At 39.5% G+C, this 124,211-nt stretch overlaps 1 protein-coding gene across 1 annotated transcript; it reads left to right on the top strand.

Moving 5' to 3' along the window:
• Positions 1-14,319: 14,319 nt before the first annotated feature.
• On the top strand, positions 14,320-120,780 carry TMEM131 (transmembrane protein 131). Its single transcript, XM_086769093.1, has 41 exons — positions 14,320-14,512; positions 34,729-34,790; positions 48,309-48,349; positions 54,854-54,922; positions 65,717-65,840; positions 66,798-66,914; positions 70,951-71,073; positions 71,772-71,852; positions 73,820-73,970; positions 74,094-74,150; positions 75,121-75,182; positions 80,350-80,458; positions 82,424-82,532; positions 83,285-83,438; positions 83,540-83,710; positions 84,007-84,117; positions 84,205-84,339; positions 84,825-84,929; positions 86,385-86,471; positions 90,552-90,704; positions 90,856-90,931; positions 91,029-91,146; positions 93,117-93,255; positions 93,365-93,474; positions 93,841-93,907; positions 94,846-94,997; positions 95,666-95,808; positions 97,203-97,389; positions 98,545-98,730; positions 102,141-102,299; positions 102,858-103,453; positions 107,921-108,096; positions 109,343-109,470; positions 110,873-110,997; positions 111,146-111,304; positions 112,059-112,233; positions 112,560-112,681; positions 112,786-112,882; positions 114,021-114,118; positions 115,513-115,676; positions 119,746-120,780. Exons 1-41 carry the CDS (start codon positions 14,368-14,370, stop codon positions 120,040-120,042), a joined length of 5,640 nt encoding a protein of 1,879 aa, XP_086625219.1. The 5' UTR covers positions 14,320-14,367; the 3' UTR covers positions 120,043-120,780.
• The last annotated feature ends 3,431 nt before the right edge of the window (positions 120,781-124,211 follow it).

Below are 124,211 nucleotides of genomic sequence, written 5' to 3' on the forward strand. Positions count from 1 at the left end.
ACGATTTTTAATATGCAGGCTGTGCATCTTGCGAAGCAGACACTTACAAAACTTTTCTTGAAGTGCAGAAAGGGAAAAAGCAGAAACGTGGCTCCCTGGAAATGCCAAATAAACGGCAAACCAAAAAGCAGCAACAGGGCAACCTCCACAGAGGCGGTTATTTGCATTGAGGAAGCTTTTGCTGGGGTTTCCCCCTGCCATCTGGTCAGAGATGGTTTAAGTGAGGCAGAATTTTGTCTATTGAATTCGGAATGAGTAATACAGAGAGACTGTGTGCCCAGGGGGAGGCCATCAGAAACTTTTTTATTAACATTTACTTTGAAAAGAGTTTGCACAAACGCAACTCATAGTTTGTTAGCCAAAGAAGATAATGTCACTGATAATGCCAGGCTACCAAACGAGCTATAAACATGGAGACAAAAAATTAGGGTGTTTTTTTTAAAGGTATCAGCTGTGAATTCCCAGCCTCAGGGTGAGTCATTCGGACCAGATGCAACATTTCAAGGAATCATTTCTAGTGAAGTGACTAAAGAGTTGGAGGAGGCCCAAGTGCAATGCATTCATAGTCATCCCATGGGTCAGATGAAAGAAGCTGTTTCTTAAGGGGGCCCCAGGCCAGATGGTATTTGCAGATGATGTGGAGACAAAGGCCAAAGGAGGTGGAGTTGCCCAAATGGAGGGAAGCCTCTTCCAGGAAAGCAGAAGCTGCGGAGATGTCATCACACAACAACCGGAGCAACACGTGTGAAGAGCTGTCCAGGCATCTGCTGCTCTCTGCAGAAATCAACAGCTGAAAAGGGTGATTTGGTGAAAATATGATCCATAAAAAATACTTGGGAGTTGAAGAGGAAGAAAATATACTACCAGAATAACACTGAGAGCTACTAATGACTAGCTGATGCAGATACAAAAAAAAAATTCTCATCTCCTATTGAATTTGGTGTGTGTGAAAACTCAGTGGATTATGTTGTGTGATGAGTATTTCTATTGCCATTGTACTGAGAGTTGCCTTCATCTAGGGAGCCTGGAGTGGTTCTGGGTTACTGAAGCGAGTAAATGTGCTTTGGAGCAGAACTGAACCCCTCCACAGAATGCTGGCAGGAAGAGACATGGCTCCAGGGAGTTCTCTGGGCTTCAGGTGCTTCTAGAATGAGTATGGAGTGACAAAGACTAATTGCTCCCCGTGATAGCTCTAAACTAGGTCATTGTGCAATAGTATGCCTAAATGAACATGTTGGAGTATTCAAAACTAGAGCTGTGCTGTCAGGTTTTCTCCTTGTCAGGATGCTGCCTGACGCGGCATCAAAAGTTGAGCTCTAAATAAGAACAAAAAATGTGATTGGCATTACCAGACCCTAAGGACAATAGCCAAACATTTGACAGCATGTCATGGCAAAGAAGTGTGAAACATCCCACTTCTAGAAATCAGGGAATCATTCACAGAAGACAAAGAACAGAAGCTAATGCTCTAATACAACCAATTTTCCTTAAATTTGCAAGGATTTGAGCAATGCAACTTGGTGTAGTACCAGCTGACATACCACAATGTGCCTTTGCATCTTTTTTTTTCTTGTCACAGTGGATAACTGTGAGGGATTACATTGGGCGGTGGAAAATGGCCTGACCATATCTACATCATCTTGAACTTCCCATTCTGCAAGCATTAAATAAAAAAATAATCCTCAATGACTTCCCCAACAACTGAGTCAAAGCTTTGCAATAACGATGAGAAATGCAATTCAAAATACTGACACACTTTCCTGCAGTCAAGAGCAGGATGTCTTATTGGTTTTGACTGGGAGTCTGGGTCATCCAATTACATTGACACTGACAAATTAAGACAGAGCACAAACCACCGCAAGTTCTGCAGAGAACCTTTCATATTCATGCATACACCAGAGATATTTTAGAGGATGATAAATTATCTAATTCAAAATATGAAAACTGAAGACACCCAAAAAAACCCACAGGAGGAAGATTCAGCCCAGGCCAAAAGATGTCTCAGGCTTTTTTAGAAGATTAGTTAAGATGGTTTAACTTGCTGGGGATGACACTGGCTTCTGCACTGAAGCCTTCAAGAGACAAATTGCATGCAATGGATGGGCCTGGTCAGCAGACAAACATTTTTGTGTCATAGATAATCTAGAATTAAGAATGCAGGGTATCCCCCAGACTTGAGCAGGAAGTCTCATGCTGGAGCCTGTGAGGACTGGTGGACTTCCTGCAACCACAGAGATCACAGCCGTGATGAAACTGCTAATGCTTTCAAATTCTTGCTAAACAAAACAGGGAAAAGTTGCAAAGAGTGCCTGGCGGTGATGCTGCATGGTTGTCTTAGTGGAAAACTGCTATTCTTGTATATTACACTTTTTGTGTTTGATGGGTGAGGAGAGGCAAATGGAAGTTGGGCCAGAGCTTTTACTTAGAGAGCTCCTCTAAGTCTTAGACTTCTACGTCTACGTGTGAATGATAAAAAAAAACTGGTAGAAGACAGCTTTGCATAGACAAAACTATGCCTATCATAAAGTCTCCAATGCTAAAAGTATTCCTAAGATATTTGCTGCTTTATTCCATATCTGATCCCAGCTGACTGAGAAGAGCAAAACCAGAAGTTTCACAGTACCCCACCCAGACTCTCTTTGAGAAGATCAGTACTGTAAACTACAGGATCTGTGTAAGCAGGGATTATACTTTATGATTGTATAACTACACAGATCTAAAAAAAAAAAAAGTTCAGACTGACACTGTTGTAAAAAGCAGCAACCTGAAATAAGGCCTTATCCATCACCACTGGTTCAGTGGGGGAAAGCAGCACATCTGGTCCCCAGTCCTGTAGCCGGCTGGGTGAACAGGGCTTGGGAGGCCAGAGGAGCTACCACTGCCTAGGAGGAAGGGAGTGCCCGGCATTAGTCACCAGAAACCCGGTCTGAATCATTTCATGGAGTCCTGATTCAGCAAGTTAAACATTGGTGTGAAACAGGAGATGGGTCCTCAGCACTCTGCACTGAAGCGGAAAAGAGCTGGGAAACCAGCAACTGAGGGGACACCAGCGACATGGCTCTGGAGCCCACACATGCTGCAGAGCCAGTGGGACATGGCCTCGGCCTCCATGGCCTTGGACCTGGGTGTGGAACACTGGTGTGATGAGAAGAGGATATCCTATCTCTGGGGAGAGTAAGGAGCATGAAAGGTGCACGAGGTGGCCTGGGAAGCCCATGGCCACATTCAGAGTTTGCTTTTCCTCATCTATTTTTGCACACCCCAAACATAAGATATAAAGGCTTACGCTTAGGCCTCCTGCGCCTGAGAATGACTGCCCACAATTACGCAAAGCAAGTGTGCGCTTGGGGAATGCCACATCAGCAGTCCTCCCAGGGTGCACGGAGGACTAGTGCCAGCCCCGTATGATGTTTACATAAGAGGATTTCATCTGTGCTTCCTAGTGTGATTCACAGGGCTCTGCCCAGCTGGAGTAGCTAAAAGTTAATTCCTGGGCTTCTGCATCTGGTCCTGGTACTCTACTTTCTACAGCAACGGCATCCGTAACAGTAACATTGCAGCAGGCCTTACAGTCCAATTTTAACATGGATATTCTTAATTGGCCTTTTTGGTTTTCCACATATTTTTTCTAACCATATTTTTTGAGCTTACAAACTTAATTTTCAACTGCAAATCCTGCCTTCTTTGTTTAGATAAAAACCAGAACACTAACATTTAGAAATATGAAGTTGCCAGCACTGTTTAAACACCCTCCTCTTAAATATGTACGTTTGCAAAAATGAAACTGGTGCCTCTGTATTTTGAAGAGCTAAAAATGACACTGGTTTCAAAGATATGAAGCATGAAAAGAAAAGAAATGTTAAACTATAAATAACTCAGTTTTCACTTGTGCTCGAGAAACTTGCACAGCTTTCCATATAGGTGGCCACTAGGGAACCAACTTATTCATCAACGACCAAATGTAGTAACAAGGTTGAGAATTTCACAGAATGTCACTGTAGCACTAATTCTTTTTTTTTAATTAAGGACAGTAATTTCAAAAATATGGTTTCTCATCTCTTCTCTTAAAAATTATTTTTAAGAGGAGAAAACCCAACGTGGTTCAAAGCCTTGGTGTTCCCTCTTCATGCCTTTCTGCCAGTGTAACCATTCTGCATCTCAGTTCTCCGACTTCAAACAGATCATAAGACTTATGAATCACACAAGAATCTAAGAAAGCTGCACTTACCCATATTTCTTAAATGTTTTGCCTTCCTCATATTTTAGAAGGGACATGCAGGTAAACCAGAAGGGATGGTAAATAACCATGTTTCGAGCAGGATCAAGCCTTTAGTACTCGCAAATTCTGGACATGACCAGCCCCTGTCGGGCTCAGACTCTCGATTACGATACTGAATGATCTTTGCTCCCTATCTGGCATGACCACCACTATGCAATATCTTCATGCAGCTTTATTATTAAAATGCAGGTTGTCACGGCAAGTATGTACTTTGGCAGCTAAGTTATCTTGGTCTGTTTCTTCTTGCAGATTCATTTGTTTGTTTAAGTGCGGTGTGGCTTTCTGGATATTTCCAACACTAGCAGATGTTGCTTAAGGGAGAAACAGGACTCCCCAGATCCATCTGTCATTGTTGTTTGCCAAAATGGTTCTCCAGGAATGTTTCTGTTCCCAGTGTTTCCATGAAAGCAGGCTGAGGGATGGCTGCACAATCCCCAGCCAGGAAGTCCTCTTGGCTGCCTTTAATCTAGTGCCTTTCTTCTGACACGTCCACAGCTTTGGTGGCATACAAGGAGTCAGGCCCCCTCCTGGAAGAGCTATTGAGTTCAGCTGAGAAGCTCACACAATCACACTGTGTCGAAGTACAATAAGAAGTCTCTTGTTGGCAAGAGAAAATTCTGTCTAAGCTATGATTAAGACATTAACAGGGCCATTTATTACTCAATTTTCTATCATAGCAACGAAGATCAGAGGTTTTGCTTTTTATCCTCCTATGAAACCCTCATCTGGATCAAGTTGAGTCATAGTCAGTTTAGAGATTCTCTGCAGGACTCCCTCCTACTTGGGTTTTTCAAGAACTTGCAAATGTACTTTATTCAGCTCAACCCTCTATGACCATCTCCTCCACACTCACCACCTAAATAATTTCTGTACAAGTTAAATCTGGATTTTGTTGCTCACTATTTACACAAGAAACCCATTTGTCTTTGAAAAGCTTCATTTTGTCACAAACTAATTTTAAATCGTCAGTTTAGAGCTGCTCTAGTTTTAGGGTTCTTTTTGTCTTTTATTTCAATATATTGTAATTTTTCCATTTTACTTGAACAATCCAAAAGGGATTATATACTATGAAATACAAAATTATATACTAAGAGTGCTATTGTCAGAAGAGCAGTTTGCTTCCACTGTGCAAGGCCTGCCAATTCACTCATGTATCCATCTACGACTGCTGCAGAAGCCATTTGAGAGCTGACTACAGCAACTAACCAGCAGTGTCTGTGCGGAGCAGTGCATGCAGTTGCTTGTGGTCAGAGCTAGCTGGATGTAAGCCAGACTGGTCTGGATATCAGGTAGCTGCATTAACCAACAGCTCAGAGCTGTGTTGGTAAGTCCTGCAGAGAGGGCGGTTATGGTAAAGGTGAGCACAGTGTCACACCACTGCAGTTTCAGTTTTCGTATCAGAGCTGGCCTGCATCGTGGTAGCTCAAAGCGTACGAGCTGGCAAGCAACTCTCTGCACCCATCCATGTAGACATAACCCCTGAGGTATGTATAAGGTTTTTTAATATTCCACAGAGGGCATCAGTTCCTAAATGTTATATCTTCTCTGGGTTCTCAATTCTCCCTCCTGTTCTTTCTATTAGATGAAATTCCACCTCTGTCCTTTTGTGTGCCCAGACATCTATACCTCAGTTTGGACAGGCAAGGCTGACAGCTCTTGCATTGCTGATGGGAGAGTGGCACCTGGAGGAAGAGCAGCTGGTTCTTACTAAAAACAAACTTCTTCAAGAAAATCGACTACTTATTCAGGAGCCTCAGCTCAGGCTTCCTTGGCCCTCCAACCTACAGCAGCTCCTCATACAACGCAGCGCTTCATCTTTTGATCTTTTTGTACTCCAGTGTATAACAAAAGACTGGGATGTCTCACACTCAGCCACATCTCAGCTTCTGCAGACTGGGATTTGATAGACACTAGATACAATTTTGCAGGACGGTGAGACATCCCAGCCCAGTTAGGATGAGCCAGGATTAGAAACTGCAGCCAATTCCTGAACCACTGGCTACATCCCATTTGCAGGACTGCTCAGCCCCATGCTGTTACTCTTGCAGGAGTGTTAGTCCTGTCCCACTCAGCTGGTGCCACTTCTCTTTCTTCTGCCCTGATAGATCTGGTATTTCCTGTGAGGGTGTCAGGGAGGACACAACACTCAGGAGCTCTGTACGTCAGCTCTGCAGACCCCACTCTTTCCTCCAGAGCCTACAGCACAGCACGTTTTAAAAGGTGAGGAAGTCACAAATACGCATGGAAGCTGAGAGAACAGAGCCTTGAACGGTCATACTAGTACAGTCTATAGACCTTGGGGCTAACGCTCACCTGTAAATACTCTGTATTGCTTCTTGGGAGCCTTTATTTCCCAGTGTGAGAGATGAGATAAGCACTTAGAGACATGTTAAAGTGATGTCAATCAATCCACAGCAATAAAATACCAGGGAAGGTCCTTCCAAGCCTACAAAGCTGCACCATGAGAGCCTACTCTAGCTTTTGGTCTCATCATTTTTTTTTTCCTATTTTAACATGCAGAACCGAAAGAGATGCTTACCCAAAGCAGCAAAGGGGAAGTCGGACAACAGTGAAGAGCCATCATTTATACAATCCAACTCAGAAACAGAAATGAAAGAGACAGCAGAAGACCAAAAAAGAAGAAATGCACACCCGAGAGCCCGTATCCAGCATGCCAGTACTAATGATAATATAGGCTACCTGAAAGGACAGGAAAATCCAGACATCCACCTACTCATTCTTCATATCATGTAGCTTATGACTCAGTTAAAATGGAAAAAAATATCTAGAGCTGTCTGAAAAGCAAAGAGAAGAAGCTAATCATCAAACTATTCAAGCTCCTCCAGAAGAGAGATTTTAAAGACAGAGAAGAAGACACAATCATAAGCACATGAAGCAGGAAGAAGCAGATGGAGCTGCTTTCAAATTTAAGGCATTTAATCAAATTCTACCATCAGAATTTCATCCTGCCTCATCCTGCAAGTTGATATCCATGTGCAATTGTCTATGATTTCGGTCTCCTTTGCAGGTCAGGGGCCCAGGCAGCAACTGGAATCCATAGGGCCTGATATGTGCCCTCTTTGCATGCATCATCTATTGCTCTATTCAGTCTGTGAATGGAAATCATCAGCACCTGACAAAAATGCCCTCCTATGCCATAATGATGTCTGTGTTCCATGTGCATTGGCAGGTTATCTGGACCTGCATAAACTCTGGCCAACAATTTCATATGGAGGTGTCTGGGCTTTTGAATTTGCATGGAGACAACTGGGTAAATGATCAAGCGTGCTGATAATTTTCAAATTACCATGAAAATCACTGGCACTTCAGCAGTCTGAGTATTAAGTAACGCCTTTTCACCCAGGCACGGATACCCTTTGGCACTGAACATCATTGCAACATTCTTTTATGTGCTCATCAGTAAAGATACACATAGCTGAGTATATCACCATTTTGGTAGAACCCCATTTAACTGAAAGAACAGATTTACAATGAAGTTTCAACACTCAGAAAAGCTTTAGGAACTTAAGAATGTAGTCTGTGTATCTTTGGGCTGAACAGGGTATTTGGCTGGCCAGCACTCTGTTCAGGCCCATTCATTCCCCTTTTCTCTGTCTTTCTAATGTATTAGTGGATTGCTTTTGCAGTCAAGGGCGTTTTTGCACTAGATGCCTCCTCTTCCAGCAGAAAAATCAACATACAGAATTTACAACACACTTAGCAGCTATCTAGCCTGATTCTGTGCGAACCACACTACGATACCATGTCAGCAGTCTTGGTTTTCTACCAGACCGTCACTGAGAGGAGTCCTGTGTTACAAAGCTCCAGCATTGCTGAATCAGTGTGGAGTATGGGGGGAATAAATATCACACACCTTGCTGTCACACCAAAATACCTATCGATCAGCTACACTGGAAGTTTTGCCAGGTTGCCAAACATTGAGGGGGCAGCAAAAGGGGGGCTGTATTGCTGCACCCTTGGGGAATGAATCTGGAAAGTCTGGAGCATACTAGCAAGACATCTAACAAACACAGGGGCAAACGGGAGCAGTTTCCTTCATTGACAGCACTCATGCATAGAGCTAACCTGTTGAAGTCTTCTGCAACATTGGACTTCATGGTGGGATTAAGCCCGTTGTGTTGTATCTCCCTAGTTCACTACGTCCCAGTGCACAGCACCACATGAGATAGGGCATGAGGACACAGAAAGCATTAGGTCAAGTAACAGTGGTCTGTCATTCAGCACGGGGACCTCACGTCACTACCCTACAGCCACACAACCACCATTTCTAGCCAGCCTCCTCTGAGTGCCTTCACCTTTTCTATACCAAACCTATATGCCAGACACAACTAATTAGGTCATCCCAGATCAGACCAGCCCACTCTGGTGCCAGGATCACAGTAGGAGCAAGGGGTTGTAATACGGCAACTGCACAACACCGATGGAGCAGCAGGGAAACGTGAAGTGGTGGTCAAATGAACGAGGCTAATGCTTATGGCATGCAACTTTCCAGGTATGTATCCACAGCAACAGTTCACATTGTAGTTCACAATAGTGGTACTACAGCTAGCAAAATACTGCACAATATATTTTATTAAAGGAAATCAGTACGCCAAAGTCACACAGGGTGTCATCTTCTCATCACGGCAAAGCTAAAAGCAGGCTCTCATTGGGCAACTGTGTATCATAAATGACGAGCCTGATCAGAAACTGATCATCCCTTCCTCTGAGAAAGTAACTTCTGGATCATTACGTTTAGTTCATAAAATGTAAAATTCTTAAAGAAATTAAGGACATGTTTTCTTAAAGGGTTAACAAAAATTATATGTCATATCTTGGATTTAAATTTAGGTGTATGATCATACGAGTGATTAAGTGAACAGAAAACAGAAGTAAAACAAATACTAAAAAAGCTAATTTACCATTGTTTATCTAGAAAATACAGTCATTAACTAAAAAGTAACAAAAGTTCACTGGAAATAAATCTTGTAGACAGTCTTGAATGTTAAAACTCCAGTATATCATATCTACTCTTTTCTTCATGCACAAGTTTCGCAATGCCATAAATAAAATGTTGGAAACAAAGCCCTCCAATGACTTGAAGCTGGCACAGACAATGAAGTGGGAGGGGAGCCCTGAGCCACTTGTCCTCGCTGCAGAGTCGCCTTCAGCACACAGGTCCCGCCAAGTACAAGAGCTGGAAAGTATCGGCAAGCAAAAGACGCGCTACAGATCCACAGGGTGGTACATAGTTTTAGGGTGCTCAAAAATGCAGCCAAGTGATGCAAAGCGCTGAAATGATGCAAACTCACTTTGGCAGCTCAAGCTTATTGAAACATTTCTGAAAGGACAACTTTGCCCTAGCAGACCCAGTGCTGGTATGTGCATCGTTTCTGTGTCATCCATCATGATGTCAAGGCAAATGAGGCAATTTAAGGAACAGCGGCAAGAATTATCTGGAAAAGCGGTTTCATAGAGAAAGGTTAAAAGAGCTTAATATATCTAGTTTTGTTAAAGCAGAGGTAGATGGAGGCATGTCCCCAGCCAGCAAATGCTTAAATAATGCAAACCTTAAGGATGGGGAGGAAATATTTGGGCTTATATATATGGGAACCAGCAGGAGTAAATGAAAAAAAGGGTGAAGAAAAACTGAGTATCAGAAAATCTTGTTGGCAGAGAAAAGCAGAGCTTGTGCAAATTTTTCAGAGGAAGTGGTGGGAATTCTTTTAGTTACGTTATTTAAGAAAGAACGTGTGAAAAATATTAATAAACAAGCTATCAGGAGGAAGTCTGTACTAGCAGGAAAGTTGACTGGATGATCCAACAGCCTCCTCTCTCCCCATTTCTTTCTGTCCTTCGTTTGTTTTCAAGCAATTAACCATGTACAATATTTGGTAAAAGCAAAGAGAAAGTAACCTGGGGTACATTCACAACAGAAATCTCAAAGCCAATTTAAGAGACTGTATTTCTCCCTGTGAGTTCCTATCCTCCCAGCAGAACCTGAGAAAGGGAGCCCACAAACATTTCTAATTTATTAAAGTGCAACATCACCTGGATTTGGTCCATCTCCCACAGAACAGGTAACCCCCTGCAAGAGAGACAAGGCTGTTCAAACATTTGATAATGGCTTTTGGAGTCTGACAGATAACCTCTAATGAGTACCAGCAGTTGAAGAGGTTATGGCTTCTAACTGCTCTGCTGCTCTCCCAGAAGTTTCTGCCTCCACAGCAGAGGTGGCAGGACAGAAATCACATATCTGTATTTTAGCAGTTCTGGTTCCTTGCCCAGAAAAACCAAGTAAACTATCAACGAAAGTAACTCCCCTGGCAGTTGGAAGCTGACACTTCAGTGTGCATAGGAGGGATACTTTAAACTACCACAGGTCAGTAAATATTGCAATCCTTAAATACGTACCTTTCCACTGAAGATAGGAAAGAATGGAGGTAGACCAATCATATCTCTTCTGGCATTAAATTTACTCCATTTTAGCAACCGTGCTAACAAAGCTGACAATAGCTGCAGAATTCAGAGCACAGCTCCACATTTTGAAGTCTTTCTGATGTATTCTCCAGTAGAACAGGGTGTTTCTTCATCTGACGAGTCAGCTGTTGAACTTTGATGTCTAAGTATTCACACGATTTCTGTTCATCAACACAAGTATATTTCCAGAAGAACTATATTCTATGTTTCATCATAGTTTATTATAAGGTGGCGTTTTTTTAGTATAGGAATTGTTTTTTAAAAAAACTGTTTAATAGGCTCCAGCAATACTGCAATATCCAAATGTTTATATGCACTGCATGCATAAGCCAAGCAACTTGAAGAGCCTCAAACATGTATGAAATAATATAACCCAGATTAATTCAGAAATAAATTAACAGAATGCCTTTTGCTTTATAATTTACAGACATTGAACCATATTGTATTGTTTTTTTCCTGCACAGAAAACAGTGGGAGTTTTGGACAAAGATGAAAGGGAGAATATGTACTGCAAGCTATTTGTTTTCTACACATCTAATAATATCTTTTGAAAAAGACATTCTGAATATAGAACAGTTAAAAACTGCCCATATTTTAATGCCGTAATGTTTAAGATTCATACACACCATAATGGTAGGACCCACAGTTGTTCTCTCATTTATATTATGGCCTATTTTTTTCTTAATAACCCAGTTGGCATTTCCATTTTTACTCCGAGGCAGATTTTGCCATCCTTACATCTTAGTTTCATTAGAATTCAAATTCATTTTAGTGGGTAGGATGCTCTACAGCATGAATTAGAACGAGAAAGTCTGGCTGCTAAGTTGTGCAACACTGGATTTGAAATATGAGAAATAGAAAATACCTGGCTTTTTTTCCCAGAAAAGTAATACACGTACAGGAGAACAAGGTAGAATTTATTACAGGGTCCACTGTAATAAAGAAGCAGCACTAACTGCTGTTTGTCTTTCTGAGTTCTTTAGTTAGATTTGATTGTGCTCTTTGATGTACATACCTATCCCCCGCAGAAGTCAACATGTGGGCTTCTGCATACAGTGGTGATCTGGCTGGTTCTGAAAACTGTGAACAGAGACTCATGCTCCTAAGTCACTGATTCATGGACGTCCTTTTTCAATGCAGTGGTCAAAAGATTATGAAAGTTTGAAAGATTAGTAATTAGACAGAAGCCTTTAGCTTTATGCCTCACACATCTTCTAGAAATGATCACTGTTGCCAGGGAAGGCTTCGACTCAATGTTTCTAACTTTCCATTTCTCCCTTGAAAATAAACCTAGTTGATGCCGTGGCCATAGTTCAGCAAAACAACAGTATCCAGAATTTCCAAGTATCTTTGGGGTGTTCTGACAATAAAGAACAGTGTATGTTACGATTGTGTAAGAGCTATAATAAATGTTACTATTTTTAGTTAGGCTGTGCATTAGTCCCTTAGAGATTCTGGATCTATTACACTATCCAAATCTATTATGCTGTTATGACAGCTAAAATTCAACCACGTGCTCAAGCACTTCAAATGCAATGTAACACGTTGATCACATAGGGAAGTGAATAATTAAGGTACAGAGCATGGGTGCACACAACTTTTTACTTTAAAAAGCTAAGCTAGTTCATCAGTGAACAGAGACAATTTGTACTACAGACTTTTCCCTCTGCCACTTTATCCAAGATGACTTTGGCAGTACCAGTTCTGATCTTGGCCAGTCAATATCCAGAGCAAGCTACAACTGCGGTTCACATCACTTACTGGCCACACCACATGCCTGGTGTCACAGCTCCTTTCAACATTAGTGAAATGTTCCCATTTGCCAGTGCAACCTTGCATTAACTTGACAGATATGCAACCTTATACTTGTAACAACATGCGTTCTCCACACTGCAAGTTTTCTTCATGCATTTCAGAAAGACCCTATAGAATCATACAATAGTTTGGGTTGGAAGGGACCTTTAAAGGTCATCTAGTCCAACTCCCCTGCAAGAAGCAGACACATCTCCAACTAGATCAGATTGCTCAGAGCCCCATCCAACCTGGCCTTGAATGTTTCCAGGCATGAGGCATCAACCACCTCTCTGGGCAAACTGTTCCAGTGTTCCACCACCCTCATTGTAAAAAACTTCTTCCTTGTATCAAGCCTGAATCTACCTCCTGTTTTAAAACCATTACTCTTCGCCCTGTTGCAACAGGCCTTGTCAAAAAGTTTCTCCCTGTCTTTCTTATAAGCCCCCTTTGGGTACGGGAAGGCTGCTATAAGGTCTCCCCTGAGCCTTCTCTTCTCCAGGCTGAACAGCCCCAACTCTCTCAGCCTGTCCTCATAAGAGAGGTGCTGCAGCCCTCTGATCATCTTCATGGCCTCCTCTGGACCCTCTCCAGCTGGTCCACATCCTTCTTACGTTGGTGGCTCCAGAGCTGGACACAGCACTCCAGGTGGGGTCTCACAAGAGCAGAGTACAGAGGCAGAATCATCTCCCTCAATCTGCTGGCCACGCATCTTTTGATGCAGCCCAGGATGCAGTTGGCCTTCTGGGCTGCAAGTGCACATTGCCAGCTCATGTTGAGCTGTGGCCACCCGTGTCACTGAAACAAATGGTGACAGGTCGATGTCTTTCAACAGCGGTATCCCGCCCTTGCCGTAGCACAGGCCCACACACTACGCCTCAGGCACGCAATACCTCGGTCTTCTCCGGTTTTATTGCTGGCGAGGGTGCTGCCGCGGACAGGCTCTCCCCGGCAGCGGGGGGGGCGGCGGATTCCCTCCCCGGGATGGCTACCGACACCCCTGCCCCGCAACCTCGCGGGGCCTCCAGCAACGCAGCCGCGGGGCGGAAAGCAGAGGCAGAGGAAAAAATACACAAACACCGGAGAGAAACACCCCCCACGCCGACTCCGTTGCCCTCGGGGCCACCGCTCCGCTCCGCCCCGCCAGCGAGGGCGCCGGGCGCGGGGCCCAGACCGGCCCGCCCACTGCCGCAGCGGGCCCGCGCCTCCCAGCCCTCCGCACAGTCACCCTCTCGCCACCATCTTGACTACGGGCAGGAGAAGCCACGCCGCCCTCCGCAGGGAAACAATGAGAGCGACACCTCAGCCCTTCAAAAGACCGAGAGAGTACTAAAGAGGAACCCACCAGGTTCTACTAGTAACAGTCAGTACCTGCAGAAGACCGAAAGTCACATCTGAAAAAAAATACCAAAGCAAAACAACCCGCTCCCCACACTCTTTGCCCAGGACACGGGAAAAGGGGAGTTTGCCCGTACTTAAAATGGCACCTGCTTCCGCCCTCGCCTGGTAAACCACCGCCCTCAGGCAGGGGGCGGGGCGGCAGCGGGTACGCGCCGCTGCCTGCGTCTGCGCGCGCGCGCGCGCCCGTGCAACGTCCCCGCGGGCGACCCCCACCCCGTGACACACGCGTCCAGAGACGCAGCGCGCTGCGGGGCGCCCGCCTCCCCCCTCCCCCCCCAGTTTTCCCTCGGCCCCGCCCCGCCCCCTTCCCCCGCCCCTCCCCTCCCCTCCCCTCCCCTCCCTTCTCCGAGCTTCTCCGCGCGCGCGCCGCGGCCCGGCCGGAGACACGGCGGACCCGCACCGGCTGCGGCAGCGCGATGACGGCGCGGCGGGAGGCGGCGGCGGCGGCGGTGCCCGGCTGCCCCGGCTCCCCCTTCCTTCGCGCCGGCAGCTGGGCGGCTGCCTGGCGGGGCGCCTTGGCCTTGGCGGTGCTCCTCCACACGGCCCGGGCCGAGAAGGAAGGTGAGACCCAGATTTCCCTTCCTTTCTTGTCCTTCCTCCTCTTCCTCTTCCTCTGGCGGCGGTTGCGGGGCTGCTAGCGGCTGCGGCCCGCGGGCTCCCCGGCGGCGTGGGGGTGGGGGAAGCGGCTGGTGAGGTTCCCAGCCTCGGCGGGGCCCGCCGGGTCCCGCTGCCCGCCGGGCGGCTGCGGCGCGGGGAGGCGCTGGAGCTGTCCCGTGTCGTCGTCGTCCCCCCCCCCACGGCGGCTGCCGGGTCTGTGTGTGTGTGTGTGTGTATGGTGGCGGGGGTAGCCGTGACGTGGAGGCCGACTTGGGGTTTATCCTCCCTGACAGCGCCGGGGATGGAGCTGGAGCTGCCTTTAAGAAGAAGAACGGGGGGAGAAAAAAGAAAAAAAAAAAAAGGAAAAAGACTTTCTCGCCTTGAGCTGGTTTCCCTGCGGCAGGCTTCCAGCAGGAGACCGAGCCAAGCCAAACAGACGGGCAAACCTGCCTGACACAGGGCAGAAATGCCCGCTCGGAGGTGACAGCGGGACCCCCTTCGCCTCCCCGAACTTTTGACAGGTGCCCGACGCCTTGGTGAAGTCTGTGGCGTTTTCTCACCAACTTTCGTGAGAGTCAGACGGGGACTTTTTAACTTCGAGCGTCTTTGATTTTGGCGCATTGTCTTTTCATTGTGGTTTAACAAGGAAAAAAAAAAAAAAAAGAAGAGCCCGGAGCGAAACACCTAAGCATATTCTGTAGCGTTGCTGGGAATGGCTTTTAAGCACTTCCAAGGTGCAGACTCATGCTCTGCTTAAAAGTGTGGTTGTGTGGCAGCGTTAAAAAGCAGCAAATAAATGTGGTGTGTTACAGAAGTAGGCGAAACAGATTTACTTTGGCTGACACGAGAATTTACTTTTCAGGCGACTTGCTGAGTTGGAGGAGGGTGTATTGAAAGGAGACTGAAGTGTATCAGCCCAGATGAGGTTTGAGAGAATGAAATAGAATAAGAATAAAAAAAGATTAAGAAGGGTATGGAATAGGATTTAGTGAGGAGGCTGTAATCATATCTCTAGATCAGACGTGAGGGAAGAAATGCATCCTAATAGTGCATATATCAGAATACATATAGGTATGCCTTTCGTTTTCTAATGAAGGGCTCAATTTGAGCAATTTCGTTGTAACTTGTTTTTACAAATATAATGATGTTGATAGTAAGGTGATAATAAAAAAAACCAATTGATTTTGGGTCACAGCCACTCTTGTTGGCTTGACTTTGTCTTCAGAGAGTTTAACATTTAGAAGGCAGTGTGAAGAAGATACAGTATCTTTAGAGTGATGAGGATTTGTAAGTCTATCAGTTCAGTCTGTAGTGTCTTGAGGTACTAGAAAAGTTCAAATGCTTCAGAAAAAACTATTTTTTAACTCTTCTTTTGATTGCATTCCTTTACTAATAGCTTGTATGAGTTTATAAGCTTTATCAGTGATGTCATGTACCAGTGTGATGGAATTGATTCGTGCCCTAGAAGTTATGGCAGCTGGGGCCATGGTCTAGCTTTGTTCATTTGCAGAGAAGATATTGTTTTTTTCTGTATGGACTTCCTTGGTGTTCCTGGATAAACAGACAGGCGTAGATTCACAAAGCTTGAATGGATGTGATTGAAGTCCTTCAAGAAAATGGAATCATTTGTACTGGTACCATTTCCTTCTATTGATACAGTCTATTAAAAGTTATCCCAGCAACACTTCTGTCATTTTTCAAAAAGTGAATTTGATTCTTATAGATTCTTTTTAAAGTCTTTTCTGATTTCTGACACTCATTTTTCTCCCCAAGATTTCTGCTGCTTGAGTGTAGTCTGAGTGGTGCATTTAAGCTTACTAATAAGTCTTTGTGTTTTGAGTTACGTTGTTGTTGTGGGTATTTTTTAATTAATCTTTTTATGGATTCCTTAGAAGAATTTGTTGATAATCGGCATTTGTGAATAATGCATTGAAAACTGTTGTCTTGGAGTCTTCCTTTTGCTGAGAGCAGTGCCTGTTTATAGCCCTGGATAAAAGAATGATGGAGTTTTAAAGCAAGACAAAGTTGAATACTGACTTGTGAGATCCAGTCTCACTGACCTTAAAATTACAATCTAAGTGCCAGTCTGCAAGGGGCAGTAACTCAGCACAGTTGAGGAAGGACCGGCTTGGACAGCGGGCCTTTTGACCAAGATAGGAGCACAAAATGAAAGGCTAGTTCAGAAGAAAGGAGAGGAGAGTATTTCAGACTCTGTCCTTCAGCGCCTTAGCTTCTACCAGGTTGTGTCAAGTTAAACATAGTAGGACACAGTTTAAAAAAAAAAATCCGGAAGTAAGGAAATAGTTAGGAATATCCTTTCTGTCCCTCAAATGTGGACATACATGTTTTGCTACAGCTGCAGGAAGGAAGCTGTGGAGAGGAATTAGAACTGAGGTTGTGTGTTTTTGCTCCTGTATTTTTTCTACACTGCTGAGTCAAAGGTGACTGTAGTAAGGCACAGTGCAGTATATATACCAGAGAGGTTGCTAGAGAAAAAAAAATTGATAGAAGCAAGTGTTCAGATAAATTATAGGAATGAGAGAATAGATCAGAATATCACAAAATAAACTGAAAAATGAAGATGGAGAACGCTATTTTCTTCTTACCTTGTATGTACAGCAGGAGAAATGGGGAAAGATGGAGCTGATGCACAGAAGAGTAATGCTGGCTTCATGCTCCTGTGGAGCAGCAAGCAGTTCTTTATGGAGCTGTCATGAGTAGGAAGAAGATTGGTGCTGGAGTATTCCAGGTTAACGTGACAGCTTCTAGTTCCCAATCTTAGTTAAAGAGTTTGAGGGTAAAAATGTAACATAAACAGCTTTGCCATTTGTCTAGCAACAAAAAGCAAAACTGAATTCCTTTGTGTATACAAGCTGTAAATCAAACTCCTGGGGAGCAGTGATATTGCTGTACACTCTCTCTGTGCTGGAGAAACAGAATTTAAGTATCTGGTATCTGAACAAATATGAGAGCAGAGAAAACTACATGTGGACCAGCCAAAACAACGTAACCATCAGTTTCAGACTAAACACTGATGTGTGACTTTTTTTTTTTTTTTTTTTTTTTTCCTGAATTAGCTGAGTCCTCAGTGCCCATATATTGCTAAAGAATGAGTAAGACTGAGAAGGTTGTAAAAATTTTTGTTTGTGTTTTTTACTTAGGAAATCTGTGAACCCATACCAAAAGAATGACATGGCAGAAAAAAAAAAAATATGACATTCAGTCTCAAAGAGCCTCCTGCCAGTTAGGAGGGGCAAAAATTGCATAACAGTTTCTTTTGCAAATACATGTGATTTTCTGTATTTTTGTAGGCTCATCCTTTCCTAGTGTAATTTTCACATTCTGTATTGCCGCCTGGATTGAGGACAACTTTCAGTTTATGTTTGAGTGTGGGCAGGTTTTATTTTGGGTTTTGTTTGTTTTGGAATTTTTTTTTATTATTATTTTTTAATTGTTGGGTTTTTTGCAGGGGACACATGACAGCCTTCTGGGTTTCGGGTTGAAGGAAGTCATAGTAATGCCATTAAGCCCCATGGCCAGTAAAATGTTTTAAAGACAAATGTCTAACGTCAGCGTGCTTTTTCACCTGGGAACTGTTTTGTGTTTGTTCCTTTATTTATTTTGATGTATATATTTTTCAAAAAAAATCTTCATTTTATACAGTAGCGGTGATTTTTATTTTTTTTTTTAAATCACTTTATATTTGGTCAGCTGACTGAAAGCCTGTTGAGACTGTTTTGATAGTTCTCTTACCTACCCACCTGCTCAGAAGATTGGTGCAATTAGAGCAAGGTTGATGTTTAGCTAGGTTCGATCCCTAACTGTAACTTTTGAAGTTACATCTTCCTACTGGATCTGGGAAAAAATTCTGTTTAAACATCTATGATCTGATACCAGATAGGTCAGTGAAAATGCAGACTGTTCTTTTTTTTTTTTTCCTAAAGCTTGACATATTCTCTGCTAACATCCTATAAACCAAGGTAGTTACTGAGTGTGAATAATAGCTAAAATAATCACAGAAGAGTTGAAAGGAGGTGTTGTCGTTAGAACAAGTGCACTGGGATGTTGGAGTTCTTGTTCCAGTTAGTCATTCTGTCTAATCTCAGGCAAGTAGCTCTTCCTTTTTGCTTTTTACCAATATCTAAAATGGCAATGCAGGATACTTCATATGACTGTAGAAAGTATGCTAATCACGAAAGGTGATGTGGGAGAAAGCTTGTATGTTTAAAATAACATTATAAAAAACTCTTCACATATACAGTTTGTTTGTGATATCCTGCTGTTGGAACTAATATAAAGCATGCTATCATTTATTTTAATGCCAATGTTTTGATCCTGACTTAAATCAAAATGTGATCCATAAAGAATGACCTCAGCCAAACTGAAAACACTCTTAACAGCTGAAGTAGCTCATCAAAATCATTAACAGTGTGAGGAAAACACAGTGAATAAAAATTGACCATGTTGTCACTGTGTTTTTGAAGCTTAAGGGTGGGTGAGCTGATTAGGCTTGCACTGTGTCTTTGCTCTCGTGAATGATAAATATTAACCTGTGCTTGGACTGAAAGGTCCCATACTTATCTGCAGAATCTTTGGGCTAAATTAAATATATGGAAAAAAAGTAATGCAATGAGCAGGAAGTTGAGACCCCGTGTTCTCCATGACCTTCTGTGTAATCTCGAAATGGTTGCTCTTCCCTCCTCTGCATCTCTTCTCCTTCACCAGTGTCCCGTTATATTGCAGGTGTGAGGCAGGCTGAGGTACCCTCATGTGTAGAGGTTGATGGAAGGATAGAGTGCTGCAGTTCAGGGCCTTGGATTGTAAACTCTTGAAGGAACTTGCTATGTTATTTGTGTAGCGCCTAGCATGATGAAGCCCCTCCAGAGTTTGCAGAGTAGGCATTGCTTTATTTAAAGCTTTCAGTTGTGATTTTTTTTTTTTAAGTGATTGCCAGTATTGCAATATGGGTTACTTGGAGTCCTTTTAATACACTTGTGCATGTTAAAATTTCAGCTGTTTGCAGTAAAGCTTGGATGCTTGCCGTGTGACACTTTATTTCAAAACCTGCCCAGTTTTGCTCTGCTTAAAGCAATACATGTTATGATTCCATAGTGTGATTTACTAAGTTTGTGAGTATAAAGAGTATTTCAAGCTGTAAACTTGGTAAGTCACCTGGGAATTTGACACTGAATGGTGGATGTTGTGGTTGATGCATAACCAGCAGTAAAAGTTGTGTGACTGAAGCACAGGCTAGAACCAGTTTGGTTTGTTCCTGTGTTTGTGGGTTCCGCAAGAATAAAAGTCAATAAAGATCCATTCTATTTCTGTTGCTGGTAACTGCCATCCAGTGTGGTGCCTCTGACTTCATCAGTCTATGGTGTGAACTTACCTGGGAGTGTAACAGGACCTGTGAAAAGGTGTCCTTTTTTTTGTTTGTTTCTTTTTTTTTTTTTTTTTTTTTTCTTCCTTCCCCCTCTCCCTCTAAAACACAGCATTTGAAGTAAGTCTTCACTCTTCATGGTAGTAAGTGGGTGTACTCAGAACTGGACTGGGTAATAACTTGAGCAGCCTGCTCTGCCTCTGACCGTGCAGCTGGACTGGAGGTCACTTCCAGCCTGCGTTATCCTGTGGTTCCAAAAGCTGAGCTCACCAGGTACTTATTACAGAAGCAATTAATTGATCCATTCACTTCTGGTAATTACCAAATTTGAGTTTCTACTACAGTGATTTTAAAAATCCTTTCTGTTTTTTTTTTCTAAAAATTGATGCTACTATTTCAGCATTTTTAATTATTAATACCAAGATAGAGGATGCAGAATTTCTTGTTGCATAGGGAGTGTGTCAGTGCATTGCTGGAGTGGCCTTTATTTTGTGATTTACTTGTTTGGCTTTAGTAATCTAGCTTGTTAGTTTGGAAATAGGAACATAATTCAACTTAGTTTGCTCACTGTCACCCAACTTATATGGGGGAATTGCTAACAAACAGTTCAGATATGGAGACAGTCATTCTTGCCAGCAACTTCCCTTTTTCCATTTAATAAAGATTATAATCTGAGAATGTAGATGCCTGATTTAGGAAACCAAAGGAACCAATCATCATGGGAGTTAAAGAGGAAGTATTTATCTTTCTAGTCATAAATACAGGCAAAGAATAATCCCGTGTCAGATATAGGTTTGTTATAGGCAGCTGGTAAAATTTTAACATGTGATGCAGGAATTTTTGGGTATTTCTGTTTTCTGAACTGTCTACTTGGAATAATTAATAATTTGCTGACTATTGCAAGGATGTTATGTGGCCTCCGCATTTGACACTTTTACAATACATTTTCAACATTTTCTGATAAGCAGGCTTGGATAACTTCTGTTCTGCAATATTAGAGGGACTAAACCGGGATTGTGTGCACTTGTGCTCTCTCTCTTTAAAAACCTTAAATGTTGTGGGGAAATAGCACAGAGCTGAAGGATCACAATGTAATTCCAGTCTCTAAAAAAGAGAAAACAATTGAGGAGTTTTATGCTAGTTTGAGATTTTCCTGCTACACTTACCAGATCTATCTTCTCACTAAGACTGTCGTAGAATCATTTTTAATACCTCTCCTCCTGCTGCCTGGCATGCATAGCAGTAGAGAACCATGCAAATATAACTGGAATTTTACTGTAGTTATTGAACTGGTTTTAAGGATACTTGAATGAAATTTCAGGGAAGGAGGTGTATAGAAAATGAAACTATGTACCTAACAGCTCCTTCTGTCTATGTGCTGTGTCAAGTTACAAAATGCTGTTTAATAGAACTGTTTATCTGACTCTAATACAACGTGCTTAGATTTTTGAAGTTATTTGATCAATCTATCTGATAACTGTTCTTTATAAAGCAATCTGCCTTAACAGTGATGTCTGAAGGCTTATCGGAGGTTTTTTTTTTTAAGTTGAACATCTAGATCTATGTTGGACTGAACAGATTTGGTGTAATAGAATGTGTACAGACTTTAAAAGTTACTTAAAAAAAAAATCCCAAACAGCCCTTGGTTACAGGGTTTTTAAAAAAATACTTGAGTCAGGAAGTACAGCTAACAGTGGTGTTAAACAGCTTAAATCACCCTTTGAGGGAGTGATGATAGAATAGGAGACAGAGTTGTAGACAAGCATGCTACTTATTTAAATAATTTGAAGCACTTCTTACCGCTGAACCTCTTATATACTCATTGTTCATCAACTTGACTTCTTAGATCTGTAGATATGAAGTAGAATGGGGTCCTTGTAGAGGAGGATGGTAGTGAAGGGAAAAAATGGCTGAGAAAAGTTCTGGAATAGGAAATTTTTAAAGAGGGAAGCTTTTAAAGAGCTTTCTCATTTCTGTACAGGTATACTCTGTTGGAAACATCTCAAGATAGTTTCCTCAGTGTGAAATTGGATGGCTTCAGCAGAGTTTGATGTGACAGGCTTATGAAATTTCTTTATTTTTGGATTAGATAGACTTCAAACTGAAAATATATGGCTCAGATTGAAGATGATAGAAGATACTGATATTGAGATAGAGTAAAGAAATCAGCTGTTTTTCGTGACATCTCACTAGGGGATTTTTGGGTCCCCCATTTGAGATGTTGATATAATATGTTAGGTGCATTTAAAAACTAGTTATCTGCAGCTTATAAATAAATATGGAATAATCTAGCAATACAGAAAAGGTCTTAATGAATCAGTGATTTACACCAAAATACTGTACAAATACTTACAAATGGAATTGGTTGATAATGATAAAAACTGTCCAGGCAGCTAATAAACTGCAGGTGTTTGCTTTTGGTTTATTCCCAGCAGTGGTTCATGGTCTACCTTGGAGGCTGTTTACAAGGAGTTCCTCGTGGCTCTATTCTCGGACCTGTCCTGCTTAATATCTTTGTCACTGATCTGGAGTTGGTGTGTACCACATCTGGGGAGCAGTCAGTGTGCTCAAGGGCAGGGCTGCGTTTCAGGCAGATCTAAACAGGACAGAGTGATGAGCTGACAGGACCTTCATGAAATCCAAAAAGGACAAATGGAAAGTCCTTCATATGGGACAGAATGAGCACTTACAGGGGATAGAAGTTGGAAATGCTGTGCATGAGTCAGCAGTGTACCCTGGCAGTATACAGGAGTGTAGCCACTAAACTGAACAAAGTGATTATTCCTGTTTACTCAGCCCTTAATAGACCACACCTGAACCACTGGATCCAGTTTTGCTCTCAACCATCCCACTGGAAGGCCACAGAGAAGATTGATGACCTATGAAGAGAGGCTGAGGGACCCAAAGCTGCATGGAGATGAGGCTTTGGAGGCACCTCTGGCAGCCTGCCGATACCAAAGTAAAGGTTATGAAGAAAATGGAACCAGATGCCTCACAGAGATACATGGCAGGAGCCTGAAAGACAGTGGTCATAAAGTGAAACAAGGAAAGTTTGTTTTGTACCAGGACGTGCTGCTCTGTGAGGATCTGAGTAAGAAAAGCACTCAGATACCGTAAAATATAATTGAAAATGTTATTTATTAGAGCTGATGCTATAAAGTGAGAACAGCGTAGATAATCTTACATCTGTTTTGATGCTGGGAACCTTGAGTTGTGCAGCATCAGCCAGACTTCCAGTCCACGTGCAACGTAGTGTGCAGACCCTGTCCATAGAGTTACCACGTGTTGGTCCTTTGAGCTGTTATTGGATTTCCTTACAAGAAAATAACTTTATCCGTAATTTCTACTGTCAAGTAGAAAGAATGCTCACGTGAGAACTTCTAGCTGCAGTTTTAGATAAAGGCAAGGCCACCCAGGGTGCATAATTGCCAGTACCAAGTGGGAGCTGCCTGCAGGCTCCTCTGTTAGAGTGAGCGGGCTGAGCTCATCCTCCAGCCAGGGAACACGCGCAGCACCTCGCTGGCCCGAAAGCCAGCCCGGACATGCAGCACAGCAAAGGCATGGGCCTGCTCAGGTGAGCGCTTGCATGGATCACTGACTCCTCGGTATATTATGGTCTTCTGATCAGGATCACTAGAATGTTCTGGCTCAACATAATGAGACCATATTTCACCAGGAGGACAGTCAGGCATTGAAATAGATTCTGTGTTCTGGGTGTCCCTCCTGATCTTAAAAACTTGGTTGGATGTTGCAATAACTTTGTTGCAACTGATGGGAATATCTGTAAGTCAGGAGAGTTCTGGGTTTCTCTGTAGCTCTGTGGTGAAATCAGTGCTATGATAGTAGCAATTTGGATATAATTTAGATAGAAGCAGGGCTGTGATTGAATCCAGGAAGTTTCATGTGTTGCTGTATCACTGAAGAAATGTGATCATAGAATTAAAAAAAAAAAAAGACCCTTTTGGCCATTCCTTGTTTCTATAGTTATACATCCCATGGCTTTTTTTTTGTCCCCTGGTTGCATTCTTTCTCTTAAAAAAATTTGTTTCAACAGGAATATTTGTATCTCATCTTTCATGCAGAGGATAATATAGCCGTTACTTTCCATCTTTGCTAGCTACTGGTAATACGACAATAAACTGGATTGCAGTTGACATGTTAATATACAAGATCTATTAAAGCAATACTTACCAGTCTGTGCAGCTCGTATATCTGAGGAAATACTGAGAGATCTAGATATTGAATGTTGCGAGTTTGGCTGTGCCTTTCTTGCAGCAGGGTCACGGGAGTACTTGGTCCTTACTGGAAACCATTTCCTCCTCATATGTTTGCTTTGGTGTTCTGGACCTGTGTGTAACTTCAGCCTGTGGAGCAAGCAATGGGCAGTCTAGAGGTACCAGAAATGGCTGTTATCTACGAGACCCTTGGCCCCATCCATCCTGCTACTTAATTCAGTGATAGAAAGCGCTGAGACTACTCTTGCCCTCGAGTTGTTGCTCCTAAATATACGAAGATAAGGAAGGTGTGTGTGGGGGGAACTTTTATGTTATGATATGGCTGCTTTTATATTGTTATATACCTCATCAGTTGCCTTTCTTGTAGCTTAACTAGGCCATGATCTGCCCAAATAGCTTTGGCTGAACTGTATCTTCCAAAATAATGAAAGATGAGTAAATTCCTTGGTTTGGGTGAAACCTGATTGAATCTGATCCTGAAGGAGAGATTGTTTTCCTTGGCAGAGACTGCATCTTCACAAGTGAAGTTACTCTGCCAATTAGTACTACTGAATATAATTATCTGATAGAGAAAAGACTGAAACAAACTTCCAGTTCATCAGGGAAAATTTGATCAGAGTTCCAGTACTTGATGAGTCCCATGAATTCTTCCTTTGATTAAACTGAATTTCTCTAGGGAAAGACATTAGAGTAAGGGACTCAGAAATTGAATACAAATTTATTTATTTAAGATAATTTAATTGTGCTTTAAAAGTAGTTGTATTGGGGAAAAATTTCTAATGCTGAAGGGCAACTTAATATAGCAGAAGTGTGCATATTTAGGTTGAGGCTTGGTGCTAGGCATGTCAAAGTAGGAATGAGAGATATTTTTGAATGAAGATAATTGACTGTTATCTTAGTTAAGGGGCAGCTTAGTGATGTGGGGTGGTTTCTCCAAAACATGTTCTGTAACCAAGCCTAAGGGTTTGGAATTATTGGGAGAAACTGTGATCTGTGTTGCACAGGATGTCAACCTAGGTCATCATAGCAGTTTCTGAAAGAGTCTGACCAGAAGAGATTATTTATTTACTTCTGAGAGGTAACTGCTTCCAAGGTATTTTGGTAAGTGAATTGAATTTCTGCGGTTAAACTTACCTAAACATTTTGTTTCTATATGCCTACTTACACCTTTAATTTCTTATTAATATTTTTGGACTTCCCCCCCACCACCCAACTGGATTTCTCCTATTTTGTTTCGTTCTTCTTGCCCTATATTTTTATCTTCTTTCAAAACTTGCTGCAGTTGTTCTCCTCCACCCATTTCTTTCCTGGCTTTATCAGATATTGCGGCCAGCTTTTTCCTGCTGGTCCGTGTTCCCACATGGCAGATCAACAGACCGCTTTGCTAAACAATCAAAAAGTAGTGTTACTGACACATTATTGACACTAGCACTTTAACATGAGGCTTTTCCTACCTTTTCTTGACCTTCGATTGTTGTATTTATAGACTTTGTATGGTAGCTGATTACACATTATCTTGCTGCTCTTTACTTGTTCTCCAGGCTTAATAGCTGTAACAGTTTGCACATGAGCACAGAGAGGGTGAAGATACCATGCTCCTCCTTCCCAGTGATTCTTCTCTCCGGTTTTAATTTAGTCTTAAACACATTGCAAGTGTTACACAGCAAAATCTAAATTAAAGTGTTCCCAAGTTCCCTTCTTCTGTAAGTTCACGCAGTTCCAACTTGATAAATGAGTGAAAAAAAAAAAAAGAGGAGGGGTGGGGATCAGGGCAGAGATGAGAGCCTAAGTTGTAGCTCTCATCAGGTTGTATTCACATGGCCAGCAAGACATTTAGATTTTGGGAGATATCTCTCTGGTGCTGTCGTCTTCCTGCAATGTGAGGTTTTTTTTGGAAACTGGGAAAATCCCATCCTCCTTCCTCTTTCCTACAGTGTACAGAACAATTCATGCTCTCTATGTAGGCTTATTAAAGTCATTAATCAGCCTGGATGTACCTTTTAAGTAGGTCTTTGCACTGTGTCGGCACAGTCCATTTTTTTGAGTAAGTGGGTTTCCTGGGTCTGTTCAGTGGCTAATTTCGTAAGAGTGAAGGCGATGTTAATGGCAATAGTTACAATTATTGTCAGTTAATGCATCGTTCTCCTGAGGCTGCAGAATCTGTGAATTCATTAACGTGTCTTGTAAACGACATATTCAATGTTTCTATATGCTGAAAAGGTTAGAATTTCCCTTAGTCCATGTTATCTGTGCACACATCAATTTGCAGCGCTGCATGAGTAGTAACACTTACTGCCACAATTAGAGGTTTCTGATCCAAAATTTGAGAACGGAAGCATGATGAATGTCTAAGAATAGTTTGGAGGGGCTGCTGCTTTCACCCTCTCTTTTATTGCAGAACAGGTTATCTTGTTTTTGAGGCTAGTTCCAATTAATTTTATGTCTGTACAAGCTCAATAATGACAAGTTTATAGAGGTATAACCTAATTTACCATATTGAAATTTAAAAATATTTAAAATTGCCGTAATTTGAAATAATAAAAAGCCATAATTTGTATGGCCCAAAGACAGACAAAAGGACTATTTGTAGATGTTGAGTTTCTCTTTAACTTCCTTGTAATTTTTTCCTTCTCTTTAAATGGTTTATGAGAAGCTTCCATGAGTATCAGAAGTATTGTTCTCTTTTGATTAAAAATAATGTGTGCTAAAGTCCTTCTCCAGAGAGAAATTAAAAAAAAAAACAAACCAACATTAAAATAAGTGTTCTCATAATTCCTTACAAAATCTTAATGAAAAAACAGAATTGGATATTATTTCCTGAGAAGTGTTTTGGAGCCAGGAATTAAGTGTCTTTGGAGGAAGCAATGAAATTGTTGAAATGTTTAAAAGGAAAGTACCAACTTGAAACAAATGTCTTTAATAGGTATTTTAAAGCGTCTGTCAACTTTTAAGGTTGGTTTTTGGATTGTTTTGGGTTTTTTTTTTAAGTGAAGTTTTATGATATTTATTGCTACCATCTGAAATAGACCATTTTGGTCAATGGCAGATAACTTTTTAAACTCTTATTTTAATCTGAATTTTTTTTTAATAAAAATTGTGTTAGCTGAAATGGATGAAAACACAGATTTCTGTAAGGTGGAAATACAGACTGAGTATAGAATAAGCGTCTGAAAGTAAAGCTATTTGAATAATGTGTGATTCTTTATTCTGCCCATCTAAAATAATCTAAAGTTATTTTCTTAGAAAAATAACTAAATAAAAGCAGACTAAGTGTAGAATATGTTACTTTCAGTGAGCTTTTTTTTGTTTCTAGATATGTTTGTCTAGTTTTATTGCAAGGATATATCTATTACACAACACATCCAGTCAGTGCAACTTCTGTAAAAGAAACCTTCAAGCAGTTGCATGATCTTCTGAAGCGTGAAACGAATGTCGTGCACCAGATGTGTAAACTGTGTCTTCGGGACGGAGAACCGCTTTCATCCTTTCTTAGACTAAGCGGTAGCTTCACTGTCTGTCTGGGGCCTGGGTTGTGATTCAGAATTGTGCTGTCACTTTCTATTTTGTGGCTGGCTTTAAAAACTGGATTGATCACTGAATTCCTAAAAATCTGCATCAGCCTTAACTGAGGGTAAAAGAGATGAGTGGATGAACGCAGTGTGGCAGTTATCCTTACTGGGAAAGAGCCTTGCTGTGTAAAGAAGCTTGTCTTGTGTCTGAAGTCAGAAATGGCAAATGAATAAGTTAGTGAAGATTATATGCAAACTTAGTTGGCTAACAGTGTATACACTGAAATCCCTGCCGTTGTATGCAGTAAGATACAAATTGTTTGACCTTTTTTTTTCCCCCTCACTGTGGAATAGTTGTGCACTCAGATATTGCAGTACAAGTGATCAACTGTCTCTGTTTAGCTTGTATTAACTTGGGCATAGGTTGGTGCCTATAAACTTACTGAGTATGTGTTGTGTAAAGTCATAAAAATAATTTTTTTATAATCAGTACAAAATGGGGTTTTAAATGGAAATTCTATCTTTTTGTTATTTAGCTTAATATATTTACTTTTTTGTTCCATGTAACTATTAAGGTGTATTATTTAGGAATATTTCTATTTCAACTTTCTAATGTGTAAACAGAAAATAAAAATTTAACAAGCTGACTTTTTAAGAGATGGTAATTAGGGGTTTTAATAAAGAAAAAATAATTAAAATATTTTTGCATAATAAGACTTCAAAGCGAGCTATTTTTGTATATGATCTTTACTAGTTTGTGTGTATTTACTGTCTTGGCTGTGATGGCTCTTCCTGATGTCTGTTGGAAAAATTACCCATGTCCCCTCATCATGAAATACTGGAAAAGAAACAAGTGAATTGGCTACAGAACTGTAAGAGGATTTAGCTGGAAAGGAAGCTTTCTGGCTGGTGATTCTCTCTGACTGCCTTGCCTGAGGTTCACTGGCTCATAGGAGAATGATCTTTTACATTTCCAGTGCACAGTCACCTTTTGGGACGTAGGCAGAAATTCGGACTGATAGCCGTGGTGACTCTCCGATCTTGGAGAGCTGTTCTTCAAACAGCTTTTATTGTGTTGAACACTGAACTGGGACATGTTGCTTGAGGCTCACCAGACTTCTCTAGTCTTGAAGCCGGTATAGTTGCTTGCATTACAGCATAATACTGTTTTTCTTTATCGGTGTGGTATTTAATTTTTTACAATGTAATTTTCCTTTAGTAATAATATTATTTTATCGTTCTATATCCACCTGCCTGTATTTCATACAAACTGCTCAGTTTTGCACTGTATAAGTTGATTGAAACTCTGTGATTGTGCATAAGCAGTTAATTCGTAGTCGAAGCTTTAAAGCCAACTCGTCCAGTTTTAGTTGTGCTGTTTAACCGGTAGTGATACAAATGCTGTCAGTACAATTACATAAATAGAAGTGAATGCCATCTAGCACACTGTAATTGGCTCATGTGGTTATAGTTACCTTGAAGTGAGCTTAGTCATTATGGCAAAGGGTTAGAAACTGGACTTTTAAAAAACTTAGTGTAAATTAGGAGAGATGTAAATAATTGATCTGGCCCTATTGTAGTAAGTTGGGACACTATTTCTAGAAGCTGGAGAAAATTCATAGACTAGGTAATACTGGATCATGTAAGTACAACTTATAAGAAAATTAGAAAACTGGTTTAGGCAAGAGTTAAGGGAGAACACAGTTCTTACAAGCATGTAAGAGGATATATGGACTAAGTAAAAGAACTAAGCAGTGTTTTTAGAATTGTGTTTTTGTAAGCGTATATGCCAGAATATACATTCCTGTTGAAATGAAGAAATTGACAGCAGCTAAATGAAAGAAAAATTTGCAAAACCACCTTAAAATCAGATCTCGGTCAGAGTAGGCCTCATAACCTGTGAACCGTGGAGAATTTTTTTTTTCTCGCTGTGCACCAAGAGTCTTGGCATATTCAGTGGTCTCACGTTACATGCAAATTTATTCTGTTATGTGTAATTCGGGCACATCTAAAGACTGATGTTGGCTGAAGTGATTTTGATATTAAGTTCCAGTTTACTTTGGAGAAGTGTAGAATTGAAAATTTTTCTTCTTGTTACTTGATGCTTTATAGGTCTGCACTTTTTTATTTTAAGCTAAAATATAAAAGGCTTGGACCAGAGACAATTAAAATTGGAATGTATTTGAGCTAAATCTGGCTGCTACCTATATAAATTTGTGAGAACATATTGCTTAAGTTTTGAGGAACTTAAGTGAATTCAGTATCTCTTTAGGCCACTGAAGTTTCCATTTTTATTACTTTAGGTGTTTAACATCAAGAACTGTGAAGCTGTTGGAAAGGGCAGGGGAAAGCACTTAGAAATCTATTGGTAATAATGACTCAAGAGTGTTTTTACAGTTCCAGAAAGCTGTGGTTTGGGGGGCAGGGGTTGTGTCTGTGGTGGTGTTTTTTGTTTTGCTGTTTTTTTTTTTAAAGAGTTTGTAAAAGCTTAGAAAATGCTCTCTCTAGAAAAAGGTGTTTTGGAGCAAGTGGAAAGACTTATATTGATAGTCTTTTTCTGGTATCTTTTAGAGGCTTTTCATCAAAAAACTGACTTAGGCAAAGAAGTTGCATTTTAAAGGCTGTAAATTGAAAACAGAAAATGAAACTTACAGAATTTTTAACGTTTGCTGTTGCTTATCACTTCTGTTAATAGTGACCTGCTGTCTGAAAAGAGGAAACCAGGATACCCAAGCTAGAAGCTGGGAAAAATTGACCCTCAAATCACTTCATATCCTAGTAGTGAGAGTGCCTGAAATTATCATGGATTCTTGTGAATCTGCTAAACTTGCTTCTTGTGGGCACTTGGAAGGATAGAGGTTTTCTGATGAGAGGGATCTGTACACAAGAACCCTTTCTTAGAAGAAAATATTCTGTTCAGCAGAGATCAGGAGGAAAGGAGACTGTGATTCTTCTGGCCTTGAAATCTGTGGATGTGTGTCTTCATCCTTTTCCTTCTTTGGGCCATGTACATGCTAATCACATTTAAAGTTTGACTAGTAACTATTATAATCAGACTTCAGGGCTTCAATTGCCTGTAGGGTCAGGAAGAAATTATTTTCCTGATGTGCGATTTGGCTTCTTGGCTGCTGATCAGTGCAGTGGCGGATCCCACTGTGACAGCTGAAGTGCTTCCTACCCCAAATGTTACGTTGTGCCCCTTTCATAGCAGTTGCCGGTCATGTGGCAGGGGTGACCGAAATGGCACAGTCCGCAGTTCTTAGTTGGCTGCAGGTTACTATTCCAGAGCATGAAAGTATTTGCTACAGTATTAGACTGATAATGGAGCATGATGGTATCAGCCCAGACTTTGGGAAGAAGTATTTCCAGGATAAATTGTTGGGGACTTTGCAGAAACAGTCACATCCTCTGTAGCATGGGGAATGGTTCACGTAATAAAGCATGCCCAAGTGATCTCATACTTAATTGCTTGCAGAGTCTTTTGGCATTGGTAACAACCTGGTCTCTATCGGAGACAGACGTATTTTGTGTAAAAGGACAGAAAATACTATTTTTGGACTTGCACTGCAGAGGTTTGTGAACTTACTTAGCTCAGGTAGTACAAGTGCAAATGGTGAGCAACTGCTTCTAATTCTGGAATAGAAGCAGTTTCATTTCAGTCGTCTTCATTTCACTTTGAAGAAGCCTTTGTCCTCTCTGTGGTCCATATTGGACAGTTTAGGAGCTGCTCTTACAGGGATTTGGGTGATTCTTTATGACTCGCCAGTGGAGCTTTTTTAAAATGTAATTGACTTTGCCTCATTTGAATGAGGTGACTCGTTGCTGCATCCTGAATTGAGAGTCTGAGAAGTCAGTTGAAAAAACAAGCTTTCATCTCACCAAGGTGTATGTATTACTTGTCACTTGTCACTTCCTTGCTTTGATGAACCGATAAAGTAGAAACAAAGGCTTGAAAGTTAGTCTAAAACAAAGTAAAAGGTATAACCACAGAAACTTCTTCAAAGCCTGAGTTGAGATGCAACTGCTGCGAAATGGCCAGAAGCCAGGCTTTGCAGCGCGACTGACTTCACCTGGCGCTAACTGTCATCTGCTCTCTGAAAACATTTCTTAAATGATACAGTGATGAATGTCACTTCTATGTAACAGTGTCATCCACTCAAAATGTTCCGTAACATCTGTTGCTTTGTTCATAAGGTGAAATAACTGCAGAGTGGCTGAGAAAGTGTTTGGGGTTTACAGAAGGGCTGCCTGTGTTCAAGCTGCTTGGGCTTTGGCTCGTTTCTGTGAGCTTGTGTGTGTGCTGTCCTTCTGGAGGAATTGCTGCTACTTTCTGCTCTTTGTACCTACAGTGTATTATATGTAAAATATGGGGGAAAAAAGCCTCAGGAAAATATTAAGAATTAGTAGTTTTATGTAAAAACATACATTTGAAGAAAAAACTGTGTGTTTTACTGGTCCATCATAGATTATGAATATAAAATCTGTTTTCTAATGAATTTTTTGTTTGTGCCTGATGTCGCAGGCAAGTTCTGTGTATTCTTTCTTTCCAGAGCAGAAAGCTAGAAGACGAAAGAATGCCAAAAAGCCCAAACTGAGAAGTGCAATTCTTTTTGAATGCTAGGAAGGTGCACTCTTATTGATTTTTTTTTTTTAAGTGTGCTTTTATTAGATTGCATTTGTTAAACTTGCAATAAATAAAATACATGAGAAAGCATAATTTCGTTCTGGATTTGTCGCTAAGTTAAAAATTGAGAATTTTCACTATGTATAACTCATCTGTAATCTGGGGTTTTTTTTGCACAGGGGATAGGTATGACATTTCCATGAAATCATAATTAACTGTCATCCTTTGCTTTTTAACATAACATATCAAAGCTTCATTTTCTTCCTTCTTGTGTTGCCATTCACTTATAGATTTTTGAGTGGTTGTAAAGACAAAATTAAACAGTGACTTGAATGTCTTACGTATGTATTGCTGGTTAAATTGGCAAGAGTTCATTTGTTCGTTGTTTCTAAGATTAAACTTTAAACTGATAGACCTGCTCCAGCAATTTAAGTTTTAAAAGCCCAAATCTTCATAAGCTGTAGAACTTGATCTCGTAACAGCTGTTTAAATGCTGTTTTGTTTTGTTTTAATATCTTCCCCTATGTTCTGTATAGTTCTTCAATATAAATGATTGACCAAACCGCCAGTTCTTGGATTAAGGATGACTTTTGTTTGTTTCGAAAAGTATTATAAGGTAATAACAATAAATACACCTAAAAAGTTTTCCAAGATATTGCTGACATGACTGACTAGTACCACTCATGCCAATGTTAGTATTGCAGGACATGCATATTGTTTAGAATCTGAGCCTTCCCTTCCCATCTATGGTGACTTTCACACTTCTACATGAGCTGGGTTCTCAGCCAGTGTCGGTAGATGTTAGAGTTCTCAGATATAGTAAGTTGAAAAGTAATTGTATAAAATTTTGTTGTTTGGGGATTTTGTTTGGTTGTTTCTCTGCATACCAAAAAAAAAAAAAAGACTTCTGGAGAGGACAGCAACAATCTTTGTTTTATGTTAACTTTTACTTTTGGTCATATGAAAGCAAGGTTGTGAAGTTTATATGTTTTAGGAGAAGGTATCAGGTGCAGAATGAGATGTGCAAAGAGTGATATGTTAAGTAGCAGATTGAATTTTGGGTGTTGAGTGACGTGTCACTAGTGCAGCCAGTGAGGAAATGCTTGGGATAAATATGTGTCAAAAAGTGTTTCTCTCTGTGGTAGGTGCCTTTGCTCCTGTCTACCAAGAGTATTTTTTTCTTATTTTTACTTTCTGAGAGTAATGTAACTTTTTCTTTTAAAACATTACAGAGACAAATGGCAATATTGGTGTGACCTTATAATAATTGTTCTTGCTAGACCACTGACCTTCAAAGTGGGAGATGAAGGTTTAAATACCCTTTTTCAGACTGGGATACGAATTCCATCTTCCAGAAGCACACACTGTGCTTCTGTGTGCTGAGAAATCTTTAACTTCTTCCTGTTAGAGTTGCTCCTGTTTGCAAAAAGAGATGTGTGTTCTCACGCTCTAAACTTCATCCAGCTGAATGGTGAAGGCAGTCGTGGAAGAAGGTGGTAGTGGATGAGTTAGTTATAGGGATATATATAATTTTTTTTTTAAATAAAATTTTATAGTTTGATATTATTACTGTATTTTATCCTGAAGACCTGCTTTGTGTGTGTGAGTAGTCTTTGTGGTCTTTTGGAGAGAAAAACGTAGACCTCTTTGAACTTTTCTTTCCTCTTTAACTCATTTTCATTCTTGTACAGATTATTGTACTGTACAGGAAGGGCAATGCCCTTATTTCTTTGTCTTTAAAAGAAAGTAGCATTCCCTACATTTTGAGAGGAATTGAAGAACAATTGCCTGACCAAACATGTAGAGGAAATGAGTGGAGGAGGATTGCTTAATTTGACGATCCTATATGTGACTGAGGCATGAACTTTTCATTCAGTTTAGTCATTTGGTACAAACACTTCTAAACTGTTTCAAAATCTATATTACCATCAAGTTGGATAGAGCTGTTGCCACATTGAGGATTAGGGAGCAGTGACCAAGGCTTTCCAGATGCACAGTTAAGATTGTAGGTGTATAAATGAAACTGAAATTCCATTTGTAAGTGTCAGAATTCATTGTGGGCTTAGATGCATTAGACTCAGTTGTTTAGGTACCCAGTCAGTCATATTGGTTGAAGTACTGAGTTAGCTTGGTGCAGCCAGTCTTTTTAGGCAACCTAGAGAGGAAGTTGTTCAAGTTTTTTATGCCAAAAGACTGATTTGTGAAGTCTGTACTTAAAATATGAACACATTGTAATTGGAGCTCTCAGAGGAAAATTAGTGTCACAGATTTGTGTTTGGTATTTTGTTAGACTCTACATTGTTATTTTGGGTTGTCATAGCTGTATCTACAAAATTAGGTACAGCAGATTTTAGATGTTTAAGTTGCTATTTTTAATTTAATAGCAAAATGTTTTTCTGTTAAGTAACTTAGTTCTTTGTTTTCCTTTGCAGCTTTCATCCAGTCGGATGGCATAATAGAAATGCTACGTTTTGATGAAGGAGACCTATTGCAGGTATGTAGTCAGAGAAAATCATCTGAACTAGCAATGTTTTATCTTATTTTTGATTGCTGCTTTTTGAAACATAGGGGTGAGTGTACTTTTGATAATAAGCAAGCATCGAACTTCAGTCCAGACAACTTTTGGACCTTCTAGAGTTATTTTCAACAGTAGCTTTGATGTTTCCTGCGGTTCTGGTTCCTTGATCTTTTGTGTTGGGAAACTGATGGAGTTTACCACAGGTTCTGTCTGGCCTGTTTGTCTAAGTTTTTTTTTCCCTTAAAAAAAACTGAGGGATTCATCATGTTTAAGACTCATCTTCTTGTAGATTTGGAATACAATCGTATAGCACAAGTAGAATGACTGAGGAGCGTTGCAAGGTTCCCAAATGTAAAGGTAGCCCTTGGGACCAAGTCACCACTGGGTTTATAGAAAGTTGAAATTACTGCGGTGAGGTAATTGCTGTTGCAAATATGGATTTTTCAAGTCTAATCTTGCTATTCTTGTCAACTTTCTTTTGGCATAAGTGAAAACAGACAAGAACTTTAAAGAATATGTGCTGATATTTTGAGATGGTGGTAGTAGATGGGATGAGATGAAGACATAGCAACATGGCTTGATACTTCAGAGCTACATAGTTCTGAAGTTCTGTTGACTTGAATTTCATATGTGTGCATTTTGTGGGTTGTATTTTTGTTGAGAATATATTTTGTGAAAATTCCTTGGTGATGTTAGTCTTGGTAGTTGAGAAGGAGGAGAGGAGAAAGAAGAAAGCAATTAATTGTTTAAATGATAAGAACAGATTGCATATGACTGTGTTTAACTTCGTTAGTTACTGGTGTAGTGCTTGATTTACAGTTCCTACCTCCTATCTAAATCTATCAGAGTCAACAAATGTAAAGACTGTGTAGTTCTGGACTCATGACAATATTACTTGTTTGAGATTTATGAAGTATTTTTTCTTTTTCCCTCCTCCCAACTTACCTGAAATGTTTGGGGTTTTTTGTTTGATCTTTGGGTTTTTTTTCATTCTTCCACTGCTTGGTCCTTAATGTAAGTCAAGAATAGTTTATTACAGATTTTAAGATTATAAAGTTCAAGGATAAGATCCTTCAAAATGATCTAAACTGATAACACACAAAAAAAAAACCCCACCAAAACTGTTGCAGTTAAAAAAAAAAACAAAACCAAAACCCCAACAACAACAAAAAAAACCCCAAAACAGTAAGCAAGCAAACAAAAAAGCCCCAGGTTCCTCATTAAACAGTTGTTTAGATGTCATGTGCTAAACACATTCTCATAATGGATATCTATGTAGGCTTATTTTGGACATATAGAGTAGAATAGTGAAAGTTTTCCATGTAGTTGTTACAGTCTCAATTATTGCAATTTTTGACTCGGAATATTTCTTTAACTTGCATGGAGATACCACATACCAGTATAAATATAAGATTAAAAAATCACTAGGCTTAGTTTCTTTTCTTTTACATACTCTGTTAGAATATATTTTATTTGACAAGAGTGGTTTAATAAAAATGACAGACAGGTGTTGGCCAGCTTTTTAAGATAAAAATGATGTAGTCAAATTCACTTATCTACATTTTAGGTGTTCCCCCCCCCCCAGGTTATCTTTTTTAATAGATTAAAATTAATCTTACAGATCTGAAAGTATTTATTTATTTTAGGACTGTAGTAATTGCTGTAGTTCTCAGGACTAGAAAGTAATGGTGCTGCTGTGAACCACCTCAATAATTCATACAAAGATGGAAAAGTAAAACAGATTGTTAATCATTCCAACTATATTGCAAGATGCAACAGAGACAGGAAAATTAGTTTAAATATTACAGTGGGACAAAGTCAAGCAATTCTTGGTGTTGCACTGTAAACTTTGCAGTGCTTTGATTTGCCTTTGGCTGCCACTTATCCTACTACACTGCCAAATATTTGATTTAAAACAAAGCAAGAGAGACAAAATGTCTAATAAATGGTTTATATGTTTTATATTGTGGTTGTGGCTCTTAAGCCAAAAATACCTATGTAAGTTCCTTTTAATCAGAATGATACAGCATGTTTTCTCTAGCTTACAATTTGTTTTATTCATGTAGATTTTAATATGGTGACCTCTTGTGACTACTTACGGCAATTAAAAAATAAAACCAAAGCAAATACCTTGTTGTAAAAACAGATTTACATCTTGTGAACAGCAGTTACTGAAGTTTTAAACCTACTATGATGTCATTGAATGTTTCTCTCTTAGGCTTTCTCTAAGTTTTCACAACTGTTTGTTCATTGTAGGTCATCTATCATTACAGAACAAATACCATGATGTAGTAGTAACTTATGTTGTCTAATGTTATGTCACCTTCAGGTGATTTTTTTAATATGTATATACAAATAACCATTTCAGTGCCTAAAGTGATTAATAATCATTAGGGATTATTGACATCTCATTGCTATTAGAGTGTATCATCTTGATACTTTTTTTTTTTACTTATTTGGACTAAGTGGAACACTTGTGTTACAAAACCACTGCACACAACCGCATTTTAGGACTTTTGTTGTAAAACTGACTTAAAATAGTTATTTATTGAAAGAGTGTAAATCTTTAAATATTTAAGTAAAAAACCCTTGCATGTATGTCGTAGTTCAGCCCCGATCGGACCAGACTATGCAGTCTCTGTCTCACTCCCCCCACCTTCCGAGAGAACAGGGGGAGAAAATATAAGGAAAAACGGCTCGAGGTTTGAGATACGGACAGGGAGAAATCCTTAAAGTTACCGTCACGGGCAAAACAGACTCGACTTGGGGAAAACTATTCATTTATTACTACAAACAGCAGGATAATGAGACAGCGAACAAGATAACCTCCATCCACCCCTCCCTCTTCCCAAGCTTAACATTATCTCTACTACCTTCCCTCCCCGAGCGGCACAGGGGGAAAGAGGGAATGGGGGTTGCAGTCAGTTCATCATATGTTGTTTCACGCCGCTGCTTCATGGTCGGGGGAAGAACTCCTCACATTCCTCCCCTGCTCCAGCGTGGGGTCCCTCCCACGGGCCACAGTCCTTTGTGGAACTGCTCCGGCGTGGGTCATCTCTTCCACGGGTGCAGTCTCTCCAGAACAGCTGTCCCAGCGGGCCCTCCACGGGCCACAGCTGCCTTCAGGCATCCACCTCCCCCGGTATGGGGTCCTTCACGGGCTCCAAGTGGATCTCTGCTCCTCCGTGGACCTCCATGGGCTGCAGGGGGACAACCTGCTCCACCATGGTTGTCACCACAGGCTGCAGGGGAATCTTGGCCAGGAGCCGCATTACTCCTCCCCCTCCTTCTTCACTGACCTTGGTGTCTGCAGCCGTTCCTCACAACAGGCTGGTAGGTGTCTCTCAGGATCTTTTTTTACATCTTATTCACTTCTCATCTCCTCTCCACTTCTTGCAGCCGGGCTGGACCGAGTCGGGCCCAGTCGTCTGCCTGGCGAGAGGCCAGAGGGTGAGGCCTGCAAGGCCCATGAGGCCTGCGCCTCCCCCTCTGCGCCTCTGCCCCCGCTCAGCTTCTTCACATCTTCTCTTCTCTCTCTTTTTTTTCTATTTTCCCATTCTTAAATACGTTATCGCAGAGGCGTCATCACGAGACATTCTGCTACCAATCGGCTCGGCCTTGGCCAGCAGTGGGTCCGCCCTAGGCCTGGCCAAGTCCACTGAACAAAGGGGAGCGACTTCTAGCAGTTTCCTACAGAAGCTACCACCTTAGGCCCCCCCTTACTAACAAAACCACGACAATGTAGTAAAAGTAAACTGGCAATGGAAATTTCATTAGTTCGTGCTAATGGATAACTGTAGCAAAAGAGAGACTGTACTTCTTGGGTGTGGAATTGCAGTATGTGAATTAGAAAGTGGTACACCATGCAGCTTTGCCCTCTGTCTTAACAGAGCAAAAGTGAGAATTTTATTCTTTAGTATACATGTTTAGATTAAAGGTTTATATCTGGATAAATCTATGCTACTTCTGCCCATGAATTAAATTACAATAATGAGATAATTTCCTAATTCTCTCTGTTCTTCCCATGAATCAGTCCCCTTAAGGACTCAGCACCTCTTTGACCTGTTCAAATAATTTATTTAAATCCTGAACATAGATTGTATTCATGTAAATTGTCCATTGCTCAATGCAATGTAGGGCTTGGATTTTTCTTTAATAGCGGGCTGTTTGCAGAGGTCTATATAATTGGTTGGTACTTCAGAGAGTCATAGATTTGTTTGGTTGGAATGGATCTCAGGAGGTCACCTGTACTTTCTTCACGTAGGGTTGTGTGTAGATGGACTAACCTTGACAGATACTTGACTTTCCTGCTCTTAAAGCCTCTGGAGAAGTAACTTTCACAGATTTCCTTAAGTTCATATTTATTTCATGCCTAAGCTGATTTTGCTGCTTCTTTTATCTCCAATACGTATTCAGTTGGTTTTTTGTTAACTTTTTTTTTTCCCTCTTCATAATGATAACTTTTTACTAAAAGACACCTATAGCTTCTTCATGCAAATTTTTAAAAACACCATGTAACTTTCCTTACCTGATTTTTGTTTGTCTACACACTACTTAAAGCATAGCATTTAATCAGGATGTTAGTACTTCAGGCTTTGAGAAAGGACAGAGTAGTTGCTTGCTTGTGTAATAACACTTGTTCTAGTAATTCCAAAATTAGTTGTAAATTTCTGACAGCATTTTGTTTGCTCATATAGTTTGTATGCTCTCCAGACACATTCTTTTCTTTAGTATACCACCACTTGGTCGTTTATTCCCAATTTTAGATTTGAGCTCTCCTTCAAGGGAACTTCACCTTGTCAGTGTCAGGCCATCTCCTCCATGCGTCCTGATTATTTGAATCTTTGTCCAGACCTGACAAATGCTTCAAGCCCCTGATGATGATGTCATCTGCAAATGTTAGGAGTGCTGAAATAAACTACAAATCTTACTTTTAATAAAGATCCTTCCATGTTAAGCCAACATACTGTCTCACTTTCTGAGGACTTTGTTTTTGAAAAGTGAATAGTAAAGTAAAATTTATTTTTCAGAGCAAAGTTTTCATTTGCTTTTAGTTCATAAAGGACTGTTTCCCATGTCATTCTGTTTATTCTGAGAGCTAATGTTTTCCTGCACAATGTAGTTGGGGGCACTATTTTTGAGAGTGAGCGATCTTCTATTCTGACTAAAAGTACTTGTGCTTATGTAGTAGTATTTTTAAAGCAGTGTATTGCTACAAAGAAAAGGAAAATTGTAAGACTCTTCAGCCAAATTCTCTTAGTGTGAATCACTGCACTTAGCCTTGCTGCAGTAATCACAGGTGTATGAAATGCTTTTTTTCAGATGAACTCCTAGAAGTTATTTTCCTGATACTTATTGATTTGCAGAATAGCTAAAATAGGCGAAAAAAAAAACCTGTGTGGTTATATATACTTAATGCGTATTTGCTGTCCTTGTTCATAAACTACTGTAAACTGCTAATCACAGAAGCTGGTAATGAGAATTACGATGGTCCTAAATGTCAGATAGACAGAACTTTAGCATGACTTGCAGTGGCTTTGCAACGAGGAAGTTACAGGACTGAGTTGGATGTGTGGGAATCAGTAATGCTGATCTCTTACTGGAGGAATTTTAGTGTTTTCTGCGTGAGCTTAACTTCATTCCATATGACACAGTAAAGAAGTTTCTTAACAGAAATGGCAACCATTTGGTTCTGGTATATCACCAGTAGTGTTTTCAGGGTGCAAATTTAAATGTATTTTTTTATTATGTCAGGTTTTCATATTGTTTGTTGACTTTTTAAAGTTTTGATATTACCTGCATTACTATCCGCACAAACTGCTAAAATACAGACTGCATAAGTAGGCAGTAAGGTGGCTGGACCATTGACCTTGATGAGTGTACAGTACAAGGTTCAGCTGGCAGTCAGTTACCCGTGATGGAGCTTGATACTGAGGACAATACTGCTTACTGTCTTCATTAGCAGTCTGGATGATGGTGGGGAGAATACTCTCAGTAAGTTGGCAGATGCTTCCAAATGGGGCACAGCTGCTATTCAGAGGGGCTTTGGCAAGCTGACAGGAACCTCATGACACTCAGCTAAGGCAAATGCAAGTCCTGCACCTGGGAGAGAATTATCCTGGGTAACAGGACAGGCTGGGTATTGACTGGCTAGACAGCAGTGCTGCAGGAAAGACTTGGGGAATCCTGGTAGACAACAAGTTGAACGTAAGTTAGCTATGCACCACTGTAGCAAAGGCGGCTGCCGGCCTACTGAACTATATAAACAAATGTGGAGCCAGCAGATAAGGGATATGATTTCTACCTCCCTTAAGCATTTGTGGGGCTGCAGCTTAACTTCTCACTGGAGAACTGTGTCCAGTCAGGGCTACCCAGGGCAAGGAAGGCAGTGACATACTGGAGCAAGCACAGCAGAGGGATACCAGGATGACCAGGGGCTGGAATGCTTCTCATGTGAGGATGTGTTTCTTCAGCCTTTAGAAGAGAAGACCAAGGGGAAAACTAATTGCTGTGGGCAGCACAGAGTTGACAGGAGCCTGATTTTTCATTATGCACAGTGGAAGGATGTGAAGCTTTGGACATACATTTCAACATGGGGCATTCCAAACTCATGTAAGAAAAAAAAAAACTTTTAAACTTGAGAGTGGTCAAACACTGGACTAGGTTACTCACGTAAGTTGTAGAATTTCTGTTGTTGGAGATAGTCAGAACTCAATGGCACAAAGCTATGAGTGCCGTGCACTAGCTAGACCTCCCCTGAGCAAGGTTTGACTAGATGGCCTCTGGAGCTTCCTTACAATGCATATGGTTTTACAGAAGAACAAAAGCCATCCCAGTTCACTGCCATTGCTTGTGAGCAGCTGAAATCCTGCTGCTGCTCAGGGAAAAAAAAAAGGCAATTTCTTCTTCTCGTACAGGAAGAATTGCCATCCCCGGGCTTTAGTTTAAAAACAATTAATTGATGCCCAGGAGTAAGTGACTGTTGCATCAGCTAAAGTCAACTGATGTTTTTATTTCCTTATGTGAGTTAGGGTCATGAAAGAGTATGGCAAGAATGACTCAGTTCAGTCCACTTTCAGCTACCTCCCAGATTACAGCATTCATTCTTTTCATTACCTTAAGCAAGATATTCATCATTAATTGTGTTTATTTTAATTATCCTACTTATTAGCATAGAGCTCCTGAATGCAGCAATGAAGATTTAAGCTACCACCTGCGTATCAGTTTTGTAGCTGTCTCTCAGCCTTTAGTTGCAAGCAGCACATAGCTTTTCTACAAGAAGGAACCATTCTTACTATAAAACAACAATATGTGAAATGTTCATACAGAATTAAAACTGGAAGACTCTTTTAAATTAATGTGGATATTCTTGTGCAGGAATACGGAAAGCTTTGGTTATGGAGAATTTTGGTAACATTAAAGAGACGTACTTGGTGTCCAGAAACCTTAGGTCTTAATTGAGAGGACCTCCCTGCCCACCCCTCACTGCCATCCTTGTTTAAGATGTAAGGGCTTTAATTCAGTTGCTTAAACGTAAGGGTGCTATTTGAGTTGTCCTGGCCTATCCCAGACACCTACGTGGTCCTGGCAGGTATGGCACAGGGCATAGGAGAAACTGTATGCCCTTCTGGATGTCAGTCTGAGACCAGGCAGGTTGCCCTAAGACGTTAATCTCAAGTAGCAACAGATGCCTATGTTTAGATGACTGAATGTAGTACTAGGTAATATGACCTCTTACCTAGAAGTGAAGAATAGCTATTATAACAAATTGGTGAGATACTAAAATTAACCTGTTTGGGTTTTTTGTTGTGTTTTTTTTTAATGGGATTTTTTTGTCTTCTGGCTAAAGCTAACAGCCACAGGTACGTCTTCAGAGACAGGCTTCAGACTGACTGTAAGGTCTGATTTTTGATTCTCCATGGGCGTGAGATTGTTGTCTGGTATTATTCCACAACTGTACTGAGTCTGCAAGGTGTGCTTTCAGGTGCAGATTCTCTGTGGAATCTTTCTTGAGGATATGAGCTTCTGGAGAGAAATTGCTGTAAGTCTTGGCTGACTGACTGCCTTCAAATTTTCTCACTGTGTGCAAGTTGTCTCAAGATCTTTATTCTGAAAGCCCTTTGGTTTATAGTTTAATCCTTCTAGGGTTATATAAGAGATAAATTAAGGCATGTAACTGTTAGTAGCAGCAGCCTAAATGCATATGCTGTCTTTAAATTTAAAAAAAAAAAAAAAAATTCCTATATCCCCGGGACTTGAACGCAGCCTTTTGGGTGGGAGGATTATAAACCTCCAGTGCTAGTAAAAGGGCTGATTTTTTCCCTCTCCCGCTTCTTTTTCCCACTCAGTTGTATACTTCAAATTTCTTTTGTGCTGGTCTTAGTTTTTGTTGTTAGACAATCAATTGGATCAGGAAATTAATCCAATTGAATTTCTCTTCCCCAGAACTTAGCTTATTATGTCTCTTGAAGTACTAGTAGTATGCACATGCAGCCTTTTTCCTGATCTATACATGGCAAGATAGTATTTTGTTATTTGTAATACTTCTCTCATACACATAAGATTTAATAAAATTTTCCTAGAAATCATATTTTGCTAATGCTGCTCTATTACAGATGTATCCTTTACAGGAGAAAAGAATGAACTGTATTTATTAAAAAGCATATTTTTATTTATCTTTACCTGATAAACTGGCAGTATTCAAGAAAACCTACACTTTAAATATGGATTGATCTTGTACATGGTTTTAGTTCTTGGCATTTATGTTTGACAGTTTTGTGCAGTTACATAAGAAAAAGAGCATGCCAGACTGCAGCACAGTAGGCCTGCAATTTTACTTGAAGATCAAATGGGAAAAAAAAATAGAACATGCAACTGAACATGTTTGTATGATTTTGTTTACTGCACAAACTTGAAAGATTGATGTGTAATAAAAATGAGTGGTAATTATAGAAACTGCCACATGAGATTTATTTTTGGTTTAGTTCCATGATGCTATAGTTGATGAGCTGCTGAAATTGGTATGCTATTTCTTTGCTCTTGATTGACCTTGATAAAAAAAAAAGAAGAAAAAAGCCAAATGAAAAGCCTAAAAAAAAAAACCTAAACAAAAGCAACACAACAAAATATCCACAAAAAACCTCAAACAAACCAAAAAGTGAACAACCCTCTGTTCAAAACACAAAGTGTCGTTGAAATGAATTTGTCTTTTTACTTGTATTTGACAGATGTCTGAAAGCAAAAACAAGGCTTTTCCTTGTAAGTGTGACTCTTTAGTGGATTTTTGCTCTTAAATATATTTCAGATGTATGATGCCCTACCAAAGTGATTTGTGATTTTAAACTTTACGTGCAGATACAAGACTGATATTTTCATAGCAAATCTGTGATTTCGGAACACAGAAGGGAAAACTTGAGTGTATGATCAGCCAGAGAGTTTAACTCCCAACAGTTATCTACAGCCATGGCTATCTAGTACTTCAGCTGTTGTCAGTTAAGGATATTTCCATTTGTTTCTATATTTTTCTGGAGTTAGATTTGGTAGTTAATTAATTAGTTTTCCACTGCCCTCTGTCTAAAAGTTGGCCTGGGTGGGGTTTTAGACTAAGACTAATATTAGGGATATTGACTATCAGTTACAATGCTTAAGAGTACAGATAACAAATAATTTTGTCTACCAAATAATTTAAAACTTAACAGAACATGCTGTCTTCTTAGAGCCAAAGCTAGTTGTCAAGGATGGGGCAGTGTTGGTAGTGACTGTTTTGGTTACCCTGTCATGGGATCTGAACCTGCTAGCTCCATCATCTGACTGTCAGGTAACTGCTTGTAATTTCATTTTGTGCTTTAGTTATGTTTTTAAAGAAAAGTCAATTACTGAAAGGAAGGTTGTATTCAATTGTAGTGGATAATGTACTTTCAAGGACATTGGTAAGGAATACAGGGTGTTTTGTACATCTTTTAACTTCACAGAGTAAGTTTGGTTGTTGTCGTGGTTTAACCCCAGCTGGCAACTCAGCCCCATCCAGCTGCTCTCACACTCCTCCCCCGTGGGATGGAGGCAAGTATCGGAAGGGTGAAAGTGAGAAAACTCGCGGGTTGAGATAAAACCAGTTTAATGGGTAAAGCAAAAGCCACGTGCAAGGAAAGTAAAAGAAGGAATTCATTCACTGCTTCCCATCGGCAGGCAGGGGTTCAGCCAACTCCAGGAAGGCAGGGCACCATCACCCGTAACGGTGACTTGGGAAGTCAAATGCCATCATTCTGAACATCCTCCCCTTCCTCTTCCTTCCCCCAGCTTTTTATTCTGAGCACGATGTCATAGGGTGTAGGATATCCCTCTGGTCAGTGGGGTCAGCTGTCCTGGCTGTGTCCCCTCCCAACTCCTTGTGCACCCTCACCCTTCTCGCTGGGGGGTGGAAACAGAAAAGGCCTTGAGGCTGGGTGAGCACTGCTCAGCAAAAGCTAAAACATCCCTGTGTTGCCAATGCTGTTCTCAGCACAAATCCAAAACACAGCCCCATACTGGCTACTGTGGAGAAAATTAACTCTGTCCCACCCAAACCAGTGCAGTTATATAACAATATTTACAGGAACACTGTCTCAGCAGTTCTTGGTCGGCTCCGTCCAGTGGGCAGGAAAGTCAGTGGTGTGATTGCAGAGCATGGAACAATGGAACTGGCGAAATCAGGAAAAGAACGGCTTTGAATGACTGTGCTGTAGTGAAAAAGAGATGCAGCTGTTTGGTAGGAGGAATAGCAGATGATGTCAGTTAGTAAACACTAAAAATGGATTTGGGTCATTTTTGGGTACATCTGCATTACTGATTTTATTACATAGATCTTCAGATCCAAAACTTCTTCACCATCAACACTTGGAATATACTGCTTGCTGTGTGCATCAGAGACGTGCAGAAAGCTTGTAAATGCTGAGACTTACTGAGCAATTTATGTTAGCCTAGATCAGTGGTAGCTGGCTGTAGCAAAGACCAGCGTGCCTCTTGGCTGCAGTCAGATAACTCAGGCTGTTTAGTCCTTACACGCAGGCACTGGTCTCTTTCTGCTGAGTAGGCTGTGCAGCATCTCTTGCAGAACCCTGAGAGCCAAGTGTAGTCTGATGTGCTTTTAGAGAGAACGGGTACATCTGCAAGCTGTAGGCAATAGTTACATAGTTTAAATTAAAAAAAAAAAAAAAAAAAAAGAAAATTGGAAAGGCAGATAATGATTCATGGTTGTCAGATTTATGATAGAAAAGGAGAGAATAAGTACGTGTAATTATAAGTAGCTGTTTGAAGCTTATTAAAACCATTTTAAAAATACTCAAGCAATATGTGTTTTCTGCAGAGCTTATGCTATTATGAACTAGAGCTTAATGTTTTGAACAAGTGCTTGTTTGGAGTGTTAAACCAGCCTTTGACAGCACAGGTCCTTTTTGGATGGAGAGAACTTTGATTCAGTTTCCTATCTATTTTCTAGGTTGTGAAATTAATAAGTAGCAGTTTAAAACTGGGAGGTTTGCTCTCACTTTTCCAGTCTGATGCAAAAGTAAGATGTGGAAGGCAGAGATCTGTTTTTTTTTTTCTGATTAAATTCTTTAGATTTTGGAACTAATCAATTAACGTTTTAGGGAGTGCTTCCTAGGAAATTTTAGGTACAGAACATTTTGTATCTTAGGCAGTCATAAACAAAAACTGATTTTAAATTTCTACTTCCTTCATTTTAATTGAATTTCTCTTACTATTCTGAAGCTATTCACTATGGATTTTAAGTACTTTTACTGGAAATACAAAAATGGAGGGTGACATCGGAAATCGAGAAGCCGAACTAAAAGCTTATCAGTGTGAGAGTAGTGTACCTGAGCTAGGAAGACTTAATGGGAAGATTGGCAAGCCAGTGTATTTTAATGAAAAGTAAGAAATGCCCTGTTTTCCAAATTATGGTACAAATGTAATAGATAAGTTTAAATGAAAGCTTGCTGAGTTTAAATGAAAACTTGCTGATTTTTAAATTAGAATAAAGTTGGCAATATGAACCAAACTATCTCTTAGCATTCTGTTCAGTCAGGAAAAACTGCACTGATCATGCTGTACTGCAAAATATAGTTTTATGTGAACACCTTTCTCCTGCAGCATCCCTTTAGCAAGGCAGTCTGCTAGTTGATGCTCTGCCTAGACATTTAAAGTTGGAAATATCTCTTAGTAACTTGAGGATTTTAGCTTTGTTTTACGATGGTAAATAATACACTTCTGGCTTTCTTTGGTTTAATATAAATTGCAGTGTCAATTAACCAAATAATTTCATTTTAAATCTGAAACACTACTTAGATTTACAGTCCAGAATTGATCCTTGACATGAATCAAAGATCAACGTTTGTGGACTAAGTGATTTAATAGTAATATTTCAAAGAACTGTCTCCAAAAAGCAAAATAAAATATAGGTTCTTTTATTAGAGGAATTTTTAAGTAAAGAATTAAAAAAAAAATAAGAAAAAAAACTTTTGTCTTAGATAAAAGAAGGAAAGAAAGTGTAATGTGTAGCTGAAATACAAATCAGTGAGTTGCCCAGCAAGGGACTTGATATTAGTTCTGAAAGGAGGTATGAGAAATTCACATTCCCTTTGCAAACAAATGATGTCCTTGTACTGGAGGTGAACTGTATCAGATGAGCCAAGGTGCATCATAGACTTTATTAGACCTATAAGCTTTCTTCCTGCTCCCAAAAGATAAGTATTGACTTTGGCCATGAAATGCCTTTAAGAGAAGCACTGCAATCCTAAATTTGGTCACCAAATCCTATGGGAGGACAAAAGTTTTCAAAGTTAGGTATGTTTTAGTGTTAGCTGTATCAGGAGGCATTCCATATGCAGCCTTTTAAACTAGTTGGGGTTTCTTAGAGAAGGATAAACTAGTTGGAATTTCCTAGACAACCTCACCTCCTTGCTTTCAGGTAATTAATGGTAATGTCCAGCAGTGTGGTAGTAAAGGTATGAATAATAGAGGCTAGAAGATCATTAGCAGGGAAGGAGATGAAGTTTCCTAATCAAATGAAGATTATAGTGTTCTTTTTCTAGTTCGTTAAATTATACTGGTGAGATAATTGCTTGACTATTATTTGGTTTATATGCTTTCTTTGTCATTTTTCTTACACATATACTTGCTTTTTCTTTTGCTCCCTACAATGTTATATTTTCCTGGACTCCTCTCAGTTTTAGGTTGTTAAGTTGCTGCTTGTCTTTCAGTCTGTAGGAGTTCCTGCCACTGCAACTGACTGCAGTTCTTGTCCAGGGCCAAATAGTCTTTTGGTAGAGGCTTAATTTCTTTAAGTAATTAATTGGGAAAAAAAAACAATTTACATTTTCTGCTCCAGATCAGAACTTCTCCTTTTGTCTTTCAAAATCTGGTCTAACTTTTTACAGAATCTGGGTTTTTTTTTTTCCCCCCACAGGAACCATAATGCTGTCAGTGTCTTAAATTTTAAATTATTATTTTCTTTTACAGACTGAGACAACGATAGGCCTCAGTTCATATCAACAGAAAAGGTAAGCATGATTTTCTAAAATTTTAATACAGCCATCCTATTGCAAGATTTGTCGTATTTTTCAGAAGAACAGTAAAGTTTTAATATAAACAAGATCAAATACAAATAGTGTAATTTTTTAATTATTTGTCTCATACAGAGGAAATGTAAACTAAAATATGAAACAATTTTTAATATTGGACAGCGAAATCACTTCACATATGATATAAGAAATGGAAGCATTCTTTCATTCACTTTGCAATGTATACTATGGAGTACTTCTGTGCAAATAAAGAGGGAGGAGACTGAGACTCTGCTTGTAGATTTTTATTATTTTTTTTTTAATAATTTTACCGAAGTTTTATTGAGAAAGGAGTGGGTTTGTTTACCTGCTTCAGAAGTTCTTGGGGTCCTTTTGAAGAAAAACTTGATGTTACTTTTGATAGATTCTTCCACATCCCTCTGTCCTTCTCCCCCTGAAGACGTAATCTATTATCAAAGACCTTTGCATGTTTAGTATCTGAGAAAGAAAAGGAATGGCCTGTTTTTTTCCCTAGTCCCTATTTTTTTCTCTCAGGACTCCTCAGATATTCCTGTGTATTTAATGACTACATTGAACAGTAATAATGAAGCTTGTTTCTTATACAATAGTATTCAACAAACTGTTGTGTAAAGCTTAGCTTATTTTCAGTAAATATACCTAGATTTTTCTCCAGGACTGTTTCCATTTCCTTCTGAGAAAATCTAGTAAAAGGACTATTCTTTTTTCATTTCAGATGAGTATGCAAAAAGTTCTTATTTTACAATGTGTATGGTTGCTTAAACATGGACTTAAGAGCATTTTCTTTGCGACAAGTTTTGAAAAAACTTGGGGGAAAAAAACCAACATTTTTTTATTTTACACTTAAAAACCTTGATCCTATTTGTATCACTTGCCACTAGTCTCTGCTGCCTTCTGATTAGGTACAGGCCTAGATCTTGGAATGCGAATCTTCTGAATTGTATGAAAATACTGTAGACTTTGGTTTACCTAATACTAGGTTTCTAAGTATACTTGGAGTTCAGTGGGGGGGAAAAGTGAACATGAAGGTGCTGAACCATCTTATGAGGATGTGGCAGGTCTTTCACTCCAGGTGAAATTAAAACATAAATTCACATTATCTTTATTGTGGTAATGTAAAAGGGAAGAGTTAATATTTTGTATTGAAATCAGGCAGTTACTTCATATTTTGTTCTGAAGCTGGAGGCGATTTGTGTATTTTGGTAATGTGAATTTTGTCAAACTTGTATTATGTGAACTTCTCATTTGCTTTTTAATTTAAAAAGTTTAGCTTAGTCATTTGGCATAAAACTTGAAACTTTGTGGTAACGAACCTTCCCTGAATCTCGTCTTTCCCCTTCCCCAGCAATGGAGGCTTCTCTCTGTCCTTCAGGACTTCTGCCCATTTATTTTTCATCTGCAAAGTCCCACAAATTAAGCTTTCCACTTGGTGCTTTTACTAAACTATTTGTTTTCTACTTGCCTGTTAACATTGGATTAAGCAAGCAGAGTATGCATTTCACTAACCTGCTATCATAAATAATCACTTCCAAAGATGTATTCAGTACTAATTTCTGTGTTAACCACTTACACGTACTATATATACACCTCCATGTGTGTAACTGTACTGTGATAGGAGAATGAGTTACCACAGGTGAAGTTACCGTGCATTTAGAGTTACCTAAATTCAATTTCACTGGTTGCTGTAATCACACAAATCATAATATTTTGGTCAAGATAAAATAATTTTTTTTTTTTTTAAAGATCAAATGCACTTTAAACACTTTGTTTACTCTGAGCTTTCCCTATTTTGCTGGCTTAAACTGCTTATGTGAAGCCCTGCTCTCATTACCCTATAGTGGGCTTAAACTTTGCGCAGCAGCAAAGGAATCTCTTAAATTTCATTGTTGAAGTCCTCCTGTATGTTGAAAGATAAATAAGGTGATCCTTAACGGTTCAAGAAAACACAATCAAAACAAAAGATTACAGAGCAGTATAACTAATATTAACTTCCAAACCCTCTATTTCCAAGTTGTGTTCTTCCCTGTCATGGTTTGTAATATTAAATCAACTGGACTTCTGGTCATTCATAACTCAAACAACATGAGTGGTTTAAGATGCTAGTACCCCAGTTGTTGTTTACCTGTCCTTCCTGCCAAGGATTCTCTCTCCTGTGACAGAGAAAGTGAATATGGGTGCCTGTGGCTCAGCTGCTGCAGTTCATGGTCCAGTGACTTATTTTACCCTGCCAGCGATGATGGGTTTGTACATGGATTGTGAACTGGAGCTGCTGTGCTGTGGGTATTTGTTGCATTCTTCTACGAGCTGTTCGGGGATTGCAAAATGGTAGAGGACACAGCTGTAGACAGGAGCTTAAACAGCTGTAGCTGTGTGCTGCAGTATGTCAGGCAGATTGCAAGTATGAAAACATGAGTTTAGGAATGACAATTGAACTGAGAATTGTGATTCATGTATTCTATGCCTTGGGTAGAGTCAGACTTTATGGAGATAGTTTAAATGGAATAGTATCTTGTTTAAATTATTGACTCTCAATGGCAGAAAGAAGATACCTTTATTGGGACCCAGGGATTATGTGCAATTTTTTTTTTATCTCCCAGGATACAATTGAATTGGTGGTCCTTGAGAATGAGACTGGATTAGATGTGCTTCCAGGATTTTTTTATTTTAATTTCTCATCTAAGAAGGTTGTTTTCTATGTGTGAAATTGCTGTCTTCTAGAGTATGTTCTAATAAAACATCAGTTGATGGATTTGAAAAACCTCTAGGTTTGCCAGGAGAAGTAGTCCATTCAGCTTTAGAGCACTGGTCTATTTGGGGTTCACAATGTGATAAAGATCTGCATCGCAAACTCTTTGATGCCATATTACAATGTAAACACCCAATTTGTTGTCTGTCTGTTTCTCTCTCTCTCTCTGTCATTATTGGTTTCACAAGAATTTTTCTTTCAAGTATTTTTCTAAGTGATTTTTCTTTTCCAGTGGCATTGCTAAAAACTCTAGGTTTCTGGTCCACGTGCTTAACTTCTCTAGATGACTTGTCTTTCATTGTCCTTATTAGAGAGTATAATATCTCCTTCTTGGTATAGCTTGCAGATATTTCTTCCCTATCTAGACAGTTTATTCAGTTCTTTGATCTACTTTTTAACACTAATTGGAAGGAGGGAAATGAACTAGCCGTTTAATTTGTTTTGTTCTTGCCCATGGTCGGGTTACAGTGCGTCTATTCAAGCTTCTCCCTGTTCTTTCCCCACCCTTTCCCCAGACAATCCCCTCAGGATGTGTTCGCTTTGAAGTTTAACATCTAATATCATGAGTATGTTTTCCTGATATGGAGTTAATGACGTAACTGAGCCAACCACTATCTCGGGGTAGTTTATGAAAAACTTCTCTTGCTAGTTTTTTGTATTCATCTGCACTTAGAGCAGTGGCTACTGAAGTGATCAGATGTTTTGTGGGAGTTCACTTTCTCACTGAGGTGGTATTTAATACCTATATTTCTAAAATAATTTTAACTATAAAAATTTAAATACACTTTCTGATATACACAGCTCAGCCTTATTTTTAAATATTAACAATTCATGGTTGCACTCAGGGAAATATGATTGGTTCCTTACTTTTTTAGTCAAAAAAGTTCTGTCTTTGAGGTGGCTCTTTCAAGGGCATTCTGGCACTGTGAGGTATTTGCCTATTTGTCATTTAAAAAATTCACATGGTTATTTTTGGACACATTTTTGTTTTATTTTGTGTTAATAGAAATAACCAAATACTGACTTTCTGAGTTTGTATTGCTAAATAAAATCATGAGATCTCTTGCTGTTTGATGATTCAGTGCCATTGTCTTTTTTTTTTTTTTTTTAATGATTTATGGCACAGGAGAGGAAATAAAACCCTTTAAACAACTGGTAAAGTACTGTGGGAAAAATACACGTAGAGTAATGCTTAGGTTTTAATTTTCCACAGTAGCAATTAAAGATGATACAGATAAGATTCCACAGAGAACAGATCTCCTCCAGAAATCCCAGAACAGCTAGAAAGGTAAAGTGAGGATACAGAAAAACTGTTAGTGCCCAACTTTGCAGAAATCTTTAAATACTATATTTTACAAGCGTTTTTTTTTCATCTCCAAATACAGAGATGTGCATGGGTTATTTAAAATTGTGAGTGCCTAGCACTCTGGGATAAACAGCAAAACATTATAGAGGTGCTGCAGAATGTCCTTAGAGAGAAGACATCCATATCACCTGCAGTCTTTCCAGACATTGATATTTTGACTGTCTTTGTAACTGCATCTGTGATTAAATTGAGACATGAAGTTGCACTTCAGTGAGTTGCATCTGGTAGTAGGTTTCTTCTGGGTAGTAGCAGTATGGTAGTCATTTTAGTAGTTGAGGTAAATGTCCTTTCATTTGGATGACAGATTGGATGGTACAGCAAGGGTAATGATCGTGTCAAGGACTGAGTGTAGTTCACTCTCAAGTCTCATTTTTAAAATCAAAATTCTTGCAAACGGGAAAAAGTGTTGGAACAGTCTTAAATCATGGCCAGGAACTAGTTGTTCCTGAAACTTCATAGCTTCAGATGACTCCTGGCCAGTACTTGGTCTGCTGGAGCCTGTTGGCAGATGTCGGTAGGTCCTCTTTCATTTGTACTCATCTTTTCCTTTTCATGTTGTTGTTCTTGACTTTGAAGGTTAGAAAATTTGGAGGGGTAGGGAAAGAAAATTGTTTAAATTGTGATATAAGACCGGGAGCCATAGCTCTACATGCACACAATAGTAATTAACTTAAATGTCATTATGCTGTAAAGTTGCCCTACCCATGGGTGTTTCCAGCCTTCAGTGAGCAAGCGCCCAGCAGAGCAGACATTATCGTCATTTTTTTAAGTCTGCCGCAAGTTGACTCATGTTGGGCCTTTCAGTAGGCAAAGTTTGGGAATTCGAGTATTGCTTGCTCCTATTTGAATATTATTACAATTGTTACTTTTATAATAATAGTTGGCATTCATTATGATGTAGCTGGCTTTACCAAACTTTAGCCATTTAAAAATTCAGCATTGTCAAAGTCTCTATCTGGGATAATATAGCTATGCAGTCTGAAAAAATGTTGCTTAAACTTTAAATGTATGTGGAGAATTCTGTATGTCCTGGTTGTTCAAGTTAGGTCAAGTTACGCTTGGATGTATTTTCAATACATTTGAAATAAAGATTGTCATTATTGCTTTTATGAATGCTGAAAATATTTCTGATAACTTTTCCATAGAAGGAATTGATATGCCCTTTTACCAATAATTACCAGTAAAAAGAGAGATGCTAGCTGACTGTTCAGAGTTTTGAAATTGGAAGAAATTGATGGAACTGTTTTAAAAACAATTATTGAAGAAGAATAGTTTTTCTTCACTGTTATCTTGACAATGGAGGTACATGAGCTTTTTGTCCTTTTCAGTTTAAAAATGCACTCTAAATGGTTTTAAAAATTGGACCATATTTCAATATCAGTAACAAAAGCATTTAAAGAGAAAAGAAAGGCATTGGTCTTGAGTCATGCAGGAGCCATTGATCTTGAACCATTCTTCAGCCTTTCCTGTTTATTTCTTTTACATTATTGTCTCCCTGTTTTATGTTTTACTGCATAAACATGATTTTTACTCAACCCAAAATAAAGTGTTACTGAATTGCAGAGATACTCGGGTGTGGTCACAATCACATCATTTTGAATAAGAAAATGTTTCAGTTAATGAAACTGTTTTGTATTTTTTCTTACAACTTTTGTGGTTATTGATTGTGCTTTATAACTGTACTGGTAAAATAAGCAGTTGTAGAGAATGTTTCCAGATTCTTTATGATCTTCACTGGTGAATTGCTAGAGTGGTATTTAAGTTTTAGTCTTAATCTACTAACGTCCTTCTAAAGAGTTCCCAGTGGGAGGTTAGTATAGGCAAAGCTAAGGAATGTTTCTAGAGCAGAGTCTGGCTTCTAGAGATTATGGCTTTTAAACAGTATAGATGTGGGCTGTTTTCTCCCATGTGGCCTCAGTACCATCAAATGGGTCCGAGATTGTTTGTGCAGTAGTATAGAGGCAGCTACAGAAACTCATGATGCGTCTGTAAATGGCTGTTATACATTGAGGAAGATGTTTGGATATTGCTTTGAAAGATGATATAAACGTATTTAGCTTACTGTTTCACTTAGCAATCACTGCATAGGGCAGAACTAACACTTCAATTATGTCCATTTCCACGATTTGTACTGTTGCATAATCTTTCTTGGAAACACCACATAATCATGTAAGTGGCTGGTAAAATTACTGTATTCTGACTGGACAAGTTTGTCAGTTTCTTCTTTTGAATTAGTTGCTCTGTTATTAATAGTAATGAACATTTTGCTTAGAGAGGACAATATGGAATGAGAAGAGAGAAAAAAATGTCTCATTTAACAGTGTATTTTACAGCATTTTAATTTTTCTTGCAGTGTATCTCTGTATCGGGGAAATTGCCGACCTCTCCGGTTTGAGCCACCCATGCTGGATTTCCATGAACAGTAAGTTGAAAAGTCTTTTGATTCATTTAGTTAGATAAATAGAGAAAAAAAAAATCTCAAGAGCATTTAAAACTGATGGAGGAGGTTGTATACATAAATTGCATTGATATATTGTCCGTAAGTGTAGTTGACCTACGTGTTTCAGAGAGTTGGCGTACTCAGTCTTGAACATCATGTACTGACCTATCTGGTGCCATGGTTTTGGAAATGTAGGTGCTTGTACTTATTTTTTAGGTACTTGTACAGCTGCTCTGCAGAGTGGAATCAGTTTTAAGTCTAGAACTTAATGTACTGAGATGAGGTTACCTTTCTGCTGATATATACTCCATGTGAGAGAGCATCTGTTGTAGTGTGTCCATTTTACTATTGCTTTGGTTTAAAAAAAAAAAGCTTTGGCAATAGATCTGCAGTTATTAAAGCAGTAATGTAGAGTTGTGACAATACAGCCTCCAGGAACCTAGCTCCGTATTCCTCCACCTTGCAGCTGGCTGCTGTTTTGATTCTTGCCGGCTGAACGTAATGGTTTACGGTAAACTTACCTGTGACTTCTCTAAAAGATGAAAGAAAGGGAGGAGGAAGCAAGTTTAACAATTTCAACAATGTAGCCATTTGTAATCAGTCCCTCAGAGATCTACTTCTGTCTTAACTTTTCTTACCAGTAACTGGTTACTATATATACGTAGCTACAATGATTCTTGTTAACAGTCAAAATCAGTTTTGGAGCTGGTGTATGTGGATGCAGCCTCTGTGTGTGATTGATACTTTGACACAATGTAAACTGCAATGAGGAGATTTCAAATATTTTGTTAACGGTTCAACCTGGAAGAAAGAAAACGGTTTGGATGTGCCTTAGCGCTGTGTTAGTTCCCCAATCCTCAGCCAGCACTGGTGCTGGGTGAAAGGCTGCTTTATTTACAGATAAACCACTGGTTATTAATAAAAATGTAGTACCCCTTGTCTGTAGAAGAGACCTTTGAACAGCGTGGTGACTACAGAAATGTGCAAGGAAGCTCCTGTGTGTTGACATGGTTTAGACTTATGTGTTTCTGAAAGGAGAGAGGCTGTAACTGTGTATTGTTTGCACAGAGTAGTTTTCCAGAAATAATCTTCATACAAAAAAAAACAAACATAATGCCACTAAATAGCAAAGCTATATGAAAATGCTTCATTTTACAAAATTTATTTGTGCTCAGTATAACAAAACTGTAGCTTTTACTTCTGAGTAAAGACATAATAATCACTCTGTCCGTTCTCCCTAATTCCTTTTGAAATTTCAGAATCTCTAGCTTTTGATATTGTGTGTTTTTGTAGTTTTTTTTTTTGTAATGTCAGTAACTGGTCCTAGTTAAGAGGATGCTGAGCTTCTAAATTGAATATTGAACTACCTAGTGGGAAGCCCTGCTCTGCTGCATCTCTGCTATAACACAATTAGGTTGTTGTTAACCAATTATACTGATGGGGTGCAGTTCAACTCAAGCTTTTGAAGAAGTTTGCTTTTTGTTAGTTACTGTAAACTTACCTATTGATTTTAAGTGATTTTCTCTTATAATTGTAAAAATTTTCAGTTCGTAGTAATCACAGATTTTGACATTTGAAATGTACTTTATACACCTTTTTCTAATATGAATTAAGTGTTTTGTTGATGTACTCTGAAATATCTTGCTTTTAAAGGTCTTCTGTAGTTTCCATTATTATCTGAAGAAAGCTACATGTGCTTCTTTGCTTTGTGAATTTCCAAATATGCTTTTTTTTTTTTCCTTGCTAAAAATAGATGCCAGACAGTATCATGAATACTTCCAGCTGTTCTTCATTGTATTTTGGCTTTTTATGTAAGCTGTACTTGTCAGAGCTGAAAGCATTGAAGGAATAGTGTAGATCTAGTAAACTGTTGAAGTAGTGCAAATCTCTTCCTTAAAAAGGCCTCTGTACAATAAATGCAGAACTGGAGGGTCACTGCCTTCTATCAGTTAAAATCGGGAACCTGTGTGTTAGATCTTGGTTCATTATGTGTAGTGTTTATTGTTTCAAACAGTATATGATAATTTATATATTATAGTTTAGGTCATAATCTCAGGCAGAAATATTCTTCTGATTTATTAAAACTTCCGTAAGATGTCAAAAACAGTTTTTAAAAAGGTTTAGATATGGACTCCCAAAGTTCAGTTTAAAATCTGTACTTAGACATTTAAATAAAAGTGAACCAACTCTGAGAAATGCTGAGTAACTCAGCCTTATGGTGGGAACAAACTGCAGGTGCCAAGCACCTTGGAACTAAAAAAATGCAAATTTAAGCTTTTAGCTTTTTTGCCTTTTAAGACAGAATTTTCACATTCAAATTTGAGCTTTTCTTTCTTTGTTAATAGTGGATTTTAGGAAAGGCATAAAATGAATCTTTGGTTTCTGAGTAAGTGTTGTACCTGAACAGTGTTTTGTTAATAGGCAGCATGTAGCATTTAGTAGAGCAAGCTTGTTCAAAGTTCATGGTTATGCTGAGCTATCAACATGTAGCATTCCTAGGCTAAAGAAAGTTGCAGTATTTAATTTCAGTTGTTCTTCCTCTGACATTTTTGCTCTCTGAAGAGTGTGTGGGTTTAATCTGATGTTTCAAAACCATACCAACTTGAGCAGGAATAGTACTTATTAAAAGTTATTTTATCTAGGGATCTCAGAAAATCAAAATCAGTATTGAGTTGATAAATAGGTGCTGTAGACACACTACTTGTGTTCATCTGGAGATGAGATTATAATGGCCTTATGCTTCTGTTTTGTAACAGTTGGGCGTTTTTGAATGCTGTTTTAATATAAAATAAGCACTACTATATTCTACAGCTTTGAAGGCAGTCCAGGTAATTTCACATTTATCAAAGGAAATGTATGCTGTATGTTAGGATATGAAAATCTCACTTTGAAGAGATCCCGAATGTCCTCTGTATACATTAATCCTCTGGGAATGGGGTGGAACTGAGGCAGGTTCTCCTGTGTCACTGCTCCAGGGGACTGCTTGGACTAAGCGGAGTACTCGTTTGGCTATTTAATGTGAAAGCTGCCTGCTTGTGTTTCTGAAGCCACACTGGTCTTCCTCTGGAATAAATTCTGCAACATGTTGGATATTGGAGATTTGGGGCTTTAAAGAAAACAAACAAGCAAAAAAAAAAACCAAAAACTCCACCCAAAACCAACTCCACAACTAGCTGCCTTCATTAGCTGTATTCTGTTCCTTGTAATCTCTCTCTTAATCTGTTACTCTCCCCTGTTGTTAAATGAGAATGGAACAATTGAGGTTTTCTAACATACAACCAGTAACCGTTACGTCGTCTTCCATTGCTTTGGGAGTTGGTTGCTCAGAGGATATTTCGGCAGAACAGTCATTACCTATGTGGCTTTCTGTGTTTGAGACAAGTCTTCATACTGGGGCTCTTGCAGGTGGCCTCTCTGGGTGAAGACCGAAGAATACTGTTGCAGGGCAGTTTATATTCAGTTCTTGCACCTGCTTTGTGGGAGAACTTGAATCTTCATAGATCTTGATACATTATCTTCATCTGCATTAATTCAACTCTGACTATATCAAAATTAATGTTTGTAAGTTCTTCACAATTAAATTTTTGGTAGAAGTAGGTTTTGGTAATGAGGCACTAGGGTGTTGAGTATTTTAGGATATTAACACAGTGAACTAGAACTGCTTACCATCAAAATTTTAAAATGTGGAATTATTTTAAAGGTGAAGTTGACATCTTACCCCTGCTTCATAGAAATTATTGGTAATGTAGGAAATTACACTTATAGCAGAAGTAATATTTTAATCCTTGATCAGCGTCTGTGGTGAATGGAGGTTCTTGCTTCACTTAATTTGAGCAAGGTCCCATTCTCTAGATAAAGTTTTCTTATTTGTAGGACGGTATTCTGAAAATCTATCTTCCAGTTATCTGTTGATAAACAATCTGCCTTTCCTTTTGAAATTTCCTTTGAAATGCTTTCCTTAGGGAATCTTTCTAACATTTTCATGTTTCTTGTTTGTGAGCTCTAGTGTTTGGCAGAATATTCTACAGAAGTTTGAACTGGCCTTCAAAAAATTGCTTGTTAATGTTCAGATATTTGAGACCTTCTTGCAGATCTTGAGACCCTCTGTTACTTGGAAGTAACTTAAGAGGGTGGTAAGTTTAGCAAATCAGTCTATTTTCTTCAAGAACTCTAATCTCTTAACAGTAAATAGTGGAGAATTTTAGCAACTGGAGAGTTTATCCAAATCAATAGTTTTCTTACATTTTAAACAAGCATATTTACAAATGGTGAAAGGACCTATAATGTACCTAATAATGTGCAGACAAATGTTTACACAGTACATGTGATCCACTTCTAATATGTGAGAGTATGAGATTGTTGGGATTTTTAAAGAATGTTGCAAAATGAAATTTTCATTTCCCTTGGAGTTTAATTATAAGAAACTATTGACAGTAAATTGATATTTAATAAAGATCTACTGCTGGTTTTGTTGGCATATCATTCTAGATGGCAAAATGCTGCCAAAGCAAATAATAGTTTATTAGACTCTTAGATAAATTCAAATAAGTTGGTGACATGATTGGATAAGACTGTACTACTGGTGTTTTGTATGTGGGATTTTGCTGACTCTGGTAAAGTTGCGATTTGTTGTATGAGATCTAAATTAGATTCCTAACATAAAATGGGACATTTGCTCCGTTTAGTACGACACATGGACACTAACTTTTTTTCCAAGTGTAATATTAAAGTACTGTTTTGGTTTGTTAAAAGCTAGTGAAATCTGGAAGCTGAGAAACAATTGCTCTATCAGCTAGTACATATACAAAAACAAAACCCTTCTGTTTTCTTTTGTTTTTCTGAGTTAGAGAAACCTTTGCATTCTCAAACTTAGGTGCTTCAGTTACTCTAACTTCAGTGAGAGAAGTGACTTGCCTGTGTCACTCAGCCAGTGATGCATACAGTTTCATATGACACAGGAATAATGCTGTAGTCACTAATTCTTTAGCCTTGTATTTTGTGCAGGCTTCCTTCACGTAAGGAGCTAGCATTTTCTTCAAAATGGTGTACAAAAGGCATTCCCTTTCCATCTCTAGAGGTAACCTTGTAAGACAAGCTCATTTCATCTCGTTAAAAGTAGCTGGGTACATTACAAGTCAACACTCAAGTTCTTATTGTTGGAGCCCACTGTCTCTGATCTTCTGACTGGAGAACCATCTGCACTGGTTCAGGAAGTTCCCAAGCTGCATATATTTAGAGGCTAGGAGAGGGTTTTCTGGGCACCTGACTTTGTATGCTTTCCACATTATTACACTTATGCCTTCTAGACATCTGCTACTCACTCCAGTCTGACACGGGATATTGATTTAACCCGCATGAAATTTTTGATATGCTGTGCAACAACTGGTCTTGCAGTTCTTTCAGCAGTTGCGAAAGATGCTAAAAGAAAAAACTGCTTTGGAGGAAGCAATTATTAAATTCTCATAATTCATGAGCAATTTACCTGAATTGAATCTTGAGTATATATATCTATATTCCCAGCATTCCAAAAATCTAAGTGGGGAGCTTTTGGTTGACTTCAGTTCTCTCTCTGATCTCTTTAGAATGAGTAGGAGATGGAAGAGGAAGAATGTGTCTGTGGAATTTATATCCTTTACTTTGCAGTAGTAGATTTGTATCTATTTTGTACCTCTTGATCTCTAGAGCAGCATTGAATTCCATTACAAGGACATACTTACAATATACTGCAGATACTCAGACTTTGGAAAGAGTTGAGTTGCAGCAGTAAAGAATGCGAACACAGGCTTCTTTACCCATTTGAACAGGTACCTCACCCTTGTTAATTACCATCTTCTCATCTAGGTTGTGATATCTGATTTTTATCAGTGTAGGTGGACCTAGCATTATGCAGGGACAAAAGATAAGGAGCAAAATCTTACATGCTTTGACAGTTCGTATTTGCCTGAAGGTGTGTGTCTGCACCAGGTTCTTGCAATGAAAAGTGCTAGCTGTGACTGCTCCAGGAAATTCTGCTGTCAAATTTGGCACCAGGTAGCACTGTACTTGTGCAGATCAGCACAGCTTGATAATCCGCAGCCTGGAGAGTATCCCTTATGTGATTACTGCTTGGGTGTACGTTTTATTAAAGGTGCACACTGCTTTACTTGGTTTTTTTTCTGCCGTCAGATATGGTAAAATTCAAGTGAAATTTGTCCTGTTTCTGGAGATTTGGCTAACATAATGCTTAAAGAATATAAGGAAAGCTACATCTGGGCAAAACATAATATTGGACTTGTTTCAAAATCTGAATGATCAACAAAATAGTGAAATAAAGCACAGTCCTAGCAACAGAATTCCTTTTTAGCGACTTCTGCCTTTATCACCTGTAATTATACTATGGTGGTTTAATCTGGAATCTGAAGTTAGTGAACTATGTTGTCTGTCATAGCTGCTTCCATACTAGCTGTTTTTATAGGCTTTAGTGTTTCAAATATACTGTCTTCTATTCCCCTCTTTTCAGAACTGGAAAAGCATGAGGGCTTTAAAAGATTGTTAATATTTGAAATGTTTCATGGGATAGTGAGTTTTTTACTTCCAAACTACCTTTCTGACAGGAACAGGCAGGCACTTCAGTATTACCGGTTCATTCAATGTGGTTTTCTTGGCTTTGTGGTGTTTCATGCATTGTGCATTGTAAAAAGTGTCACTTAACTCAGCTCTGATCTCAGGTTTTCAGTAAACAGCTGATTCTCTGTAGAGACCTGTTGTAGTTCAGCCCTGATCGGGACCAGACTGCGCAGTCTCTCTCCCGCTCCCCCCACCCTCCGAGAGTAGCGGGAGATGATATAAGAAAAACAGCTCAAGGTTTGAGATAAGGACAGGGAGAAATCCTTAAAGTTACCGTCACGGGCAAAACAGACTTGACTTGGGGAAAACTGTTCATTTATTTCTAAAACTAGCAGGAGAATGAGACAGGGAACAAGATGACCTCCCCCCATCCCTCCCTCTTCCCGGGCTTAACATTATCTCTACTACCTCACCTCCTGAGCGGCACAGAGGGGAAGAGGGAATGGGGGTCACGGTCAGTTCATCACGCGTTGTTTCATGTCGCTGTTTCATCGTTAGGGGAAGAACTCCTTACATTCCTCCTCTGCTCCTTCGTGGGGTCCCTCCCACGGGCCACAGTCCTTTGTGAAACTTCTCTGGTGTGGGTCATCTCTTCCACGGGGTGCAGTCTCTCCAGAATGGCTGACCCAGCAGGCCCTCCATGGGCCACAGCCGCCTTCAGGACTCCACCTGCTCTGGTGTGGGGTCCACCGTGGGCTGCAGGTGGATCTCTGCTTCTCCATGGACTGCAGGGGGACAACCTGCTCCACCATGGTTATCATTACAGGCTGCAGGGGAATCTTGGCCAGGAGCCGCATTACTCCTCCCCCTCACTCTGAACTGACCTTGGCGTCTGCAGCCGTTCCTCACAACAGGCTGGCAGACGCCTCTCAGGATCCTTTTTACATCTTATTCACTTCTCATCTCCTCTCCACTTCTTGCAGCCAGGCCGGGCTGAGTTGGGCCCAGTCTGCTGCCCGGCGGGAGGCCAGAGGGTGAGGCCTGCAAGGCCCACAAGGCTCGTGCCTCCCCCTCTCTGCCCCCCACTCAGCTGCTTCACATGTTCTCCATTTTTTTTCTGTTTTCCCCTTCTTAAATACGTTATCGCAGAGGCGTTATCATGGGACATTCTGCTACCAATTGGCTCGGCCTTGGCCAGCAGCGGGTCTGCCCTAGGCCCGGCCGAGTCCACTGAACAAAGGGGAGCAACTTCTAGCAGTTTCCTACAGAAGCTGCCACCTTAGGCACCCCCTCACTAACAAAACCAGAACAAGACCACAGGTGGTGTGCTAGGCATGTTGTTTGCTCATGTGTAATACAGCACTTAAAATCTACCTCATCCTCTCTCGCTTCCTGCTGTTGTGGTTGGTGGGAATGGTTCCACTTGATTCTTGTTCTCAGCTGTTAAGCTTCTCTTATGAAGATTGCCTGGAATGCCTTGTAATTCCCCTTCTTTGGGAGCTAGTGAACGTGCTCTGGGGAAGAGAAGTATCCAGCACTGTGGCAAGCAGAAGAATTGCAGCAAGGTGCTAGGAGCGTGTCTTCTACTGAGGAGAATGAGAAATTGCAGTGAGAACTAGGGAACAGACAGCTGATCTCAGGGGAGTCTTAAAGAGCTTTCTTCAGCATTGGAGGAGTTGGACTATCTTATTTCTTTTTTTTTTTCTATTTTTTCCCTTTTTTGTGTGTGTGTTGGTAGAATCAGAAAGCATTAAGGCATGACCACTTTCTCTAAACAACAAAATCACTGCAAAATTGCTGACTATTATAAAAGTTTGCTTGTGCCTTTCACAGTTACCAAGCAGGTAAAATACAACCCATCTGTACTGATGTCAGTGAAGGAGTGTTTGAAGCAGTGTGTTCAGAATTCAGGAGGTGCTGGGTAACTCCATATTAGCAGACGTTTTTCCCAGTTAGCTTTTGTGGGGGTAGTTTGGTTTTTTTTTTCGTTTGAGATTTGTTGTTTTTTTTTTTTTTTTTTTTTTTGTTTGTTTTTTTTGGGGGGGGGGGAGGTGGTGAGGTAGAGATGGGGAACTTTGAAAGGCTGGTGCTCATTCAGATTCCTCTGGTCTGATAAACTTTTCCCTAGCAAACAGAGAGCAGGTGTAGAGGTTTACAGTTTGATTTTGTTGATTGATGTAGCAGTTACAGCAGTTAATGCAGAACAACACAGCTGAGAAACCATTTCCCTTTCTAATAGCCCCATGTACACTGGCAACAGATACAAATACTTTTATGTTATGGCTTAACCTGGATGTTGGGTTTTATACAGGTTTTAAAAGATGAGGAGAGAAACTGTTGTCTTCGTTACAGGAAGTTCTGTCTGTTACCGCAGTCATGTTGTAAATTGTTGTATAGTTTGATTGCTGTTACTAAATCCTCTGTTCAACACAATCTTTAATTTACAGCAAACTTATATTGCTTTATCTATTGAGACACACCCTCCCTCCACGTTGAAAAACTGTGCAACTCCAATAGCACTTATTAATTTGGCCTGTTAAAGTTAACTGAGGATGGCAGAACAACTGGCTGTTGTTGGTCATCATCGCTTCAGGTACTACAGATGGTAATTCTTATCAATAGTTTTGTGGTCCTTGCAATGTTTGGAGCAGGTGCCATAGGAGGGAGGGCTCTGTGGAAATTGTTGTCCTGGTTTTGGCAGGGATGGAGTTAATTTTCCTCTCAGTAGCTGGTGTGTTTTGGATTTTGTGTGTGAAGAATGTTGATAAACACCGTGATGATACCAGCTGTTGTGAATGAGACCAAGGACGTGGTCCTGCTTTCCAAGTCTCGCTAATTTGCAGATGCAGGAAGCTGGGAGAAAGACAGAATAATTGACCCAAACTGGCCAAAGAGAGTATTCCATGCCATAAATGTCATGCTCAGTATATAAGTAGGGGCTGGGCAGGGTGGGTATCTGCCTTCCTGGCATCCATCTTTCTCCCTTGTTTTGCTGGCATCGTTCTCTCCACCTTGCTGGCTCCCTTTTGCTCCTTTGCTTGCCGCTCGGTTTTGTTTCGGTGATCGCTGCTCGGGACGGGCTGTATCGGTCATTGGGACATCGGGTGGTGAGAAAACACATATTGTTCACTTTGTATATTTTTAATATCCTTGTATTCTGTTATTATTGTAGTTTTCCCTTGTTATTTTAGTAAATTATCTTCATCTCAACCCACGAGTTCTCCTTCCTTCCCAGTTTGCTCCCCCATCCCACTGGGGAGGGGGAGAGTGAGCGAGAAACTGTGTGATAATTCAGGCTAAACCATCACATTTGTGTAGCCTGAAAGTTAAGAGTTAACTATTTTGAATTACAGAATTTAATTTGGAGCAAATTGTAATCTACAAGGTTTATTAGTCCATTGGTGCTGATGCTTAACGCATATGTGTTAAAAGGCATGAAAAAAATTCTGAAGAGATACCGAAGTCTGAAAAATAATTAGTAAAACTGAAGCATTTATTGTCATGTCAGCTGTTGTAAGCAAAAAGGAACAAGCCTAAAGATTGTGTGGAATAAATTGTTAGCATATCTTGTTACTGAAAACGTGTGCTGTTGTTTCACTGCTTGACTTCTGTGGTTTAGACTTCTTAAATTCCAGAATTTATCTCAAGTATTTCTTATTTTTTTCCCTAAGGTGTGAATTCAAATGCAATATAAAAATAAAATAGCTGTTGCTTGCACATGTCTGTGTGCTTGATTCTGTAGAGCATATTATAAAATATAATACCAGAGAAATTTTGGATTCTGGGTAAGACTACTTACAATCTATCAAGAAAAAAATAATGCTTAGACTTTTGTCTAGGGCCTGTTCTGTTTATTTCAAGTTGCTGTGTGCAACCTTTCTTAAGATAATTATTTAGAGGTTCTAGCACAGGAATAGAAAACTTTGCCTCTTCTGATTCTGAAGTAAAAACCTGAAAAATAGAATTTCATTTTGGATAGGTGTAATTTTAGAGGATGATACAAGGTTAAGTAAGCCTTGAGGTAACATAGTAAAATAATGGAAAAAATGTGAAATAAGTGATTCTTCAAGGTAGAATTTACATATGTTACTTGAAAAAAATGTTTAATGCAAAGTTTTATTGCCAGTATTCACCACTGTTCTGTTCCTGCTTGGTTTAATGGGACAAAGCCTGATTTTCTATTTTTTAGAATCCTGACACTTTAAAAGTATTCCTTCTCTGTTTTGACAGGCCAGTTGGAATGCCAAAAATGGAAAAAGTTTACCTACATAACCCTAGCTCAGAAGAAACCATTACATTAGTATCAATATCTGCTACAACATCACATTTTCACGCATCATTTTTTCAAAATAGGGTAAGTTATTCTGCTTTCTCAAAAAGAGCTTTTCCCTCCCTCCGCCCTTGAATGGGAGCTTGATTTCCCTCCCTTCTTTAAATGAGCTACTTACTGCAATAATCACATGCCTAAAAATATTAAGATACTGCAGTTCTTCATCTCCTATCAGTTACCAAGCAAATCTGAACTAAGCACGGAAACACACACAAACCCTACTAGAAGAGAGGAAATGAAATAGTGCATGGGAGTTCTGACTGCACTGAAGTGTGTACTGTAACTGACTGTTCAACAGCAGTTCTGCTTTGTTGCTGTAGTGACTGTTAAGTGCACATTGCCTTAGAGCACATACAGGAACAAGCTTTTTAAAAAAAATTTCTGAAAATTTTAAGTCCAGTGAAGAGGTGTTAGTGTGAAGCAGTCACTCCAATGCACTTACAAATATTACGATCATATTACAGGAACTTGCAAATTAAAAAGCATGCTGTCAGCAGGGTTAACTTTTAACCACATTACTGTCAGATACAGTCCTAGTTTCATTTTTGTCTGCAGGGCCTGTGGTTTAGCAGGGGCCATGTAAACACTAAAAACATCAGAAAATCTGTCTATAAGCAGCCTTTCTCAGTTATGGAAGTCTTGTAGTAATTGCCTTTCTCCAGTCTTCTGTGAACTGTCAGTCCAAAATGTTTTTGTGATAAGCTGAACTCTTTAAATTCAGAATTCAACATAAAAATTCAACTAAATATGAGCCTGCACTAGGTAATCATTGTCAAATACTGGGGGTTTTTTCCCACATTTTTTATTTATCTGAAACTTGTACTCTTTTTTTCCAAATCTGCAGTAGAGTTTCTAACTTCAATTTTCCATAAGGAACACATAGAGATCTTATGTAGCACAAACCCTATTGTTCACCTGTAGGGTGGAATATCTTCAATAAGTAGTTTTGCTTATTCCTCTGCTTACTTTTATTTTTTTCAGAAAATTCTTCCAGGAGGGAATACATCCTTTGATGTCGTTTTCCTCGCAAGAGTAGTTGGAAATGTAGAGAACACTTTATTTATTAACACTTCTAATCACGGGGTATTTACTTATCAGGTAAGAGAATTACCCTCATTCGGAAAAAGTTGTGAAGGGTGAATCAAACAGAGCAGTGTCTATTATGGTGTGCTTTAACCATCCAAGGATATTTGCAGAATAGGTGTTTTGTTTTTGTTTTTGTTTTTTTTTATCAGCCCAGTTGAAGATGTTTCCATTCCTGCTGCTGCTTGTAACACAGAGATATACTCAGGGAGTGGTGCCACAACCAGGGCTTTGGGTATCTAGATCACGGGGCGTGCTCTGAGAAGCCCGGGCTGCTAGGGGCGGATGGCGTGCACCTAACTGAGAAGGGGAAGAGTGTGCTTGGACAAAGCCTTGCCAGGCTCGTCCGGAGGGCTTTAAACTAGTGTTGCTGGGGGAGGGGGAGCACAGTTCAGCCCACTGCTGTCAGCATGGTGCCAGTGCCAGCACCGAGGGTCCAGAAGCTGAGGAAGGATCGCAGGTACGTGCAAATGAACTTAAAGTGCGGTCCAAAAGAACTCCTGTCGCTCCAGCCAGCAAGTCGGCTTTGTCAGGGGCCCAGCTGAAGTGTCTCTATACCAATGCACGCAGCACGGGGAATAAACAGGAAGAGCTGGAGATGCATGCACATGAGCAGGGCTACCACCTTGTTGGCATCACGGAGACATGGTGGGATGACTCATACGACTGGAGTGTCAACATGGAGGGGTATAGGCTTTTTAGAAAGGAGAGGAAGGGGAGACGAGGGGGGAGTGTCGCTCTCTACATCAGCAACTGGCTGGAGTGCGTGGACCTCCATCTGGGGATGGAGGAGGAGCTGACAGAGAGCTTATGGGTCAAGATTAGAGGACGGGGACGGACAGCGAGCGTTACGGTGGGGGTCTGTTACAGGCCACCTGGCCAGGAGGACAGAGCAGATGAGGCACTCTATAGGCAGATAGAAGCAGCCTCACGGTCACAAGCCCTGGTCCTCATGGGGGACTTCAACCACCCTGACATCTGTTGGAGAGACAACACGGCAGGGCACAGGCAGTCCAGGAGGTTCCTGGAACGCGTGGACGACAACTTCCTCCTGCAGGTGATAGAGGAGCCAACAAGGAAAGGTGCCATGCTCGACCTTGTGCTCACCAACAGGGAGGGACTGGTGGGGGATGTGAAACTGAAGGACAGCCTTGGCTGCAGCGACCACAACGCAGTGGAGTTGAAGATCCACGGGGCAGCGAGGAAACTACACGGCAAGCTCTCAGCCCTAGACTTCAAGGGGGCGGACTTCAGCCTCTTCAGGGACCTGATGGGCAAAGTGCCATGGAGGGGGCCCTGGAGGGAAGAAGGGCCCAGGAATGTTGGTCCACATTCAAGGAGCACCTCCTCCAAGCTCAGCAGAGGTGCATCCCGACAAAGAACAAGTCGGGCAAAAAGGCCAGGAGGCCTGCGTGGATGAGCAAGGAGCTCCTGGACCAACTGAAAGTAAAGAAGGAGGCCTGTAGAGGGTGGAAGTGGGGACAGGTAGCCTGGGAGGACTACAAAGAGGCTGTGCAAGTGGCCAGGGATCAGGTGAGGAAGGCTAAAGCCCTGACAAGCTTTATACCCCCCAGGGATATAAAAAGCAACAAGAAAAGCTTCTATAGGTGTGTAGGGGACAAAAAAAAGTCCAAGGAGAATGTAGGCCCCTTCCGGAGGGAAACCGGTGTCCTGGTTACCCGGGACATAGAGAAGACTGAGGTACTCAATGACTTTTTTGCCTCAGTCTTCACCAATAAGGGCTCTTGTCTCACCACCCAAGCTGTGGAAGGCACAAGCAGGGACTGTGAGGATGAAGAACTGCCCACTGTACTCGAAGAGCAGGTTCGGGAACATCTGAGGAACTTGAAGGTGCGCAAGTCCATGGGACCTGATGAGATCCATCCACAGGTCCTGAGGGAACTGGCGGATGAAGTTGCCAAGCCACTGACCGTTGTATTTGAGAAGTTGTGGAGGTCTGGTGAGGTCCCTGATGACTGGAAGAGAGGGAACATAACCCCCATTTTTAAAAAGGGGAGCAAGTAGGGCCTGGGCAACTACAGGCCGGTCAGCCTCACCTCTGTGCCTGGCAAGGTCATGGAGCAGATTCTCCTGGAAACCATGCTAAGGCACATGGTGAGCAAGGAGGTGGTTGGTGACAGCCAACATGGCTTCACCAAGGGCAGATCATGCCTGACCAATTTGGTGGCCTTCTATGACGGGGTGACAGCATCGGTGGACAAGGGACGAGCAACAGATATAATCTACCTGGACTTGTGCAAAGCTTTTGACGCTGTCCCGCACGACATCCTTCTCTCTAAACTAGAGAGGCATGGATTTCATGGATGGACTACTCGGTGGATAAGGAGTTGGCTGGATGGCCGCACTCAGAGAGTGGTGGTCAACGGCTTGGTGTCCAAGTGGACAAGTCACAAGTGGTGTCCCTCAGGGGTCCGTGTTGGGCCTGGCCCTGTTCAACATCTTTGTCGGCAACATGGACAGTGGGATAGAGTGCACCCTCAGCAAGTTCGCCGACGACACCAAGTTGTGTGGTGCCGTCGACATGCTGGAAGGGAGAGATGCCATCCAGAGGGACCTTGACAGGCTGGAGAGGTGGGCCCGTGCCAACCTCATGATGTTCAACGAGGCCAAGTGCAAGGTCCTGCACCTGGGTCGTGGTAATCCCAGGCACAAATACAGGCTGGGCGGAGAATGGGTTGAGAGCAGCCCTGAGGAGAAGGACTTGGGAGTGCTGGTGGACGAGAAGCTCAACATGAGCTGGCAACGCGCCCTTGCGGCCCAGAAGGCCAACCACATGCTGGGCTGCATCAAGAGAAGCATGGCCAGCAGGACAAGGGAGGTGATTCTTCCCCTCTACTCTGCCCTGCTGAGACCCCACCTGGAGTACTGTGTCCAGTTCTGGAGCCCCAAGAAGGACATGGACCAGTTGGAGAAGGTCTAGAGGAGGGCCACGAAAATAAGAGGGCTGCAGCACCTTTCCTATGAGGACAGGCTGAGAGAGTTGGGGCTGTTCAGCCTGGAGAAGAGGAGGCTCCAGGGAGACCTTACAGGAGTCTTCCAGTACCTAAAGGGGGCCTACAGGAAAGATGGGGAGAGGTTGTTCAGTAGGGCCTGTTGTGATAGGATGAGGGGTAATGGTCTTGGGAGAGGTAGATTTAGATTGGATATTAGGAAAAAATTTTTTACTATATGAGTTTTAGAGCACTGGAGCAGGTTGCCCAGAGAGATGGTGGATGCCCCATCCCTGGAAATGTTCAAGGCCAGGCTGGATGAGGCTCTGAGCAACCTGATCTAGTCAAGGATGTCCCTGTTCCTTGCAGGGGGGTTGGACTAGAAGTTCCCTTCCAATTCTAACCATTCTATGATTCTATACCATTGTAAATATCTGTAGGGCAGTACTGTAAGCCAAATCGATGAAATTATATAGGGTTTTGAAATCCTCTCAACAGCCTTTTTGTTGTGCTATTTTTGTGGCTCATTGCAGTGATCTAGCTCATTCTTCAGCTCTGTACTCATCTGATCCAGTGACAACACAATGTTATTCATTAAGCTGGCAAAAAGTTATTCACTTCAGATTCCGATAGATAAACCAGGCAGATGAGAGAGTCTGGAAGTCTGAAAAGTGAGAGAAATACTCTTGTTAAAAGAATGTGACTCTGTCCATAGCAATGTTTTGAAAGCAACAACAAAAACAGTTCCTATATGGATAGTCTTTTCCATAGTGGTATGATTAGAAAATATTTCAAATCTTTTTAACCTTTAGCTGGCACCTAGTCTTTTAGAGTATAAGAAAAAAGATATGTTGACTTCCTGTGTTCTAAGTATGTCAGTGTAAGGAAGTAGTAGCTGTGAGAAATATGCACTAGCTGCAAACTGAACTAGTTGCTTTATTTCAGTGCTTTAGCATGATACTGGTTTTAAATATGCAGTTAGAAGTATACTGTGAAATTAATTGAAAAGAGTATTTGGTAGATTACTAAAATAGGCAGATATGTTAGGCTCTGCAACAATTACATACAACTACTTAAGCTTTTTTCTTTTTCTGGACCAGGTGTTTGGCATTGGAGTACCGAACCCCTATCGATTGCGCCCGTTTATTGGGGCACGAGTTCCTGTAAATAGCAGTTTTTCTCCTATAATAAATATACATAACCCTCACAGTGAACCTTTGCAGGTGAGCCTAAGAGAAAACTGTTGCATGCTCATTAAACTGAAATTTTGTTTATTTTGGTACTTCTTAAATTTCTGTTTGAACTTTAAAGCTATTTGAGGCCAAATCTTTCACATTATGTAAATGGTCTTCTGTTTAAATGCTTATCAATTGTGTTAGAAATTGTAGATGATGCTCACAGATATCTTAATTTGCTAAATTCAGGTTTTACTGTGAAATTGCCATTTTTTAAATGGCCTTAATTAGTGCAAAATAAATAATTAAACTTCAGTGGTAATTAAGAAAAATACTGAAACAAACAAAGCAAAATATTTCTTGTGCTTTTAATCCAGGCATCTCTCTTAGCTTCCTTCTGCTTGTTTTGCACAGCACAAGGTGTCTTTAAGATGTATCCTAGGTTGGCAAGCATTCTTATGTTAAGGCAGGATTGATGTCTATACTTAACCAAAGAAGTAAATGATGAACGTGGTCTGATTCTGTTAAGTAAATGATCCACAAACTGAGAAAAGTTACAGAAAGCACATAAAATCTAGCATGATGATATAGCAAATGGTTGTATCGTCATTAAAAGTGGATTTATAAGATACTCCAAGGTCAAGTAGTTGCACATTGTTAGCAATAGTAGCTCATAATAATATCTGATAACTAAAACAAGATCCCTCTAAAGCTGATTGCTAACATTTTCTTGTTATCCACTTCAGGTGGTAGAAATGTATTCCAGTGGAGGTGATCTCCATTTAGAGCTTCCAACAGGTCAGCAGGGAGGTACAAGGAAGCTATGGGTGAGTAGTCATGTCTTGCAGCATTCGTTCTACTTTTTTGGGGAAGTTTTACCTTGATGTGATTTTGGTGGGTTTTTACCAAGTTTGTTTCCTGTCATATAATCATTAAAAATATTTCATAAAAATTTAAATGGTAAGAGTCTGTTAATTGTATGGTAACAGGAACTGAAGGAAGCATTAATTAAAAGAAGCCATCTGTATTGAGCTGTGCCTTTTTGAAATGAGAGGAACAAGATGATTCCTGGTAGAATAAATTAAACCTATCTGAGCATTCAGGACAGTGTAGTCCTTCTGATGGCCTGTGAGCTGGATCTAACCAAGAGGAAAAATATATGGATATTTATTTATTTTTAAGACCGAGAAAGTCCTTCCTGCAAGTTACCATGAATGCATACATAGCTGAACAAACTTAGGGAAGAAGAATCTGTTGAGGACTACTAAATAAAATAGCAGTGTGTCTAGCTGCAGTAAGTCCCTAGATCATGAATCAAGAGTGGCTTGAAACTGTTCTGGAAAGTATTCCTACATGCATGCCATGCAGTTAATCCTTACTCTTCATGTCTGCTGCTAGAAAGGGAGTAGTGGGTTGGATGGACTCGTAGTCTTGTCCTTTACATTGTTTTGTTGTGGTGTTCACTTAATGTAGTCTTGAAGTAATACCGACTGCTACCTTTAAGTGAAATAAATTTCAGAATCATCCCGAAGGTAGAGTATTGGCTCCATGTTGTATATCACACTGTTGGTAATGTCCAACTAGATTCAAAACCTATTTTCCTCTTTACCTAGAATTACTCTTTTTTTGGATGAGTGTTTTTTGTCTGGGAGAGACTTTAAAGTCATTGGGCTTCAAAACTTATCTCTTGCTCAAGAGTGTCGTTACAGTCACTGATAGTTACATCTGTTGTAACCAGTAAAGCCAGGATATTTCCAAATGAGCTAAGAAGGACAATCACAAAAATTAATTCCTGGCTTTTCTGGAGAAAGTCTAGTCTGTGAGCATGGCGGTACCTTTGTTTTAGATACAAAAGTTGCAAACAGTGAGTATGAATACAGATCACAAGCATTTAAAAAAAAATGGAGTGGAAAGAGTAAGTAGATGCTGAGAGTTAAATGTAAACTTTTTAAATGAATTTTAAAAAATGAAGGTCCCAATGTTTTGACACCATTTTAGTCAAATGGCGTAGCTTCTAAATATAGCCCTTTCCTTGTTGACAAGAGGAATGTTGAATTCTGTAGCAATTAGCAGGTACGTAACAAACGTGTTAGAGCCACAAACAAAATAAAAATCAAGAAAAAAATCCAGTTCTCCAGCCCTTCTGTAATGTGATGGGGAATAATATGTAATGTTAGTATTTCAGCTATGGTTCTGAAGCTAGTCTTGTGCTGCAGCTGTGTCCAGCAAATACAGAAGGAGTTGTCTTTCAAACCCTGAATGCAGACTGGAAGTGATGAAATAGGCTTGGTACAGAAACTGAAACACACTTTAATTTTTTGCTATAAATTCCTTGGTGATTAATAAACCTGCAGCTCCACAAGCTTCTTGGCTACTTGCAGTTCTGCACTATTTCAATTTGTGTTTAGCACTGAAACTGTATGCCCTGTGTCTGCTTTGGAGAAAAACAATTAGAATATGCAAAACCAATATGTGATGTTACTGCACTCAATAACATTTTTATGAATAGATTTTGTTTATTGGTAGATTCTGTCTTTTTACCACAATTTTAATATATAAAACTTAATCAAATGGAATGTGAATATATCTATTTTTAATCAGTGTTACATTAGATGATTACAATTATACTTACTAAATGTAATGGTAATTTTAGTAACATGCAGCCTATGTCTTGCTGCTATTGCAGCTTTTTTGCTTAATACAATTATACTCAATGTTTCTATTGAAATTTTTTGGTGCGGCAGCTTTTCTGTAGTTACTGCGCTCTCATAAATGTGCTTTGATTATTTATCAGGAAATACCTCCCTATGAAACAAAAGGAGTGATGAGAGCCAGCTTTTCTTCAAGAGAAGCAGATAATCATACAGCCTTCATTAGAATAAAAACAAATGCCTCAGACAGCACAGAATTTATCATTCTCCCTGTTGAAGTAGAAGTTACAACAGGTTTGTAGAGAAGTGTTTGTTTTTCTGTTTCTCTTGGTTGATTTTTTTTTTTAAGTTAATCAACTTAATTAACTTTTAGTATTATAAGAAAATAGTAACTTTTTTTTTTTTTTCTTCTTACAGCACCAGGAATCTATTCATCAACAGAAATGCTAGATTTTGGTACACTACGAACGCAAGGTAAACCATAGTTCACGTCTCACAGTATTTATAAGCAGTAGGGTGGGAATGGGAAAGCCCAGTTATCTTTGTACTATTAAAGGTTGTCTGTGGAATGATGCTTTTTAAAGCTAGAGTTTCAAAAGGAGGGCAACAATGTGTTACAATAGTGCACAAATGTATTCACCTGCAGGTATAGTTGAGATGTGTACAAGCAAACAGTAGTTTGCACATCCAGTTGTAAGTATAGTAATAACATTAGTCTTACACAGTTGCACATGGCTTAGTCTGAAAACCATTGTCCATGTGCTTAATTTGTGAACTTATTTTGAAAATTTGCTGTACATCTACAGAAGTTCCAATAATTTTCAGATGCAGGGAGTAGTGAAAGTGTGCAAACTTAATCAAATTTGTTACTTATGATAAGATCTCTTTATTTTTGAAGTGCCACTTACACATTTGTGCCTAACACTTTACATTTAAATTAGTATTGTTTAGTGAAATTTTAACAATAATATATAGGGTAGAAAGTAGTAAAATTTGAGGTATCTTTTGAAACTGTAAAAGGAGCTCATTACTGAAGAAAACCAGTATATATCTTCTTTCAACTAAAGGTAGCTTCTGAAGTACTTTTCGTTGCAATTTACTTAACATATAAAGACTTCTAAATAAGATTTTCTGCTGAACATTAGTGCATCCAGCAAAATCATTCCTTGTAGTATTTTTAGCTTGTTCATTTCTTAATATGTTAGAAATGTGACTGGTTAGCTGAAGTGTGTAATACCTAGTAATACACAAAAATGCAGGTTTTAAGTGTGTCAGATTCTTGGGACTAGCTGTTTTGACTGGCTGTACTGTCGTGTTAGTGTAACTTTGTAACACTGAACAACAAAGGATTTATATAAGAAACCAGCTAGTGGAGATAACTTTGTATAAGATTCTTATCTTAAAATAACCTAATAGCCAGGTATGTTTTTTTGTTCTTTAACAGATCTGCCAAAAATTTTAAATCTGCATTTATTAAATTCAGGAACAAAAGATGTGCCAATTACAGTAAGTTTTATTTCCTTTCAATTTGAAACTTTCTACTTGTATTTACTTTTTCTCATAAAAATTGATCATTCGCAGGTTCAACGTGTAGCGTTCAGAATTAGAAGCTAAGTGATGCGTGACTGAAAACGTAACTTAATAGACAAATAATCCATGTGCATGGTAAAATTCATCTGCTTCATAGCCTTCTTTGGACAGCTATTTCAGCACTTACAGGCTGTGCCTGCAGTATCTGAGCCTCTGGAAGCTTTAATAGTTGAGAACAAGAACTCCCGTTCAGTGAAGAAGAGATTAATGCAGTCTGTGGGATTCCTTGTCCTCATCACACACTTCATGAGAGTGTATGGAGTGGTTGTCCAACATAATCTTTTAAGATGAGCGAAGAGTAGCTTTCAAGACCAGACTGTAAAATGACCCTTGTTTTCTTGCGGTTATCTGCTTTGTAGCTTGAAATAAGAAAAAAGCCTGCAAACACTCCAGAACCATTTCCAGTGAGATCACTGCAGCTGCACATAAAGTGCAGCCAGCTTCAGAATGCTAGATTTTGGATTTTCTTTCTATTTTTATTACAGAATTTTGGCTCTAGTCTCGTAGTCCGCCTTTGTTCATTCATACCTTTTTCCTGTACAATTTTCCTCATTGCCCACAATTTTTCTCACTTCTTCCTTCTCCCCTTCCTGTCTTCCTTATTTTCCAGATTTAGTTGTATAGCTAGCTATACATTGTGCCAGTGCACTTCAAAAAGTGTTGAAAAGAAACCAGAGGAGCCAGAAGAATGACTGAAGGATTGACAAAGGTTTCCTACCGAGCTCTTGGAGAGCATTGCTATGTTTTTAAAGCTGATAGCTGTAACTGTAGGGAATAATATTTTAATAGTAGAGATCTAACAAAAACCTAAAAGAAGATACTAGAAACTGAGGCTAGATGAGTTTAGACTAGAATCAGGACACATTTTTAATCATGAGAATAACTTTCCACTGTGATAATAGTGCATTGCAATGCTTGCTAAGTTGTTGTTCACTAATAATTTTCAAGTTGAGAGAAACTCGCAGTATAGTGTAAAGAGAATTTAACTCATCGATGTCCTAATGCTTATTGCATTGATGAGGTCAGATGATTCCATAAGGTCTCTCGTGGCCTTAGAAGCTATGAACCAGCTTCCCTGGAGGGTCTTTATTTAAAAAAAGACCTGTACACAGCTTTTACAATGGTTGGTTGGTAAATGTATTAAATTGTTTTTCCTGCTATCTCTACTGCCTCATGTCATGTCCATCATCTTAGATTTGCCAGGTTTTTGGCATAGGGACAGTTTTGTGTGGGGGTTTTTAAGTGTGTAATATGCTTCCTGAGTACAATGCAAATATCCATATATTCAAACCATCAGTATAACTGCTAATATCTGATAATGTAGTACCCAATTCATACTCCTTCGTTAAAAAAACCTATTAATTTTTTTTTAAGCTATGATCTTTGGACTGTAGGCTGTAGACCATAGACTGTAGTCTAATGGAAGGCTGTCATTTGATAACCATTATGCAGGTCATGATGGAACTTTTCCAGATGAATTATTCTTTTACAGTATACCAAAGCAGTATATTTGGTGGTCTTGGAGCTTTTAGGACTCAATTTTGCAATGATAAAGTTACCACATAGGTCCAGATATGATGTGTCACATACGGCACATCAGGTCAATTGTTCTCATTAAGGCGCAGCTTTTTTGTGAAGTTTGTAACCTTTCCAGCATTTGAAGCACTTCGTGAATTTCTACTGCTGTGCCAATCAAGGAATTTCAAAGTGGTAAGCAAGAGTAAAGAATTTTTGGAAGGAACCTAGTGAATAGTTTACTTCTAGGAAAGCTTGAGAAATGGTTTTCTGACCCTTTAGAGCCAAGTTTAAAAGCAGTGAGACAGAGCTCTGTGACAAATTTCATCTTAATGTCAGAAGAAAAGGCCAAGGCTATATTTAGCATATATTTAAGCTGGGTGCTGGAGGAACTAAATATCCTCAGGTCAACTGTCTATGAGAGACCGCTAATACTGTGGCCAGAGTTGTAGTTGTTTTGCCTTTAAGTACTTAGTCATGCTGTGGTCCAGCAAATTGGTTGAGGCAAATAAAAGCAAGTCACTTGACTTTCTTTGAGTTCTGAAACTCTTTATAAAAATATCCTTGATTACATTTTGTAGGGTTTTCACCATTATTAGGGACAATCATGTTTATTTCATGGCTGGATGAACTGTTGTCGTGCTGCAAAGCCATACTGTCAAAAATCTAGTAAACGTAGATTGTTGAACACTTTCTTTTATTGCTTCTCTAGAATGACAGTTTTATATTTCCTTAAGGCAATTTAAGCCCATTTGATTTCTAAAAGCAAAGTCACACTTTAAAATTTGAGGTCCTGATTGTATTTGATGCCTAAAGAACTAGGAGCTTCAGGACAGCTGTATATTGAAGCTGGGTTCTATCAGTTTGAAAATAGAAGTGTTTGTATAAGGAAGTATTTACTTACCTCTGTCACAATCAGTGTACTTCAGAGTAAATTTTTTTCTCTTATCAACCTGCAAGAAGTAGTTTACTCCTGAGTTATGTTTTCAGTCTGCACATTTGAGTGCACGCATCTCTAAATTATCACGGGAAAGTTACTTTAAAGGGTTAAAACCTAGTAATAGTTCATTCCATGGCTGTTCTGGGTGGTGCTTTGTGGTGAAAGTGAACTTCAGTTAATTGTGTCCCTGTTTAAACAGAAGGCCAAGTTATTACTGACAAAATAATTGTGTCTGTGAAAGTGAATAAAATATTATAGAGGTGATTCAGACACTGGTTGAAGCAGCCTTAGTCTCTGCTGCCTGTAGCCACAGAGCTTTTTTCTCTTGCAGCAGGGTAGCTATGTCTTTTCTGTCTTTAGAGCAACATGCTAGGTGGGCAGGACAAAACTGCTTGGGAGCTTGCTGACAGGTAAACAGGATGGATGAACATGTGGCAGTGTTCCAACCCATACTGTTCTCCTCTTTAGTTTGTTAGAATGGGTGTAGTCTGAGAGTCATCAAACCTTCAAAGTCTTTCCCAATAACTGCTGCAGTAGCACAAAGCTTTCCCTGCTCCATGTTCTCCGGAACATTCAAGGTCCTAATTTTCTGGTTTTATGCTAAATATTGAATGTATCTGCATACAGCAGAGTCAGAAATCTTGACTAGGGCACTCCATGGGAGAGCTGTGTGTTAATGAAGCATGTCTATTTTAAAGTCTTCTTCCCTACAGAAGCTGCTGACAGGACATTTTCTGAGAAAATTGGTGGTATTAGAACCTTGATGGAACTTGTTTTACATATTTTTTCATGACCTGTCCATATTTGATGATTCTTAAGGCACATCTTGGGACAAGTTTTGCTTGGACTTTATTTGAAATAGCTTAACATTTGAGGAAAGTCAAGCTGAAAGGATTCTTAAGGATGTTTGGTTTTCCTTCAGTATTTCTTTTTATAGCATGTAATCAAGCAACAAATGAGAAATGTGTATGATGTAGTTAAGAAACTCTCAACAAAACAGTGCTGAATTCCTTCCTCAACTGAATTAGCTGTAGACTTTTTGAGTAAATACATCTAGGTTTGTTACACTTGTGGTTTGAGATGCACATCTGAAACCTTCCATTTTTCTGGCAACAGGATGTACTTTTTTAATATTTGCAATTTTATTTACTAAATGAAATCACCATAATTTCAGACTTCAATGATTAAAAAAAACCTAGCGTTCTGCATTAAAAGAGCTACTAGAAATGGTTATCCTTTCTGCCATGGAAAAGCTGTGAACTTCATTACAGCTTTGGTTTCACCTGCTTTAAGAGGGTTTTTTTTTTAGATACTTCAAGATCCCAATTTTGTAGTATGGATTTCATTAGAAGAAAATTGTGATAATTACAAATTGACTCATGAAGAGAAATAGGAAATATCTGCACCACATGTATGCAGATGGCTGACAAAGGTCAGTACTATAAATCCAGAATAAAAAACCTAGATTTAACAGAGGCTATTCATTAGCTGCAGAAACAGTGCTGCTTGTTTCCTCTAAGGATCACAAGGCCTGCAGAACTTAGTTATGTGTGCATAATTTTATGGCTTTAATTTGTGGTCAAGGACAGCTTAGCCTGGAAGAACTGTAGTTCGTTTGTATCAGTAGCTATCTGCATTGCTCCTCTCTGACCAAGAAAGGCTCAGCTGCTTATGAAGCAGGTGCCAAACCTCTGCAGTCCAGCATAAGGCGAACCAGCATTCATTTTGGTTTCCTTAATAGAGTATCCTGTAATTTACAGTAGCTTAACAGCTGTTACATGAGCAGCTGAGCTGTTCTTACAGCAAGAGAAGACATCTGGGAAGTAAGAGTCATGCCAACCATTGTAATTTTATGCAAAACAAGGATAAGAGCATTTGAATGCTCCGTGCCCAGTTTTTCTCTATGGAGTCTAGATAAAGTGTTTGCTAGCAATCTTTAGAGAGTCTTCAGATATTGGTGTGGGATCTGTAATCCTGCTGCATGGCAATGAGTGTCTATACAAATAAGCTCTGGCTAATAACTGACACAATTGCTATTCCAGTAATACCCAATTATTTTTTTCTGTTTAGTTTAAAACAGTAATCGTCAGATACGAAAGGTGATCTTGTAAAATGTTGGTATAGAATGAGTGTCATATCAGATTTACAAAACCGTTCTCTATACAGTTTTTTTGTTTTTTTTTTTCCTGTGGCAGCTCTGCAGACTTAGCATGGGATCAGAGACAAGGTAGATGTCTATATCATCACCAGTAATTACACAAGTCAGTTAACAGCTTTGTTAGTGAGTACTCCAGAAACAAATAGTCTAGCTATTGTAACCCTGCAGCATTAAGAATAATAATAATTAAAAAAAATTATTTAAGTAAAGCTTGTTTTCTATTTTCTTAACACGTTTCTGTCTATACTGCCACTTCATCCAACACTCCCAAGGAGATGTCTGTTGCCCACTTTCCTGCATGCTGACTCAGTAGTTTGCAGGACCTGAAAAAAATTCTAAAGCCTCTTATAATGTGGCTTTGTTATAGGAAAGACAAACCTAGTTTTATCACTTTAAAGGATACATGAAGGCTTCACAGTGTGTTAACAATGAATAAATTTACAGGTGCTTCATATTTTGATTGTTTGCAGAGTGTTAGACCTACACCACAGAACGAAGCTATAACAGTACACTTCAAGCCAGTTACGTTAAAAGCCTCTGAAAGTAAATATACCAAAGTTGCAAGTATTAGCTTTGATGGTAAGTACTGCTTCTCTCTTCTTAGAACTTGTCAAGTGCTTCTTAAAACTTGCTGAAACTTTGTGAAATATTTTCCGCTCTCTTAACAAAATGTTATTTGTAATTTTGGGAAGCAAATGGAATTTTCGTACCTGGAAAGCCTTACAGATCTTCTAACTTAAGTTATTTCTGAAGGGATCATCTCTGATCATAATCAGCAAATAACTTAGACTGGTAAATACTGATGAGAAGAGAAGGAATTTTTAATCTTCTATTTGTGTATGTAAAAGCTGAACATCAGATTTCTGTTAAGCAGTATTGTTATGTTAAGATACAGATTATTTAAAATGTATTGTTATTCTGAATAGGTATTTGTTTTTGAGAAATCCTAACAAACCAGGACATACTCCTTACAGCAGTATGCATTGGAGGAGAGTATATCCCTTGGATTGCCCTTTGATCCTTCCAAAGTTTAAAAAATAACCTAAAATCTTATTTCTAAAAAAAATTACATTTTATGTTGAAATGCCCATGAAAAAGGGGCTCTGTCATGCTCTTGAGAACCTTACTGTGAAAGTTGTCTCATCTTATTTTGCTATCTTGGACTCATAGCAAAGAAAAACGGATATGAAGGTGGAAAAACCTTTTACTGGTAGCTTTCCTACAAAGATATGTTATGTATGCTGATACTGACTTTCATGTATGTCTTTATGAAAGAAGGGCTGGGTCATTTCCCTCCTACACAGTGTGGCTGTAAATATTATGCTCGCATTTTGTAGAAAGGCACCTTCATTTTTATAGAGATCTTAATCAACTGTCAGAATGCTATCGACCTACTCAGATGTTACTGCTTTAAGATAACAGTTGATGCTTTACGTCTCTCTGCCAGGGTTGCTTAGAAATTGAACTCTAGATGCAACACTTTTCATTTCAGGCAGACATAATTTTAGAAGTTGCAGGGATAGATAGGAGAGGATTGATTTTTATTATTACTGTTATTTATTGATTAGCACTTTTGATTTTTTTCAATAGCTTGCAATTTGTAAGATGAGTGAAGCATGATTTAGCCTATAAATAAATTACGAAATATCTGAGCTCTTACTTGAGGTGGTTATATATTCAGATTTTGAAGCTGGAGGGAATTTTTGTATGAGGACCTACTGACTAACATATGATAGATCTTGGAAGGAATGGTGATTGGGAGAAAAATACCCTGTCAAGCTGCTTAATGTGTTTAAGGGATTGACTTGGTGAATTCTTTTCAGCAAAGCAGCCAGCCCTAAATATTTCCTATTTCAGCTGTCCTAATACATGCAGAGGCTTTAGAGGGTGGAGTTTTCTCCTAACTGGTATTTGAATCCTTGACTTCCCTGGTGGTGTTGCTATCAAGATAGCATTGCTTTTTCTGTGATCTTAAAGCTCCTCTGAGCGTTATTCTTGGGGCTTGTGTAGTTTGAGTCCTTACACGGATTCTGATTCTATGTCTGTCAAGTTTAGCATGTCTTTGGTTTCTTCATTATTAAAATGTTGCTGCATTCCTGGCCCAAAGATCTGCTCGACTGGTAGTTTTAAGTGAGGAGCCCAGCCATCTCAAGTTTCCTTTCTGTTAGTGGGGAGGGATAGATGTGCTCCATACTCTTAAGTGGGGAATTCAGCTCACCTGGAATCTGAATTATCATCTGGACATATACAAGCTATTTATTCGACAGTTATAAGCAGGCTTCCCTATCATAGATAAGCTTACTAACTGAGGCAGGTCAGCTAACTGGTGTTAAGGGGGAGGAACTCAGAACTCAAATCTCTTACTTCCTAGACTTATCCCATGTCAGTTGCTTCCTGAAATTTCCTTAAGATCCATTTTTTTCTTCCATGATACTTCATCTCTGGGCTAGATATGTGCTTTTGTTCTTCCATTCATGCTAGTCTAACTTAATGGATCACTTTTTTGTCTGCTTTAACCAACTTCTTATATTCTTGTGTGTACAGCATCAAAAGCAAAAAAGGCATCGCAGTCTTCTGGGAAAATAACTGTTAAAGCAAAAGAGAAGAGCTACTCCAAGCTTGAAATACCATATCAAGCAGAAGTGTTGGATGGGTAAGTTTACAGTAATTGAACATAATTCAAAAACTAGATGCTGTAAATTAGCTGATGTAGCAGGAAATTTAGCCCTTTTAAGGGGAGAGGGGATAGAAAGAGGTGATACCGAAGTTTTCTGAATCTGGAGCTCATTTAGAACTACAATTACTTGTTTGATTTCCACCTCCCCCCTCCCCCCGCCCCCCCCGCCGTCTTGTTTGACACTATTAGATGAGGCAGTCTTAGTAATGCATAAGCTGTTCTATCACTATATGAAGTAAAGATAGAGAACATATTTTTGTTTTTAAGCAAAATGTTGGAAGAACTGCCAGTACTTCCTTTTTTTTTTTTTTTTGTTATTTATTTACAAAGTATGGCTAAGTTGACTTCAAAGTTATTGTTGAAATGAGGTGCTACTTTATCAACAGAACTGACAGAGTATTTTAAAGGCAAACAAACTACACCTTACCAATCAGAACTTTTGTGGTGCAGACACCTGATTTGGTTAATAAGGAATATGCAGGATTTGCAAACCGTCTTAATACTCCAACACTTACTTTTAGTCTTCCTAAATTGCTGATTCACATATTTTCTTATCTCATTTGAGTTACTTAATTATGGATCTCCGTGTAGTGCTAATAATATAGTTTCAGCATGCAGTGACGTATGTACTTTTTTTTGCTGTTGGATTGAGTGAGTTCTAGTCTTCTGTGTAAGAAAAACACTTTGAGGAAAGTCTTCATTATTCTCAATCTGTTTTCTTCAAACAGATATTTAGGATTTGACCATGCTGCCACGCTCTTTCACATCCGTGATAGTGCTGCTGATTCCGTGGAAAGACCAATCTATTTAACAAACACATTCAGTTTTGCAGTCCTTATACATGATGTTGTACTACCAGAAGAAGCAAAACCAATGTTTAAAGTAAGCTCCATTTCAGTGAACATTTTTACCTGATAGTAAATGTTTAAATGTGCTGCACTTTCTTAAATTGTAACATTGATCTTCATTGTTCACTGATCTAGGTCCAGAACTTCAGTAAACCAGTCTTAATTCCACCTAATGAATCCAGATATATTTTTACACTTCATTTTATACCTTCTATATCATCTGTTCATATAGATAACAACATTTTACTTATCACCAATGCTTCTAAATTTCATCTACCTGTTCGAGCATACACAGGATTTTTAGATGTAAGTATTTTCTTTTCCTTTTTTTTTTTTTTTTTTTAGCTACCTTAGACTAATTAGAGGCATCCTCTATAGGAGGATGACTTTTTCAATTTCAAAATGACGTCAGCAGTTATTTCCTTAAACAGCTTTGATTACTGCTAAGAAGTTTGGTTTTTTTTCTCTTTAGTTTTACATAGAAACTTTGAGGTTGTTATGGTACTCTTGTATTAGATTATTAAAGCATTTGTTAATGAGCTTAAAGTTTGAGCACATTTTTTATTTAACTTATGCTAAAATACCTTTATCAATCTTTCTAGTACTTTGTACTGCCTCCACAAACTGAGGAACGATTTATAGATTTTGGCATATTGAGTGCAACAGAAGCTAGCAGCATTTTATTTGCAGTCATCAACAGCAACCCGATAGAGGTAAGGATGGATTTATTTATAGTTTGCGTTTTAAAAAATTTACATGAGTGTTGTTACTGAAAACAGTACCTTTTTATTCTTTTTAAGCTGGCTATAAAAAGTTGGCACATTATAGGGGATGGCTTGGCCATAGAACTTCTAACAACCGAAAAGGGAAACAGAACAACAGTAATTGCAAACCACCATGAACTACAAAATGCTAGTGCATCCGATCAGTCTTCAGTAAGTAATCCTTTGAATCCATTGCTTAAAGCTAGCTTGGGGGCGGCGGGGGGGGGGGGAGGAGAAGAGACAAATCTGTGCAACTTTTTGCAGTTTCATTTTAGCAGGGGGGAGGGAGTATAAGGGTTCTTAATTTTTGTCTGACTTGGAGTATGATAAAGTATGTAGAATATTTCAACTTATTTTGAGAAGCAGTATTATGTTCAGATTTGTTTAGATTTTGAAAGAGGAAACTTCATAAACAGTAATCTTCATGCCTTCAGATGATGCTCGTAATTTATTTGGAAGAGTGGAATTTAGCATCTCAAGGAAAAGATAGTTTTTGTATTAGTAACAATTAGTTTGAATTTTTCTTTTTACTACTGACAGTTATTTCAAATGGATTTTTATTCAGTTTAAGGAAATAAGAGTGGGTTGATTATGTTTTTTTGTGACGTTTCTGTTTAATGGAATACAGTGGATAACTCTCTTTCTACCATTTACAGGTGATACTAGCATCAGGCTATTATGCTGTGTTTAGAGTAAAACTAATAGCAAAAGAACTTGAAGGAATTCATGATGGAGCCGTACAAATCACGACAGATTATGAGGTATATTTATTGTATGTTCATGAATGTTGCCCAAATGATGTGTGCAATTTTTAAGTGTGAAGTTTTAAGAGTTGTATTAGTGAACATATTGCAGTATCAGGGAGAAGCTGGAAGAGACCTCTGGATGTCAGGTAATCTCTACAAGTTAACCCTGCATCAAACAACAGTAATGCTACTTATGCTGTGTCCTCTCTGAAGGAATGAAGAATGACTTTCATTATGATTTTCATCTGGCTTTCAGAAATATCCAATTAAATCTGACCTAATGCTTTGAGGTATGGGTTCTTTAATGACTTGACACATCCTGAAAGCATCAATGCATGGATCTTTTGGCATAACACATGCTGACAATGTGCTTTTTGGTACATTATCAGTTACTGAAATCGAGCTATAATTTCAGAGGGCTTTTTGTCAAAACCCAGTGTGAAAATTGTTTTGGAGAAATTGCAGTTTGCTGACAGTTGATAAAACAGAGTTCTTACACTAAGATTTGTAAGAGAGAGAACAAAAACCAGTTAATTCGCAACTTCATATGCTTTTCCTGTGAATAAATTATTTTGCAGAAGAGAGAGATTCTAATACATAATGGAACCTTTATTTGATATCTTTTTGTGATATATGTAGAAAAAAAATAAATGTGACACTGTGCTTTTGAAGTCAGGAAACTATCTAGCTTATTGTATGGTTCTGATGAAGCTACGGAAAATGGGAAACTTCTAATTTCTGCTAGTTACCTGAAATTCTAAGTTTTTTTTTAATACATCCATACATGAAAGTTACCCTTGAGTTAGAGGATCTCAAGCATTTTATTTTCCTTTTTTGTTCTTACAAGTTATTCTACTTGTATTGGTACCTTTAATAATACACAGAAAGGATCTCATTGCCGTCCCTTCCATGCTCCTTTTTCGAAGTCTACATAGAATCATAGAATGGTTAGGGTTGGAAGGGACCTTCCAAGGTCATCTAGTCCAACCCCCCTGCAAGGAGCAGGGACATCTTTGACTAGATCATCTATCTTAAGGTCTTACCGTGACTTCTAATTTTTTTTTGAGAAGTTCGGTATATTCTCTTCCATCATACTCATTTATTTTGAAGATGTTTTCTTACTGTTTTCCAATAAAGTAAGCCCCATTCATGTGAGACCTGTATGAAGTCCCACTGGAGAGCTTATATTTTAACTGTGCTTTTGTGTTCTGTGTAGAATAGCACTAAGTATGACTGAGCAAAGGTGTGCTTCCTGACAATATGGAGTGACTGTTCTGAATATGATGATGTGTTGAAATCTTGTTTGAAATAATGTTTTAGATGTGTATGTAAGCCTAGACTACATTAATTATAGAATTTCAGAGTTTTGCTATTCTGTGCAATTTACAAGTGGAAGAGACATTTAAACGCTGAAATGTAAGTATTTTTTTCTAAACTTTTCTTGTTCTTCTTTTTTTTTTTTTTCCACAGATTTTAACTATACCAGTGAAGGCAGTGATTGCTGTAGGGTCACTGACCTGCTCCCCAAAACACGTTTTTCTTCCATCTTCTTTTCCGGTAAGAGAGTTGGGTTTATAGCATTAAATATTTTCTTGCTGTGTTTTTTATTTGTCTGTCCTTTTCAAGAGAAACTGCTGCCTTGAATTGTTGCGTGTCAAATTGCTGGAGACATTGTGCTACTAAACTGTTATGATTCAGTTTGTCACTATTTTGGGGTGTAGATTTTCTCCCCCCGAGATGTCTCAGGCATGAGGTATCCCTACATCTTCTCTACTGCTGACTTGAATGGGATCTTGGAATACTGATACGATCCCAAACCTGATTCTTTGCAGCTTCATTCTAATGTCACTTGGTTATTCCCAAGTCAGGTGCATTGGCACCAAGAGTAACAGAGGTGAAATTGCACAAATGTGTTTTTCAAATTCCTGAAGTGTAATACCAAAGACAACAAAGTCAGCTAATAAAGTGACATTTCAGTATAAGAAGTCCTTGATCTCTGTGGAAGTATTATTGTATTGTTTCCACGCTGAAAGTAAATCTACTTGAGGGTACATGGTGGAGTACATAAATAGGAAAGCAAGAAAGCTGTGTGGGTCTGCAGCTCTCTGCAAAAGTATATAATAGCTGTTTTTATCCCTGCTCCTACAGTAGTATTTATTCAGTGACTGCTAGAAGCAGCTTCTTTGCTCAGGGCTACAGAGTCAAGCAGTAAGCTATTAACCAGATAATATTTTCTTCTCACTTGACATTCCTCATAACCCTGGAAGCATGGGCAATCAAGGCATATTGACTTTGCAACTGATACTTAATTGAAGTCTGAACTTTATGTGACTTTCTGATGAATGGGAAATGTAATATGATGGAAAATCATAGGGAGAGAGACTGAAAACTGGGGGGGGAAAGTAGCAAAAAGAGAGATGGCAGTTTTCTGAAAGGATAAAACTAACTCCATGCATGTTGGTGGAAAACGGGTTTTGTTTCCTTCTCTGACCTGCATAATCTCAGTCTGTCAGAGCACCACCTGTTCTTACCTCCTCTTCTTATAGCTCCTTGGTATTGCCTGCTTATCTTACAGTTTGTGTACTCTTAAATAGTAATTTTTCATTGGCACTTTGTCAAATGCTTTATCTCATGTCTAGTAGAGAAATGATAATTTTTTGAAAAAGTAATGCAATAGGTCTCATTGAAGGAAAATAGGTCAGTCAGCACGACTTCAGTAAATCATTGCTACATTTGCCCCATTATCCATTCCGTCTCCCTTCTGATCTCCTACTTCACAAATTGTTCTGAAGTCTTTTGATACTCTTAAGGTCCAACAGTCCTGCCTACAGTTGCACAGGTGACTTGTTATTTTTTATCTTTAGGATCTATGTTTACTATTTGACTATATGGCCTCACTATTATATGGATATTTATTACACTGACTACCGTATGTGTAACTTCCTCTATGAACTGCTCCATAAGCCTTTGATAACCTGAAATAACATAAAGGTCTGTTTTCCTTTCTTTAACCAAAGATAAAGCAATTTCTATATTCTGTATCCTAATTCCTGTCAAGATCTTTGTCCCTCTTGAATGCCACGGTAAAATATTTGTTCCTTTTTGGGTCATAAATAAGTAATTTTTTAAGATCTCCCTTTATTTTGTTCTAACTGGAATGGCTAAAAACTTCTCAATGTGTCTTAGTATATGCCCATTTTCTTGGTCAGCTTGATTTTATTTAGTTTGCTTTTGTTTTGTTTTGGCAGGTACTACTTGTAGCACTCTTGTTTCTCAACCTCTAAGGCATAGCTTCCCTGCTATCACCATTCTTTCTTATCCCCAGGCTCCTATGATTTTTATTGGCTTCATACTCTTTTCCAGTAATTTTTTTTGCGTAGCTACTGATTCAGGGGACTCTGGGGCTCCTACGTTTTGTTTTGGAGTATGAATTCCAGTGTAATTATCACCTTTGAGATTCTAAATTGTTTTTTGTGTCAAACCCTAAGCTTTTTAGAGCAATCAGCTTCACTTAGTATTTCTGTTAATTGATCGCTTACCTCTTTTAGTACTTGACAGCAGACTTTGCCTTTTTCTTTGATTCATTTCAAGCTAAATTTCTGATCGCTGAATTCATGATACTCTTGCATCTAGTTGTTCTGTAATGCCTTCATTACTTATGAAAATAAGCCTAAAATAGCCTCAGTTCTTCTTGTTTCAGTGTTTGGTAGAGAAATTTGGCAGCTATAACATCCAGGAATAACTAAGCACTACAATTTTAGTAACACTTGCTTTTCAGTTCATACCTAGGATGTAATTCTCCTGCAGCTGCCCAGTTCCCAGTGCTGTCTGTTTCTGTTTATAATTTTAGTGTATTTGCACCCAAGTCTGATTTCTGGTATTCTGTAGAAGTTTGTCAGCATTACACTACCAGTGTATGCAGGCCTTGTAAAGATCAATGTCTTGATTTAAACAGATCTTAGCTGTGTTGACTTCTGCTTCGTAATGGCATTTTTAGCTCACAGTGCCTCCTCTCTTAACTCTTCCCCGATCAGAGCTCCTCTTTGATGACATGTATGTTAAATAGCACTGTTCTGTTTTTCTTGTTACTGGTGGGTAAAGTCATCTTCCCTTATCTGTTGTTTCATGTTTAAATGCTGCATGAGTGTCTTGGTAAAATATTGTTCATTTGTTTTACAGAGTTTAACAAACCTTTGTCTTGCCCAGCTGGTGGCAGTTTGTTGCTCATAGGATTCCATAGATGAAGCTCAGACTTACCTCCTACTCAATTTAACAGGACTGTACTGTTGAGATTTATTCTTCTGATTTCTTTCCATCTGCAGTTGCTACTATTGAGACTGTTATAGTATGACTGTGCTGGTTTTAGCTGCAGAGGAGTAAATTTTCTTCATAGTAGCTAGTAGGAGGCTGTGTTTCGGATTTATGCTGTGAACAGTGTTGGTAAAACAGGGAAGTTTTAGTTACTGCTGAGCAGTGCTTGCACAGAGTCAAGGCCTGTTTTATTTCAATTATTAAACTATTCTTATCTCAACCCATGACTTTTCTCACTTACTCTTCCAATTCTTTTCCCCCTATCCTGCTGAGGAGGGAGTGAGTGAGCGACTTTGTGGTGCTTAGTTACCGGCTGGGGTTGAGCTACAACAGTCACTATTTCCTGAGATCACAGTAAAACTTTGAGCCTGCAAAAGTGCATCTCTCCCACCACTTCAGCCCTTACCTTTGGAACATTTTAAAAAGCTGAAAGTATTGATTTAAGAGGAACATGAAAAACTCTAGTCACGTTCATTAGAATATAGTCTTGGGTATTTAAATTTGATTATATTCCTTGATTTTATATAAATCTGAACTCTTGTAACCGGTCTTGAGTTGCACTTTTTGCTTGTTTGTTTTGTTTTGTATTTATCACTTATTCTGTAGTGGTCAGGGCTGGGGTTTTCAATAAGGTGAAGAACATAGCCACAGAATCATTGATTTACAAGTGAGGGCAGTGGGAGAGCTTGAGCATTGTAATGATTCTGATTGTGACAAAGAATTAAGCTATGTGTTCTGTGCTTAGAAGGTAAAATAATGTTACAATACTTAAAATAATTTTTAAATACTTTAATTCTAGTGCCTGTTGTCTCAATTTCATTGGGAGTAGAAAACAAGATTGTACCTATGTTTCAAAATGCTCTCTGTCACCTGCAGTGTTCGTAATCTGCAGCTTCACTCTACTGTTTCTTACGGGTTCTTTCTGGTTCCTAGCAACTATGTACTAGATCTCTTAGAAGAAGCTTATTTCCTTTTTGTAATAGGAGGCTCAGAAAACTGAAGTTTTCTCTTGCCTTTCGTCCACTGGAACTTTTTAAACATAATTTGATTAAGCAGAACTGTGGTCCTAGCTCTTCAAGACACTTAAGGTGTACTTATTTTTGAAAGAGGGGTTAACTGTGTTTGGAAGCAGATGGACAAAAGAATACAAATTCACAGAAACTTACCTTGAAGTGTTACAAGTGGCGTTTTTTTAAGATAGCATAGTTAAAAATCTCAATTTAATATTTAAACTCTCCCATGGTCTTTGCCAGCCTGCATAAATAAATACATATGCTGAGGAAAACTCACATCCTGCTGACTTTTTTAATCCTTTCTTTTCTTTAGGGAAAAGTAGTTCACCAGAGCCTGAACATTATGAACTCCTTCTCTCAGAAAGTGAAAATACAACACATACGCTCCCTGTCAGAAGATATCAGGTTTTATTATAAGAGGCTAAGAAGTAATAAAGACGATTTAGAGCCAGGGAAAAAATCAAAGGTTTGTTTATGCCTTATTTCTACATATTTACAAGTTCTCTCCTATATAGCATGTGTTAATTTTCTGTGGTCATCAGAAATCTTTTTTTCTTCTTTGGTCGGTAGACTTACTGTGCAGTTTTTTAATTGATCTACTATTATCTATTTTGCAGATTGCAAATATTTATTTTGATCCTGGTTTACAATGTGGAGATCATTGTTATGTAGGATTGCCTTTTCTATCTAAATGTAAGTAACATTTTTTTAAGCATCTTTTTAAAAAAATGTTTTCTCCTTAAGCAATGATTTTACATGAAGAGTTTAAAAACCATGTTATTTCTTACAGCGGAATCTAAAGTTCAGCACAGCGTAGCAATGCAAGAAGATGCTTGGGATTCTGACTGGGATTTGCATGAGAACTTATTCAAAGAATGGACAGGAATAAAAGAGAACTCAAGCCACAGGTAAGTGTTTTATCCCTGTTACTTTCTCAGGCCTTAAATCACTAGATAATTCTGTGTTATATGTGGTCTTATAAAATACAGGATTTCTTAATATTGTAGTGTTCTTTGAGAGTGAGACAAGGAGGAGTTACTTGGTCTTCTCTCTGTTTCAAAGAGAACATTTTAAAAGTTAAACAATAATAGTTTCCTCAAGTCAAACACGACAGTGAAAGTTACTATTCACTGGAGTATGCTGCAGTTCTTGAAAAGATGGCGACAGCTCCACTCTGCAAAAATTTCCTGAAACAGATTATACTGTTTGTCAGTATTTCTGCTTAATCTGTTTTAAGTAGTAACCTCAATATCCCTCTAAGATTTCATAAGACTTTCTGTTGCTGCTATTCTGAGATTATTGCATTTCAATGACTTGTCAAATTGTCTGGTAATTCTCTTTGAGATTTGCTAAATAGAAAGTGATTAATGATTGCTATTTAATTTTTAGAAAAAGTCGTCAAACTCATTGGGCTGCTATATACCTTTTAAACATCTGCCTTCTCATACAAAAAGTGATTTAATCTCCAAGAGACATAAGTTAGCATTAACAGCAAGTGCATGTGTCTTTTCTGATGGTAGTATCCAGACTACTATTTCAAAAAAGGTATGCATATCTGCAGAAAAACAAAATGACTGTAAGTAGCTAAATAGAGTAGGAAAAGCATACCTTCTTTATCACTTCTTTGTTATAATGCTGATATATTGATAACTCCTGAACAAATTTGATGTAAACAGAATCCTCTATTTAGCCACACTGGTGACTTTAAAGAATATCCTGTCACCTACTGTAAGAGGACAGTAAAGGAAAATTCTGTATAAAACCCACTGCTGAATAAGTAGCAGTTCTAGCTAGAACATACAATGCTTTAATATTATTTAATATAATATGTAATCTAGAATATGTAATACTTTTAAAGAGGGTTTAAATTAATCAGCTATCCAAGGTAGCATTCAGCAAAGGAGAAATTGCTCCTTCTGAATACAGAGGAGTTCTGACTTGGGCATCCGGAGTCTCTCCAAAATACTTCTCTAGGCTTGAAGTCTAGCGTTTCACCTGTTTTGCTGGCTGGATAACTCAGTACTGTTAGTCTTGTTTCAGCTGATGGTGGAGAGCTTGTAGGAGAACAGGAATCAAGTCCATTGCAGAGGTTGGTTAGTGGCAAAGAACTTTATTCGCTGATGGAAACAGTAGCTGGCACCAAGTGTGACTAGCTCAGATTTGCTTTAGATTTGTTAGACAGGAGTATAGGCACACACTCTGTGTATCCATTGCACCTGAAGTACATGTACAGATTTACTGTATGTTACACCTGCGCAGGCACAGTACGTTTTCTGGATAGTGGATGTCTGGATGTTGTATCAGAAACCGACCGTAGCAGGACTGATATTTTTCCTTTCTTCTGTTTATTTCTTTGCAAATCAACAAATATACTTTTGATTATTTTTCTTACTGATCTGAACCTCAGTTGTATTCTCAAAATTTGTTTCTGCAATATGAAGAGTTAGGCATTTCCTAATGAAAGATAAAATTTGTGTCTCACTGTCCAGAGAGCAGTGATTTAAGAGAAATGCAAATACTGAAAGATTTGTGATGCAGCGCATAAGTCCTTATCACATTTTCTGCTCATCCTTATCCCTAAATAGACCATAACAGAACTTGGAATGGATGGATGTTGGCAACAGTACTTAAACAGAGGATATCTTTAGAATCTTTGGGTTGGTCTCATATAGCATGATTTGATGGTTTCTCTTGCACTTTTTAATAGCAGTACATTTGGGCAGAGCTCAATATTTTTTTTTCTACATTGCATATAAATACAACGTACCATGTTATGTCTCAAACTGATGTTGTTTTCAGGGTGCTTTTAAGCACTCTGCTTTTTCCAGGCTTTTCCGACTTTACTCCTGTAAAGTAAGTTTTGTAACTGTTTCTCCAGACTGAATGCTGTATTTGAAGTAGACACAGATCTTCAGAAGGACGTCCGGTTGAAAATTACAGCAGAAATGGCCTGGCCTTCCATACTTAGCTCGTCACGCCATCTAAGCTTCCCTCTTACCAACACAAACAGTTCATCAGTAAGTTATTCTGTTGATAGTGTCGTTTTGTAGGGGCTGCATTTTTAATAGCTGTTTCTACTTACATTAACCCCAATGTAAACTTTACAAAAATTGTGTTTCTGAATAGGAAGAAGAAATTTTTCTAGAAAATCCAGCTGACGTTCCTGTATATGTACAGTTCCTTCCTGTAGCTCTGTATTCTAACCCGTCCACCTTTGTTGATAAAATGTTAGAACGGTAAGTATTGGTTTAGAGTAGTTAGGCCATTCTCACACTGCAGCAGAATATGTTTTTCCAGAAATGCATGGAGTATTTGGCAGCTGTGTTGGTAGTTACATTTTTGGCCACTTCCAGAATTTGAATCATTAGCCCAGTTGAGAACTGAATCTGGACTGATTGCCATTGAACGCACATCTGTACTTTTTGCTGAGCTGAAATGATGTTTAAATTTCTTCCTTAACTTGAAGTATGAGGAGGGGAATAAGAAAAATTGAATGATCCTTCCAGCTGCAATCCTACTTTGATTTGTGCTAAAATCCTTAAGTGCAAGTGTGTCATTATCTTTCCTGATCTGGGGGAAAAAAAATTGCATGTCTGTTTCAGGTTTAATTTGAGTAAGCCAACTAACTTCAATCTGAGGACTCTGGAGTTCCAGGTCTTCAGAAATTGCGTGAGTATTTAAATTCATTCTTTAGATTTTAAAACATAAACATTTTAATGTTTTAATAATTCAGTCAAATATGTCTTCAAGTTTAAGTATTAGTATGTGCAGAAAAATGTGTTGCTTCTGTTGGATATTTTCAGGGAATTAGGAAAATGTAGCAGTTAAAATGTCGCTTTTTCTGTATGCTTACTTTATAACAGGATTGAGGAAGCTGCAGGAAAACTGCATTTATTAATTCTGTTACTGATACGGGATAATTTTCTTTGGTATAGTGGTTGGTATTAATATTGAGTTTTCCATTGTTTTATTCTTTATTTTAAATTAGTTGAGTTTTGTGGACAACTTTAAGTGTGTGCTTTTTCATATAGAGCTTGCCACATCCTAAACACTTCAAATATATACACCTTTTCCTCTCCATTTGCAGTTAGCTTTGGATTAGCAATTTGATGCTTGCGCAGTATCTAAAGGCAAACTTAGCAAAATACACTTTTTTCCAATAGATCTTCAATTTTAAGTTTGTTTTTTCCCTTTTTTTTCCTTTACATAGGAAAAACGATATTCTAAAAATGTTTTAACAATGGAACATTTTGAAGGTAGAAAATGTTACATAATGGCTTAATGCTAATTTGGTGTTTAAAAATACACATTTTAAACTTCTGAATTCTTTCTTCTGCTAGAGCTTTGTGAATCCACATGTGCATAATTCAGCTCAGTTCTGTCTTGCTGTGTTCTTCTGCTTCTTAATAAACACAGATGGTTGACTAACGAGTGGGGAAATTCTTGTGATATCAAACTTTCTTGTTAAAAAAAACAGTATATGTCATTGGGTAGTATACTACTTTACGACAAGACAAACTTTCTAGCTAAAATAATATAATTTCTATTAAATATATGTAAAAACTGACTTTTTAAAAGTGTTACTTTGTTTTCCCCACTCTCTTAAGGTCCAGCCGCTACAGAGCACTGTGGGACTTACAAAGGGCCTGGCTCGTCATTCCGTTTTAAGCCTAATATTAAAACCTGGTGAGAGAAAGTCTGTCAAAGTAAAGTTCACTCCAAGTCTTAATAAAACTGTTTCATCATTAATTGTTATCAGGTATGATAGATATTTCTGAAATGAGTGTGAGTTTTTTCTGGTGTTTTTATTTATATATAAAATCATACTTGTGATCAGCTGCCAGTAATAAGCTATCCCTTTCACAAGAATAATTGTAGAATCATACGTTGTCTGGAGGAAGATTTAATTTAAATTTAATTGTGATATGTTTTACAGTAGTTAAGTTGTATCTAGTACATACTTTCTAATATAAACATATAATCCACGCTTGTACTTGGAGACTTGAATTCTTAAGTACATACTACACTGTCTTGAAAGTAGGGGCTGTAGTTATAGATGCCATTTGCAACGTCAGCCTCCAATGCAAGTTCAGTCTTTCTACTAAAGAGCTCTGTTTGAATAACTATTTCACTTTTGTATCAAGTGTGATACGTTAATGTGATGATGAAATATAAATTTAACTAGTACCTCACTGGGTTTTTTCTTTGTACGCTATGTTGTGATTTCTTACATTTTTGTCTTGCAAACACTATGTTTGAGACTCCCCCCTACTATTTACTTCCATGTTGTGGGGCATTACTTGTGGGACTGCTTATATTTCTGTGCTCCAGGTTTGGGATATAACCTCATAGTTTGTAGAGAAGCTTGAAGGAGCAATAGACTGCACAATCCTTCTATGAATGTTTCCCCTTTTTCTCTGTACACAGAAATAATTTAACTGTAATAGATGCCATAATGGTACAAGGACAAGGAACAACTGAGAGCTTGAAGGTTGCAGGCAAACCTCCTGGTCCAGGAAGTTCGTTACGATTTAAAATCACAGAAGCATTATTAAAAGATTGCTCAGAAAGTGAGTACCTCGTGAGCTGCTATACTGAACAGAAAAGAAATTACATTTTACATGTGCAACTTGGAATGTGTGGAAATATTTTTTCCCCTCTTCTAGTGCCCCAGAAATTTAATTCCTTTAAATGCACTTAAATTACTTCTTCATTCAGGCAGAAAAATGAAATATTTTACCTTTTTCATTTTAATGTGAAAATTAGAGGTGATCATCTGCTAAAACTCGAGACAGAGGAGGTGAAGGTCCTAGTACATTAGCTGAGACAACCTCAAATTTCTAAGTGTAAATCAAATTGGGTCACATATGCAACTTTCTATGTATTTTTTTTTTTTTTCCTCCTCACACCTTCAGAATCAGTAGGCACATAGCCAAGATGGAAAAAAATAGGGTATGATCCTTCATAAAAATTAAATCCCAGTCAGGTTCTACTCTGAGGTCAGAGGTTTTCTGCTCTGTAGCCCAGACTTGCTTCTGAGAAGTCAGCTGAGAGTACCTACCTGAGTATTACCAAAGGAACAGATGAAACAGATTTGTTTTTATCTGGTGTTAAATCTGTTTTATTACTTTGCAGATTTCCAGACATATTTGTAAGTTGCCATGCTAATTATTATCTGAGATTATTCTGCTTTTTTTTGAGGGATAAGTAAGAAAACTTCAAGTAAAGCTTAGTCATTACTTCTTAATGCTGTGATTTAGAAATTGTTTTGCTCTTAAGACGTGTGGTGCTCAGCTGTGGATTTTCTTTTTAAGACTGTCCTGGTTTCAACTGGGATAGAGTTAATTTTCTTCCTAGTAGCTGGAATAATGTTGTGGTTTGGATTTAGTGTGAGAATAATGTTGATCACACGCTGATGTTTTAGTTGTTGCTGAGCAGTGCTTACATTAAGTCAAGGACTTTTCAGCTTCTCATGCCTTGACAGCGAGGTGGCTGGGGGTGCACAAGAAACCAGGAGGGGACACAGCCAGGACAGCTGACCCCAACTGACCAAAGGGATTTTATTTTCAGTCATCACCTCTCCTGTGAGGACAGGCTGAGAGAGTTGGGGCTGTTCAGCCTGGAGAAGAGAAGGCTCCAGGGAGACCTTATAGTGGCCTTCCAGTACCTAAAGGGGGCCTACAGGAAAGGGATCTATCAGAGAAAATCTGTCAGAGATTTAGGGGTCTGCGTTTTTTCCCTGATCAGTTAGAGGACTCTGGAATTGTACAAGTGCCCTACCTTGACAGTGATAAGAATCTGGCTGCAGAGATCTGTTCCTGCGCGTTATGTAAAGATTCCCACGGGCCTTGCTAGTCCCCCTACCTACTGTAATACTGGCAGAACTCTTCTGCTGTAGGGCATGAGTATAGTGAAGGGTATCAGTTTAACACAGCACTGATTACTTTCTGCTGTTTGTTTCTAGAAATGAAATACAGAGAACCGAATTTCACACTGAGAAGAACATTTAAAGTGGAAAATACAGGACAGCTGCAGATTAATGTGAAAACTATGGAAATCAGTGGCTATACATGTGAAGGATACGGCTTTAAAGTAGTTAACTGTCATGAGTTTGCACTAAGTGCCAATGCCTCTAAAGACATTGTCATATTGTAAGTGTGTTCTCTTCTAAACGGAGTCTGACATTAGGAATACCAAATAACTAATTCTGCTTTGGAGGAAAACTCTGTTGGTTAAATTCTGAGGTTTTTTGCTGAAGCTTTGTGTCTTTGGGGTTTTTTAATACAACATAAAATATGAAATTTTTCTCTTCTTGCAAATGCTATTTGATTTTTAAATAACTTTAACTTTTCATGACTGACCGTAGTATTACTTCTGTTACTATTCAGTAAGTATAACTTACTTATTTGGAACAGTGTTACTGTATGTTTTTTTTATATATTTCATTCATTTGGGTTGTGAATGCACACGAGGTCTAGATTTACATATGTTTTTGGTGCATTGCAGTGTGTAGAAAAGAGTGTTTAGTCTAAGGATTGTTATAATGCGCAGCATTTTGGTCTTGAATATTTTGTCTGTTGTCTTAGTGATAATGGTTGTTTAGTTCAATTTTTTGTTGTAAAAGATATCTGCACCAAAACTTAATCTTTTAAACACTGCTTGGATTTAAATTTAACTATTCAGAATATGATAGCTAAAAAGTTCAGAAGATGCTTCTGTTCTGCAAGAGGACATACGAGATGTTGCAGGCAGTGTAACTTCATTAGTATTTCTGCAACGACCTTAATTTGCGGTGAGACGGGAACATAGTGGTGATGCTTTCGAGAAGGCACGCAGTTGTGACTCAAGGGTGAAGTGTTTAAAAACTTTATAGCTCACCTAATGGTCAGTTCCATTGCTTGCTTACAGGTACTGTTAATTTTTTACTGCATTCATAGCTTTCTTTTAACAGATATGGTCAAAACTTAATTTCAGTTATTATAGTGTATCTTAAGCTGGGGTATCATATGTGTTAAGCATAGGTGTTTATGAACTTAGTCAAACACGTCTTGAGCCATTTGAAAGATACTCAGAAGTATTTTTAGGCTAATTGAATGGGTGATAAGTAGTAGTTGTGCTACTAGGCCTATTTGTTATGAATGTTTGATTGGGATGCCAGTCATGGCACCAATTGGTGGAGTTTGTGCGTTTGAGTTTTTGGTTTTGTTTTTGGTTTTTTTTTTTTTTCAGTTTGAGTAATATAAATTACCTCAAACTTTCCTGCTGTTCATATGAAAAGTTCTAACGTGCATTACTTTGTTTTTCAGGTTTACACCTGATTTCACTGCTTCCAGAGTCATACGTGAATTAAAATTCATTACTGCGGGAGGCTCTGAATTCGTATTTATCTTGAATGCATCCCTTCCATATCACATGTTAGCAACGTGTGCAGAAGCGCTACCCAGGCCCAACTGGGAATTGGCACTGTACATAATCATCTCAGGAATAATGAGGTAGTGTGCGTATGTTCGTTCCTGTCCATGTATCTGCATGAACTAGCGCTGTTTGAGTACAGGTTACAGAGAAGTATGTATGTATTCTGTACCTGCTGTAATTGGTGTAAAATAAAATAGAGTGAGGTGAAGGAGAGCTAATTAATTAACACTCCTCTGGATTGAGTGTGAACAGTTTGATGCTGAGGAGTACTGACTTTCTGCTCAAACGAGGACAAAATGCTTCTTGCTTGGGCCTGTTTCCCTAAGTGAGATACATACTCCTGTTTACCCTGGGAATGTGTAGGGTTTTGATAAATAATTAAGCCCAACTTGAATCAAATTAGGTATTAAAGTACTGCTAACTGTGAATTCCCATAGAAATTTAAGCATCCTTCTGGAGTCTTGTGCCTTAGAGAGACATGAGGCAGTGACTGTAACGAGCTTAGCAGGTGCTTTGGATGAATTTAACTTTGCTGCCACTTGTGTGTGACAGACAACTGGTGATACTAATAATGGGATTTCTGAGAACCTGGAGGGCATTGTTTGCAACGCTGCGCACGCGGAGGTTACGTACTAGCATATTAATGCACTTTTTTCTCAGCAAACAGGCGTATGTTGGCTATGACTGGTTGAAATATGAGTTAAAAATTCCACTGCATTTTCCTAGTCTAATCTCTGCCTATCTATATTTATATGAAATCTGAGGTTATAAACAATGTGTCCCTACTCACTCATCTCTTGGATGTGAGACAGTTTCCCTCACTACCTTTATCCAGGGAAAACCCTAGCATAGAAACTTAGTGGAATAAGTTATTACTTCTCAGTAACAACAAATGCTGTTTTCCTTTTTCATTACTGTTAAGCTTATTTCTTAGTATGAGATGGCTTGCTGCTGTAGATGCCTGTGATGAAAATGTGGTCTTTCTGTGTGCTGCAAATCCAAAGTATTATCACAGATATGTAATATTCCTGCATTTTTTTTCATATTAAGATACTGGCTCTTCCATTTTGCTGTACTATATTACATAAATATTCAGTTAGGCTGTCTTTATCTTCTCTATTTCTTTTATAAGTCCCTAGAAGGAAAGTTGCAGCCTGCTTCGTTTTCTTTTTTGACTCTTCAGCACTTTCCTAAGCCGTGCAGTGTTTCTTAAGAAACTGCATTTTCCTAAGTAACAGGAAAATTTCTGTTACTTAGGAAATTTTGTTTCCTAACTAACACTGCATTACTTAGGAAAGTGCTGAGTAAGTATTTGAGCGGTTTTCTTCTGTATATTTGCTAGAAATATATAAGCTTAGTTTCTCTTTACTTTGTTGACAGAGTGAATAATGTTTGTCAGCTGCTAAGTGCAGTTTGCGTGGATAATTTTGTATGTGCTGTATTTGTTAATTAGACTTTACAAAAGAATATAGAATACTAATCCTTTCCCTCACTGGGTCTTTTTCCTACAAGTGCAAAACATCCTTCTTAGCAGCAAAGTAGAGAAGAGTCCTAGTGTAACCATTTCATAATATTCCAAGGATCCTGTGCACGGACAAGATGGCATCACATAGCCGTTTGCTAGTTGCCACGAAAACAATACTTCCATATTGTTGCATAGCTGTCCTTAATTTCTAGGAATGAACAACTCTAGGAGCTTGTCTAGTTAATGTTTTTAATTTGATAATGTGGTGTTTATTGTTGCCTTCCCTAAACCACTATTGGTTTGCATTGTTACCATACTTGTGGCTCCAACTTTTGCAGTCCAGCTTGATAGGATATGTACAAACATGACAAAGGAACCAGTCATTTTTATGAAGAACTTACCAAGTAGGCATGTGTGTGCTCCAGGATAGAACTGTGAGGGGAAAAGAGGGATCTACCAAGATCATTCTTGGGTGTCTGGACTGTGTTGCTCCTCAGTGTGTGGTGTTCCTCTCACTGGTGTGTTTTGTAATTTAAATGACATGAATTAGGCTAGTTATATTTTTCTTAATAATATTTTTTTTTAAAAGAGCAAAAAAACCAAACCACCACTGCTTCCACCACCATCACACTAAAACCAGAAAGTGCAGTTAAAAAGACCACAAAACAACATTTGTTCTGTTTTTCATCTCAAAGCTGATATTTGTTTATCAAAACACCAAAGCTGGCTTACGTAAAGGGAGTAGAGTCTTTACCCAGAGGAGTGGCAGAGGAGAAGAAGCCCTCAAGGTGACCTTTTGCTGCAGCCTCCCCCGTACAATCTCTGCAGAGCCCGGCATTGATACCGTGAGGGGAGGAGTACCATGGGGTCTGAGGGGGAAGAGGGTCCGCTCAGCCCACCAAACCCCTGTGCGCTCCATCCCGTCTGAGTAGCACCAAGGTGATCGATAGAGATGTGATCCTCTTGTTGGTATCAGTCTTGTGAAATTTTCAAACAGCATCATGGATTACAGTTAATGAGTGAAAGAGATTATCCCTTATTCCTTACATCCCAAAGGTAATTCCAGCTTTGATAGTATGGCACCCAAGGCAAGCGTTACTCTTTTGAGTAGCAGTTAGTGTAAGCTTATTTGAAAGAAAAATTCCCCTGTTTTTTTACCTTCTCTATTGCTCGTTAACATCTTGGATGAAAATTATCTTGACTACCCTCTGCCATCTGGTTATGCATCCAGAATCCTTCTTAATCCCCGGGGCAGGAAAAAAAGCACTGATAACCAGCTGTCTTCAGAGTTGCTTGTATTTTTGGTGACAGTTAAAACTTAAAAGATGATATCTAGACTAGGTTATTTTAGGTAAAATGAAGCAAGAGGTATCTCATACTTTTGTGTGAATTGATGCTGGTTTTCATACTTCTAGCTTGGAAAAACTGGCAGAACAGAGGGGAGAACAGGAACTGAAGTTGCTAATTTAAAGTTCTTTTCTCATGAACTTTCTAGGGTAATAGGCAAGGCAAGCTTTAGTCATCGTCGTTGTGTCTCCTCCCCCCGAAACTCCCACCTGTTAGAAGATGAAATCGCTAGCGCTGTGGTGAAGGTCTCTGCAGTGATTTTATTGCTTCATTCAAAAAATATAGTTCACTGCAGTGCATTATGTAAGTGGAGAACTCCTAAACATGGTATTGCAGCAGATGCGGTTAGTTGTAACATTCCTTGAAAGAATGCTCTTAAATTTTACTTCTCTGAGCAGTTCTCTACAGAGGGTCTCTGCCTTTAAAATGGAATTGCACCAACGAGCTGAGAGCTGTTGGCCACTTGGATGCTGTTTTAATATTTTAATGATATCTCTTATTTTTCTTTTGGATTAATATTCTTGGCAACTGCATGTCAGACTAGCACCTACCTTCCATTCTCAGAGTTAGTGGTGTATATATCATGCTAGACTTTTGTCTTGTGTGATTTGATTCTTTAATCTTAAAAGGCTCAAAACTGAGAAATAATTAAATGACTTCCTCTCTTCTCTGCAGTGTTCTCTTTCTGTTGGTAATTGGAACAGCCTATCTAGAAGCTCAAGGAATTTGGGAGCCATTTAGGAGGCGCTTGTCCTTTGAGGCCTCAAACCCTCCCTTTGATGTGGGAAGGCCACTTGATCTCAGGAGAATAGTTGGAATTTCATCTGACGGAAAGTAAGTATGTTTGGGTTTTCTTTGGGAAGTTTTCCCCATTTTTCTTTAGTTTATAAGAGCAGTAAGAAAGTACTGCTCTTTAGAACAGGTGAATGATCCTCCTAGTTACTTATGAAAAGATGACTTGGATAAAAAGATGCATTTTGTCATTGTGAGGAGTGGGAAAAAAAGAAAGAAAACAAACAAACAGCCAAAACCAAACCCTCTCAAGTTTCCTGTTAATATTCTTGAAACCAAAAGGTATAGACTGCAGAAAAATTGCAGGCCCGAAGTTCCTACCTTTTGTGTCATAAGTTTAAAAAAGCTCTTCTCCTTTCAGTGTTCCCTCCAACATACATATTGGCTGTCATTTCACTGTGGTTTTGGTCGTAAGTACAGTGAGGAAGTGAACGGGAAATGGTAAAGGCTACTGACTTCTCAAACAAGTTTTAGGCATTTTTGTTGGTTACGTGCCAAGAGCAGTGTAGTTCAAGGATTCTTTTGGACGTAGTGATTCTTTTTTCATGTGGAAGAATGGAAACATTGTAGAGTTTATTTAAACACTTGTTGTTCTTCCAGCTTGAATGCGCTTGGATCAGATTCTAATCACAACTCATCCAGAGGGATCTATGGAGCAGGCAGTTCGTCTTCACGATCCAGTGCAGGGAATCATAAACAATGCAGTGCAACAGCACACCTTCACAGCAATAGAAATGCACCTGATGTTGAAAACATCAAATCCAAAAGCAGTTCAAGCATACCTAATAGGACTTCAGCTCAAGCAGCTTCCGTGCAGTCAGTGAACAGAGCGGGCCCCTTTACCTTGGATTCAGGTGCCGCAGCTCAGGCTCATGCCGCAGGCAAAAGAGCCAAGGGGACGAGGCAGAACCAGCAGCCGACGCAGCAGCAGGCACCAGCTTTGGCAGAGCAGCCCCTCCAGCAACCCCCAGCACCCGTGCCCCAGCAGCAAGAGCAACAGACTGAAAGTGCTTTGCCACAGCTACCGCTTCTCAGCCCGCCTCACGCTGAATGTGCCAGCAGCAGAAGGCACAGCTCGGAGGATTCGGATCTCACGGGGCTCATAGAAACTATGGAAAAAGACTTTGACCACCCCGAATCCCCTTCTCCAGATGTGTTTACAGAGCAGCCCCCATCTCCACTAGCAAAAAACAAAGGTAATACAATTCTGCTTTTTTTAACAGGGTGATTCATTGTGTAAGCCACAGAGCAAGATTCAGTCGGCTGTAAAGGTCATGTTTTCATTGCGTGGAAAGTGATAGCTTCTCAGCTGGTTCCTGCCCTGCTCTGCGTGCCTGTGCCTTGAACACTTCCTTTATTCATTTTATGGCAGTGAAGTTCTCCATGCAGTGCTAGGTTGTGATTCTTCCTGCAAAATTTTTGGAACATTTTGATGAAAGCAAGTGGGAATGTTTAGACATCGGACCCTCTGACGAAGAGAGATGCTTTTGGTTGTTACTCCTTTGCCTTTGGGTTAGCATCCCTCTCCCACCTCCATCGTTTGTACTTGGGGCTGGGGATTGAGGCAAGGGAAGGGAAGTTGTCCGAGTGTATTATGAAAACCGAGACAGGGAGAAAGGGAGCGGGGGAAGAGAGAGATGGGTAAACCCCCGTGGTATCATTTGGGAATGGAATTATTCATGCCCAGACTTGCAGTTGTAGAAAACCCTTAATGTCAGGTGGTCAGCATATTAATACATGGCACTGGTGTTTATAAGTTGCATTCATCTTTGCATGAGGTTAGAGTTCATTTTGAATTGTTTATGGATGTTCCAGAGTTATGTAGTTATAAATTTAATCTTAATGTGTTTATTTCTAAATGATTTTTTCAGCTTTTTCTAACACTGTTGTACAGAAATGGTACTGATAATGTGTTGCTCGGGGAGGCGCACAAACCCTGAAGCATCTGTATGGTCATGCACCACCAAAGAGGAAAGCGTTGGTCTGTTAAGTAGTAATAAGCAGAAAGTTCTTAATTTCTTAATGTTCTAAAGTCGAGTGCACCCTTGCGGCCCAGAAAGCCAACAGCATCCTGGGCTGCATCAAGAGGAGTGTGGCCAGCAGGTGGAGGGAGGTGATTCTGCCCCTCTACTCTGCTCTCATGAGACCCCACCTGGAGTACTGTGTCCAGTTCTGGAGCCCCCAGCGTAAGAAGGACACGGACCAGTTGGAGAGGGTCCAGAGGAGGGTCTCAAAGATGATGAAAGGGCTGGAGCACCTCTCTTATGAGGACAGGCTGAGAAAGTTGGGGCTGTTCAGCCTGGAGAAGAGGAGGCTCTGGGGAGACCTTATAGTGGTCTTGCAGTACCTCAAGGGGACCTACAGGAAAGATGGGGAGAGACTCTTCAGTAGGGCCTGTTGTAACAGGACTAGGGGTAATGGTCTCAGAGGGAGGTAGATTTAGATTAGATATTAGGAAAAAAATTTTTACAATGAGGGTGGTAGAACACTGAAACAGGTTGCCCAGAGAGGTGGTGGATGCCCCATCCCTGGAAACGTTCAAGGCCAGGCTGGATGAGGCTCTGAGCAACCTGACCTAGTCGGGGATGTCCCTGCTCCTTGCAGGAGGGTTGGACTAGATAACCTTTGAAGGTCCCTTCCAACCCTAACCATTCTATGATTCTAATTAGTTCAGAGTGGATGTGGTGATGCATCTGGACTTTCAAAGTGGAGACTCTGTAGTGATGAGAGGTTTGGGGATCCTCCTGAAATACGCTACTTTATTTCTGGGCTGTTTAGGTTTTAGTTTAGACAAGAGGATGTGGTTGGGGGAATTAATCATAAGAGAATTATGACCAGTTTGTCAGGTATTTGCTTCATAAAAGCTAACTGGTACTCCAGCAAATGACGTGGCGGTAGGTAGGTTTCATAGGCAGTGCCCATGTTAGCAAATAGTGTGGTACTGGAGCTCTGGAAAGCAAAATGGCTGGTAGTGAGGATGCGATGTCCTCATGGGGTGTGTCTGAGGGCGTTTATGGTGGACTCATCCAGTCCATGTACTGAACGCCTGAAAGGCCTGGGAACGCTTCTGGAGTGCATCTGCCATTTGCGGTTCAACCTAAAAAGAAACCAGCTCTTGCACACAAGTGCTGCTGTACCATGCAGCTGCTACACAGTAGGTGGGGACGTACTGTGAGTTTGGTTTCAGAAGCATGTTCCTGATCCAAATAACGTGGTGTGCCTATGTTAACATTTTTGTACCTATAGCAGTTTCTAGCAGTCTGTGTATTGGGAGCTAGTCGTAGCAAATAGCTGCTTCTAAAGTGTTGGTAGACCTTTGATTACGTTTTTTCAACTACATTTAAATGCATTTTCGTGAGATGGGTGCCTTCTGTTGATTTGTCAGTTTCATAAGCTATTTAAACAATGATAAAATACTTAGTTCTTAATCTTACATGGGTTCCATTTTTTTTGCATTACTTTCCTGTTTTGTAACTCTCCTGATCACAAATTAATTCAGATAAACTCACACTTTTCCTCGTCTTACAGAGGCTTTGCATCCTTTGTGCTTTGACATGGTGGTTTACTGAATATTTTCATATATTCTGTATTGCAAAATGTATTATTAATGTTACGTTTTGCAATTCGGATAAGTTTACTTGATCTCTTCATTGTCTTAGATCAATAAATCAGATTTATGTACATAGACTTCTTTTTTAAAAGCTTTATTAAAAAAACCCCAATGTTATCTGTAAACCGTAACTTGACTCATGAAAGCTCAATGCATAAAACTTGCCCCTTTCCAGCTGCCCTCTTTAAAAATGTAAAACCATAGGGGAAGTTCTGTTATCTGTCTGGATCGACATACACACACTGATATTTGTCTTTAGATAAATAGCTAGAGCTAGTCACAAACATTTGCAGAAGCAGCAGTTTCTGGACTAAAGCTTGCTGGCAGAATATCCTGTGTAGCATTCCCATCTTTATAGTCTTCTGTTTCAGCTTCCTAATGCTTGAGCCCTAGCAGACTGCTGCGGAGGCTACATCAGGTTTTTGTTAAACAGCTGCTTTACGTTACATTTTTATGTCATAATAATATTTTTAATAGATTTTCTAACGATGAACAATAAACTGTTCAGCAGTCCTGAACGTAGACTAAACTATTAGACCAAGGCCACCTGAGGCAAAACCAGAATACCCCCCCAATAAGCTGGAAGTCGAACTTTAGAAACTCATACAAAGATCTACTTGTATTTACACTTCTGTTTGCATTCACACACGCAAGAATATTTTACCTCCAATATTTTTGTTGTTCTTGATACTTAAAGCATTAAGTCTGAAATAAACAAAGTTCGAAGGCACTGCCCTTTGATCTGTATCTGGTATTTGCCAAAGTACTGAAGGCAAATTTATGTTTTGGTACAAACTTTCCCTGAGGGACGTTTTGCCCCATGAAATACAACAGCTATCGTTGTGCTTCCAGACTCAGTTCTGACCTGAGCTGGTATGAATCCCAGTGGGGGCTGAATCCACTTATTCAGCACAGGTTAATTGACTCTTCACTGGAGTGCACTGTTAAGTCCACCCTGGAAGCTGTCTGCAGGCACTGTGCAGCTTATAAATGAGAATGCTTACTCTGAAGGGCCGTAGCTAAGAAAGAGCTTATTGGTAAAGGTTTATATTACATCTAATGAGACATAAGTATATTGTGAATGCTCCCATCCAGTAGCAGAATATCAAGAGGCAATGGTAAGATGATGATGACTCCATACAGGCGCACGCACAGTTTATGTTTTGATGTGGTTTTTGATCACTTTTTTTACTCCCCAGGAGTCTAATCCTGCCTGTTTTGCAAGCCAGGACCTCTGGCTTGCTTTTGAAGGTTCTTAAACCTCTACATTTTGAACTTAAGACTATGCTACATTTCAGTTAGCCTGTAGAAATTGCAGGAAAAACATAATCAATTGTTCAAGTAGCATTATTTCTTTATATGTGGATTGCTTCAAGAAAATTGATTAAACATCCCCTGGAGTACTTAACACATTGTTTTCCATACTTTGAGATGCGGTAACGCTTCAATGTGTCAATGTACGCTCTGAAATAATAAAGTATGTCAAGGGGAGAAGGTATACTTAGGTCTTAGATTTTCAAGTTCGAGGGGTTTGGATTTTTTTACATTTTTGCTATACAAATACTATTAGTGATTTTTCTCATCCACTCTTGTCTTACTGCAAGTTGTTGGTTTTTTTGTTTTTGTGTTTTTAACTGACAAGCATGCCAGTCATTTCTGTTTTTCATTTGGTCAGATGATAAAGCTTGTACCAACTTTTGAAGTTCATTTTTAAACCTAGTCTTACATGGTTCAACTGTGAAATTGGATTCTACGTGTTTAAAAGGAATGCCAGGAACAGAGCAGAGAAGAATTATAGGTAGCCAGGTGCCACCATCAACAGAGAGGCAATGGAGGTAGGGCTCAGGAGCATAAATGCAACAGTGGAGACCAGGGTTCTTCAGATTTGATGCTATTGCTCACATTTGGTGTGAAGTGGCTGTAAATGGTTGGTGTGTCATAACAGACCACAAACTTCAGAGACTTAATCATGTGGGTTAGCCTCCAAAATGAAGTGAACCACCCCACCTCGGAGTGCTGCTGCTGAGAATCTGAAGCGTCCTTATCTCCCTAGGGAAAGGGAAAACACTTCAGCGCAAGGCTAAGCCGCAGAAGAAGCGGGAAGAAAAGGACAGAAGAGGGAAAGGAAAGCAACAGGAGGATGAACTGAAGGATTCTTTGGCAGATGATGACAGTTCTTCAACCACAACCGAAACCTCCAACCCAGATATGGAACCACTTCTCAAAGAGGTATGGCACTGCTCATAAAAGGAGGCTCCTGTGTAGCTGGTGGGTCAGCTGTTAGAGCAGGAATATGGTCTCTTCCCCCCACCCTACCCCCAGCTTTCATATACCATAATACCTAACAAAGGAAGAATGTTAATTAAAAAACATCTTTCCCAGTCCTTGCCTTCACTTCTTCTCTATAAAGTTTGCTCCTCTATGAGTGTGAACATGCTTGAATCACGTAGTCTCAGGACTGAAAGTACCTGCATTCAGCCTGGCTTGAATGAGCCACCAGCTGTCAGCAGCATTGTGGGTTTTGTCTCGCTGCGTGCTCCTGGTCTTTTCTATTTGCAAAATAAAATGTCAAAGTGTGGACGGTAATTTTACTCGATAATTAAGGTGTCTGCTGAAACCATGCATTTCATCAGTTACAAAGGGTCACTTCGCTGGTGGGAACTTGTCAACAGGTAGTTAATTAACTTAATTACCTTTGACAATCCCCCTACCTTTATGTTACTCCTTTGACTTACATGCTTCTAGGTAATAAACTAAAGCTCTAACAATTTGCGTAGTGGTCAGGTTATCTTAAAATATTTTGTCCTAAAGCATGTGCTAGGGAACTAAACAAAGCAAAAGTAATTGCAGAGAGTAAAACCAAGCCTAAATTTTGACATGTCCTAAATTTGAACTTTGGAAAATATAGGGATTCCAGCTGGGGAAAAAAAGAAACGAAATATATGTAGTATATTTTAAAAGTTACAGTTTAAGTTTTCATTTGAAAATCACCTTTGATTTTTCAGGTTAGCTGTTTGACAGTATACTTGTATTCAGAAAGTCTTAGAAGTGTGATTAAAAAAAATAAATTGAATGATGAAGTTGCTCAGATACTTTGCTTCGTTGAAGAGTCTGGTTTACACGGCTTGGACTGCATGCAACAGATGCAGCGTAGGTCTTGGTGCAGAGCTAGCACCTTTTTAAGTAGACGGGGAGGCCGTGGCCTGAGGAGTTGTGTATTTGCAAACATCTGATCTGCTTGAAGCACATTAAATTTGCTAGGTATTTTGATTTCTACTTCTCCAAATAGGAAAAAATAGATACCATGTTTTATAGGTATACTCGCTAAATAGTAAAAAGATACTTTCTGTGCTGCAAAGATGCACATGTTTTCAAACAGCATTATTTCCTCAGCCTTATATACTTTGTATGTTGTGATGCTAGAGGGACTTTACTTTTCCTGAATATTAACATGTTATTATAATGTCTTTTATAGGAGCCTGAAAAACAAAAGGGAAAAGTTATACCAGAAAAACCTGAAAATGAAATAGTCCAAGTAAAACAGAAAACTAAAAAACTGCTAACAAGTATCAAGAAAGAAATCCCTGTAGATGTGAAAACCAGGTAAGCATAGCAAAGGCTTTTTAGTAGAGAAGGCATCGTACTTGAAGGGAAGATGGATTAATAAAAATCTGTGTATTCAGCTGCTGTGGCTGCTCATCTGGCTAATGCCAACAGCAGTTACCTTTAAGCAGCTTCCTCTTCCTTCCTGATATCAGGGAATATCTGAAAACTGTAAATAATAAATTATTTAATGGGAATACAGTGCATAAATAAAATGAGAACTAAATCCAGAGAAGAAAATCAGGTTAAGCAATGTTAGGCTTTTTGTAACACGTAGCACATACACAAAATAGGGTTAATGTTCTACAGGAGCTTCTAGTGGCAGCACGGTAAGCCGGCGTTTAACATGAGTGCCTTTAGTTGCCCTTGGTGAAATTACAGCCATGCAATTTCCTTTTTGGTATCACAGAGCAAGATCAAAGTCTTGGACATGTTATTAAAGGAGGCTGCTGCTGCTGCCAGTCCCTTTCCCTTACTGGCAGGTGGTTGATTGCAAGTTATAGAACGGGGAAAAATGAAGAACCTTAATCTTACTATATCTAGCTCATTCTGAAATAGTATTCTGAAATTGTGAAATATTATTCTGAAATTCTGAAATCGGATCGGTATCCAAGTGGCACCAAAGTAAACTTTACCGAACTGAGGCATGGTATACTGGCTTGTGTTTTCCTTGTTGCTGTAATTAATACTAGGCTAACTGGGATTAGTAGCTAGTATTAATTAGTATTAATTAATTTTCTTCAAAAATGTTTCTGAAAACATTGCCTGGCAAAGTCTCCTCCTTACTTTATTTGTTCTTACTGTTATCTACTTTCCTTTATCATCTAAATCACATGTGACAGCACTGAAAGGCCACAATGAAAGCTGATTTGGAATTCTTCTGCAAGAAACGGGTCTGAGGGACAAAATCAAATAACTGGAGAAAAGCAATTTGGTGGTGGATTTCAATAGTTTTATGTCATCGACTAAAAGATGATCCTGTACATTCAGGGCAATAGCATATCAGGAGCATGTGATATAACAAGAGTGCGTGAGGGCAGAGTAGAAAAATGGCAGTTGCCATCTCTTGTTGCCTCTACATAATCAAGCAGGTTCTGTAATCCTGGAGCTCCAGGATGAAAGCTTCTCCTGGAAGGTGAGTGAGCCCTAATAAATGTGTGGAACAGTGTGGGTAGAAAATGAGCCAGGGCTAGGAAGGGTGGAGTTCCATGTAGGAGTGATACAACTCTCTGCTTATGAGTAGCTTTGAAGATGAGCACAAGTTTGACATCAGAAAGCAACAGTAGGCCAGTCTTCTGTAAGACCATATGGTACATACATACATATGTAATATATATATATAAAATCTCCTCTTCAGCACTCCAGAGAGCTTAAAAATAAATGCATCTCTGTTTTCATTTAGTTCCTTGGAATTGTCTTATACTCCCCCACTGGAAAACAAGCAGCGCAAAACCTTTCCATCCAAGATATCTACGCAGCACCTTCTGACGAATGGGCCTAAATCAAGAAATCTCCCCAAAACGAGAGGTAGTGTGAGGCTATTTTTTATAAATAACTCGGCGTTTTATTTGGTTGTTTATGACCTCTCTTGAGTGCTTAATTCTAAGTCTGGTGTGAGAAGAAAGCTGTTCAGTTTACTATCCACAGACTTGGTTTTCTTCTGTTCTTTTAATAGGTCCAAACAGTAAGTTAATGGAGAGCAGGCCATCAGTATTAGCAAAATTTCTCCCCAGTGGTTCTGGACAGGAGCTAGGAAACACCAGCAGCTCAGAAGGGGAAAAGGATTCTCCACCACCAGAGTGGGACTCTGTGCCTCTTCACAAAGCTGGCAGCTGTAAGTAATCACTAGAGGATGACAGAATTAGTCTTCTGCAATGAATACCTGTAGGTAGGCTTGGTCTGTCTTCAGATCTTCCTGTCTTTTTTTCACTGCATAGTTGTGCTCCATTTTCTGCTGTAGGCCTCGTATTGATAGCGTTTGGTACAATTTGGGACGTTTGAAAACTGCGTGGGCAGAACATGGGCCATTCCGCAGTTCTTCAGTGATGAACAGGATTCAGAAGCTGCTGGGGAAATTGAGGAAATGAGAATCACTGCTCGAAAAGAAAATGTATTTTCTACAGCAGATGGGGTTTTGCTTGGGCAAGTCTGCTGCAGCCAAAGTTGAAACTAATTACGTGATTTGCCCTTAAGAGGGAACACTGAAAACGCCTCAATGCAGTGGTTAGCGTGGGGCACTGTGCTAACCTTTTCGGTTGCGTTGTTAAGTCCCTTGTGTGGGAACCGAATCACCTTCCTCTTGGTTGCATGCAAACATAGTCATCTCTCTCCACAGCGCTCGCTTAGAAAAATTCTATCTTCTGCACAAATCAGTTTATCTTTGTGCTTTTATTGCAATACAGTCTTGCTGAAAATAGGGAGTAAACCTGAGTAACAATAGGTGAATATGAGAAGGAGCTACTTCTTCGATTGCTGCAAACAGCCTTTGTCATAATTCCTCAATTTGAACAGAAAGGATAGCAGAAATTTGAGAAGCCTTTGTTTTAAAGTAAATGTTACAGGAAAGTGTTTTGCGTTTCTCTTTATAGCTACGGACAACCTTTATAAACTCTCCCTACAAACCCTGAACGCAGATGCTTTCCTGAAGCAGCGACAGCCCTCGCCAACACCCGCCTCTCCATCTCCTCCTCCTCCTCCTGCATCGTTAGCTTTTGGGCCTCGGGGAGGCACTTACAGCAGCATTGTGAACAGCAGCTGCAGCAAGTGAGTCCCAATCTGAGCCTCCTACTGATTTCCCAAGCATAGAGCGCTTGTGGAACCCCTGTGCTTCATATGGTGCATCTCCTTTTTCTCAGACCCATTTCCTCTTCCCAGGGAAACTGGGGTTTTTTTGCAGATATTACTGTGCATATCTTATCATGCTATTTATATTTTTCTGGGGTTTCTTACAGCTTGGTAGATTGGAAAAAAATGTGCAATTACATGAACTGTTGTTAACATTTTCATGAATGCTAGCTTAAATTACTGCTTTTTTAATCAAATTGCTGAAGTCTAAAACCTTATTCTTTTTCTCTTTTCTCTCCTTTAAGTGAAATGAAAAGCAAGCAGCCTAATGGTACCAAACATAAGCTGGCAAAGGCAGCTTCTCTTCCAGGCAGGAACGGGAACCCCACTTTTGCTGCTGTAGCTGCAGGTTATGACAAGAGCCCAGGTACTAGAACCAGTTTGGAGTTCTAAATATTTCAGAATATTTCCTGAATATTCTGTTATTTGGGTTTTTTTAAAAAAATTTACTCATTTTATGTATTCTTCCAGGTGGCAGTGGTTTACCAAAGGTTTCTCCAAGCAAGACGGATGTTTCCAGCAATATCAGCATTTCCCACACAGTTGTTGACAGTGATGGCTCTGACAGGTAATTTTTATATTCTCTAGGCAAATACCTAGGCCTCTAGAAAAGAAGATTGTAAGCTGTTAATAGCATTTTTAAGGTAGTGACAGAATTCATTCTGGTTCCTTTTTTGTTTTGCCTCTTTTTTTTTAATATTTTTTTTTTTAAAAAAAAAAGCCCATTTTTTAAAGTCTGGGTACAGCATCTCTCATATTGCAAAAAAAAAAAAAAAATAGAACTTAACAAGTGACTCAAAAGTAGAGAAAAGGATGTTCTGGATGTGATACGGACTTTCTCCCCCTCACTCCCAGTAACTCAACAATCCTTGTGTTCCCTGGGCACCCAAACAATGAGAAATCAGCTTGACTCTTTCAGTATTGAGGAGTGTGAACCAAGGTCACTTGAAATAGTTTACAGGGCAGAGCATGTTGCTGTACAGCAGGATCTTTCACTCCCTGTTTTAATGCTGAGACCAGAACTGTCACTGGGCTTTGCGTTGCGAGGAGCAGCAGGCTGCAGCTGCGCTCAGTCGTGTCCCCGAAGGCACGCTGTCTTTTCTGACGTGTCCTGGCAGTGCACGTCTGTCTTGGTTGTAAAAAGCAGTGAGCGTCTGATAACCTTTCTGCAATAGGGAAGAGACTTGCATTCAAGTTTCAATATGCAATGGAACTGCTTTTCTGAGCAAAGTTTGTGGGTGGGGTTTTGGTTTGTTTTTGTAAATGTTTATCACCGGTTCCAGTTAACTCATCTGTATTTTCAAGAAGCTTGCTCGCAAGCTAGAGAGTGAGCATTTGTGTGCCTTCTGAGTGGTTCTAAATTTTATCTGCTTGTCAAAAAAACCTGCATTATGGCTTGGGCCATGTATGTGTTCTGGAAATCTGAGCAAAAGAGGTACTCGGGTCTGCAGATGAAAGAGCATTCTACCTAGAGCAGTGTGTCACTCCGAAGTGGATGTACACACAGGAAAATGGTATTTCATTGAAATCTTTTATAAAACAAAAATAAGCTAACTTCCTAACTATATATTATTATATATATATACACACACATATATCTGTATGTACACAGACATATATTTGTACATAGATCAGTAAGTCAACACTGTTGGTAGTACTGTGTTGATGGCTTGTGTATTGTTTTCCCGTTACTCCATCATATTTAGTTCCGGTTTGTGGAGTCCTATCAGCAATCCCAGCAGTCCCGACTTCACACCTCTCAACTCATTCTCTGCATTTGGACATTCTTTTAACTTAACTGGAGGTGAGTTTTTCTTTTCAAATATTTTCCATATTCAAAGACAGGTAACAAAATGGTGTGTCTCCATTCCCCTGGTCTAAGTACAGACGGTGTTCTCGTCCCTGCCCCCGGAAAGGATGACTATGTAGGAAAGTGTGTTAAAAATTTGGTGGTGTATTGTGTGTTTCAGCCCAGAGCAAGTTAGTGGAAACTCTTTAGAGTGTTTGTTGGGCTGGAAATACTTGGTTTTGAAGTTTCTCAGTTTCAGAAAAACTTCTTGATATTTGTTTTTTTTTCCTTAGTCTTCCTTCTCTCCATCCCTCCCCCTGAAGCTGTACTGTAGGTCTGAAAAGCATGCCACGGGGCCTGTGGTTTCCTGAGCACTTCATGCTTGTATAAAAGCCGTGCTCTGTAAATGAGGCAATGGGCCCATCCCTCGTGTTGCTTTCTTCTTGATTTCCTCTAGTGTTTGTATAACTGCATGATGAACTGGTGCATATTAAAACTAGCAATTAATTCCTCTATTTAAATATTTGCATAAGTGACTATTGAGATGGGCCTTGATGCGGGCAGGCATCAATGTAGGGCATGGATGCTCTGCGTACGTACTATAGATTTGTATACCATGTTTTGGGACGCATGCTATTAGTTAAGGTATCTGCAGAAGATGATAAGCAAAACAAACTTTGTATGTGGCACTTGCAAAATGGATTGTATGCCTACTGAAAAAAATGCTGTCTACTGAAAAAATTGTACATCTACTGAAAAATGCTGGGTGTCTGCAATCAATAGCAGCTGCTGCTGTGGGCTTCTTTCATCTTCATCAGCAACACTTCACACCAGCAGCTCTGAGGGAGAGCAGTAAGGTGCCTGGGAACGGTTCTGTGTGTGGGGACCAGGCGAACCACGAGTGCTGGTGCTGCCCTCTCCTTCTCTAGCAGAGATGGGGTCTGGGCTGGGGCACAGCCAGGCCGCCTCCTGTGCCAGGAGTTACCAGGGAAGGCAGTGCTGCAAAGCCAATGAGTGCTGCGATTATGAGTCGCTTACTCCACCTGCAGTTAACTTGTTAGGAGGAACTGCCAGGACTCTCAGTATTGCTGGGCTTCTTCCTGGTTCCCCAACTGTTTGCTTTTGGGTAAATAATACCAGGAACCAAACAAATCCCATAGGCTGATACTGAATTGTACACAGCAAGCATATAACTCTTTTCCTCACTACAACCATGATTTTAACTTTTAGCCACTGTCTGATGCAGGGCACATGAGATGAGATCTGTATAACTATGTGACCTTTTCTAATCTCAGTTCTTTCACTGCAGAAGGACGTGTTAGAAAAAAAACTGTGAAGAGTATTAGTCTGCTGTGGTTCTTGGGAAAAGGAAGAGTGATGTACTCAGTTTTATTTCATTTTATTTTTAGAGGTTTTTAGCAAACTTGGTTTAGCTCGATCTGCTTATGGGCAGGACGTCCAGAGAAACTGGAGTGAATTCAATAATGTTCCATCATCCATCTGGGATCCTTCAGCTACAGATTCTGTTCCCTCCTGGCCAACAAGCTCAAGTTCCCCAACTCACACAACTGCAGTAAGTATTCAGTCCAAATATAGGATTATTGTTACCAACCCATTCTGTATCTGCCATCTAATTTCATTTAGAGGATTTTTAAATTTGGATGAAAAAAATCAACTGAAGAATAAAGGAAAAAGGAAATTATACGTATTCATCATTCTGTATAGTTAAGGTCACATGGCTGTTGGGCAAGGAGTGATTAGTCCGCTCACTTGTGAATGACGAATCCACATAAGTCTTTTTAACACAAAAATATTTCTCACAAGAGCATCTTGCAGCATTTACAAGAGTATGTTCCATTCCCACGTGCTTCAGGGTTGTGGAGAGAGCCGTTCTGCTCCTGTGCCATGGCTGGACACTGCCTCTCTTACTTCCAGTTTGCACAGTTGCAAAGTAGCCAATATGATAACTTGCAGACTTTGATTCTACTTCCTGAATCCAGTGTTGCACCTATGTGTAAATTAACAAAAGGTAAAAAAAACCCAAACAAACCTTATCTAAAAGCAAGAGACCTGAAATGTAGTATTTTCAGCTTAGAAAAAACACTGAAGGACTGAGCATAAGATGAAGCCTTTAAACTGACTACTAATTTTGATGGAGGTCTTGAGTACAGCCAAAGAGGAAAACCCAACTTTTACACAGATTGTAGCACTACTCTCTCATCTTTGTGCCTCTCTATCTGTCAGAATAAAACTACACCACAACAGCTGTCTTCAGTGCCAGCTGAAATCGTTCTTCATCTTGTCTTCTGAAAATGTTTCTGTAGTGAGTAAGAAGCGGTGTTTACTTCACCTGGTAGCAGTTCAGATGGAGTGGGGGAAGGCAGGGGACAGGAGAAGCTGAAGAATGTCACGCAGCTTCTTATAGACACACACTCGCTGATCCTGCCCTTGTCATACAATTACAACTGTAGCTGTAACCTCACTAGAAATATGTAAGGAGAGATTTTTGCTTTTTGGTCACATGGAGGGCAGATTTCTCAGCATTTGATAGAAGGAGGGACTGAGGGCAACCAGAAGAATCTCTCTAGCTCCTAACTTATTTCCTGGCCACTTCTGAAAAATACCTGTAAGTATGCTTCAGTAAGCATTGAAGCCAGACAAATGGTGTACAAAATTGTCAGTCTTTCCTTTAAATACTTTTTTGGGGGGGGGGGGAACGACACACGACATTTTTAGGAGCTTATTTGAGGAGAGGATCACTTAATAAACAAGAAGCAGCAAACAGACTGAAATGTTCAAAGCCTTTTCAATGATAGTGATTTTTTTCAAGTGCATATGGTGAGCCCGAACAGGAAAACGTGGCTGTTCCTGCCACTGCACCTCCTTGCTCTAAGTGCTAGATAAGAGAGCAGGTACCAGGTCAGGGCTCCGTCTTTTTCTCCTTTCTGGCCCAAGAGTCAAAGCCGTTCTTGCAAGCAGCACTTACCTAGTGGCTTGTGCAATGCCTGCATGCAGCCTAGAAGGCCCATCACATCCTGGGCTGCATCAGAAGCGTGGCCAGCAGACTGAGGGAGGTGATTCTGCCCCTCTACTCTGCTCTTGTGAGACCTCCACCTGGAGTATTGTGTCCAGCTCTGGAGCCCCCAACATAAGAAGGACATGGACCTGTTGGAGAGGGTCCAGAGGAGGGCCACAAAGATGATCAGAGGTCTGGAGCACCTCTCCTATGAGGACAGGCTGAGAGAGTTGGGGCTGTTCAGCCTGGAGAAGAGCAGGCTTCAGGGAGACCTTATAGCGGCCTTCCAGTACCTAAAGGTGGCCTACAAGAAAGCTGGAGGGGGACTTCTGACAAGGTCATGTAGTGATAGGACAAGGGGTAATGGCTTGAAGAGGGTCAATTTAGATTAGATATAAGGAGGAAATTCTTTACTGCGAGGGTGGTGAGGCACCAGAACAGGTGTCCCAGAGAAAAGCTGTGGATGCCCCATCCCTGGAAGTGTTCAAGGCCAGGTTGGATGGGGGCTTTCAGCAACCTGGTCTAGTGGAAGGTGTGCTTGCCCATGGCAGCGTGTTGGAACTAGATGATCTTTAAGGTTCCTTCCAACCCAAACCATTCTATGATTCTGTTACACTGTTTTCTAGGCAAGTTTCTGGGGAGTTGACTTTAATTGTTCTCCTTCCTTATTCCTCTTGCTTTCCCATTTTATGCGTAACTCTTTGCTTCTGCACTAAATGGCATTTGACTTCTGGGACTTGTCTTCCCTCAGGCCTTGCTGCATTGCTGGTACTTCTTCCCAAGTTTCTTTCCAACCACAGTCCCTTACTCCTCTTTCCTCCATTTCCCTCCATGTAGTCCTGTCTGATGGCCACTTTGTACCTCCCTCCACCAGCTCTGAAAAGGAATAGTAGCCTAATCTAAGTTACTCTTCTCTGCTGCTCCTTTCGTGGCTGCTTCTACTTTATCAGCAATTGCCTTCCTATCAGGCTTTCCCAAACACTTTTGGAACACATAGGAATAGTTCCTGGCTCTTGCCCACAGGAGGAAATAAAGTGGACTTTTAGTGTGTTAGGGCAGGTGTCTGAGCAGCAGAATGAGTGTTTCCTGCTGTAGGCTTAGTAGTCTAATGCTTGTATAGCTTAAATATAACCATTTAGTTACATAACAGTAATAAACTGTGACCCTAGCTCAACTTCTCTGTGACATCAAAGAGTCCTAATGACACTGGCACAGTTAACCCTTCAGTATGCTTGAAACTCCTGTCCAGCCCTTGGTATCAAATTCTTTGAGGACCCTTTGGTAATGTGTTGGTGTCCAACCAATATCAAGTATGATTAGACTGAACATATCTTCTTCATTCCAGGGGAGAAAATAAACTCTGAATATATCTTCATTTCAGGTTTTTATCTTGTTTACTTTTCTAAAAGGATTTTTTTTTTTTAATCTTCAGATGCAGAGTACACTGATACTGGTTAAGCTTTACTGTGCATTATCTGAGGGCTGAGATCGTGGGAAGGGATGCCCTATCTCCAGGCAATAAATCCAAATATAAGGAAGTTTGTACCTCACAGCACATACTCATCAAGCCCACTGCCTTTTGGATGTATCAAGTTTACTGTATATTTGCAAATTGAATTTACAGCATACGTACATTAAATCTTTTGGCACTACGTAGAGTGTTAAGCCTGTATGTAGTAGGTTCTCTGCTAATATTAGCATGAAAGTTACGCTAACCTTTCTCATCTCCATCTTTAGCTGCTTCCGAGTATCACTTCCCACCACACCATGGGTTAGATTCTTCTTCTTCTTACTTGCTACTGTTTGGGCTCTAATAAAACAGTTGACAAAACCCGGGCCTTGTGCAGTTCTGCAGCTGTTCTCTAGGCTTGGTGTACCTGTCCTACGCATCCCGAATACATTTGTGACGTGGTGCAGCACACTTGAGTCTGCACCAGGACCATTTGTCAGAGACTGCCAGGTGTCTTGAACCAGGACAGACTTACTGGAACTCCATGACAAATGACCGTTCCTCCAATCCCCTCTCCCTTCATCAGGGGAAAAGTATATACTGGGAATATGGGGAGGTACAGTGGGGCTGAACACGGGTGCGTTCTTCCAAAATGTACAGTTTATAACAGATGTGTCTGAACACAGGGAGATAAGTTTGCAAACAGCCAAAAGAGATCAAGGAATAGATTTCGCTGCCACCTTCCACTACAAATTGAATTTGTTGAGACTTGAACCATGTTTATCTCCCTCATTCTGACTAGTTTGTTTAACCTTGAGCTTTTTGGCCCTTGTATGTTAAAGCCTGAATACTAGTAGTACTTAAATTAGTAACGGTATGGGGATGTATAAGCTCAGACAAAACCAGCTTAAAAGCCTGTAATGTAATTGCGTTCTGCAGGCCATTCAGTTACCAGATGCGCTGGGTGACTGTTACTAGTGTGGTTCCTCAGGGCAAGCTCTAGTAAAGGGAGTTCAAAACTCCATGTCGCAGTCATGGCTGAAGCGGTTCCACGGCAAGCTTGCTGCTTCTTAATAACTTTTCTTTCGGGGGGTGGGGGGAGGGGTGCGGGGCTGTAAACAAAGTGAAAATAGAAGTTACTGAACTGCTACTTACCTGCCTCTGTCTTTACTGCAGTCGATCCTTGGCAACCCAAATGGCCTGTGGTCCACCACTCCATTCAGCAGTTCCATCTGGTCAAGTAATCTCAACAGTGGCCTTCCCTTCACCACTCCAACAAATGCGTTGTCGGGCATTGATCTCATGGGTAGTGAAAACTCCTCCGCTGCTTCTCCTCCGCCTGCTGCTGCCACCGTTGCCAATCCTGCTGAAGACATGGGACAGACCTACAATCCTTGGAGAATTTGGAGCCCAACAATTGGAAGAAGAAGTTCAGATCCTTGGTCTAATTCACACTATCCTCATGAAAACTGAAGTTAAGCAAAAGGAAAGAACTCTCATCCAAGTCATAATACAATTCTGAATTTTTGAAACATTGTTTTCAGGCTGTTGCTGGTCATTGCATTTTTTTTTTCCTGCCCCCTTCCCCTGCCAGTCATGCTTTCATCACTTGCTCCTTTTTAAAGTCTGTCCTGCAAATATGGTGGTGTGAGATTGCAGATAAGCTTGAAAAAGTCTGGGTGTGGTCACAAATCCCAACTACAGCTGAAGCCTGTAAATCCGAACAATTTCACTGGTTTTGTATTTTACCATCTGCCATCTTTATTTAGGAAACAATTTGAACTATAAAACAGTCCTGGCATGCAATACTTTTATGAAAAGTACCGGTTTGGGTTTTTTAAATTTTTTTCCAGTATTATCCTCCAAGTTCTAATTTAAAATCAAGGGGCACTTTGTGCTAAAATGCAGAGTATTTTTTTAAAATAAGGCTGTCTTTGTTAACACAGGTTCTAAGAATGTAAAAAAAAAAAAAAATCAACAAAAAAAACCAACCAACACAAAACCTTAAGAGCAAAATGGCTGAATGTAAGAGCATTCTGTTGAGACTGTAATACACTTTCTGTGCTGTTTGTACATTTGTAAACCTGAATGCATTTTTAAGTTGAACTGAAATGCACACAGCCAAGACTTGTGGAAGAAACAAGATATCTTGTGCATTTCTTACGGATACAACTTTGGGTTGTACTTTAAAATAAATACTGCTTTTTTCAAGATCTGTCTGCTCTAATTCTGTTCTGCTATTTTCTAAACTTGTGCATGCATGAATCCACTTGGCCATGGCAGCCTTCAGGCCAAAATCTACTGCGTTGGGCCTATATTAACAGAAACTTCACTGCAGATTAAACTGACTTCTCAGCAGCATGGGTTTGTACAGCAGCTGGAGAATTAGAAATTGTTTTCAGGGTTACACAGTGCCACCCACTCGGGAAATTTGCTGGATAGCAAAATGCTGGAAACATTTCTACACTGTTTAACTTTCCAAGTATCAGGTATAGTAGTAGCAGCTGCTGCTGTTTATGCTACGCCCATACCTTTGTAACACTACTCTTGCATAGGTCTGAACAAGAACTTTGCTGGTTTTAGGTATGATTTATCTGTCCCTTTTAAGGTGCCTGTTTCCCTTCATTAACAGTCAGACAAGCCCCAGTGACTACATGTATTCATGCGAGCTAAAGGCAGGTAGAATTGAACCCTTCCATTACAAGAAAGCATTAACAGATGCTAGCATCATAAATTTACTTATGATTCAGTGGCACTTATTAAAAATTACAGCAGCAGATTTTTATCAGAATCCATCCTTTTAAAGAGTAGGAGCTCTATATTTTAGTTAAAACCTTTATGCCACAAGGAATATCGTATGCAACAAAATGTGAGGGTTAAATAAATAATTGAGATTAAGTGACCACTTTTCCAGCTCTCATTATGTTAACAAAATCTCTACAACTGTCAGATTGCTGTTTTTTTGCTGCCACCAGCAGAAGTTTGAAGATACAGATCTCTGAAATAAGAACTTGCTGGAACTCCTTTGTTCTTAAAATGTGGGTATTTCTAGAAGGATGCAAGGTCATGAAATGTTCAGTTTGGATTCATATGCAATTTCCTTCTGAGTAACTGGGCAAACAAGTCTCTTACTGCGTGCAAAATAAAGAATAAGTGGTTAAGCTACTGACATGCCAGGGCCTGCTTCTCTGTAAATGGAACTTGGGAAGATAACCAGCAGTAACTTCAAGGAGAAAGGAGCCACTGAAGGTAATGTGCCACCTCTTTTTCCCAGGAAGTGTTTATATTAATTGATTCCATGGAGAACAGAAGCAGAAATGAATTCTGAGGTACTCGTAGTCCTTTGTAGTTCAAGCAGTTGCGAGGACAGGAAAAAATTTCTGCTTTAGAAATATTTCCCTTTGAACAAGACAAGGAAATACACAAGTAATGTAGACTTTTTTTTCCCCAAGGTGTGAGCTGTTCCATTGTGTTAATGCAAATAACTTCTGCTGCCTCTAGATTATTCTCAGTTCTTGCTTTCGAAGAGTTTCCTTTTGAGCACCAGTTAAATATTATTTAGTTCAGGCTGTTTCACCCCTGGAACTTATCAAGATCTTTGACACACAGTTTGCCGTTTCCTAAGAGAGGAAAAAGGATGTCCTTCTCCCCAGATTTTTACAGAAAGTGTCCTAGGCCTAAAGACTTCCTACTTTTGAGTGTCCTCTCTTCCTTCCTTCTACTCAAAGGTTATTTTGGAGAATGCCTTCACTCTGTTCTGCCTAGATAAAGAAAGCAAAAGAGCTGCCTTAAAAAGAAGTCCGAATTGCAATTGACAGGTGAAATAAAATCTGGGCAAAAGTTAGGTATTTCTAAAGAAACTGCTGTGTATGGTAAGTACAACACAGGTTTTGCTGCCTTCTCCCTGAGGTGTCTACTTGCCAGCTTTTATGGTATAGTGACTTTTTATATGCATTGAAAATGCTTTTAAAATTGCTGAAAATTGTGGGGGTTGGGGGGCAGAATTTGATGAGCCAGAAGCATCCACAGACATCACAGAATAACAGAGAGGATAGAGCTCTTATGATGAGGTAAAAAGAAAAGAAAAGAAAATCAGGTTTTGGTAAAGCACATGTGAAGTTTTACATGAAATCTAGATGGGGTTGAAAATGTTGCAGCCTGCTGGAAGGACAACTTAAGAGAAAAGAACGGGGAGGTGTAAGGTCAAAAGCTCAGAAGCAAGGGTGGACTGTTCTCAAAAGCAGAACGAACAAGACTGAAGCTGAGACTACAGGGCAAGTTCCACCTTGAGTAAAAAGACCAGAGGAAAAAAACACTTCAAAGTGTTCTGAAGATGGGCTGTCCTGGAAACCAAGGACAAATCACAGCCCTTCTGATATAACTGAAAACATTTCTTCAGAGTAGCATCAGGGCCAAACTACCATGAATCAGCTCTTCTTTTCCAGACCTGGAAGCCACTGGGAAATTAAAGTTCCCAGCAAGGAAGAGAAACAATTACTCTTAATTTTGGTAATTATTTTGGTGCTCCGAAAGGGCAGTTCTACTCTGCCAACTCTAACAAATAGACTTTAAAAGCCTGAAAAGTTTCTGGCCTTTTTTAAAATCAGAAAGCCTGAAGTAGGTAAGTATGGCCCTAACATGAAATCAGTTTAATCAGCATGAGCTCTGTTTCAAAAAGCTCTTGAAAGGCATTAGAGAATTTGGTTAAGTATAAGGCTGTATCAGAACAGGATAGAACATTGCAGTCAAAGGACAGTTAGTGTTTGTTTCACAGATACAGACACTTGGAATGAACCAACATACTAATGAACAGGTCCGGGCCCAGCAGCGGTATGTACCGTACCCTGCAAGAGAAATACCAAACTAAGCAAAAACCTAGGACAGCACAGGATGCAGAATGGGAGCAAACAGCAGGTTCTCAACACTGGAACATCATGGTCAAATTGCACAGGAGGTGTCCATGCACTCTAGCTGACCATGAACTGCCCGACCCAATGAGAGGTAAAATGAAGAGTCCACAAGTGTTTCCCTTCATGGAGTAAGAAGCTATCTTTCCCTGAAACTATCTGACCTGCAGTGATGCTTTACACTAAATACAGCTTTGTGCCTTGTTCGTTTTCCCAACCTGTAATTATGAGCAAGTTTTCTGAGCCTCAGTGTTTCGGCCTCATGAAGCAATGATGATTTGAGCTCACGATGGGTCAGTTTGTTAGAAGAGAGCCACGCGCTGGGGTCGGAAGTAATGCAACTTCTACTGTATGATTGCTGCAACTGGAAGAGCATTCAGTCACCTCATTTTTAAACAGGTTCTGCTTCAAAACGGAGTCTTTTGCCCAGTGCCTGTTTTTGTCTAACACCAGTCAGAGATGGACTTTACGTTCAACTGGTGCTTTCCTTGCACCAATACTAAAGCAATCTTCAGGATTATGAGATCAGCATGCTCTTCAGCAGCACTCTGAATGCACCTGCCAACCATATTCAATACTACTAGTATGTTATGTAGATATGGAGCATGTCTTTATATATATATATAGCAAAGGAATCAAGCAACCGAAAAACAGCCACAAGCATCTGCAGGAGCCAGAGAAAAGACAACGAAGTGCTAGCCTAAACTCTGGGGAATAATAAAAATTGAGAGTCTT

This window comes from Chlamydotis macqueenii, chromosome 1, assembly GCF_036417535.1.
Source record: "Chlamydotis macqueenii isolate bChlMac1 chromosome 1, bChlMac1.mat, whole genome shotgun sequence".
Lineage (NCBI taxonomy): Eukaryota > Metazoa > Chordata > Aves > Otidiformes > Otididae > Chlamydotis > Chlamydotis macqueenii.

Excerpts from the sequence above, each read along its gene's own strand:
- TMEM131 (XM_086769093.1), top strand. The coding sequence starts at position 14,368 with ATGACGGCGCGGCGGGAGGCGGCGGCGGCGGCGGTGCCCGGCTGCCCC. Across the intron at positions 83,711-84,006 it reads CATACACAGGATTTTTAGAT|TACTTTGTACTGCCTCCACA; the intron begins GTAAGTATTTTC and ends CAATCTTTCTAG. Across the intron at positions 109,471-110,872 it reads CCTGTAGATGTGAAAACCAG|TTCCTTGGAATTGTCTTATA; the intron begins GTAAGCATAGCA and ends GTTTTCATTTAG.